We start from the raw sequence: 144,179 nt of genomic DNA on the forward strand, positions 1-144,179 counted from the left end.
TCTCTTTGCTATGAACACTTTCATCTAGGCAAGTGAAAATGAGTTGTTGAACCTCTGTCAGGACAGTAAGGACCTCCTTATGTACATTGCTGCTTTTTGTAAGCTAGTTACGGAAACCCAGTGGCCAGAGGAAAATAGGACATCCGTCTTTTATAGGGTGTTAATAGTGGACTCACAGGATTTCCTGTTGCACATTGTAGATTTACTCTCAGATTGTTCAGAGAGCATTAACTTAGTTGTTAGGCATGAGAATAGTTTAATGGAACATCACAGAGGGGAGCCCAGAATGCCAGTTGTGCGGTCTGAGCAGAAAGAGTCAGAGTCTAAGAATCATGATAACACAAAATCCATGCAGATTGTGGTCATTTGACTGTCTATAAAAAAAAATGAAGAAAGAAATTAAACCTGTGTTTGTAATTCAGTGAATCAGGGCATGTTGCATGAGAATGCTCTGCCAAACTGAAGAGATTTCAGAAGGCTAGTGCCTTGACTTCTGACATGATGCTGAAAAGTTAGTGAACTCCATCCTTGAATCCTCGGATTCCACAGCAACCACAGCACCAAGACCATCCTACTCGCCCCCACAGACAACGTCTGCACCTTCCTCGACTAAGGACACACCGTGGCCCGGATCCTAATCCACCTCTCAGCAGCATTCAATACTGTCGCCCACTGCACACTCCCCACCAGATTCTACAACACCAGCATCCAAGGAACCACCCTCGACTGGATCTGCTCGTTTGTCACCGGCAGAACCCAAAGAATCAGACTGCCACCCTTCCTCTCCCAACCCACGGAAATCAACTGTAGAGTACACCAGGGATCATTTCTCAGTCCAACCCTCTTCAAAATCTACATTGCCCCCTCACCACCATCATCAGAAAGCATGGACTCAACATAGAATCCTATGCCGACGACACCCAGATCATCCTCTCCCTCACCAAGGACCCCACCACCACCAGACTCAACTTCCAGGAAGGAATGAAGGATGTTGCATCCTGGATGAGCAACAGCTGCCTAAAACTCAACTCAGAGAAGACAGGAGTCCTCATCCTTGGACCGTCCCCTCTGCATGGGACAACAACTGGTGGCCCACTGCCCTCGGCAGTCACCTGAACCTCATGGACCATGCCCAAAACCTCAGCATCGTACTCAACTCCTCCCTCTCCATGAACCAACAGGTCAACGCTGTTGCCTCCAGCTGCTTCAACACCCTCCTTAAGGCCTTCAAATGTATTCCCCCGAGGCAAGGAAGACCATCTCCCACGTACTCAGACCAGCAGACTGGACTATGGAAATGCCCTCTATGCCAAGCTCAACAAATCTCTACTCTGCAAGTTCCAAACAATACAGAATACCTCAACCAGACTCATCCTTGGCATCCCTTAACACAAACACATCAGCCAACACCTAGGGAACCTACACAGGCTCCCCGTCGAGAAGAGTCACTTCAAGATACTCGCCCACGCCTACAATTGCATCTAGAAAACCAGACCCCAATACCTCAATGAGAGAATCTACTTCCACATACCCAAAGAAACCTTCGATCCACCAACCTCACCATTGCTAAAACCCGCACATGCACAGAGCCAGAACAGGAGGAAGAACCTTCTCCTACATAGCAGCCAAGACCTGTAATGAGCTCTTGATCATCATCAGAATGCCCCCTCTTTGAACATATTTAGGAAGATGCTTAAGACTTGGCTCTTCAATTAAATGGAGCTGTTTACCCAGCGCCTTGAGACCCTCACGGGTCAATAGTGCACTTACAATCCCCTAATTGATTGATTGATTGAGAGTGCCCAGTTGACATAGGGGTTACATAGCCACTTGTGGTTCTTGAACCGACCCCCTTTTATCTGGCTGATAGCTCACATAAAGACATAAAGTTCCAGACATTTAACAATACCAGTCACTATTATCTTTACACACCAACAGAGGCAGGCTTTACCAATGCTTCTAGAGTCCAAGGTCCAAGTTGATTTCTTAGATCTAGCCTTGGCCAGTTCTTTACATAATCAATGGATTAGAAAAAGTCAACCAGTACCTGTTAGAACTGTAGATGTCTCTTAGCTATCTTCTGGAATGATTGTATACAAAACTACTCTGCTATCCTTAGTAGGTAATAAATGCCATGCTCAATCAATCAATCAGCAAATCACCTGCAAGGGTCTTGAGGTGCTGTCGAAGAATATTGGTGGAGTGATCATTTGAACAAGCAGGTCTTGAGTTTTATCCTAGAAAGTTGGAGCAATGGTGCAGTCCTGAGGTTCAGAGGGAGGTTGTTCCATGCCTTGGGCACCAGGTGCAAGAATGAGCACCTCCATTATTGGCTCAGCGGATCTGAGGGATGTCTGCGAGGGATAGGAAGGTGGATCAGAGGTGCCTGATAGTTTGGTAGAAAGTCAAGCATTTGTTAATGTTTGCAGGACCTTTGACCACCACATCCCCATGACTGGCCCTGTGCAAACAAAAGGAAGGGGACCATAACCCACCATGGCTGGCTTTGTTGTAGATGATTCTAGGAGTCTAGTAAATATTCCCGATGTAATGCCCTCATGTGGTTATATCAAATCATACCCTTATACAGGCATAAGAATCGGACCCATATTAAGACATAGCCAATGCAGTCCAAATACAGCAAGGCTACTCCTATAGACTCCTAGAAAGCACAACATGTTCTTAAACAAACCAAGCCTCCAGTAGCCCGGGAATTCCCCCTGATTCTGTATTGATTTGTCCTAGAACTCCTGGAGTCCTGAAAGAACTGAGAGTTCTTAGTGACGTCTTATGTCAAACCTTACGTCAAACTCGGCACCTTCCAGGTATAAATATACCAGCATCTGCCTTAAGCAACACACAGTGGTTTGGAGCAGATTGGCTATCTACTTGCCCGACGCCCTGCTGATGCGAGTGCCGAACGAAGCCGACCCTCCCTACTGACGCACTGAGAGAGACGCTTTATTTTCTCCTGTCAAGAAATCCAGCTCCAGTGTTTTCCGGTCACCCTAGCGGGTTGCTGGGAGATCAAGTCCTGAGAATGAGATACAAGACCTCCTTCATTCTATAACCAAGGTACGGAGCTGATTAGACCCACAGAGAATTCTTGATTCAGATTCTTGGCAAAAACTGTAACTCATCTACTCCTTCCCTGTACTAGGCATAGGTTAGGTACACTGGGGTAGGTGTATCTTAGAAACATCAGTTGAGTACGTTTAGTCATTATTTTATCGTTGTATGTATTTTATCCATTTTAAGTATCTTATGGCTTAGAAACCATATAAATGCTTTTACAGTATTATTTCATAATACTCATTTTACTGTACGCAATGTACTTTATGACAAGTATTGCAATTGTGGCAATTCACTTCTCTTGCGCGAGAAAGTAGACTGCTCAATAAATAACCTTTTTATTGAAAACGCCCATCTCTCTATTTCTCTGCACTCCTGGTGAAACTAAGCATGCACGATTGACTGAGTGAAATAGCTATCTATTGTTTCTGCTACTCTGGAGATATACTCCTTATTTTGGGGGAGCAAAGTTGTCATGTTTATGTGGTTGTCAGAAACTAATCCCTTCTTGTCTATTCAGGAAAGTTAACACCTTCTTGATTACTCAAGAAAGTTTCTAGTGACCACTGAGCTAGCTGGCACACACAATTAAGTCTAACATATTCAATAGAGACCTAGTCGACCTCAGTCCTACGTCTATACTGTCGTTTATGTTATTCCAATGCGCAGAGCCTATTGGGATTATAGGAACTACACTACATGGTGCCCAACATTTGGTAAGGCGATAAATGTAACACTAGATACTAGAGTAACTCAGTTGTGCTTTTCACACAGACCCCTTTTTCCGTAAAAACTCCAATAGACGTCTGGAGTGGGTAAAAGGTTAATATCCGCCAAAACTTAGTAGGAAGAGATTCATATATAAAAGTTTTTGGTTTATTCAACGTTGAAGGATACAGTGTTTCAAAATATTGTGCACCTAATCTTTGTTTCCTTGAAACTTGATCTGCAAACTTTCTGTCAGCAAAATAACGGAAAGTGACGACGAAAAGGAGAGAGCTAGACTAGCAGCTCAACTTTTGATGGAATACACAAGTCTCCAACAAAATGACTCGGATGCGAAACTCATCCCGGTAAATGTAAGGAAAAGTGTAACTATAAAATGTATAGAAAATGGTGTATCATCGAGAGGTGGTACAGTCATATTTGTGGTAGAGGCATATGAATGTCGGCAGACAGAGGTATTCTATTCTTGGATATATTTTCCAGCAGCAAATGCTGTAACACACGAGTTCCACTACTTCAAAGTAGGGGAACCTTCAGAGGAATAGACCTCTTTCGAGGATATTGAAATTCCACTAACTTACCAAGAGCATGAGCTCTGGTTCAATGGCGCCCTAAAACATCAAAATCACATTACCAGGCTCGGTCCACTAGGTAGACTAGGCGCCACATGGCCGGTTCTAGCCAGCTATACACCACATCCTGACATTGAAACAATGTTAAATAGAGAACTTATAGTTCAGTTAAAACAACTAATTAAAATACATAGACAATTGGTACAATATGTCATGCAGACTTTAACAGTCCAACCTGCTGTAAAAATTCCACAGCACACCCCTCACCAGGGGAACACTAATAAAATTACACCACAGACCATACAATCAGTCATTGGTAAATTACCAGCAAAACGGGAACAAATTCCGTTCTGGTTAGCTCAAAAAATTACTCAAATAGACGCAGTATTTCCTGATACTACCCCTCACGAAAAACACAGAATTCTGACAATCTGCCTACCAATGGGGATTGCACCACATGTGTAGGACTGTGACACTTGGGGAACAGTCTTTGCTTTAATCTACACAAAAACACATGGTGTTACGTCTATGGCGGTTATACCAGATGTACTAAGACAGATTCAAAATGAATACAGTCCAGAGCCTGCTTTAAATCTAGGTATGAAATTACTGAAAGACTTTAAGCAAGTCTCGGCTATACTACTAGCCAACATAAAAGGAGAAGCAGCATCAGTGGCAATCCGCCAGAAATTAAAAGAAACAGATATAGCAGAACAACCTTTTGAACATGCCAGAATAATTGAAAAATCCTATGAAGAATTAGGTAGAGACAGTTTGGTGGGAAACCACTAAAACCACAACTAACAGAAAATCCTGAAAAAACTTTCATTAAAAATAACTTAATAACTCCTAAAAAGAAGTGGGAGGGTAATAAGCAAACCACTCCCAGGGAAAAACAGTTCCAGACCAGAGGAAGGTCTCCCCAACGGAGAGATAGGTCTCCGGACCGGGGGGAGGGGTAGGTCTCCCCAACGGGAGCCCTCTGAGAAAAAATATAACCTTAGGAATAGGGAACATTTGAGAAAACCTGACAGATATCAAGATATTGATACACGTCCCTCTCGATCTATTCAGACTTCCTCACAGAAATCAGAAAGAAGAGGACGGTCAGAACATAAAGAAGAGCGCGTCAAGTCCAAAGACAAAGAACCTGCTCATCAAAGTAAAAAATTGCAATTTCCCAGAAAGAAGATAGCCAGTATTAAAGTAAAACATGCCGAGGATTCTGAGGACACAACTCAAGAACGGAGAATGGACCCAGACAATGCTAGACAGCGCAGCAGAAGTGACCATAGCTCGCAAGATCCTGATGAATCTTCTGGAGACAGTGGACACAAATGAATACATTCAAGCGGAAACTGCAGATACCAGAGTCAGTGTGCCCCATACATTATATGAAATAACATTACGTATAGAGGGGGAAAAAACTTAGAAAATAAGAGGTCTCTTCTGGGAGAACCTATCTAAAGGTTATGTTATCCTTCTAGCAGAAAAGGACTGGCCACCAGAGTTTGTCAGGGAGTGCCCACATGGCGAAGAAATGATTATGCCTGACTTCTCAAATCACATTCCAATTCATAAAAAATACACATATGCTAGAAAATGGGCAGTGGCTCCAGATCCAGCATTATATAAAAATCATATAGGATGGGATGAGGATTCTCCTGACCATAAAATCCAGTTAAACAATCAACCTACTGCACAGAGGCAGTATCCTGTTAAGCAAGAAGCTAAAAAAACAAGTCAGGAAGATCTTAGATCAACTTGAGTACCAAGGGGTGATTGAAACATGCACCTCACAAATGAACAATCCTTTTTTTCCTGTATCCAAACCAAACAATTCATATCGTCTAGTATTGGACTACAGACACTTAAACTCCTGATGCAAAACATTTGCAGTACAAAATTCACACAGTGCAGCACTGATGAATAACATTGTGCGCAAAAAATATAAAACAACATTAGATATTTCAAATGGTTTCTTCTGTCTAAACATAGCACCAGATAGCAGGTATTTGACCGCTTTCTCCAGTATGGGGGCCCAAAAGCAATTTTGTCATCTACCACAGGGATTCAAGAATAGCCCAGGATTATTTTCAGTGAGAGTAACAGAATTACTACAAATGTATGATGATGAGGCATTGTCATATGTGGAGGATATCGATCCAACAGGCGATGACCTGGAGACATACTTGAAAAGAGTGAACACCATCATACTTGGGTTCGCATCTGAAGGGTACAAATTTAACTTTAAAAAGTCACCAATTGCCCACCTCACTGTCCTAATTTTGGGATATGAGTTATCAAGTGAAGGCAAAAGCCTAGCAGACAACTTCTTAGAGAAGTGTGCAGTACTCCAAGCCCCAAAAATGCTGAAAAACATACAATCAATTCTAGGTTTCCTGAACTTCGGAAGAACTCACATTCTAAATTATGCAGAGAGGGTTGAACCGCTCTAAGAACTAATAAAACCTGATTTCAAATAAATTAATTGGACTCAGAAACACAGAAATTTTACGATCATTACAAACAGACATGTTAGCTAAAACAAAACTGCAAACATGCGCGAACGAAGACAACCTTGTAATCCGAGTCATCCCAGGAAGATGCGGATTTACATACCTGACCTCCAATGAGGGAGAAACGGTACCTATAGCTTACAAATCACACTTGTACACACAAGCTGAAATGAAATTCAGTTCCACTGAAAAGATTCTTACTGTGGTACAAACTGCTGTAGCAAAAGAAAGAGCCCTGGCACAAGGTAAACGCATATTAATCGTTACACCAATACCTGCCCTAGAAGCAGTAACAAGAGCAAGCATTCTGAATGCTAAAGCCTTACATCCGAGATGGATACAATGGGTTAATTCTCTTGCTGCATCAGACGTAGTATACGAATTTGATCCTAACTTAAAACACAAGAATTTCTCCAATACGAATATGAATGTCCTCTGCCAACTGAAATTCTACCTCCGGAACAGCTCACCTGTACACAGTACACAGACAGATTTGCACAACACTACGTTGTGGATAAAAAAGCATATAGGGCTGCGTGCGCGATTGTAAAAGGTCGCTGGCACATAGGTAAATTTAGACCGTTAATCACTAAAACTGAATAGCTCAGAAATTGTACAGCTCAGCGAGCGGAACTACATGCGTTTAAGATGGCGCTTGAAAATGCAAATCGCGAATTCCCCACACTAATAGTGTGCGATTCACATTACTGCGTCAAATCTTATAATAATTCTATGCAGACCCTGATTGAAAATGGTTACAAAGATGAAAGCGGTGGCACAATAAAGCATAAAAAGCTTTGGGAACAAGTAGTTCTTTTACAGAAAGAACTACACAAGACTCACGTGATACATACACCATCATCAGCGTGATGGCGTTCACGTTGTAGGGAATTCATTTGCTGATGTTGCCGCGAAGGCGGCTGTGCAAACGGCTTCCGTAGCTGCAATCACCCGGTCAAAAACAAAAATAGACAGCAAAATAATACAAGCTGTCAGTGCTTCAGTATAAAACAGTAATAAGACACTCCCGAAAGGCTTTCCAGTAAAGTACTCATACAAAACTGATGCGAATAATGTTTCTGTTGCCGTAATCCCTGGAATGGGGGATAGGGTAATTCCAAACATGGAACCCAGATTAGGACTAATTTTAGCGGCACATGAAGGGCTAGCTTCTGCACATGCTGGTATTTCCGTCACAATATCATTATTAAAACAGAGATATTGGTGGCCACATATGAGAAAACAGACTAGAAATTATGTTCTAGACTGTGAAATATGCCAAAGAATGAAAGTATCAACAGTAAAACGACCAGCACAGATGCCCCTTCTGATCTCAGATAAACCATTAGCATTTGTTTACCTGGACCACTGTGGTCCCTTGCAAAGGGATAGCAACTATAAATATATCATGCTCACAGTGGATTCCTGCACGAGATTCATTTGGACGAAGCCCCAGCGCTCGGCTGACTCCAGAACTGTTATAAAAGATTTGCGAGTCTTTATCGGCACATACGCAACTGACATGCTACATTCTGGCCAGGGTCCCGCATTTATCTCTCAAGCTTACAAGGAGGCCATGACCAGCTTGGGCATTGCATTGCGGTACTCTAGTCCATTCCATCCTGAGGGAAATGCGGTAGTAGAGAGAAAAAACCGTGACATAAAGCAATCTATAACAGTGATGGTATTAGGTTCGGGTGATGGGTGAGTCAAACATCTAATAAGTGTCCAACATAGTCTTAATAATCTGCCAATAATTTCTCTGGGTGGAATCACTCCGTATGAACTTTTATTTGGTACAAGAATGATGATCGAAGATCTTGATTGTCAGACTTCAGTGGTGGAACAAAAATCATTTGATATCAAAGATCGTTTGACTGTTTTACAGGACTTGAATGTAATAAGAAGAAGTCTAAGTAACACAAAGCTAAAGCCAACGGCCACTGAAGAAAAACCACGTGTCCCAGCAAGACCTGTGTGGATTCCAAAGATTGGGGATCTGGCCAGAGAAAAAATTGTGGTAAAGAAGGAATTTGGGCCTTCTTACAGAAAAGGAGAACAGAGTTGTATCAATCGACCTGGTAAAACCACAACCATGTGGCCAATAATAAGTAGTAGGCCCAGTGGACTCCCAAGAAGTAGCAGAAGGCCAAACCTTGCTACAATCCAAGAGGTTCAAACTGAGAGACTAATCACATTCGATAAACCTGCAGTGAATAAAAAAGGACTATGCAACAAAGCCATGGAACTTGTGCCTCTTGAAACCCTAATTGCAACAGTTCGTCAAGAAACATCTGTCTATAATGATGTAGCCTCGGACTATACTAATATGAAAAAGGAAGAAGCAACTACAAAGATTAATTACAATCCTGATGCCATTCAAACAATTGACAGAACTGTATCTGGCTACTTCATCAATTTCGATTACTTTTCTGATGATCCATTTGAACATGAAGACAAGCCAGCAAACAAAACTTTCAAAGACAAAATTACAGAACTCTTTCATCAACTTGGGGAAACATATCTGATTTCACCGTGGATTGAATTGTGGATTTTGTTAGGTGTACTTTTCCTCCTGCTCTGGCTCATTTTAATTCTAAGCTTGGGAAGAATGATTGATGGAAAATACAGTACAATGGACACAGCAAGTCAGAACATCAACTTGGTTCTAAAACCTCACAGATCTTCTCACGTTGAAAAAAGAGAACTATCATCAGTGAACATCACAGCCATTCTTATACCTGGTGGTGTAGCTTGGGACACTACTGATCACAACATCTATGGCCGGGTTGAACTCTTGAAATATCCACATCAGTTCAAGATTTCTTTAAGTGACTTTGTATCACCTAGTACTTTCTCTGATGATTGGGACTTTGAAAATATTAACAATATGATGTCAGATTTAGAAATGTCATCTAAATATACAGAACATGATTATTTACAAGGTTCATCAAAGTATGAAGAAATGTATTGCTATAATCATTATGGGCATTACTATTTGCATAAATCAGCAAATCCTAGATATGTTTTTATGTATAATCAATGGAAACATTGTCCAAATCCGCCAAAAGGCAGCTCAAAAACATTTTATGAAAAATTCCCATAGCTTTCACGGTTTATTATCACTGATCCAGAAACGTTTTATTTTAAAATTATGAATAAGACAGGAATGAAAACCATGTTGACAAATACTAAACTGATTTGTTCTGAAAAATGTTATGAAAAAATGTCTACGTTTGGTTTTGAATTTTGGAAAAGCAACTTTGAGACAAAAACTGTCTGGGTACAAAAGACTGGCAGGTACAAGGTTTAGAATCATTATTCAGAGCCTGCATGATCCCAGAACAAATAATGTTCCTGGATGATACCATTCAACAAACGACTTGTCTTGGCTTAGCTAAGATAAAAGACCTAAAGACCTAAACAAACCGTCTATACCAAAACCCATACTTGATAGTAATAGCACTACAGAAGTGGAAATAGACGTATCCCTTATTTTAAAACATAACAGAACACTTCCTAATTGGAAAAAATGGGTGATCTGGCCCACAGACACTAATAACTGTCAAGATAGATTCCTGAACAAAGTACAGGGGTTCAAACAGAATAGGCCAGACCCAAGATATTCCCAGAGACAACATCCAGGGATAATAACAACCTATAGTGTAGGAAAACTATGCCTCGAATGGCTACAGAAATCCACAATATCTGAAATTAAGCAACACTTGACTTTACTTAAAGAAGGTGCTGACTTGCGAGATTTCTTATTGGGGCCTCGCAAACAGCGTCAAAAATGTTTCATATACGCCGGTATATACCAAGCTTACAATGAAGCTTGGAAAGTAACGCAAATTGAAACTGCAGAAAAAATACGAGAAATTGATCGTATTAATTTGGAAAAATTGCTTTCTGTAGTGGACAATCGGTTAACGACTCTGTCCTCCAGAATTTATTCACTGGACAGCATTGTGTCATCTGCTATTGATATAATAGAACAGGATATGCTAATGTTACAACATGGCCAGTCCCAATTAAGTTCTATTGTACAGTAAGGCTGGACGTTACAAAATCTGTGTTCAGGCTACGTGACATGGCGTCTGATAAACACAACGTCATTATTTTCTATCTTTAACCTTACTGATAAGCAAATCTCTTTGGTACAAAGAGGGGCAGACTATACGGTGCTGAGCATTAAAAAACTCGAAAGATTACCATTGACAGTCTCCGAAAGACCTGTCATTGATTGGATAATACATGGCACCATTACCGTTCCGATAACAACTTTTCAGTTTCAATATTGCCAAAAGTGTATACGAGCAGGCCTGTATGAAAGGTTGGGTAAAGGGTACATCAAGTCAACCTGGAATTTACCTTACACACATAGATGTTGGAGTGGGGGCAAGAAAGAGGTATTTCTTAGTGGTAACAACTGTAAAAATTCAATAAGCGGTACACTTCTGTGTGAAGGAATTAACGTACACGGAGCCTGCGAAGGTTCATCAAATAACCTTTCATGCCACATGCACGGCACCCCTGCTACACAGATAGAGCCTTTTTTCAGACAGCTTTCCAATGGCAGCTACATTCTAATAAGTGACCACAGCTGTTGTGGCATGGTGCCAGGAACGGCCTATCTTGTGAGTGTTCCAGGGTTACTTGTTGTATGCAAGTATTGTATCCAAACAACAAGCTAGACATGGAGGCGGCAATATGGCCTTCTTTGAATATCTCTTCTATTCGAATTGATACTTTAAGCATAATGAAGACTATTCTTTTACAAACAACTGTGCCTTTAACCTCGTCTAGAGAAACGTATGATCTGTAAGTTGCAAGGACAGCAGCAGTGATACATACATTATTATCGATAAATTGCCCCGTACATTTCATAGAAATGCTAAGCCAAATCTTAATTATGTCTGATACCGGTGACATCGCACATGTATTTAAGACAATTTTTTCGGGACTCTTAGCACCCCTTGAAGCAGTCCCGAGCATCTTCCCGAATTTAGTGCACTCTGTGTTCGGCGGCCTGCCTCTCGTCTTGGGACTCGTAGCAGGAATCCTATTTTTGTTCCTTCTGCTCCGATATGGCAAGTCAAGTCACAGACAAAAGACAGGCTACAATGGTAGACACGATCCTAGCAATGCAGTACTGAGAGCGGATTACTGAGGTTCTCGGCTAAGAGATCTGAATACTACCTGGGTTCTTTTTTTCAGACCAATCTGGCAAGATTGCATCTCACCTATTCTACAATGTCTGCTATGCGGAGAAGAATGCGTGTTAGACGTCTGTCTCACACTTCCATCAGCAGTACCTATGGATGTCTATACTTTGCTTGGTTCGGTAACGGCTCATGCAACGTGTTGTCCCCAACGGCTACCCATTCTGATGACGGCATTCGTTGAGACCTCACCATTACGATTAGGTGGTGGTGAGGTACGAGATGAAAGCGGCACACAGGTACAACCTTCTGTGAACATTGCTGATCCAGATAACGCTGACGGTAATGTGTTTCACATAAGCACTATTTCCACTTTTTCGGAAATGGCCCAACTTTCACCTACTGTTGTAGACAAATTTTTGCCAGCCTATCTGAGTTGATGTTCTCCCCTAACAATGAGAATAACTGTTGAACAAACAAGCACATGGAGTTCCCTGAAATCTGAATTCGGCCTTCAGTTTTGGTAAACAGAACCTAAAAACTTTGGAACTATTTTTTTTCTCAACATAGAGCGAAATTGATTTTTTCCAGTTCCCAAAATATTTACCTTTTTGGCACATGATACTCTGCTTAAAGAAGAACTATTCTTAGAGAACAAGATTTCTATTTTTAGAAACTCTGGAGACAATATTTACTTAGTCTCTAGCACATGTACAGTATTGTACAAATATGTGATGAAATGGTCTCGACCTTCTCTTCTGTATTAAGAGCCGTTTCATAAATGTAAATTTCGTGATTCATTCAGTTAACATTCTAAATGTACAATATATGCATTATCTGAATGACACCACTGCTCACAAAAACGTACAGTATAATACTCATTTTCGTATATATACCATTTCAAATGCATTTTATGTATTTTGGGGTGGGATGGAAATCACATGCTTAGATATGCTTAAACATTGCTTATTATTTAGTAATGATGGACATTATACGTGGAGTGGGTGTTGTAGATGATTCTAGGACTCTAGTAAATATTCCCGATTTCATGCCCTTATGTGGTTATATCAAATCATACACTTATAGAGGCATAAGAATCGTACCCATATTAAGACATAGCCAATGCAGTCCAAATACGGCAAGGCTACTCCCATAAACTCCTAGAAAGCACAACGTGTTCTTAAACAAACCAAGCCTCCAGCAGCCCGGGAGTTCCCCCTGCTTCTGTATTGATTTGTCCTAGAACTCCTGGAGTCCTGAAAGAACTGCAAGTTCTTGGTGACGTCTTATGTCCAACCTTACGTCAAACTCGGCACCTTCCAGGTATAAATATACCAGTATCTGCCTTAAGCAACACACAGTGGTTTGGAGTAGATCGGCTATCTACTTGCACGAAGCCCTGCTGATGCGAGTACCGAAGAAAGCCGACCCTCCCTGCTGATGCACTGAGAGAGACACTGTTTTTTCTCCTGCCGAGAAATCCAGCTCCAGTGTTTCCCGGTCACCCTTGCGGGTTGCTGGGTGATCGAGTCCTGAGAAAGAGATACAAGACCTCCTTCATTCTATAACCAAGGTACGGAGCTGATTAGACACACAGGGAATTCTTGATTCAGATTTTTGGCAAAAACTGTAACTCAGCTACTCCTTCCCTGTACTAGGCTTAGGTCAGGTACACTGAGGTAGGCGTATCTTAGAAACACCAGTTGAGTACGTTTAGTCATTATTTTATCGTTGTATGTATTTTATCCATTTTAAGTATCTTATGGCTTAGAAACCATATAAATGCTTTTACAGTATTATTTCATAATACTCATTTTACTGTATGCACTTTACTTTAGGACAAGTATTGCAACTGTGGCAATTCACTTCTCTTGCATGAGAATGTAGACTGCTCAATAAATAACCTTTTTATTGAAAACGCCAGTCTCTCTATTTCTCTGCACTCCTGGTGAAACTAAGCATGCACGATTGACTGAGTAAAATAGCTATCTATTGTTTCCACGACTCTGGAGATATACTCCTTATTCTGGGGGAGAAAAGTTGTCATGTTTATGCGGTTGTCAGAAACTAATCCCTTCTTGTCTATTCAGGAAAGTTAACACCTTCTTGTTTACTCGAGAACGTTTCTAGTGACCTCTGAGATAGCTGGCACACACAATTAAGTCTAACATAGTCAATAGAGACCTAGTCGACCTCAGTCCTACGTCTATACTGTTGTTTATGTTATTCCAATGCGCAGAGGCTATAGGAATATAGGAACTACACTACAGCTTCCTACGTCCCATGATGCCGCACCCATGACATAACTGTTTACTCTCTCTTAACAGGAACTTTCACAGCTCCACGAAGTGAGAGAAAACAGCAGCTCCACTCCCAGCTTGTGTGACACAAAACATGCTCTCGCTCACTGGTAGCGGGCTTTTCATCTGTTTTCCTGCCTGCTGTCAAGTGGTCAGAAAAGCAGATGGAAAAATTTCTCCCATATCCTGGGAGCAGGATTTTTGTCTCTCCCTTTGTGTGGGATTAATTCTGTCTACTGCTGGAGGCTGGGAGCCGGCGGGGACTGCAGGAGTATTAACGCTCCCCCTTCCATCCCCCACGCTGGGGACTGAGTGCCCTGGGAGGGTGCCAGGGCACCATCACGAAAATGTCATACCCTGCGGGAGGGCCTTCTGCTCAAAATCAGCATGGGGAAGGGGGCCACATGGCTCTCCTATCCCAATAATTTTTGGTGAGCCCTGGGACATGAGGTTCACTGGGCCCTTTGGAAATAATAAAACAAGAGAGCATGGTGCTCTATTTAAATTACCTTGAGAATACAAATGCCTAAAACCATCTGCAAGCTTCACTCCTATGACCTGTCCCATTTTCCTTAGAAGCTTTCAAAGGTCATCCCACCAGCTCACCAAAAGCCCTAAGAGGGCATTTCTTGCCTTTTTGAGATGCAAACTTCATGCAGAGGAATACCAGGACATCTCCACCAAACAAACAAGCACTTACTTCATATAGCTAACAAATATACCTCTATTTTGTGTCACGTCCTTTTCTCTTGATGAGGATTCATCTTATCAACGATTTGTGGATGAAGACGCTGCAGAAACAATCACATTGCTGAAATTACATGCACGCAAGTTTACTGGAGACATTACCTTCCAGTCCTTTATGCAGCTGCAATGTAGAATATGCACTAAACATTTGTCCAAATAAGGTAGCACTTACTAATTAATCAATAGAAAGTACTCCAGTTGTGTAGATATTTCTGGCAAAACTGTGGACTTTTCTTGCATAAAATGAGGTTCCATTATGGCCCTGATGCTCATTTCACAGAAATTTAACTTCAACAGGAAGTACTTACAAATATAAACATAGCAGGTGCCCCAGGTTGAAGCTTCACTTCCAAAAAGCACAAATTATCCTAACTTCCCGAGCTTTGCAAAGGCAAAACAATTGTGCTTACTCTCCTATTCCATGTTAAAAAACGTTATGAAATCCTTAATGTAGATGAATTCATCATTGATCTATTGGAGCGCAATCAGTAGTGACTGTTTTGAGTGACTTATTTCTTGTTGTCTCTTGGTTAAAGCAGAGTCCCTGGTTCTCCCTTTTAAATACCCTAAGTATGAAAATGTCAAAAATCCATAGCACCACTCACACCCACTATGTAGATAGTGGTAAAGACTTGTGTGGTAAAGGCAATGCACAGTAAAGGGATTGTGTGGTAATGGATGCTTGGTAAACATGCGTGACAATGACATTTGTTGTAATGTTATGTATTCTAGTTTATAGTATGTTGGTACTGCTACTGTAGTGTATTAAACGTGCTACAAAATACAGTTTCTGAATAGGCACCTTTGTATTTGTGGACATAGTTTTATCATGATCGCTTAATTTTTCCTACCAATTTTAATACATCTGTTATGATTTGTGCTACAGGGTATTTGTCAAACTGATGGTAAATACAAAGGATAAAAGCAGAACAAATATGCAGAAAATGCCAAGCAGTGATCAGCAGCATGCTGTTTTATTGATTCTCTCATAAACAAAGCCATAGTAAAAAGTTTTGACAAAAAATCTAAAGTTTCTCTTTTTCTTCAGACACGTTGAAACAAATTATGCAGTACCAAAATCTACTTTTTGTGAGCCGCTTCATAAGTAGACAATGAATTTGAACATTGATTCAGTAAATGCAAGTCTGAACAAGAAAATACATATTAAAATATTGCTTTTCAGGTGGTAATGTGAGGCTTTCAGTTTATGCATTTTAAAAACCTCCCCGTTATCTCTCGCTACAGCCATTAGTTGCCAGAGCATATTTCGCTAGCAGAAGCAATGTTCCCGTCATTTGTTACCAACATTTCCAGAACCGATTATAATATTATGGAAATGGCAGCCAGTAATGGGAACAACATTGCTCCATATTTTACTGGGGCTTCTACGATGGCAGCCTATTGTCCAGTCGGAGAACAATTAAAGTTAAAATTCGTATTACTTTAAAAATAGGAGAACTTTGATTTTTTAACACGTTCTACACAATCAATTCATTGAATACCCAATACCTAGATGAGGAATACATAACTTGATTATTTGTGGTATAACTAGTTTGTGTAAATTATGCATTTCCCATTAGCAAAATAGGCTTAGGAATGATGTTGAATATTTTGACACAATCACTTTTTTTGTAACTAAGAGCAATGGGCGGCAGATCATTCTATCTCTTGTGCTAACCAGCAGTGTCTATCATCCAGTCTTTCTTCCATAATAAAGAAAGCAAGCCTATCTTTTAAACCTTTTGACTAAGGCTGCAGATAATATAATGTCACAATTGCAAGTTGGCAGGTTATATTGATTTCCCTATTTTCATGCTTTTATAATATACTTAAGTCAATCATGTTTTGGGTAATATGCTATATCGCAAGTAAATTTGACATGCATAGATAAAGACTGGAATGTATGCTCGCACGTTTGTGAGCACAAGATGTAATGTCGTTTACTTTCAAACTGCCTACGGAGATATCATTCTTAATGTAGTAAAAACAAACTTTGAGGAGGAAAAACAAATTGTATTGAAGTAAATTGACTGGGATAAGTTGCAAGCGCATTATATAAAAAGCACACAATTAGAATATTTATTATGAGTATCCTTTATTTCTTTTTAACCATGTAGATTTTGTGCAAGGATCGAAACTACGAGTAGGCCTGGTCCACATTTCTAATTTCGTCGGTGGAATCAGAGGAATTTGGTAATTCTGCGTTATTCTTGTAATGCAGAAATACTGATACATTCTGCCGCTCTGTCGGTGGAATTAACTGCTTAAATGCAGTATTTTTTAAACATAGAGGGATTGCTTCCTCTTCCCGCTAGGCTTAGAAACTGTTGCATACCCTTCAGAGCCCTTACAAACTCTGCAGTGATTAATGTTATAATCACTAAAGAGTATGCAAAGGCCCAGAGTGGTATGCAGTGGTTTCTAAACATGGCGGGAAGAGGGAGCAGGCCCTCTATGTTCAGAAACCTCTGAGTGCATATCACTTGGTGCTCTACATACTCTGCAGTGAATACAGTTTTAATCACTGCAGAGTATGTAAGGACGCTCGCTGCCCACCCTCAGAACACATTTGTATGTACTATTTACTCTGGAATCCACACATCCATTTATGCGCTAAGTATTTTCAAATGCCTACTGTGCCTATTATGGAATTCCAAGGAAACTCGGAGAATTTTATTGTTATTCCTCCTTATATTGCGGAGTAAAACTCTGCCAATTCTACCCACCCCTACAAGTGGTATGAAATATATCTGAGTTTATATTACATATAGTGAATTTTCAACAGTTTTCTGTTCCGCCCAAGGCATTGTTGTATTGCAGGAGGGGCTGCAGAAGCTTGAACACCACTTTTGTTATACTGACACATATGAAGGGCATGAGCTATTCTAATAAGGCATTACCTCATTGCCATAGATTGGGATAACCATATTTTAATGGCCCTAAGATCCTATATGAACCTCTACACCCAGGACGTGTCCAAAAATGGGCGCATCTTTACCATTATTTCAAGTAAAGTGGCACAGCATAGGACTTTGCTGCATTGCATGAAAGGGAGAGAGCAGAAATGCTCCATATGTCCAAATTTATGGCGCATTTCTGCTTTCTCCATGAACTGGTTCACTGTGCACTAACATGCGCCAATGCAGGCACCATTACACCATAGTGCAAGAATGCCTACTTTACAGACAGTATTGTTTTTGTGCAGGAAGGAAAACCTTCCTGCAAAAAATAATCAGTAGAGGCATATTCCTCTTTCTATATGTGCTGCAGAACGCAGCACATCTTGAAAGATTACGTAGAAAGTAGAACTAAAGATATTTCCACTCATTTCACCTCTGTGGAGTAAGCAATCCATTTTGGAGCAAACCCAGGTTTACAAGTCATTGTTAATCTGGGTGTAAATAAAAATACATTGGAGGATGCATGAGAATTCCCATGCTCAACCCATGTAACGCCTATCCGCTGTAAAGTAACACAAAGCAGCCCTATGCACTACATTGCTTTGTATTTACTGAATCACGTAAGGCCATGCAAAGTGGCTTTACTCTGATTAGTGAATGCCAAAAAAGATTTTATTTCTGGATTGTGCAATCCTGAAGCAAAATTATAGTAACTCTGGACCCTATTGTATCTGGAGAATTGGGGTATTCCTTCTAGTAGCAATAGGCACTAAAACTCCCTGCTTAAGGAAATAAGCTATTACAGGACTGATCTTCTTGTCTGCTTCAGGATTTACTAGTTATTGAGATGTTCTAGGTTGTTTCTTCTGAGTTTTGATTCACCTTCACCTGTACGAGTTCCATCCCAAAGAAGAACCTCACGGAAGAATCCTACGTCCCTGATCCCTTTTGACCCTAATGTGGACAGGACCCGCAAAAGCAATTCTGTTAAATCAAAAGTTTTACCCATTTACTTTGACAATTTAAGCTTTGATATAGTAGTACTAATGTTGTTGTTATGATGTCATTAAGAACATCCGTTCTGGAATTCAATCCAATTCAACTTAGTATGTCCCTGCCTAAACAATTAGTTGGGGAAGTTGGACTGAGTAAAATGGAATGTTTACCATTAACCCCTTCGATGCTCATGACGGAGCAGTTCCGTCATGAGCATCGGTTGGGCTGTGCTGATGACGGAACCGCTCCATAATAAGCACAGCCCCTGAGGGGAATGCTGGCATCCCCCCCTGGGGCATCGATTGTAGCACCACAGAGGGGGATAGCAGTGGAAGAGTTTCCGCTGCCACAACCCAAAGCCTCCACGCTTCCCTATTATGTCACTGCACACAGCGCGCGCCAACATCATCAGAAAGCACTGGACGTGCTGGAAACCATTTGTTTCCAGCGCGTCCACAGAGAAGGAGGTAGGTTTTGGCCTCCGGTGGGGCGGGGGCAATTTCTGGATGCCTTGAGGCATCGCGGGAGAGGAAACAGTGTTTCCTCTCCCCTGATGTCCAAATGCAGGCCATTCCTGGTGCACAAGGATCGCTTCCTTAGGGGGGAAATTCTAATTCAGACTTTTCTGCCCCCCCCCCCGGGGACAGATCAGCCATTCCCTGGCCTATTCTGTACCCAAGGGGGCAGAAAAGCCCACTAGAGCCAGGGAAAATTTGAAAGCGACCTCTTGGGCAAGGGACATTTCCAGGGGCCCAAAATATTTTTAAAGTATATTCTGCCCTCTCTGGGGGCAGATTGATTGTTTTTGGCCTTATTGCCCCCAGGGGGGGGGCAGAAAACCCCACTAGACACCAGGTAATTTACTTATTTTGAAATGGAAGCGACCCCTTGGGCGAGGGTAGCTTCCGGGGGCCAAATCTATTTTAAAATTATGTTCTGCCCCCCTTGGGACAGATAGCCTGATTTTTTGGGGCATTTCTGACCCCAGGGGGCAAAAAAGCCCACTAGAGCCAGGGAATTATTATTTTTTTTTAATTGGAAGCTACCCCTTGGGCAAGGGTCGCTTCCAGGGGCCATATTTTTTTTTAAAGTATATTTTGCCCCCTGGGGCAGATTGGTTTGTTTAATTGGCCTTTTTGCCCCCGGGGGGGCAGAAAACCCCACTAGACACCAGGGAGTGTTTTACATTTTAAATGGAAGCGACCCCTTGGGCAAGGGTCGCTTCCTTATGGGCCTAAATAATTTGTAAGACTTTTCTGCCACCCCGGGACAGATCACCTATATTTTTGGGCATTTCTGGCCCGGGGGGCAGAAATATTGGAAGAAAAGGACGCAAATTTGGCGTGGATACCTTATGTGGTCAAAAAGTTACAGGGGCCTAAGTGTGCACTGCCCTAAATAGCCAAAAAAGGCTTAGCACAGGGGGGGAAAGGCCTAGCAGTGAAGGGGTTAATGGGACCCAGATAAATATAAACAATATCTGAAATATAGTAAGTATGGGCAAATTTTGCGAATTCGCGTACTCGAATTCACGTGAAAGCGTACTTGCAGTCCGCAAAATCCGTGAAGTTTTGCGAACATGTGGATTTTTAAAATGTTTGCGTGTTCTTGGGATTTTTTTCAGTGCCGCTACTGCGAACTTACCCATGCGGTCTTCTATGAGCGTGGCCATCTTGTTTGCGGTGCGTATTTCCATTTCCGGTCACTAGTTGCATGCTAGCGGTGTGCATTTCCGACTTGCAGGGCGCGATTACATGTTCGCGTCTGTTTTTGTGTGCTCGCGGGGGAAATATCACACAAACTTACCCGCATGGTCGCAATGAGCGCGGCCATCTTGTTTTTCTTTCATTGCTATGGTTTTGGGCATGCTTTTTCAATCCTCCTTCAATCTTTGTAATCCTTTGTTTCTTTGAACTTTTTAAAAATCTTTTTTGCTCATTATCTATCACTCTATTTTTATACATCTATATTTTTGTGTTTTTTTCTACTATTCGTTACTTTAAAACTACTTTTTTTAACTCTCTTTTCTTTTTTTTACTTTTTCCCTATTCTTTCCTCTTTTATTTTCCTTTAACTGTCCAGGACCATGGCAAAGGGAGCCGGCAAAAACCTGTAGGGGAAGGGTCCCGCACCACGTAGCCAGCTCCCTTGCGGGCGCTTAAGGGCGGAAGCAGTAAATGCCCGGGAGATCTTCAGCGCGGTGGAGGTGGCCGCACTGGTCTTCGTGCAGCGCTACCTCCCCAAGACGTTGCGGCAGGCCCGGTACCGGGTACGGCCTTGGGAGCATCGCCAGCTATGGGGTAAGGTGTGCCGGGCCATGTATCGGGAGTCTGGGGTCCGGCGCACCTACAACCAGGTGACGCACCGTTGGTCGGACATACAGGACCAGGAACACAACATGTTCTACCTGCTTGGCGTGGAGAAAACTGGGCTTGGTGAGTACTGGTAGCTATTTATTCACTACTTTTTTGTCTTCTGCTTTGTGTTATGATATTGCAAATATATTTTTGTTCTGAAGAGCAAGAATGCTGCCGATTACATTGCAGGTAAATTATGTCTCAAAAGCTTCTGGGATTGCAGGTACTCGTCTGCTCACTGGCGGTGCTACTATGCTTACTTGTTTTCAATTTTGTGCTCATTTGGCCTGAGTGATTATGTATGAGCGTACTTTATAGAACTGCTTAATGCTAGACACTAGAGATTACATTGCAGGTAAATTATGTTTCAAAAGCTTCTGTGATTGCAGGTGCTTGCCTGCTCACTGGCGATAATACTATGCTTACTTGTTTCCAATTTTGTGCTCATTTGGCCTGAGTGATTATGTATGAGTGTCCTTTAAAGAACTGCGTAATGCTAGACAATAGACAATAGAGACTCAAGTCCAGTCCTTCCTTGTACTCCTGCCACTAAGAAGAGATAGTGGTGGTGGATTGATAGTTTGAGTATATTATGACTGGTTATTTAGTAGGACACTTTTTAGTGGTCTGCAATCATGGCGGACTGTGTCTGTCACTTCGCATGCTGCAGAGTGCTGCCTGCCAGTCCTAGTAGAACCTTTTTGTAGTTGGTTTAGTGAGTTAGATAACTTTCCAAGTAGACGGTTCGCGAATCCAGCAATACTATTATCCTAGTAGACCACCTCAGATAGGTCAATACTTTTAGTGCAATTGTTGTCTATTTCCCCGAAATAATTTGTTATTGTTGTTTTGAAATGTTTGATTTGGTTGCCAACAATCATCCATGTTTGTGTCTTTCTTTCATGTACAAAATGCAAAACAACAGTTGATGGACAGAATGCAGAACAATGTCATACATTCAACCCAGTACAGAGATTTGGGCCTAAATCCTTCTTTTTTTTTTGCACTCCACACCACCCCAGTTCAGACAAGGCCATATGCAAATCAGCCTTGACCCTGTGCGTCATGGGAACAGTCCAGACCGAACTGCCAAGCCATGTCTTTCCTGGACCGGAATCAAGCATCCTAGGACTGGTTTCTGGCTATCAGCCATCATCAGCCAGGATAGCTTGACTCCAGTGGTGTGGAGAGCATGGGACTCACGTCAGAGCATACCCATCCCACTTGGGGTGAGAAAATGCAAAACAACAGTTGATGGACAGAATGTAGAACAATGTCATACATTCACCCCAGTCAACTGAGATCTGGGCCTAAATCCATCGTTTGTTTGGACTCCACACCACCCCAGTTCAGACGTGGCCATAAGTAAATCAGCCTTGACCCTGTGCCTCATGGGAACAGTCCAGCCTGAACTGCCAAGCCATGTCTTTCCAGGACCTGAATCAAGCATCCTAGGACTGGTTTCTGGCTATCAGCCGTCTTTAGCCAGGATAGCTTGACTCCAGTGGTGTGGAGAGCATGGAACTCACGTCTGAGCATACCCATCCCACTCGGGGTGACAAAATGCAAAACAACAGTTGATGGACAGAATACAGAACAATGTCAAACATTCACCCCAGTACAGAGATCTGGGCCTAAATCCATCGTTTTTTTGCACTCCACACCACCCCAGTTCAGACATGGCCATATGCAAATCAGCCTTGACCCTGTGCCTCAGGGGAACAGTCTAACCCGAACTGCTAAGCCATGTCTTTCCTGGACCGGAATCAAGCAGTCCATCACCACCTTTGGTTTTTCTTTGTTCGCCCTAAGTTGGCAGGGTATGCTCAGTCGCGAGTCCCTTGCTCACTTTGCCACTGGATTCAAGATAGCCTGGCTGATGAGGATTATGAATCCGAAACCGGTCCCAGGATGCTTGTTTCGGGTCCAGGGAAGCCATGGCTTGGCAGTTCGGGATGGACTGTTCCCAAGAGGCACAGGGTCAGACTGATTTGCATATGGCCATGTCTGAACTGGGGTGGCGGGGTGAGCTAAAGAACGGTGATGGATTAAACGCAGATCACTTGACTGGGGGTGAATGTTTGTATTGTCAACGCTCCGTCCATCACCGCCTTTGGTTTTTCTTTGTTCGCCCTAAGTTGGCAGGGTATGCTCAGATGTAAGTCCCTTGCTCACTTTGCCACTGGAGTCAAGCAAGCCCGGCTGAAGACGGCTGTAAAGCCAGAAACCGTTCCTGGGTAGCTTGATTCCGGTCCAGGGAAGCCATGGCTTGGCAATTCGGGCTGGACTGTTCCCATGAGGCACAGGGTCAGACTGATTTGCATATGGCCATGTCTGAACTGGGGTGGCGGAGTGAGCTAAAGAACAGTGATTGTTTAAACCTTTGGGTTTTCTTTGTTCGCCCTAAGTTGGCAGGGTATGCTCAGACATGAGTCCCTTGCTCACATTGCCACTGGAGTCAAGCAAGCCCGGCTGAAGACAGCTGTAATGCTGGAAACCGGTCCTGGGAAGCTTGAGCATACCCATCCCACTCGGGGGGACAAAATGCAAAACAACAGTTGATGGACAGAATACAGAACAATGTCAAACATTCACCCCAGTACAGAGATCTGGGCCTAAATCCATCGTTTTTTTGCACGCCACACCACCCCAATTCAGACATGGCCATATGCAAATCAGCCTTGACCCTGTGCCTCAGGGGAACAGTTTAGCATGAACTGCCAAGCCATGTCTATCCTGGACCGGAATCAAGCAGTCCATCACCACCTTTGGTTTTTCTTTGTTCGCCCTAAGTTGGCAGGGTATGCTCAGACGTAAGTCCCTTGCTCACTTTGCCACTGGAGTCAAGCAAGCCCAACTGAAGATGGCTGTAATGCCAGAAACCGGTCCTGGGAAGCTTGATACCAGTCCAGGGAAGACATGGCTTGGCAGTTCGGGCTGGACTGTTCCCATGAGGCACAGGGTCAGACTGATTTGCCTAAGGCCATGTCTGAACTGGGGTGGCGGAGTGAGCTAAAGAACGGTGATGGATTAAACCCAGATCAGTTGACTGGGGGTGAGTGTTTGTATTGTCAACGCTCCGTCCATCACCATCTTTGGTTTTTGCTTTGTTCGCCCTAAGTTGGCAGGGTATGCTCAGACGTGAGTCCCTTGCTCACTTTGCCACTGGAGTCAAGCAACAGACGGCTGTAATGCCAGAAACCGGTCCTGGTAAGCTTGATTCCGGTCCAGGGAAGACATGGCTTGGCAGTTCGGGCTGGACTGTTCCCATTAAACTCAGGGTCAGACTGATTTGCATATGGCCATATCTGAACTGGGGTGGCGGAGTGAGCTAAAGAACAGTGATGGATTAAACCCAGATCAGTTGACTGGGGGCGAGTGTTTGTATTTTCAACTATTCGTCATTCACCACCTTTGGTTTTTCTTTGTTCACCCTAAGTTGGCAGGGTATGCTCAGATGTGAGTCCCTTGCTCACTTTGCCACTGGAGTCAAGCAAGCCCAGCTGAAGACTGCAGAAATTCCAGAAACCGGTCCTGGGAAACTTGATAATGGTCCAGGGAAGACATGGCTTGGCAGTTCGGGCTGGACTGTTCTCATGAGGCACAGGGTCAGACTGATTTGCCTATGGCCATGTCTGAACTGGGGTGGCGGAGTGAGCTAAAGAACGGTGATGGATTAAACCCAGATCAGTTGACTGGGGGTGAGTGTTTGTATTGTCAACGCTCCGTCCATCACCATCTTTGGTTTTACTTTGTTCGCCCTAAGTTGGCAGGGTATGCTCAGACGTGAGTCCCTTGCCCACTTTGCCACTGGAGTCAAGCAAGCCCGGCTGAAGACGGCTGTAATGCCTGAAACCGGTCCTGGGAAGCTTAATTCCGGTCCAGGGAAGACATGGCTTGGCAGTTCAGGCTGGACTGTTCCCATGAGGCACAGGGTCAGACTGATTTCCATATGGCCATGTCTGAACTGGGGTGGCGGAGTGAGCTAAAGGACGGTGATGGAATAAACCCAGATCAGTTGACTGGGGGGGAGTGTTTGTATTGTCAACGCTCCTTTCATTACCACCTTTGGTTTTTCTTTGTTCGCCCTAAGTTGGCAGGGTGAGCTCACACTTGAGTCCCTTGCTCACTTTGCCACTGGAGTCAAGCAAGCCCGGATAAAGACGTCTGTAATGCCAGAAACCGGTCCTGGGAAGCTTGATTCCGGTCCAGGGAAGACATGGCTTGGCAGTTCGGGCTGGACTGTTCCCATGAGGCACAGGGTCGGACTGATTTGCATATGGCCATGTCTGAACTGGGGTGGCGGAGTGAGCTGAAGAACGGTGATGGATTAAACCCAGATCAGTTGACTGGGGGTGTGTGTTTGTATTGTCAATGCTCCGTCCATCACCACCTTTGGTTTTTCTTTGTTCGCCCTAAGTTGTAAGGGTATGCTCAGATGTGAGTCCCTTGCTCACTTTGCCACTGGAGTCAAGCAAGCCCGGCTGAAGACGGCTGTAATGCCAGAAACAAGTCCTGGGAAGCTTGATTCCTGTCCAGGGAAGACATGGCTTGGCAGTTCGGGCTGGACTGTTCCCATGAGGCACAGGGTCAGACTGATTTGCATATGGCCATGTCTGAACTGGGATGGCGGAGTGAGCTAAAGAACAGTGATGGATTAAACCCAGATCAGTTGACTGGGGGTGAGTGTTTGTATTGTCAACGCTCCGTGTATGGTTTTTCTTTCTTTTATGTACATCAGCTCCCCCCAGGGGCAAGAGGACAGAGGTGGCAGTAGCGGCACCGGCAGAACAGGAAGACCAGGATCGGTCCGCCAAGGGCTCCTCTGCAGGTCCCAGTAAGTTTTCCTGTTAATATTAATAATTATACTTCCCTAACTTTTACAGCATCTATTTATTCCAAACGTTCATCAAAATTCTATTTGTTCCTAAATCGTCTTTGATCTTCGTGTAGACTGTTTCTAAATTATTATCCTGCCTCTACTATGACTCTCTGTGCTAGTACTATTTGATTAGTCTGCCTGTGTAGCTAGCTAAGCTTGCACAGTTGGCAAAAGATATTAAACAAAACTCCTAATCAGCAATAGCTCTAGGCACTGAGTGCAGTCCTCTAGTTGTCCATAATGTCTTTTGAAGTCTTTTTAATGTTTATGGTTTGACAATTCCCAACAATAAAATATCAATGGCCACAAGAATAAGCTACTAGTTTACTTTTTGATTGGATAGGATGATATACTACTACTGTTGCAGGGACTATTCTGCACATACAGAACAATAGACAAGAAATAGGGCATTGGTGATAATAGGCGCAGTTAGACTAACATACCTCAGTCATAACAGAAGTTGAACCCCCAATCTCCTTACTGACTAGCTAGTCTGTGAGAGTCATTATTTAGCTCCCGAAAGCAACGATGATCCCCAATGATTATGATACAACTCAGAACATAAGACTACGGAGTCATAGTCCCAACCTCTCAGAGTCACAGACTCATGCTTTGCAAATCGCAAACCCTTTCGCTCACTCACTCATGACCAAAAACCACAGAGCCTATGTACGTTTTAAAGCTTTAGTAAAAGTAAAACAACTAGCTCTGTGTGTACTGTGTATATTAATTTTCAATAGGGCATTATATAAAAACATTTATTAAAATCAACTTCATAGAAGAGAAACGGTGAACTCTTGAAAACTGTGGCTGATTTTACTCATAAATTGTGGGAGACCCCTCACCTGGTTGGAATTTAAAGTACTGGTGGTGCTGATGATGACTCTGAGTAACATCTTGCTCTTGTTCGTAGAAGGGAAGCTTCTGTCTGTTATGAGGAATATGGTGCGTGTTAAAAAGCAAGCATTCATCAGTTGTGCCAACAAGTGTAGCATGTTATGGCTAAGCATAAATAAAAAACACCCTCCCCTTCTGAAAGGGCAATTTGTAGTTTAGACTAGAGAGTCACAAATAATTACATTTGTTTATGTAGTAACATATTATTTTTTCATTCCCAGACAAAATAGGGAGTGGTGTATATGGCATATTAAATGTATTTTCTAGCCGTGACACCATCGGCACAGCCCACCACCAGTGCCGGGGCCAGCGCGGAGGTGGTCAGTCCAGGGGTGGATGTGGTACCAGCAGGAACTGTGGTGGGGGTTGCCACGGTGGGGGCGGGCAGTGGTAAGCTTAAGCTATTATCTTCCTTCCTTATTGGGATTGCAGAGTAGGCTCGCTGCAGGGGTGTATATGTTTTTCAGTACAAGTAAGTACACTTTACTCTTAAGAAGACTTACAAATTTAGAACTAAGTTTTTGTCAGCTAGGTAGAAAACAGTCACCCTTGACTTCGCATTAGCAATAGCATAAGTGGCAGGAGTTGACGAGTAACCAATGGCCTCCTCTGAATTTGACTTCAACTCAGCTGTGAAAGTTTTATCGAGAAGCTAAGTCAGATCAGAGATGAACTTGATGGATGGGATCAACGAAAAAGGAAAGAAAGGTGTAAGGAAGTATGAGCGAGTTAAATTAATGACTGTCAAAAAATGATACGTCTTTTTGAATGCAGGCACAGTTGGCTGGGAATCTGATGCATGGCCGGTTGAAGGCTGAAGCAAGAATGGGTAGAAGGAGAAAGAAAAGAGGACTGACTGGGTGGGTGAAACAGAAACTGTGTGTGTGCGCAATGTATCCTTTGGTTCAAATTCAAATGCAAGTCAAGCACGGATGCATGGCTGGCGGTTTACAAAAATAAAAAGGGTGTTTTTTGGTGAGAAAAAGTAAGGTTTGTCCAGGTGAGACATTAAGAAGAATGATTGACATTTACTTTGAATGGATGGATGCCCGGATGGTATCTTCCTCATAGATAGCATAGGTGCACATAGAGTAGACAGAGTAGACGGTCACTGGATGAAGAGTTTTACTTTGAAGAGCATGTAACACCGCAGTGCCAGAGTAGCAAAGCTGAGGAAAGTAGAAGTTTTAATTTTTCAGAATACTCCCTTGACTAACAGTAGTTTGCAAGCACAGCATATATTGTGTATCTAATGTATAGTTCACATTTTCAAGTCAAGTCACAAGTCAACTCACAAGTGCCTTCCTCCGGCGATTATGGGGACCACTCACTACCTCTGTTATTACATTTTTTTCAACTCTGTCATTCATGTGTGGCCTATCGGTGTTCACTCAATCAATAAAAACAAAGCACCTCAAGTCATCCCTTATATAAGCAAATATCCTGTGAAGGTATAGATGATCATATTATCTTCTTCATTTTCCTTTTGTAGTAGTCAGGGACAGGACAGGGTGAAAGTTAAATTAATTGAGCAGTTAGCCCTTGTAACAGAGTGTGGCCAGTGTCACCCGTAATAGAAAAGTACGAGCTTCACTAATCACCACCTGCATGTACTGGACTGGTAACAGTAACGCAAGTCTGCATCATCATGGCTTGCGTCTGTTTTTCTTGGGTGCAAGCTGACTGCGCTGGCATTATGCCGGCTTCCACAAGTGTACGTACTAATTTCGCTAAACAAGAGAGAAGAAGAAGACTGGTGTACTGTCTGAGTCTAATGTGGTGAGTCCATATAGTGCTGCTAGAATTCCTGAAACTCCCACTAATGTTAGAGCAGAGGCCGACAAAGTGGGAGGTTAGATAGATAGATGCCACAAATGTTATGTACTGTGCTTGCAAGTTGCTAGTGCTACTGTGACACAACTTTCTGTTGAAATATTTTATGGTAATCTTAAAGGGTATTGGTTACAGTATGTTTTTCTTTCTTTATATAGATACCCCTTCTAATCTAACAAGGAAGGAGTTGGCTATCTGGGCCCGGTCAAAGGAAGCTGGAGGCAATTGTCGCCGAATATCGGCGGCCGGTGGCTCAGGAGGAGGAGGATGACTCGCAGTCGAAGTCAACAACATCCATGACAGCTGCTTCCTCCTCCGCTGGCCCTGAGTCACACAGTCAGTGCAATCGTCCAGCGGTATGGCGCCGTGGTCCGGCACCGTGGTCCGGCAGCCACCCAGCGCTGCTAAGCAGCAAAACCAACAGCTGCCCCCCCACAGTACCAGCAAGGCTCGCATCCACCGACTAACCCTGCGAGTGGCCTACCTTGAGCAGGAGGTGGTGAGGCAGAAAGCCCTGCTCAAGGACCTCCGGAGAGAGCTGCATATTCACCTGGCCACAGGAGGAAACCGCTGGCAAAAGTAGAGAGACTTTCGCTTGCCCCTTTTTGAAGACTTTTGGGGGGGATTGGAATTAGGCATTGGGGTTTTTGGACTTTTGGGACATTTGATTTCATGGACATTGGTTGGGGTTAGGGAGGGGTGTGGGTCGGGTCTTGCGGGATAGTTTATTTTTGTTAGGGATCAAAATAATTATTTATTTTCTACTTAAACATAGCATACACATTTTTACTGTTTTGTGGGGGAAGGAGGGGGGTGGTTAACTGTACGTTTGTTTTCCTGAAACTTAACTGGCTGCTTGATTGAAATTGTCTAAGTAATCGCCCAAATTTGTACAAAAGTGCCACTGACAAAGTTAGTGAATTCAATAGTCCTACTACTTTACTAGTACTACCGTTAGTCTCTCCTCTCCTCCTACTCCATTATTCTTCCTCCACCAAAATGCTTATCTTACCTGTGATTCGTGTTTGAGAATAGGGCTAGGCACAGGGCTGGCTGCATGGCAAATGGCGATTAAGGTTGGATATGCAATCCTGGACGGATGAAATGGCATCGTTGTGGTGGTAGTAGTAGTGGTACAGACTGGCAGTAGCAGCATATGAAAAAAAAGGAAATGAGACATTGAGTGGCCTGAGAGGAGCATTAGAACAGTACGATAGTACAGTACAAAAGAACAGTGCGATAAATTAAATTGTAGCCTAAGCAATGCTAAAATATTCAATCAAAAGTTAACTAGTAGTTGTGTGGATTATGGCTACTACAAGAACTAGTACTGAGGGACACAGCAGCGTAAGCTTTCGTCACTTGTAGGAGGATGTTGTTGTTGATGAATCCACTCGATGGCGGACATGAAATTCTGAAATGATTTGCAAATACTCATGGGTGTGTGTCAAGCAGAATAGGAATATATCTGCGGATTCCTTGACCTGCCTTTAAATTGTCTTTCTGTTGCTTTGACCTTATCCTCCCCAGCAAGCGTGTGGAAATATTGGTGTCATTTACTCACACACCTCAATGAAAACCACACAGCCCGGGGGAAGAGGGTTAGGGTTTGAAAAATGGATGGGAATGGGGTTTTTTGGGTAAGTTTTTTGGAGAGAGAAAAAAAACACAACATGGACAAACAACAAATGGAGAAAAACAAATCTTTGGATACAAGCCTCATAGAAGTTCACAACAGTAACATTATTTAAAAGATAAGGACAAGTGAAGTGGATACTGTAACTGTGTGTTGTAGTTGTCCTTGTCAAATTGGGAATTTGCATGCATCCAGCTATTCCTCTTATTCGCGGTACTCCTCCATTCCATTGTGTGCTGCGTCGATCTATCTTGGTGACCACACTGTCCAATGCCTGCCTGGAGGATGCGGAATTGCTATGGTAAGCCTGAGTTAATGTTTTTCTCATCGCACAGAGTAAGTGCCGGCCTGTAATTGTTGATGGGAAAACAGAAAGGGATATTAAAACACCATGGAGGAAAAATATAAGGTACGGTGTGTAGTGCTAAAATAACACTTTCCCTTTCAGAGGCAACAGTATTACATACATGCATCATTTCTAAACTCTGAGTCTCTGTTTCCTGGATAATTATAGCACACAGCAGGCCAGGGGCAGGGCCATGCAGATGGTCAAGGCAGGCACCACTGAGTGAACCAACCTCCATGTAGCATACCTAATTGACACAGACAGACAAAGCAGATCTAATTTTATACAGCAAGACACATAGCCGCAATTTTACATCAACCGCTGTCTGGACTCTGGCATAACACTACTACACTGGCTCGACCACTCCATACCAAGACTAGACAGACATGTAGTTCTGCTGTGGTTGTTGTTGACTTGTTTACCTGTTTGCCACTCACGAATTGGGCATAGTTCTTCTATAAATCAACGATGATGACCCATCCATCCAAGTGAGTGACTGTAAAGATATTATATAACTTTGGTCATCATGACTCCTCATCATCATCATGGTGTTGACAAACTCATTGTTGTTAATGCAGTCACAGTCTACACACAGTGAGTCCAAGGACATTTTCCATATTGAAAAATGCTACATAGTGGCTCCTGCAGTAAAAGTACAATTTGTATTAAACAAGGTAAACAGAGTACACTTAAGTTACATTTAGTGTGTAAAAGATTAAATAATAATAACAGAACACATAGATAGGATTCACCATGCACAACAAACAAACAACAATTGCTTTCTTCAGAGCCAGACAGCCAGTGTTGTCCACTGCATGTCATCTCCTCATTCATTACCTGTTCCACTTGTCAGCATCTTATACTTAAGTGAAGGGCCACGGGGCAGCCTCTCGTGTCAATTTCAGAAGTAACAGTCAGCATAGTCAGTCATTCCAGTCCCACTTCTTTTGAAGGGACTCATCTACGAAGCAACAGTTTCTTGATTCTCCGTAATCCAGCCATCTGCCTTGAGGGAAATACAGTGGGGGAGTCTGGAGGAGGAGGATAGAGGTGCATGACTGAGTTGTGAACTTGTGAACTTCAGGAATGCAGACAGCGGCACCTTCAATATGGAAATAAGACAAAGACAGTGCTGCTGATGGATTTGTTGTGATTAAAGTTTTGTTGTGCAAAAAGTTGCAAATCAAAGAAAGACACACAGAAATAAAAGTCAATAAGGACAGAAGAAAAAAAAATAGTAAGTATTTCAAGCCTAGTTGTCAGGGAAGTAGAGCTCGTCCTTAAACTCTGCGAATTGAACATGGAGAAGGTCAGCTAACAGAGAAGAACTTCCATCACCTAAGTCGGTGTCCTCTTCTTCCTGGGTGGATTCATGTATTTTGTAATCTGGTGGTATGAAGTGCTGATTCATCTTGATCATTGTTATGGCAAGAGGCAAGAGGCGGGTCCTTTTTGAAGTGACAATGGCACCAGCAGCACTGAAAACATGTTCAGAAGACACACTTGCGAGTGGGCAAGCCAAATAATTTATAGGCAGCCTGGTGATCAGTGGCCATTGAGGCCTTTTCCCATACCGATACACCAATGGGTTATGATCAATGAAGACCTCTGTTAGGTCATCCAGATAGGTCTGCACCATCCGCTCAAGGTTGTCCAGGGGTGTTCCACTTTGCGAACCATCTGTTGTCTTTGCATCAACACTGGAACAAGCAAACCCTTGATGAGTTATCCAATCCGCTTCCCACAATATTATGGCTGGGCCTGGTGCAGGTGATGATCCGGTTGCTGGTATCTTTAACAGCTCTGAGAGAAAGTGACTGCCTTCGGCCACAGAAGTGGACCTTGACGCCGGATGGCCTGCTGCTTCAGTAGAACTTGTGGTGGTTCGTTCAATTTCCTGCAGCTCTTTTTCGAACCGAGTGGCTGACAGAGCTAGCCAATGTTTGTACTTTGAAACATCTTCTTCAGAAAAAGGAATTAATGCATTGCTTGCCAGTGCCTTTTTGTACCGTGGATCCAGAATAGTGGCACAAATGTAATGTTGTTCTGAACATATTGCTTTAAGCCTTTCATTGTCAACTAGGCGGCTTATTAAGCTCTCCGCCAACAGATATGCACATTGTTTTTCAGCATCAACTTGGAACGTTGAAGACACTGCCTTCAGTTGGTGCTCTAGCATGCACAACAATGGGATAGCTTTGCCCAAACTACAGTCCTCCCTGCTGGCTTCACGGGTGAAGACCTCAAAAGGACGAAGCATGTCTGTCAGGCTTTTAACTAGGTCCCATTCCTCCACCTCTAGCCTCATGTCTTTCATAGCAGCAGCCCGTGCATTATAGACATACTCATTGACTACCAACTACTGCTCAAACAGACGCTCAAGCATGTAGAAGGTTGAGTTCCAACGTGTTGCCTCCTCCTGGATGAGTCCTCTGACTGACACTTTACGGTTATGTTGAATGATCCTCAGCTGCTTCCGGGCCTTAAAAGAATGGCTAAAATGTGAGCAGATTCTTCGGCAGGTGGTCAGTAACTTACTTACTGTGTTTTCTTTTTTCAAGAAATCTTGAACAACAATGTTAATGCTGTGCGCCAAACACGGCACTCTGAAATAGCCACCATCATGCATGGCCTTAACTATATTACTGCCATTATTCATGGAAACATAACTAATCATGCGCCTTCTTGGCAGCAGCCATTCAAAGACCTTACTGTTAAACTCCTCAAAAATATTTACTGCTGTATGAGATTTCTCCATGGCAAACAACGCTACTGTTGCATGTTTCCGAGTAGCTTGAAAAATTGTGACACTGTCAACACCTGCAGCTATCTTATCTCTAACCCCCGCAAAAGAGACCCAGTGTGCACTGATGCTCATGTAATCAACAGCTTGGCAACTGGTCCACATGTCTTTTGTCAGGTGGATAGTGTGAATAGCACTCTTCTGCAAAGCTGCCCCAATCACCTCCAGCACATCTTGACGTAGTGCTGGAACTGCAACTGTGGCAAAATAGGACCGGCTAGGAACCTTCCATTTAGGGGAGACTGTTGCCACAAATTCTAGAAAACCCACCACTTCCACAGAAGAAAAAGGGAGAAGGTCCAGCGCTAGCATTTTAGCCAGCATTGCATTCAAATGGCGCCTCTGACCAAAACATTCTTTTAATGGTGGCCTGGACCGTTTTCATATGTGATGATGATGATCCAGACTTCTTCAACCGAGTTAGGCTCATTTATGTTCTTTTTCACATTGGTGTCTCTACCACACTCTTACTGTGCCTCTCAGATGTTGCTGGGGTAGAGGGTATGGGCGCTACCAGTGCAGTGCTGCTGCAAGGGGTACTGTGAGTACCAGAACAATGTCCGTCGCTTCTACACCTCCCCCCTGCACGATCAGCCCCTCGGCATCATTAGATAAAATATCAATGAATACATTTGGATTTGTTGTACTTTTGGCTTCCCGGATCCTACTTAGGTGCGCCTCCCACTGGATAATGTGGTGTTTTTTTAGATGACCTCTATGGCCTCCGGTATCATAGTTGGTACCAAGCTTACCCCGACTAACTGCTTGTTTACAAATCGAAAAAATAACTAGGTTTTCCACCTTTTTGCTAATACTAAAGAAGTCCCAAACTGGGGAGTTGAGATTTCTGGTGGTGGTGGAGGTGCTACTTTCAATGCCAGATAAAGTGGAGGACGGCCGAATTTGAGTCTATTGTGCACTTACAGTTACAGCACTACTACTTGAGGTAACGGAGGTCGAGCTGGATGGAGGTCCCTGCCGGCCCTTCTGAAGAGAAAATATGGCAGCTGTAGGTCGTGTTGGTGTAGTGGTTACCTGTGTTGGTGGTGGTACCATTGCCAAGCTGCCCACATGCCGCACAGCAGCATTTCGGGATAGGTAAAAAATGTCTGTCTGCTGCATGCCCACTGGGGCTGGAGTGACGACTGTGATGACTGGGTCGTCATCGTCAGACTCTTCAGCAGCCGAATACACCACTTCTACTGCTTCTTCGTCATCACCCATAAGTGAAAGCCTTGCGGGAACCTTCCTTTTACCTAGATTTGATGGCTAATGGCGTGCCTCCCTCTCAGACTGAACTGGTGGCTGCCAATCAAAATCTAGATCATCAGAAGGAAGGTGGCTTGAAGAAGAACTTGTACTAGCCCTCCTTTTCCTTGCTGAGGATCTGGACAATGGATCATCAGGACTCAGAGTGGCTTGCTCGGCTGATACCTCCCCATGAATCTTGATTTCCTCATGTGCCGCTACTTCTGGAGGAACAAGCATTGTGGGCAGTTCTGCCTCTCCATGCGCCTCTCCATGCACCTCTACTTGCGCCTCTACTGGCGCCTCTACTTGCGCCTCTCCTTGCGCCTCTCCTTCTTGCACCTGTGGCGTTCATTGCGGCTGTGATTGAACACTCGTCAGATGAGTTACACCCTGCATTGATTGGATGCTACTTTGCAATGAGTCAATGCCAACATCACTGGTCAATGGTGAAAGATCAATTAAAGGGGCTGCCTCTGTGGCACTCATGGGCTTGGGCCTAACTTGGCGTGGTGTCACTGAGACCAATGAGGCGGAGGTGCTGCTCCCAGCTTGGTCCCCGGCGGACACCCCTTCTGCAGGCGTAGTTTATTTCCCCAAAAAAGAGTCTGTCGGCACACCAGTCTCCTTGGTAAGTGGTGCCATTTGCTTCTTCTGCTCCTTCTTACTGCAGTGGCACTGGCAACTTTCTTGGTAGAGGAGCTACGGCCACCTTTCTTTGGGCGCATCTTCTTCATATGTCAGAACAGCAGGACGCAGTTGCACGAGTTGCAGAGTTGTCTGTGGCCACACGTGACGTTGTGCACACACCGCTGCAGGACTTCTTCCTGGCACTACAACAAGTGATGATGATGATTCCTGGTTCTTCTCAGTCTTTGTGCACCTAAAAGCAAAGGAAGCCAGAGGAACATCAGTTAAATACATGTTGCAAATGTTGTGCTTCAATTAATATTTGCAACTGGGCATTTATTATTATTAACACAACACACCCAAAAACGGAAAGACCCAAAATAAAAATTGCAATTCTAATCCAAAATGGATGTTTAAATTATTAGAAGAGAGACCACATAGTGAGAGTTGTTTCATGCACCACTGAGTACCCCTGGGCATAATGGATGAAAGCAAGGCAGACTGGGTGCATGCCTATGGCTCAAACAAAGCACACTGCCTGGCTTCAAAATGGCCCCTAGACCCCCACCCACATGGCCAGGCCCTGGACCATGCCTCCAAATTGCCCCCACCCACATGGCCAGGCCCTGGACCAGGCTGCAACAACACCCAAAAAAATTGAAATACACACAAAAATCACCCCAATCCAAAGCCATCCATGCCCTAAATGATGTTTAAATTCAAGAGACCCCACAGAAAGAAATGGCCCATGCACCACTGAGTACCCCTGGGCATAATGGATGAAAGCAAGGCAGACTGGGTGCAGGCCCATGGCACAAATCACACTGCCTGGCCCCTAGACCCCTACCCACATGGCCAGACCCTGGACCTCCATCAAAATGGCCCCCACCCACATGGCCAGGCCCTGTACCAGGCCCCAAAAACACCAATAAAATCGAAATACACACACCAATGACCCCAGTCCAATGCCACCCATGCCCTAAATGATGTGTAAATTCAAGAGACCCAACAGAAAGACTTGGCCCATGCACCACTGACTACCCCTGGGCTTACTGGCTAGTGTGGCTTTAACAAGCCCCTCAAAACTTAAAAAAAACTTTCACATATTACAGTGAGCTGCTCAATAACATGCCATAAATGAGTTCAACAAAACTCACAGAAACAGTTTATCATGCACCCATGACTAACCCTGGGCCTACTGGATACTGTGGGTAACCACAATATATTTTTTAAAGTTGTGAAAAAGTTTGTAAATTGTAGTTGCAGCAACTGCAATGCCCCAAACAAACAATACCAACTTACTTGTAAAATCTCAAATCCAAAAGTGATCCCCCCAAAAAGTCCTCAAATGCAAATATCCAGCAGCAGCCACAAAGAGTAATCCTTCCAGCTCCAGATCCAAATGAAAAGTGACCAGGACATGGACAAAGCACCGGGAGGAGCCTGCTGGACAGGAACAGGAAATTGCAGCCAAATGTCAATCTGAGGAGTTATTCTGATCCAAATCATCATTTTCAGGAGGTTTATGCTGCCAGCGATAGATTTCTTGTGCATAGTTGCAATTTGAGCAATTTCGGGAAACCAAGCTCTTCAAATCTCCCGCCGGATGTCAGCTTTGCGTCGCATCTACGTCTTCACAATTGTTTTCTCTCGCAGTGCGTGATCGTGGGCCCTTATGACGTATTTGCGTTCAACAAGTCTCGCAGTGCAAGATAACGGAACGCTATGATGTAGTCGCGGTCAAAAAGTATTGCGCGTTCACGCAGCAAGTTCGAAAATGGCGCAGCGCAAGCAAACAGGGAGGAAAACAACTCGGCAAACTCGGAATCACAGTAAGTCAATGCCGCGCGTTCGAGATTGTATTTTTGAAGCGCAACCAAGCAAAAAAAATCCGCCAACTCACGAATTGCGAATTCTTTGACAATTTTGCGCGATTTGCTGATCGCGAAATTGCCAAAAATTCGTAAATTCCATTAGGGGAACGGATTTTCAGCCCATGCTTAAAATATAGTGAGGAACTAAATGATTATAAATATTGACTGCATCTATCAACATGCCCAATAGGGATAAAGTAGAGAAGTTAGAGGTGTTTAAAGCTGAAAGTCTAGCACCTGTGTCAATAAGAAAGGTAGTACACTTACCAACAATGAAAGCATCTAGATAGGGGCCTTTTTGATATACATGGACTAGGGTATTCATATCACAGTCATGACATCTTGGGCTGTATTAAAATTCATGATAAGACTTATTAGTAGTCTAATAAGACCCAGAGTGATTGTTAATAGCTGGTGCCTTAGATTCAGCATTGAGACAGTTCTGTTTTCAATGCTCATGATGTCTACAGGTACAATACAACCTTACAGATTCCAGGCCGTTTCCATGATGCTTTTCATTACCTCTCCAAACTCTCCCTCTTCCCATTCCCTCCCCACTCTAAAACTCCTTTTGCCTGGCCCCTTGTCCCACACCCTTAATGGTCTTATGCATATTCTTCAATTTTAGTGACATCAACTGAGCCTACATTTGTTTTCTTTCTCTCTTGTGACAATACACAATGGTTAGCAAATGTCACCAATTCAACCTAACTCTCAGCCTTTCATCTAATGGAGAGGGTCCTCAACTCACACCAAGCATTTGGTAACATTTCGTGAAAAAAGGGAGCGCCTACAGCCTCCTGAGTCACCTCCATAAGGTGGGCTATACCTGAACATCTCTCAAACACATTGTTAAGTCGTTCGAAATAATCAGCTGGTGCTGCTCCCTTACTTTCCAATCTTTCTCTCAGCCCACTCAACACCACCAATCCCAACAACTCATTCACATCCACCCAGTTAGGTCTGTATAATGCAAACACTCTCTGCAGTTTATATTGGAAATGAGTAGGTTTTTTCTCAGATGTTAGGGAATTATTTCTTAATACTCATTATATCAGAGGGGGTCCAATGAACATGGACCATCATTTTTATTTATTTATTTAATGTTTTATAGAGCGCAAACGTAACCCGTTAGGGTATCAGAGAGATTTACAGGGATAACAGATTGTATACAAGTATGAAATAGTCAAAGGAAAAAAAACATAACTAGGGGTAGAAGGAAGTGCAGCATTTGTAGAATAACACAGTGCATACAATGTTCAGTTGAGAAATCCAGCAACTACATTTGTGGAAGTACAAGGTCAGTACAAGATGGATGGCAGCCAGTCAGTCCAAACTCTAGCGGCAACAAAAATAAGCAAAGCTACTGAATGGTGTGTGCAATGCATGATTTATGGGAGAAACTTGCCCATTAGAAATGTTTTGGCTTCCTTTTTAACCCCTTAACTTGGGGGCTAATTCCCCCACTGTGCTGGGAGGAGGGGGGCGCGCGCAGTGCCCCGGTGCTCATGACGAGCTCAGCTGGTCATGAGCCATGGTGGCCGTGTGCTCATGATGAGTTGAGCTCGTCATGACCACGCCCGTTCCAACGAAACGCCCAGCACAGCAGGGGAATTATCCCCGCGTGGGTGCGGCGCAACAGTCATGACAAGCTCAGCTCGTCATGAGCACAGGGCCACTGTGGCTAATGACGAGCTGAGCTCGTCATGAGCATGGGAAGGGTTACATATTTACAGAGAGGGAGTTCTTCTGATGAAAGAAGGAAGCAAGTTCCAGATTCTTGGTATGGCCCCAGTGAAAGCTCGGTTGTAGGTTTTTTCCATTCTACTTCCAGCCATGAGGTAGTCCCTTGCTTGAGAGAACAGTGGAGGAAAGAGTGTCCCTATCATCAGTGTCACTTGAATGAGGAGGCAGGAGACATCTCCTAGGCAAACGTTCTGTAGTCTGACTTAAACTTTCAAGAATAATGATAGGATTTCATTCTCTGCACTCTCTGCACCCTAGGACAAACTGTACCCGTGTCCTAAACGAATCAACATAAGTGGAATCAGCCTCTTGTCTGCCTGACCACATCTCTCACCTGGGCACTTTAGTGTTAGTTGTATTGCAGCACTTGCTTGTGCAATATTTTCATGTGCTCCAGTTGCCAAAAGTCCTGGGAGCATTGCTCCATTCCTGGGTGCATCAGTGGTGGCAACCCCCCCTTTCAACCTATGGGAAGATCTTGCTGAACACACCCTCTTCCGTTGTGTCCTTCCTCTCGTTCTCCTTCTGCTGGGATTCAGTGGCATGAGCAAATAGATATGAAGGAGGTGGAGCAGCTGGAGCAATTGTAATTACACATAATTACCATATATCTCTTACACAGAGAACTGGCCCTGGTTCAGGTTATCAGAGTCCAAGGTGCAATAAGAGTCAGTAACCACTAGTGTCAGTCAAGGAATAGGGTGATCAGGGCAAAAAGGATGACTTTATCACACTAGTATATACATTAGGCAATAGTATGGAGAGCATCGGGCCTTCTATTCAGCCACTTTTGGCTTTTTTGAGTTTGCATTGCATGTTCTATGTTCACTTACTTAAGTGATGGCCTGAGCCACTTGAATTAGGGATTTACCTATAAAATAGGATCCAGAGCTACCCTTATTAAACACTTTAATTATTAAGTAAACAGCCTTTCCATTCCAACTTTATAGGTACAGCGGTAGATGGACTTGGCTGTAATGAGGAAACCTTCATAGGTTACTGGATGGGTTGAACCATCAAAACTGAAGAGTGTCCGCACCAGATTTATTTTTCAACACAAGTATTCAAGATTACATTGGACTGTGTAATTTTCAAGAAAAATAACATAGGTTACAATAATTGTGCAGTATTAACCTGTACCTTTAAAGAAAATAAAAAGCATATCATTGCAAAAAATTATATATTTACTATCTAAGCCTGAAAAATTGAAGTAGCATTGTGTAGTAAAGCAACATGGGAGCGGGGGGAGAGGGAGTGTACCAAGTAGGGAGGTTACAACACATTGCTTGACCTAAAGCTTCCATGACTAAAGAATGCAGACATTTCACAAAATGTGTATTTCTCAACCTTTCCATGAACTTGTTTTTATAATAAATACTAGTTGCATTAATATTTTCATACATTTCCACAGAATGTCTCTATTTACACAAAGTTCACTGTTGACACTGATTAGAAATTAGTCTTTCGATGGGATGAAGAGCTCAAATGTGTAGATACAGCAATTAAACCTGACCTTGACCCTTTCAACAAACATGTTTATTCCTTCAAATGGATAGTTCCTGGAAAATGATTTCTTTTCCTATATTGATGTTCCCTACATAGATCACTGTTAATAAGCCTGATTTATTTGACGTTTTGAAATGTAGTTATATCCGAGAATGTAGACCTGAATGGGAGAATGACCTATACTGAAACTTTAAATGATACAATTTTGCAGCAAACTAAACATTCTTGTCTGTGGACTATTGGATTCCTATGAGAAGATGATTCAATGACTGAAGACAGAAGAAGCAAAATGTTGCAAAGCATCCTGAAATGTTTAGTCTAGAATAGTGCGTGTTCATAGAGTAGATTCAACTCAGTTCATTCTGCATATGTGTCCTGGCCATTTATCCTTCTTCCATGAGACGCTACTAAGTTTCTCAAACCTTTCTTAATGAGAAGTTCGCTTTTTTATTATTCTTGAACTATTGAGCTGACTTTATGCTGAAGCGTTTTGCTTTTCTCTCCCTTTCTCTCGAAATAGATCTCTATGTGGGTTCATACTGACAACTTTTTACCCATTCTTAGAATAGGTATTCTTTCCTTTATGGAACGTGCTTAGTGTATTTTATTCAATGTATTGCTTATTGATTGATTTTTGACTTACAACAGGACTCTAATGACCCCACTTGATGAATTTAACTTAAAATCCTAATAAAGACAATCTAGTGGTGTGGTGCAGCAGCCAGGGCAGCTGCCTTCGGAGCCCAGGGTTTATGGTCTGATCCCCAGCGCTCTGGCGGCGAGCCAGCTCAGTTCAGCACCATGTGACTCTGGGCAATAGCTCACTTAATTTCCACAACGGCCCCCAGCGTCTTGAGACAGTAAGGGTGGGTAGTTTGTGCTTTAAAAATACGGATTTACATTTCTTTTTTTTACTGAAAGATTTGATTAGCTAACCCTTTAACTCATACCAAACTTTCTTTGTTGGCTGAAAATAGACTAATAATTATGATTATTATTTATGTGATGTTCAGCTCTCCTATTCTCTTAAACAATGGGAAAGATCCATTTGACTCCAGAAAGGTAAACAGAGCAGGAATTTAGCCTGAATTATGTTAAATCGATAACTTTTAAATTAAAATCTGATTCTCACTCCAGCACTGTATAAATATGTACTGCAACAGAGTGCAGGGATTTCACTTTTCACTTTTGATCACTTCGCCGTCTGCACTAGTTAGCGTACAGCACATTACCTTGGAAGAGCACATGCTTTTTTGTAATTTGGTACAACTGAAATCTGTGCTCATTCTGTATCCAGGTGGACTATATCCATTCAATTTGTATACAGAGCATACCCACACAGCAAATGACGTTTAAAATAAGACATACAGAATCTTTGCTCTGAATGCATACTCCTACCCTGGTTCTGTAACTGGGCAGAAAGGGTTAGTCCTGTGCACATCTGGCACTCATAATATAGACCTTCGTGTTTTGGAACTGAATATAATACATACAAAACAACAAGACGAAAATATTAATGCCATTTGAAATATTTTATTGTTTATTATTCTCTTGATTTAGTAACAGTCACGTTGTGCACATATTTGCCCAATATTTTTTTGTTTCATTTGGGATTAACCTATGTGTTCACATGCGATGGGGACATTAGATAGGACCACGTAAAATGGATGGCAGCTGACAGTTCTTCTGCGCTACTTTGTATATCATTCAGATTTAATGGTATAACAGTATTTTACTTGATTACTTAGCTATAATTATTTGTGCAATCGATGTGACTTCTGTATATTTATCTATGCAGTAAATATTGAATCCTGCTTTGCAATATAGTAATTAAGTACATCAATTTAATGAAAAAACGTTAGGTTCTAAGAAAATAGCTCTAGAGCCTTTTCGTTGACGTGGTTTCTGTGAGACATTGCCTTCATTTCTTCAAAAGATGATACTATCAGGACCATGAGAACATTGTCGTAATCAACCTAATATCTGGAAATACACTGCAATTGGAACTAAATTCGTCGAACGTATGGGTAATCATTGAATTTGTGTCATTATAATTGATACATCCCTAAAACTGCTTATCCAAATGGAAGTCATACCCGATAGCCGTACATCACAAACTTTTCAGATTTGACCTACCAACAATGATGCCATGTTTCAAAGATTGCCATCTAGAATCCTGGGGCCAGTCTTCTGAAAGATTTAAGACATTTTGCACTTGTGCTATGTTTTGTTCTGCTTCCAAAGAAAAATAATTCAAATCAGCTGTAGACAACACACGTTACCAAAATGTACTTCTACGGCCAATCAACGTCGATATTAAAACAAAGTTTGGACTAAAACGTTCAGTCACGAGGCATGAATTCCCATAAAAATATTATTATTTTCTAAGAAAACACTGACTCAATATTTTGTGCTTTTACCACTTATTGATAGAATGACGTAAATGTAGTGGCACTATTTTAGGTGTGACATACATCCCCCTTAGATTTCAACAGGACACTGCGAACCTTTGTTAGATACATTAGCGTTTGGGTAATATGTTTAACAAAATAAGAGTTTTAATAAATTATATAGAGGTTGTGTTCTTAACTATTGTGTGATTGCTTCCTTGGAATACTGCAATCTAGGCTTTACAATGCATTCTGTTATCCGTTGTGTTTCCTACTGCAACTTAGGAAACCTTTTTTGGGAAGAACCGGTGTGTTCATTCCATTGTAATACCCACATGAAGTAACTTTGAAAAAAATATTTGCTACTAGAGTGTATTTGAATTTTTAAGGAGATGCAGTAGCTTTCGTTTGACTGTTGAATTCATCACCAACAAGCTTATTTTGAACTCCAGTACCATCACCTTCATGGCGATTTATTGACAAACCATTGAATTAATGACTCTAAGGGGCCAATTATGATGCAGCACGTAAAGGCTCCGACCTGTGGTCGCAGCGTTCAGGGCTGCATTGTAATGAGCTGCTCAGGTTGATTTCCCACTGCCTCAATATGATGGAGGCAGTTGGAAAGGAAACCGGCTGGTCCTTCTCGCTGGCTTCCAACAGGCTTGGAGAGCCTGCCTTCCAGTCAGAAGCCACAAAGGTCCACCCTTGAGATTACAATGAACGGTTTCCAACATGATTTCCATGCTGACCTGTCCTACATGGAAACCATGTTCAAAAGCGTCTTTGGTGGCCCCCAAAGGGCCTCCCTTGGTGAACGGCCTCCAGGTAATTCTTGCACCTTGTGGCAGCAACAGAGTGCAGGGATGAACTGCACCTCCCATTTCACTATGAGAGCATGCATTATGGCCGGTTTACAGCTGTAATGTATGCTCCCATCATGAAATATAGGAATTCAACCCAATAGTCGGTCTCATCCTAATAAGGCAGTCGTGATTGATGATTGGGTGTCGATCAGTCCCAGGACCGAGTCGGTGTGCGGCAGAAGGAATTCCACCCGACATCGAAATCAGGCCCTAAATTTATTAAACAGTTTAGAAATTATAATTTATTATTTAATAGAAACATCCCACCTAAAGTAAAAGGGTTTCTTATTAGTTATAACAATTACAAAAACGTCTGTATATAACTAATTGACATTAATGTATTTATTTTTTAAAGTTGCATTATTTTTAAATTTAAACATTTTATTAAAATATGTTATCACAAAATAATATCTATTTGCATTTTCATATACTTTTTGTAACATTAAATTATTTTTAGACATATTTCTTAAAATTTGAAATAAATGATTTTTATTTACTATTCATCAAGTGGTTGGCCATGTGTTGCACCGGATCTACTCCAGGTCTAAGGTGGTGTACATTCAACAAAGGTTTGGATCCTTTTTGGCTGTGGTAAATGTAGGAGTGCAATTTGTAAATGGTAATTGGCTTACTCTTTCGTGGGCGGGTCTCTGTCCCATTCTAAGCCCCTCTTTTTACCTTCCTAAACCCCTCTCACTTCATAGTAAGTTTCTAGCCACTCCCCTGGGGCATCCCACATATACCACTAAGGGGCTCATTTCAATGTGGTCGGAAATGGCTCCGACCGTCAGTTGGAGCTGTTCTGACCGCATCAAAATGTCTCGATTGGATTCCTTTCCGACTGACCGATTATGATGTAGTCAGTCAGAAAGGAATCCAAACAGGCTCTCCGAATTGCTTCTGTCATTCGGAAAGCCTCCAGTAATCCCCCGTAATCTGCCTGAGGGATTATGATGGCTGATTCCCACAGCCTTTCAGTGCAGGTGTTCCCTGAAGGGAAAAAAACAGACGCTTTAATATATAGCCCTTTGTACGCGTTTTTCTCCAAAAAACCCAAAATGTAGCTGTATTTTGGCTAATTTCTGGGTCCCCTCCAAGAGAATCCACAAAACCTGGGTACCTTTAGAATCCCCATGATGTTGGAAAAAAAGCACATTTGGTTTGGATACCTTATGTGGTCAAAATGTTACAGGGGCCTAAGCGCAAACTACCCCAAATAGCCAATAAAGGACTAAGCACAGGGAGGGAAAAGGCCTAGCAACGAAGGGGTTAAACCAATTCCATTATATATTAGTGGTTGAGCTGAACCAGAGAAAAGATTTAGATTAATGTGCTGAGCGCTTACCTACAGAGGACAACACAATCAAATTAGTTGTGTGTAGTGACAGCAACAACAGGATTAACTTCCCACAATATAAAATAAATTACTCTACATCACTGCTAATGCTACCTGTGTGACATGGCAATACATTGGAATACCAGAAGATATCTATTGGAGCATGTCAGGAGGTGGCAAACGTGTTGAAAAAAATGAAGTTTTAAATCATTAATGAGGTAAGGATGGTCTCAAACTTAAAGCTTGCTTTCGTTCATTTACAAATGCAACAGATTTTAAGAACAGAGTATGATGTTATCTTTGAAGGAAAGCATTTAATTATGTTTGATGACCTCCTGCAAATTACCCCTGTTAAAGGACAACCTGTTTTCAAGACTCTGGTCCATTAACAAACTTGTATTTCATTATGAAGTATCAGAAATGTGAACATATGGCTGAATTTCCAATGCAAGAAACTGCTGAAAAATGTGTCACGCATCTGACAAGGTATATGGAAATATTATGAAGGACATTAGAGTTGGGCTTCTGACCACCTCCAGCAAGATGCTAGCACAGCTCATGTTCGATTTGATTGAAGATTGAAAATCATTACTGTGTTTATTGCCTACAGTACAAGAGTGCTGCAAATCCAATGAAGAATTACTGAAGCTGGAAAAAAGGAAATTTTTGAACTAACAGATATGGACAAAATCCATGCACTGTGTGACATGCACCATGTGGTGCAAGGCACACTCTGCATGGATGTGCATGGGGGCACTACATGTGCCCCCTGGGCAACTTTGTAGTGGCCAATGAGTGACAGGGGCCCTGTTTGATGGCCCCAAAGTCCTTTCATTGTGGTGGGACCACCATGAAAAGGCTGGCAAAAAAGGACATTGTAATCCACCATCGTCATAAGGGATTGCAATATCGATAGCCTCCCCATCTGGATCAGTAAGGCCTGTTGGAGGCAGAGGTTTGTCCCCCGTCCAACAAGGGTCCGACCACCTGCATTATAATGCTGGACCGAATGGCTGATGGTCAGACAGACTGCCACAAATGGCCTGATGGTGGCAGTCTGCCCTATATTGTAATTAGGCCCGTAGTTCTGAATTTAGCCTTTCATTTACCACATCCTGTAAATGCAATTAATCATTTTTCATGAAGGAGTACATATAACTTCAGTACACCACACTATGTGCTTAAAAACTCTAAGTGGATGGACAGAATGCAATGACAATAAGCTGACATTTAAACAAACTGCCTTTTAAACTTTCAAATAAATAACTTTTCTTTTTGCAACCAAAGTTCTACGTAGGTTTTCTTTTTTTTTAAAGTGCTTATCTTTGTTTGTACTGTATGGATTATATGTCTTTAAGGCATTATTTGGCCTACTAAGGATAATGTCTTCAAAAAAGGAACTTTTACAAATGGATACATGTTACTTATATTTTCATAAATGGACTACTTGAATTTCATGCTATTTTTGTTATATGTTTATTTACAGTAGTTGAGTAGTTACAAGTGAAATTACTGTTTGTAGTGAGTCTACAATCTATGGGACGGTTCAATGATGAAACTTCATACAGTACATTGTGTAAGGTGTACTGGTATGAAACCTGATCACAGCAAATACAATACAAATTAAATGTTTAAGATGCATGTATTACAGAAACGTAAACTTTACTTTATGTACATTTTAGTCGTGTAACATCAACTTATCTTAATGTTTTCTCTCTTTTATCACAGAGCCAAGGAATGATTTCCTGCAGTAATATAGGTACCTAATTATATATTTACCTTTATAGTAGGAAAAAATTAGAACAAAATAGACTCTTATGTTTCTTCAACAAGAAAATAATGCTCTCATATTTTCAAATGACTTCTTGGGACAAACACTATTTTAACTTCAGTGCCGGTTGGTGAAGTTACAATTTACAGCAATGGTTGGTTTTTAGTCCATCTTCCTGCTTCTCCATCACTTAAAGAACCTCCAGTGCCTTTAGCAAATATAACATAGCACATGCAATTGTGATTTTACAATAAACAAAAAAAAACAAAAAAGAACTAACAACAGTGTCCCTTTACATGTTCCAATATGGTGATACGGTCATCATTTTCTTTTATAACAAGTTGCTAGCATTTAGAACAGGGAACAACAATTCCCTTAAACTCCGCGCAAGTTGCTGCAATGTTGATATTTGCAGAACGTTGGTTGGGCGTAGATAGTGATCCCCTTATGTCAGTAGAAGATGTTGCTTTCTCATTCAGCATTCTTAAATATGCACATTCATGGTTGCTCTTGATTTGCTTCTACATCAAGGATGTGACATTACTACTTTTTAATAGTACCTCTGGAAAGCTGCTTACCACATAGCTTATCTTTAATGTATCTGGCAGTGGCTTTCTTCTCTCCAGAAAGTACAACAAAACAATTCCATAGAATCAAAGTAACTGTTTTGGATGTGGTTTTCCCAAAACATGCACCCTCCACACAGCCCTAGAGACTGCCACCTCAATGGAGCTAACTCACACAAATGCAGGGGGCATGTGGCCCTCCACAATCCGCGAACCACCACCTCCCTGTAGCTATACGAAAAAAATTATGCGAGGGGGGCGCGGCCCCCAACATAGCCCCAGGGACTACCACCTTCTGGGGTTAAATTAATGTTGGAGGTGGGACGATCAGCGCCCTCGTGAGGCCAAAGATGGCCCTGGGGAGTGCCAAACCACAGGGCTTTGCGCACTGTGACATCCAGAGACACACTATGACATATACTGACACACCCAGGCATACACGTACTCACGTAGTGACAGACCCAAACCTACACTTACACATACACTGACAAGAGCAGGGACACACCTATGCATACACTGACACAGCTAGGCACACAGCGATATAAAGACTGACACACCCCAAAATACACTTATGGAGTGGTGTGGCTCACTGGTTAGAGCCGGCAGACCTGTAAGCAGAGGACAGCCCGGGACCAGGGTTCGATTCCCGACGCGGCAGGGTCGTGGACCAGGGTCAGCGGGCTCGATAATTCTACGCCTCGGTGCCTACTCCAGTCAGGGACCACACTCGGCAAATCTGGGCATTAGCTTGCCTCATCTTCACAACGGCCCCCCCAGACCACCGGGGATGCCTGGTCGCACCTTAGAGATACCCATTAGGGACCATCTCTCAGGGTGAGCCAGGACGGGTTCCCCAGCGGTCGAAGTGCGGAGATACTCCTCCGGGAGTCGATTCTAGCGCTATATAAACCCACAATTAAATTAAATTAAATTAAACTGTGATAGCCAGACACACACCTACACATATATCGACACACCCAGAAAGACACTGACATAAACTAATACACCCATATACACACTCATTCATTCACTGAGAGACCCACCAACACAGTGACACCTACACTGTCGCACCAAGGCATAAACTGTCAGACTGACAAATCCATATACACACTTTTTTCTTCAGTGACACATCCAGACACACAGTAGGACATACGCTGACACATCAAGATACACAACTATTTAAACACTAACATACCCATTCAAACACACAGGCATACACTGACACATCCAGACATACACTAACTAATACAGTGACACACTGAAGCACACATTGATATATATACTTACATACGCAGGCACATAGTAACACATACACTGACACACCCATGCAAAAATGTATTCATACACTAACGCACCCAGATACACAGTAATACATGCACTAAGGCACCCACCCACAGAATATTTAAAACACTTATACATCCACACAATAATAAGAATATTGGCACAGCTCTTTGTGGAAAATGTTTTTTTCAATTTTTTTATTTAAATTGTGCAAAGTAATGCACTATTTACCATAGTAAAAGTGCACAGAGTAAAATTCTATGCAAAACTGTTGCATATTAAAAACAATCTACTGTTTTAAAACAGTACATTTAAGGAGAAAAAATAACAAGGCATATTCTTCAGTTTCTATAACAATAAAATAATGTTTTCATATTTTCAAACCACGTCTTGGGACAACCATTATTTAAACCTTAGAGTTGGTTGGCTGATGGTACATCTTCCTGCTTCTCAGTCACTTTAAGCACTTCCAATGCCTCTAACATTTATAACATTAGCACATCTCCTTGTGTTTTTACAGCAAATCAAAAAAAACAAAAATAAATTAACAATGATGTCCCTTTTCCTTCTCCAATATGGTGATGATGTCATCCTTTTATTTTAGAACAAGTTCTTGGCATTTAGAACAGTGATCAAAAACTTCCTTAAACTCTGCGCAAGTAGGTGCAATGCTGATATTTGCAGAAGGCTGGTTGAATGTAGATGACAAGGCTCCTGTGTCAGTAGAAGATTTTTATTTAATTATTTTGATTGTTATGTATAGCGCGAACAAGACTCTTGAGGGTATCAGAGCGCTTTACAGGGCAAATATACGTGAATGATATATATACATAAAAATACAATGAATTATGTAAATACTGTATGTGAGAAGTTGGCCTGATATATGATGTTCACTAGTTCTAGTGACCACCTTGTATCAGTCCAAACAACCCTTATGATAATTGGTTGTAAGTCAACCCTATAGACCAGCTATCCTAGGGGTAGCGTGGACAAAGCAGTCTTAGGCTAAACTCTGTAAAGGCATGTGAAGCAAGCTGTTTTACCATATACACTCTCCTTGAATACCAAATGAAAGGACACCACACAGATATATATTGAAAATATATATATATATTTATTTACTACAAGTATCCCCTATACTCTTTATGAGCACAGAAGCAAATGCCTTAAAACAAAACAGTGTTTAAATATACAAAAGTTTCAAAATATGGATAGGCCCTGGTGGCCACTTAAACCATATACTAAAATAGTGGTATAAGTACCACTAATAGAAAAGGGAGAAGTCCTAGGGCCTTGGGAATCGCTGGGACTACGAGAAGCTAACAACTGTTAGTGACCAGGAGGCCCACGGGATGCGTTTGCAGTGCTGAAAGTTACACGCGGGCGCCCATAGACTTTCAATGGGTGCCTAAAAAGTACAAGGTTACTGCAAAGGGAACCTTCCGGACAACCTAGAACCTAGCAACTTGGAATATAGACACTAGACCTGTATTGCTACACAGGAGCACCGAAGTGCCAGGGTTACCTCACCCACACGACGCGGGTGCATATGTCTCAAAGTGTGTCAGGGTTCTTCGGGCTGTTCTATGGAGCCTGGAGATGAAGATGCTGCAGGCGGATCGTCGTGGAGAGTTCCGGTGGATCCAAGGGTGGGTCTGAAGAGGTGAAGACAAGACCTGAAAGCAGAGGGGACAATGTTCAAAGTCACTAGCCAGTGACTACCGTGGAACCAGGATTGAACCAGGCGATGTTGGGTGCCAACAGGTGAAGAAGTGAAGATTGTCTCTGCAGCCACGTGGCATGAAGAGGTCAGCGATGTCCAGGAGTTGATCACGAGCTGTCCCACAAAGGCTCTAGCTGATGGCGGTGTCAGCTTTTTGATTGGAGCAAACAGGCCTTGGCTAATGCAAGCCAAGCAGGAAACGATGCAAGCTTCTTACTCTCACCAGCAAGGTCAAAGGGGCTGCTCCTTTTTACAGGAGCAGGGGCCAGTCTGAAGCAACCAAACCAGTGGTGTAGATTTCAAATTTTGTCACCAAGACCTCCCCTGACAGGAAACCCTTTGTCCAGGCCTCCCAATCTGGAAGGACTCCCAGCAGCTGGAGGTCAGACTTGTGTCTGTGGTGGCAGCATCCATTTTGTGATGCTGAGGCTCATGTTTAACTTTACCCAGGTTTCAGGTTAGATACATGCCGTCTCCCTCTACAAGGGTGGAATGCTTGGTGCGGGGTTAGTATTCCAAGTCTTATGACACCTTACTCGACATGTTTTGATGAAGCCAAACCAAAGATACCATTTAACCGCGAGGTTCATAATACACTTAAGAGTATATGGTATGGCAATATCATGAAACAGCTAAAGGACGTTGTTCCGAAAGCTGCAGACAGGCTCAGCTCATGCCAGAGCACCATCTCACATATTTCCAAGCACTCTGCTTCCAGGATTGATGAGGCATACCATAGGAGTGACTTATAGGGACATATGTGTCCAGTTTAAGTTAGATATAGGTATACTATATCTAAGTAAGAGGTGATTACAGCAACTTACCCCAGCTGAGTGATCAGCCAGTTGTGTCAAATATGGAGGCCAGGTCAGGGGTGGGATAATACATGCTGCAGCCCCTGGTAGGCCTTGGATACACCTATGCCCTGGGTATCTAGGGTGCACTGTTACAGGGGCCTATAAGGTGTTTCAGTATCCAATTGTGTATGTACCTAAGGTACATGGAGTCCATTTTAAGGAGAGAGCAATTAGCCTGTGGCCCTGAATAGCAGGATCCCAGGCCAACTAAGTCAAAAACCAGCTAAACACTAGGCAAAAAGTTTGGGGGTAACCATAGTCAGATATCCACCTTCCTACACTGTACAGGTAACTATTAGAGATTAACACATATCCACAAGAGTGTATAAAAAAGATCAAGTGAATTTAGACAGAAGAATTGATTTCACTGTTTTTAAAAAAAAGCTGCAGAAGGATTGAGTTTCGTTTCTGAGGGTAAGGCGTTCCAAATCCTGGGAGCCATTCCTGAGAAGTACGATTTTATGTTTTTTTCTCGGAGAAACATTATGGTTTATGTAGAAGATTATCAGAACTCCTGGTAGATCTGATACCACCCGATAGTACTAGTTTCTCCGCTAGGTATCTCAGAGTTTTGTGATGCAATGCCTTATGGGTCATACAGGTAATGTTTAAGGGGATTCTGGCCTCAACAGGTAACCAGTTGATGTCACGAAGGTCAGGAGAAATGGGGCAGTTTCTTTTGGTGCCTGTGATGAGTCTAGCGGCTGTATTTATTGAGGCTCGTAGCGGAGCGGTCGTTGAGTTGACACTCCCATAGTCAACTCTGGGAATAACTAGAGTTTCAACTGCTTGTTTAAAGTCATTTGCGGGTATGAAGGGTTTTAATTTTCTCAGGTTGTTCATCTGAAATTGTGCTCCTTTAGTTGCAGCGCTGATGTGCTTCGGCATATTTAGCTTATTATCCAGGGTTATTCCTAGAGACTTAGCGGAATCAATGATGAGAGGTTGACCGTCGAGGGCAGTTAGGTGCTTCATCCACTCCTGGATAATGGTTGTTTGGTTGGGGGGAGTGATTAAGAGGAATTATGTTTTTTGTGTGTTTAGTTTTAAATGGTTCTTTACCTGCCAGGTCTGTGTTTTTTGGAGCATTGAGTTAAGGGACTTGATGTCTTCCAGCGAGTGGACCTTAATGTAGAGTTGAGTGTCGTAGGCGCACATGTGATATTGGATATTTGCAGAGTTGAGAAACACAGTGAGTGGTTCCATAAGCAAATTGAAGAGTGTTGGGGAGAGGGAAGATCCCTGGGGTACACCAAAAGTGACTGAGGTGGGGTTAGATAAAGAGTGGTTGATCTTGAATCTTTGTGTTCTATTTTGGAGGAAGGAAGTGGATCCAGTTTAACACTGTTCCAGATAGTTCCATTCTAAGTTTCAAGAGGTCAAGTAGGTTGTCGTGTTTGACTGTATCGAAGGCTGAGGATAAGTCAAGCAGGATTAGCAAACAGGCTTTGTTTTGATCCAGTATTTGTAATGCATCATCTATTATGTGGGTCATGGCTGATTCTGTACTGTGCCCTGATCGAAAGCCTGATAGGAATTGGTTGAGCATGTTTGGTATGCGTAGATGATTCATTTAGCCAAGTTTCCATTAAAATTATACGGTCGGGTTCACTGGTTATAATGAGGTCAGCTATGTCAGTGGCATGACATGCTGCTCATCTACAGTTTAGTAGGATACATTTCACCTGGGCCTTGGTCAGGGTGGTGTTCAGGTGGTGGGAGAAGGGTACTCTTTTGAGGTTGTTTTCAACAATACCTCTGGGAGTGTGTCTTGTAATTCTAGAGGCATTTGTATTTATATGGGTTGGATTTAGGATAGTTTCTGTATATTCTCCATGTGCGCAGGTTTAGAGGGTAGGAAAGGGGGTTCCTAGGAATGAAGTAGGGAAGTAAGATCATTCGGTGATAGTGTTTTCTTTTTCCTGAGTCCCGGGCGTGATGTGAGCTAGTTCGAGGATGGTGGTTTTTCCGTGTGGTAGTCTGTGGGGAAGGGAGTTGTGGAGAGGGGACGTGAAGGGGTATTGATGTGAGCTGTGGAAGGAACAGATTTGTTGTGTGGCATTGTTGGAGAGTGGAAGTCACTGGAGGGGGGGAAAGAGAGGGGATGTGAGGGGGTGTTGATGTTGGCTTTAGGAGGAGGGCGAGTGAGATTTATAGTGCAGGGAGGGGGAAAGGGTGGAACTTCGGACTGATCAGTGGTAGCTGTGTGAGGAGAGATTGGAGTAGAGTCTGGAATGGAGTTAATGGGGAGGTGGGGAGGGGTGACGAAGATAAGGGAGTTCTAGTGGAGGGTGAGGGGGTGTGTGGGAAGGCCGGGGTCAAGGTGATGCAAGTGTGAGGCAAGGTGGGTATAGTAGAAATTGAGGTGGTCCTGGGGGGGTAGGGATAATGGAGACGTATGTCATTTAGTGTGGTGTTGGTTAGGACTTTGGTGGGTGTATTTGTGCTATGGGATACCGCGAGAGAATGTCTAGATGGGAAATCAGGTAGGGAGACAGTCAGAGGGTTGGGAGAGTGGTTTGTTGGGGAGGTGGGATAGTGTCTTGCAACCTTCGCTTTGATGATCAGGAAGATGCAGTCCAGTATATTAAGGTTATGGTCTGATGCCTGCATGAGGATGATCCCATAATGATAAATGGTAATTGTAGCAGTCGCTTTGTAGAACGGTGAGGGAATGATAGATAATGTAAGACCGTGTGCAGTTTTCTTAGTGGATGCAATTGAGAATCGAGCGACAAAGGCTTTCTGCTACTGTGCTTTCCTTTTGGTGTAGAAGATAATGTAATTCGTTATGTGTCCTGTGTTATTTGATAAATAGCGGTCAGAGATTGGGATTTTTGGGGGTGATTTTAGTAGACTATGTTTGAAACCTTTGGCACCTTTTTTGAGAGGCTACGGGGTATATGATGGAATAGGTGTGTAGGCCTGTCAGACCTGGCCTACACACCTTTGGCGTGGGTCCCCCTTCCTCTTTTCTCTTCCTCTCTGTTATGTTTGCTGGATTTAAATGCTCTGGGCACCGTGCCACTGCTAGTCAGTGCCACAGTGTGAATGCTCCCTGTATAAATATGACTATATGAATTAGAATAACCATAATGCCTAGATATATGTAGCACGTTCTCATAGTCAGTTACCCTCCCTTTCACTGTCGCTACTGTGAAACGATCCATTCTCATAGGCCAGAATGGACCGGTGGAGGATTACTTTCTATCATCCTATCTAACCCCAGGAACCTGATAGGAAATTCGAGTTTAATATGCTTATGTTCAGGACATTGAGAGACACCTTTTAGTAAGGACACTTTATATATCCCATGTTTGGAAATGCTTCTTCTGAAAACGCTGTAGTTTCTCACATGAGCGTTATTCTAGGCTTGTCGAGTATGTATATTGGCCGTCTGGTTTTGGAGCAGCAGGACATTCTACGCATGCTACGGAAGATCTTCCGGTGGATCCCCACCGAGACCAGGAAGACCGTCACCCAGGCCCTCGTCACCAGCCGACTGGACTACGGCAACGCCCTCTACTCCGGTACCACCGCCAAGCTCCAGAAGAGACTCCAGCGGATCCAGAACGCCTCAGCCAGACTCATCCTCGACATCCCACGAACCAGCCACATCACCGGACATCTGAGAGACCTTCACTGGCTCCCCGTCAACAAAAGAATCACCTTCCGCCTCCTCACCCACGCACACAAAGCCCTACACGACCAATGCCCGAGCTACCTCAACAGCCGGATCAACTTCTACGCTCCCAAACGCCACCTCCGATCAGCCAACCACGCCCTCGCTGCCGTCCCCCGCATCCGAAGAGCGACTACAGGAGGAAGGTCCTTCTCCTACCTGGCCCCCAAGACCTGGAACTCCCTCCCGACCGACCTGCGCCTGACCCAAGACCACCTCTCCTTCAGGAAGAAGCTGAAGACCTGGCTGTTCGAGCAGTAGCGGCCCCCCCCGCCCCCCCAGCGCCTTGAGACCCTACGGGTATGTAGCGCACTCTATAAGTGTCACTGATTGATTGATTGATTGACCAGCTGGGTCAGACCTGGCTGGAGAGAGAGATCGGTATTCAGTGCATGGGGAGGGGTGGCTCTTTGATCCGTGCAGGGCCATTCCTGGCACAGTGAATGATGGCTCTACCTCCCACTGGGTGTCTGATAGCAGACCACCTCATTCTGAAAGGGCTTGATGTCGCCTCATAAACCAAGTGCTCCCCGACCCCACCGAACTGGTTCTGACAACAACGACCGCAACACCATCACCCTGCTCGACAACCTCGCCAACCTCGGTCTCAAGCAGCTGGTATCCACCCCCACCCACCTCGCTGGACACACACTCGACGCCGTCTTCTCATCCAGCAAAGACATCGCCTTCAGCCACGCCACCGGACTCCACTGGACGGACCACAGCTGCGTCCACTTTACCTTCAAAAGAACGACGATCCACCACCACCAGCAACAGGTTGCTCGAAGAAGCTGGAACAAGATCACAGCCGACCAGCTCGCCGCTTCCCTGAGCCAGCACCCTCCCGCCAGCTCAGCAAACCCCAGCCAGGCCGCCGACAACCTCACAAAGTGGATCAGCAACTGCGCGGACGAACTCGCCCCACTGAGGACCCCGCCCAGCAGACCCGGCAGCAAGAAGGCCCCATGGTTCACCGACGAACTCAAGAGCTCCAAGAAGAACTGCCGAGCCCTCGAGAAAGCCTGGAGAAGGGAACCAACACCGGACAACATGACCACCCTCAAGCTTGCCACCCGGAAGCACCACCAACTGATCCGCGCCACCAAGAAAACTGCATTCAAGGACCGGCTGGACAACAACGCACACAACTGCAAGGAACTCTTCAACATTGTGAAAGAGCTCTCCAACCCCAACGCCGGAAACAACAACATCACCCCATCGCAAGACCTCTGCAACTCCCTCGCCTCCCACTTCCACAACAAGATCGCGGACATACACAACAGCTTCAGCACTCAACCGACGCATGCCACGACCGAACCACCGCCCCCCACCACCACCCTCCGCGCCTGGACTCCGATCAGCACCGAAGACACCGTCCGCATGATGAACTCCATCCACTCCGGATCTCCAACCGACCCCTGCCCTCACCACGTCTTCAACAAGGCCGACGCTGTCATCACACCCCACCTGCGGGACATTATCAACACCTCCTTCGACACCGCCACCTTCCCGGAGAGCTGGAAGCACGCCGAACTCAGCGCCCTACTCAAGAAACCTACAGCGGACCCCACCAAACTCAAGAATTACCGCCCCATCTCGCTTCTCCCGTTTCCAGCCAAAGTCATCGAGAAGACCGTCAACAAACAGCTGGCCGCCTTCCTCGAGACAAATGGATCCCTCGACCCCTCACAGTCTGGCTTCCGAGCCAACCACAGCGCCGAGACCGCCCTCATCGCTGCCACCGATGACATCCGAGCCCTGATGGACAACGGAGAAACAGCGGCCCTCATCCTCCTATACCTCTCCGCGGCATTCGACACTGTCTGCCACCGCACCCTAGTGCAGCGCCTCAGCAACGTCGGAATCCAGGAGAAGGCACTGGAATGGATCATCTCCTTCCTCAATGGAAGAACACAGAGAGTTCGTCTACCACCGTACAGGTCAGAGGCCACCGAAGTCATCTGCGGCGTCCCTCAAGGATCCTTGCTGAGCCCCACCCTCTTCAACGTCTAAATGAGCCCCCTCGCGGCCATCGCACCCCAACACAACCTCAACATCATCTCCTACGTTGACGACACCCAGCTGATCCTCTCCCTGACCAACGACCCCGCCGCCGCCAGTGCCGACCTTCACGAAGGGATGAAAGACGTAGCCGAGTGGATGACGACCAGCCGCCTGAAACTGAACTCAGACAAGACGGAAGTCCTCATCCTGGGCTCCTCGCCCTCCGCCTGGGACGACTCCTGGTGGCCCCCCGCCCTGGGCACCGCACCCAAACTGACAGACCACTCACGCAACCTGGGCTTCATCCTGGACTCCTCCCTCTCCATGACCAGACAAGTCAACGCCGTCTCCTTGTCGTGCTTCAACATCCTGCGCATGCTACGGAAGATCTTCCGGTGGATCCCCACCGAGACCAGGAAGACGGTCACCCAGGCCCTCGTCACCAGCCGACTGGACTACGGCAACGTCCTCTACGCCGGAACCACCGCCAAGCTCCAGAAGAAACTCCAGCGGATCCAGAACACCTCAGCCAGACTCATCCTCGACATCCCATGACATAGCCACATCTCCGGACATCTGAGAGACCTGCACTGGCTCCCCGTCAACAAAAGAATCACCTTCCGTCTCCTCACCCACGCACACAAAGCCCCACACGATCAAGGCCTGAGCTACCTCAACAACCGCATCAACTTCTACGCTCCCAAACGCCATCTCCGATCAGCCAGTCAAGCTCTCGCCGCCGTCCCCCGCATCCGAAGAACGACAACAGGAGGAAGGTCCTTCTCCTACCTGGCCGCCAAGACCTGGAATTCCCTCCCGACCGACCTGCGCCTGACCCAAGACCACCTCTCCTTCAGGAAGAAGCTCAAGACCTGGCTGTTCGAGCAGTAGCAGCACCCCTCCATACCCCCCCCCCCCCCAAGCGCCTTGAGACCCTCCGGGTAATTAGTGCGCTCTACAAATGTCTTTGATTGATTGATTGACTGACTGGCCCGGGTGATTTGTGACTTTAGAGAACAATGACTTTTTAGGTATAAAACGCTGCGCTGAAACTTTGTCCAGGTGTGTCCCTTCTGGATGTCAAGACGAAACTCTGTCCGAGTGAACAGAGGAAAGGACTTTGAAACTCTCACCAAGCTTGCTGAAGAAAGTACCTGAATTGAGAGTGCCTCCTGCAGAAGCCTCAGGGACATTAGACTTCACCCTGCCAGCCGTCGGAATTCCTGTTTGAGGAATTCTGCTTGCAGGTGAGGCCTCCATTGAGTAATCCGGAGCCACTAGATCTACTGTGAGGACTACGGGCTGAACCTTTGAAACTTTTGCTGAATCTGTGTCGGCCGCTGCAGTTAAGAGAGAGCTGCTGCCGCTGAGAGCACGCCTGAATTTGAAACTTCTAAACTTTGGCTGAACCTGTGTGGGCCACTGCAGCTAAGAGAGAGCTGTCGCCATTGAGAGCCCACCTAAATCTGTGTGGGCCGCTTCAGCTAAGAGAAATCTGCCGCCGCTGAGAGCCCACCTGAGTCTGATCATTTGAACTGTCACTGAATCTGTGTGGGCCTGTGCAGCTGAGAGAGAGCTGCTGCCGCTGAGAGCCTACCTGAATTTTTACCTTTGAGACCCGCACTGAATCCGTGTGGGCTGCAGCAGCTAAGAGAGAGCTGCTGCCGCTGAGCGCTTGCACCTTTTCCAACTTTGCAGCACCCTTCGTCCTCTGGGCCGCCGCAGCTAAGAGAGAGCTGCTGATGCTGACCACCCGCACCTTTGCCAACTTTCCATCACCCTCCATCCTGTGGGCTGCCGCAGCTCAGAGAGAGATGCTGTTGCTGAGGGCCCGCACATTTGCCAACTTTGCATCATCCTTCTTCCTTTGAGCTGCAGCAGCTAAAGAGAGAGCATCTGCTCACTTTGCCTCATTGTGATTTGTCCCATGGGCCGTCACAGCCAAGGGAGAGCTGCTACCACTGAGTTCCTGCACCTTTGCTAACCTTGCCCCCTTGAGATTTGTCCTGAGGGCCATTGCGGCTAAGGGAGAGCTGCTGCCGCTGAGTGCTCGCACTTTTGTCCCCTTTGAGTCATTGGGGATTTCCCCATGGGCCACTGCAGCTAAGAGAAAGCTGCTACTGCAGAATGCCCGCAGCTTCTTCACCATTGTTGAGGACTGTCGCTATCGTCTCATGGGCCACCGCAACTAAGAGAGAGCTGCTGCCTCCGTGAGCCCACCACTGAGCTGCAAGACGAGCATCATCGCCACCACCAGTTTGGGCCACCGCAGCCACGTGCTGCTGCCGCTGAGAGCCCGCCTGTCCCCTAGTGCCCTAATCATTGTGGGTGCACACTGTGGACATCTGCAGCCAAGACCTGTGGTTGCTGGGAGTCTGGGAGTCTGCCTGTCACTGTCTCCACTTCTTCGAGAAGCTGCATGCTGTGTCCAATTTCAACGGCAGGTACCTGCTGCGCAACGGGCCAAGTAGGCTCCTGCCTTGAACTCAGTCATATCTACGTTCTAGTGAATACGCTATTGCCTTTTTGAGTCCCTACTTGTTTACTTGCATTGTAGCTTGTTGAAGCTCTTTGAGAGTTTTGAGTTAAACTGTTAGGTAAAGATACTCTTTTTCTATACCTACCTGAGTTGTGTCCTTTTGTGGTGTTGTTACTGCCTTGTTGTACATGGTTATAAATGCTTCACACACTGCCACTGAGATAAGTTTGTGTTTGGATTGTTAGGGAGGTGAAGTGAGAGGGTCAGATAGTGAGAGAGGTAGAATGGGAGGAGATATATTTGGAGAGTATGAGGAGTAGCAGTAGGCCTCTCTGTTTGTTATAGGTGATGGCACCTTGGGATAAGTCCACTTACCATTACTCTTAGTGGATCCCCTAATGGTAGGCAGTCCTTGGTATTTATAGTGGAGGGATTACCATGGCTGCCAATGTCTCATTCTAGATAATGATCTGGGATCCTTTAGTCATAGATCATAGCAGTTGATTTTATATATAAGAAATAATATCAATGCATTTACGGTATAGGGATTCTGGGGAATGAGGTCAATGGGCATGCTCTGGGGTGATTGCCTAATGTATCAGTCATTCCAAGACGGCTGCTTGCTTATCAATTGGTGGGGTAGATCTGGGGATTAGTCCTATCACTCTTTCCATGCATCAGAACTACATGGGTACAATCCTCTTTCCATGCCTCAGAACTACCTTGGTATAGTCCTCTGTCTGTGTCTGTAAGGGTAGATAAAGCTTGGTCCTTTGTTTCTATTTGGTAGTGGGCTGTATCTATTCGTCCTATGTCTTTGACCATGTGGTGATGTGAGGTGAGTGGTCCTTTCTTTAATTAACGCATACAATTTGCCATTTTGGAGTTAATCTGTTCAGGAACAAAATGGTGGGCCTTGTACTGATCAATCGAGGTTTGTCCACCAAAATCACCCAAATCAACGCTGAATTGGGGGGCCAAACGAGGGTTTGGTTCCCACGGGTTGGCAGCAGTAAGATCAAAAAGTTTATTTGCTTGAGAGCCGAGCGCAGAGCTTGCTTGTTTAAAAGTGGCAGCTCCTTATCATCGGTCTCCCCGTGTGTTATCCTCAGTGCTCCTCAGCATGAGAGCATGGTGGCGACGAGATATCCAGTGCTTGAGCATGCACCCATGTTGCAGGGGGTGGCGGGGGTGTACTAATCACAGGCTTGGCCTTCCGTGAAACTTTGTATTAGGCGCGCAGTCAGGTATTGTGAGGGAGGGAGGGTCAGTACCTGAAATAAATCCTGTGGCGTTGATCGAACAATGGTCCATTAACACTGCCTAATGATGTGTGGGGGCGGGATGTCGAGCTCGTGGTTCAAACCTCTGCCATGCTGCATTTCCGTGCTGCATCTGCTGCAGCGGGATCTCTGTTTAGTCAATCAGTAACCATCTCCTAGGAGGTGGGAGCGCTTGGCTGTAGTGCGGGTTCTCAGGGGAGTCTCAGCTTGATCTGTCTGTAGCGGGGCTCAGCACGGAACCCCCAGCCACCTCAGGGTTTGTGGCTCGGCCCAGGACTACCCGGTGCAGGGCGGGACAGCCCCAACGTCTAGGTCCCGAGGCGATGCCAGAAGGGAGGGGGTTATCCCTCTCTGCTCTCGGTGCTGGGGCGAGGCACCCCTGTGGTTGTAGAGCAGTTGTAGCTCTCTACCAGGCAAGAGGGGAGGGGGTCGTTCTTCTCTGTTCCAGATGCAGGGGTAAAGCACTCCTGCGGTCAGAATATAGTCGCGGCTCTCTCCCGGGAGTCTTGGTCCGCAACAGGAGTTGTGGGAACTCTTGATCAAGGGTGGTCCATCACCGCCGGATCCAACGCCTGCCATCCTGTGTTTCTGATATCCTGCTCCAGTGAGTGAGTGAGGGAAGATATTGCCTCTGGATACAACTCCTGCCGTCATGGGTTTCTGTTGACTTTCTTCGCTGAGTGAGCGAGCAGCGATATTGCCTCTGCTGGAATAATGTATCTTCGTTCTTTGTTGTCGTGATCCTATGTTCCTATGATCCTTCTTATCTTCTTATATTACGGTATGTAGCAACAGTGGGGCTTGCATGGGCTAACAGGGATATTTTTGTGTGTTTCAATCCCTACCCTTCGGAGCTCCTTGGAAGAGCTCCACACCAGCCGCCATCTTGCTCCATGTTGCTTTCTCCTTCATCATTCTAAAATATGCATGTTTGTGGTTGCCCTTGTTGTGCTTCCACATTGAGGATGTGCCATAACTGTACTTATTCATAGTACCTCCGGAAAGCTGCTTCCCACACTACTCTTAAATGCCTTTTGTGAATACCGAAAATCCTAAAGTTCAACTTTTGGTTTTCACAAAGGTCATTTAAGAAGTAGCAAAAGCCATTTGTGAATACCTAAAGTCATAGAGTAAGACTTTCATCTCAGTTTACCTATGTGAACAGGCGCCCATTATTTTTGTAGAAGATATTTAGACACAATATTGTGGGAACTTAATATTCCTTATATTGTTATTCAATCATGCAATACATTTGACCTCCCCACGCACAATTTTCTCAACTTTCCATAGGGCTGAAGACGTGGTCCTTGTGGATGTCTTTCCATTACCCTAATTAGATGAGGAACTATCATGGCACTCGTTAAACATCCAGAAACAGACCTGGTTCATAGGGAGAGACCTCAGCCTTGAAGGAAATTGTGTTTCTGTTTTATTAAGTTTTAGCGTTGGCAGAAAGCAAGACGATCTTCTGTGGTCCTATTTAGAAACTGGCTCTACTCTACATTTGCTCTGGATAGCTTTCTAGCTCAGGTTGTTAGGCTGCATGTTTTTATTGGTCCTTTTTCAGAAAGATAGCTGCATCTTAAGTGGGAGCAGCGGTTTCCCAAGACAGAAATCTGTGGGACTGCACTGTGGGCATTAGCTGTCATTTTAACATGCCATTCTCGTTCAGAGTCCCAAGAACATTTGATGAGGAGTTTTAACTTCAGGGCATCGGATTTATTTTTCATTATAAAATAAATTGGTAATAATGGAGAAATGGGTCATGGAGAACTTGTGATCTCCAGTACATTCTTTGCAGGTCGGCTGTGACCGTCCTGTCTTGGACACGAACAGCCGCTCCCCTGCCTCCTCCTGCGAAGACCTGGTATCGTAGAGCCTAACTCAGCAGAAATCCCATCGCAGCGCTGTTTGCCAACTTGTAATTGTAGCGCTTGATTGTACCTCAGCAGAAATCCCATCGCTGCGCTGTCTGCTAACTTGTAATTGTAGCGCTTGATTGTACCTCAGCAGAAATCCCATCGCAGCGCTGTTTGCCAACTTGTAATTGTAGCGCTTGATTGTACCTCTGCATTTACATCGTAGCGCTTTAGTCCCCTGCTGCAAAGCTTGTTGTTGTGGAAAAAAAGCTTGTTGTTGTTGCTGCCATTTTAGGTGCATCCCCTGGCCCTTCCCCCACCTCGCTCCCGCCTCCCGGCTAACCCTCCCACCCACGGAAACCATAGGTCGTCCTCACACCCTCCTTAAGCTGTGACCGTCCTGTCTTGGACACGAACGGCCGCTCCCCTGCCTCCTCCTGCGAAGACCTGGTATCGTAGAGCCTAACTCAGCAGAAATCCCATCGCAGCGCTGTTTGCCAACTTGTAATTGTAGCGCTTGATTGTACCTCAGCAGAAATCCCATCGCTGCGCTGTCTGCTAACTTGTAATTGTAGCGCTTGATTGTACCTCAGCAGAAATCCCATCGCAGCGCTGTTTGCCAACTTGTAATTGTAGCGCTTGATTGTACCTCTGCATTTACATCGTAGCGCTTTAGTCCCCTGCTGCAAAGCTTGTTGTTGTGGAAAAAAAGCTTGTTGTTGTTGCTGCCATTTTAGGTGCATCCCCTGGCCCTTCCCCCACCTCGCTCCCGCCTCCCGGCTAACCCTCCCACGCTCCGCCCCTCCACCATCCATTTATGGCCAATGTCCCCACGCGCAGCGTCCACGCGCTACGGCCACGCCGAAGGTGCGCCAAAGGTAAGCCCATCTACGCCCGTCCGCGCCTGGACCACGCCCAGCGCCAGACCCCCTGGCCCCCGTCCCTCCCAGCCCTCCCGCATTACCTACGATGCCGCCACCCTCCTAGCCCTTAACCCCGGTCGCGCCCCCAACTGCGTCCAAGCCGCCCCTGGACACACCCATGGACCTTTCTCTTGCTACTCCTGCAAATTCATCGGCACCGACAACATCTCCGCTACGGCCACAACACTGATTCCCGACCCCAACCACCTACAGTGCATCCTTCTCAACACTCGATCGGTCCACAGGCACGCCATAGACCTATGGAATCTACTAGACACCATCTCTCCAGACGTCGCCTTCCTTACAGAAACTTGGATGAACGCTTCCTCTGCCCCAGACATCACCATTGCCTTCCCTGAAGACTATAAGATCACACGCAAGGACCGCACCGACCACACAGGAGGAGGAATCGCTATCGTCCATAAGAAATCAATCCGCATCTCAACCAGCTCTGACGCCAACCTCGCTAACTCCGAACACCTTCACTTCCAGATCCACATCGACCCCAAGACCACACTCAGAGGCACCCTCCTCTACAGACCACCAGGACCCGCGCAAAATTCAGTGAAGACATCACGGACTTCATCACTCCACACGCGCTCCCCTCCAAAGATTACATCCTTCTGGGAGACCTCAACTTTCACCTTGAAAAGATCAACGACCGCAACACCACCACCCTTTTGGACAACCTCGCAAACCTCGGACTCAAACAACTTGTCACTTCCCCCACCCACATCGCAGGTCACACACTCGACCCCATCTTCACCTCCAGCAATCATGTCTCCTTCAGCCACACTACGGATCTCCTCTGGACTGACCACAGCTGCGTTCACTTCACCTACAACAAACCAAAACCCACCAACCACCTCCAACCTACCCTGCAAAGAAACTGGAACAAAATCACCACGGACCAGATCTCCGCATCGCTCCTTCTAAACACCCCAGCCCACTCTTCCAACGCAAACGAAGCCGCCGCCAACCTCACCCTATGGTTATCCAACACCGCCGACACCTTGGCACCACTGAAAAAACGCCAAAGCAAACCTGGCAGCAAAAAGGCCTCATGGTTCAACGATGATCTTAAGAAGTCCAAGAAACTCTGCCGCTCCCTTGAAAAGGCCTGGAAAAAAGACCCAAACACCAGCACCAGGGACGCCTTCAAAAACGCCACCCGCTCTCACCACCGACTAATCCGAAAGGCCAAGAAAACAGCATTCAAGGATCGACTTGACAACAACACCCACAACAGCAAGGAACTTTTCAACATCGTCAAGGAATTTTCCAATCCCTCGGCCAACTCCAACGACATCACCCCCTCTCAAGCCCTCTGTGACTCCCTAGCCTCATTCTTCCACAACAAGATTGCAGACATCCACAACAGCTTCGACAACCAACCCGGAAACCAACCCACCCTACCATCTGCTGAACATTCTCCCCCCTTGAACACCCTCAACGACTGGAACCCAATCTCCACTGAGGACACAATCCGCCTGATGAATTCCATCCACTCAGGATCCCCCACAGACCCATGTCCTCACCACATATTCAACAAAGCAGACTCCGTCATAGCACCGCACCTCCGAGACGTCATCAACTGCTCCATCAACTCCGCCACCTTCCCGGAAGACTGGAAACACGCTGAACTCACCGCCCTTCTGAAAAAACCCACAGCGGACCCCACCGAACTCAAAAATTACCGCCCCATCTCGCTCCTTCCATTCCCGGCCAAAGTCATCGAGAAAGCTGTCAACAACCAGCTCGCCGCCTTCCTCGAAGCCAACAAATCCTCGACTCCTCACAATCTGGCTTCCGAGCAAAACACAGCACTGAGACCGCCCTCATCGCAGCAACAGACGACATTCGAACTCTACTGGACAATGGAGACACAGTCGCCCTCATCCTCCTCGACCTCTCTGCAGCATTCGACACAGTCTGCCACAGCACCCTTTTACAACGCCTCAATAACATCGGAATCCAAGGAAAAGCACTTGAATGGATCACCTCGTTCCTCACCGGAAGAACCCAGAGAGTCCGCCTCCCACCATTCAAGTCCGAGGCCACTGAAGTCATCTGTGGCGTACCACAAGGATCCTCACTCAGCCCTACCCTCTTCAACGTATACATGAGTCCCCTCGCGGCCATCGCCCGCCAACACAACCTCAACATCATCTCTTACGCTGATGACACTCAACTAATCCTTTCTCTCACCAATGACCCCAGCACCGCCAAAACCAACCTACACGAAGGAATGAAAGAAGTCGCCGAATGGATGAAACAAAGCCGTCTGAAACTGAACTCGGACAAAACTGAAGTCCTCATCTTAGGTACATCCCCCTCTGCATGGGACGACTCCTGGTGGCCGGAAGCCCTCGGAAAAGCACCCATCCCGACAGACCACGCACGGAACCTAGGCGTCATCCTGGATTCTTCACTCTCAATGAACAGACAAGTCAGCGCCGTATCCTCTTCCTGCTTCAACATTCTTCGCATGCTCAGAAAAACATTTCGCTGGATCCCCACCGAAACAAGGAAAACAGTCACCCATGCTCTGGTCACAAGCCGACTGGACTACGGAAACACCCTCTACGCAGGCACTACCGCTAAACTCCAGAAAAAACTCCAACGAATCCAAAACGCCTCAGCCAGGATCATATTAGACATCCCACGCAACGAACACATCTCTGGTCACCTTAAAGACCTCCACTGGCTGCCCGTCAATAGGAGGATCACTTTCCGACTGCTAACCCACGCACACAAATCACTCTACGACATCGGACCAGAATGCCTCAACTCACGACTGTCCTTCTACACCCCCTCCCGCCAACTACGTTCTTCCAGCCAAGCCCTCGCCACTGTACCTCGCATCAACAAGACCACCATGGGAGGCAGATCCTTCTCATACCTGGCTGCTAAAACATGGAACTCACTCCCCGCTTACCTTCGCCTTACCCAGAACCACCTAGCATTCAGAAAGCAACTTAAAACGTGGATATTTGACAAGTAATCCTCCTCCCCTTTCTAAGCGCCTTGAAACCCTCTGGGTATGTAGTGCGCTATATAAATTCTCTGACTTGACTTGACTTGGAATCGACAAGATGTGAGTCACACTTTCCTATACCTTATTCCCAAGACGTGGGAAGGTAATGAACAGAATAAAGCCCTTTACTCTTGGTTCTATTCTTTGTCACTGTAGTCTTTTTAGCCCTGTGAAATATCACACCTTGGACTGTGTTCAGACTAATGGAATTTGGGATGATGATGGCAGTGCTAGCTACTTCTGCAACAATTATTCAGAGTGAATCTCAGATAGTCACAACAGGGACACCAAATGACTTAAAACCATTTATTAACCTGATGGCTTGATTTTGTGTTTTATGATTCATGTTATTCAGCAAAAACTGAAGTACTGTCAGTGGAGATATCTACCCTGGTTTCTCATTGGACAAGAATCAAGTGGGGCAAAGAAGACATCATTGAAGGTGATGTCACAGCATTTACTTGGGTCCTGCTAATGACAATAGACCTCACAGAGGCATGAATGGGTGCCTGCGATGTCTGGTATACTCCTGCGTACTAGAAGAAGGTGGGCGGGCAATTGAGTGTACACCGTTGTGACGTCAGCATGGCAATCAGCTTCCTGACTGGGTCCTGCCTATTGTTGAATATAGGTCAGCAAGCTTAAAGATAGAGAAGTATTAAATAGAATTTAGATCTGAATCTTAGAATGCAGTGGAAGAATATTCCCAATAGTGGCCATGACAAGAACGATAGGACTTCCATTCCCATAACGTTACTACTGCCATATAAGTTTCCTGGGTATAAGAAGTATAAATAATTGTATGGCTCACCTCTTTCTTATTACGAACATTGCATTTAAAAGTATGAGCCAAGCCTTTAAAATGCAAATGAATAGGAGGCCCTAGAGTCAGTTGACAAGTTTGAGATGTTTAGCTGTCTCGCTCGTTTTTGGCGGGTTTATGTACTCTTGAGCTTTGCTTTTAATGAAGTGCCAATTCGCAGCCTTATCATCCATTTGCCATACCGTGAAAATCATGTACTATGGTACTATTCCTATCAGTTTTGATTAAGAAAATTGGCCATGTAAAGCAGATAGAAAGGAAAATAAATCATAAATGGTGTCCTTTTCTTCATTATCTTTTCTTGACATTTAGCTAATCATCCGGTACTGAACAATTCATCAGAGCAATAAAAACAAGATGATTGAATTTGCTGTTCCCTATGTGCAGCTGGCAATGGAATGTTAAAAGCGTTGTATATAAACAGGAAAGTAAAAATGTTAAAAAAAACTTTTCAGGGAATCCAGTGTTTGTGATAATGTATTTCTAATTGTGTATTTCTAAAAGTGTTGCGTGTCCATACATTTTACATTTCCTCAAATTACCTTTGCCAATGGTTGTAGACACAGACTGCGAGTCCTAGTGCAATATTTATTAAGTGAATGGTGAATAAAAAAGGAAACAGGAAGACATCACAACTGAGAGCAGTTTACACAGGAACGGACGACATTAGCACAGGGATAACGTCATGAGCATGGGACTTGCATGTGCTTATAGAGTACAAAAGAGCGAATTGTGACGAGAAATTGGTATAGCCAAAAATAAAGAATCAGAATCGCTCCAGGAACTATTTTGGAAAAAAATGTTGCAACACTTAAGAGTACCCTCCTGTCTTAGAAAGAATAGTGAAATGCTTTTTAACATTGTTTTATAAACAAGGTATCAAACCAATTCAGCAGGAAATTCAATCTAACTAGTTATGCAGCGAGATTACCAGCTTGATTTACTCCTAAACACCATACTCACCTGGGCCCATAAAACACACATACATAACCTGATAATCACCACTGGTGATCAGGACTTTTATTTAACTTGTGATAAAATTTGCCTTTACACCATTTCTTACCAAACCGTATCACCTTAGTTTTCAATGTCCTCTGGTCAATAGATTATGTTGTTAGCAGAATGGGTAGAAATTAAATTTACCTTTATTACTTTGAATGACAACAGACTCGGGCGAGTTTTAAACTTTATCTATGCAATAAGTTTGTGAGTCAAATACCAATACATGTCAAACACCGACTTTTAAGGAGAAAATGATCAAACTAAAACATAATGACTTTGTAAAATCTAATGACTTTGGTACCTGCGAAGGGTGGTAAAGAAAAACGGTACAAAGACAGATATATATTTACCTAGAATGGTGTGATGACCAACCCCTTGCCAAGGAGCTAGGAAAGGGACTCCCGAGTAGTCAGGAGCCAACAGTTCAGGACAGGTTAAGGAAAGGACAGGTGGCCTTTTCCAAGTGCAACGCCAGCGTTGCACCTCTTTCTGGTACTACTCTCTTTGATTCTTCCCCCTTCTGGATGGACAGATTTCCCCCTCCCCAGTGATCTCTCCTTCTCTTCTCTCTCTCTGCATCTCTCCTTTCTTGATTCTTCTGTCAGAGTGCTCAAACAGCGTCTCGGACCTCCGTGGCATCCGCTGTCTTCTGATTCAGTGATGGGTCGGTGACAGGTCAGTGACTAGTCTGACAATCTAACTGACTGAGCTTACCTTAGTTATACTATTCTAAGTGCTTGTACCACCCCCCCATTGTTTCAATACTCGTGAATCCCCTACTTCTTATTGGACAGTGGAATGGGGAGAGGTCATCACACCATACTCATTTAATGTCATTTCTTAAGCTTATTGTTCTATGTTCCCTCCCCTAATTTTACTTTACTATGCTTTATTCACCCAGCCACATTTCATATTAATTCATCTACAATGTATACAAATTTTGACTTCTTCGCCTTCCCTCTCTGGGTCAAGAGGTGGTATTCCCAGGCGCTTCTATGGTTAAAATGTCCTTGGCTGGGTTTCAATGTCACAGCGCAGAGTTTGACAGAGTCCTGTGCGCTTGCGCATAATTAGGCAAGATGGAGATTTCAGTCACCCTCCAGGGCCAAATACGAACGAATAACAAAGTCAACGAAAAAAAACATGTTAGAATACAAAAAATAAATGACGCACTGTATACCACTTATTCCTACTCTAATTCCTTTATTTTATTTTAACTATTGCATTAGCAGTTTAGGAAGATGTGCAAGGTTTATATGGCACATGACGGAACCAGAACTCCTTGCCTTGGCTAAAAAAATTGATGGATTGATTTCTATATAACTACAACACAATCCATGCATAATAGGGGAGTCGCAATATTGTTTAAAAAATCTCTAAAAGTCCGTCTGATATCTAAACTAACAGACCCGGGTGGCAGATGGGTCATCACTACAGTCATTATTGCAGGGGCACAAATCACTATAGTAAGATACTACGGTCCAAATATGGACTATCCTTCTGTCTTGGAATCTCTTTTCTTTCATTTACTTTCTTTTCCAGAACCCACTATTTTTGCGGGTGATTTTAATATAGTTTTTGATCCCTAGCTAGATAAGTCACCTAGCTTTAACTCACTCTGAATCCAGACCTCTCCTACTGGCCAACATGAAACAGTACGGCTACTTAGATATTTGGAGGATAATGTCTGGGCAACAAATGGGCATCTCATTCCATAATTATAAGTACCACCATCAATCCAGGATTGATTTTGTTTTAATAAGCCAGACACTGAAAGTGCAGTAAAGAACATCACCTATCTTTCCTCACATTTGCCTGACCACTCAGCCATATTGATGGTAATGACAGGTTTACTTAAAGCATCTCCCAGAAGTTGGTCATTTGATCGCTCATTGCTTTCAACACCAGATGAGATCTCTTTCTTGGTAAAAGAAAGCGAGTGCTTTATGAATCTTAATATTGGTTCGGCCAATCCAGGAACTTTCTGGGACTCTTTTAAGGCCTTTGTTAGGGGCCACATTACTAGCAGGATCTCCTATAGGAGTAAGATATACAGAGAGGTGGTATCCTCAAGTGAGGCCGAAATAGGCAGACTTCAAAGGGAAATTGATTTGCAATTGGCCGCCTCGCCTATCCTCTTACAAGAATTACAAAATAAATTGGTTCGTGCAGAGGGGGACCTGGACTCAGTGCTGAATGATCATGTCCTACAGGTGGGAAGCTAGTAAAATCGCCCATTTTCAATATGGTGAGGGCGCAGGGAGGCTCTTTTCCTGGAAATCTAGGACCGATAAGGTCCGGAATAACATTAGCTCAAATACTCAAGATAACGTGACTTATTCTTCAGATGAAGACATCAGAACAATCTTCCGGTCATTTTTCCAAAGTATTTATAGTGAGGATAAGTGCATTCACCAGGACTCTATTGATGAGTGGCTAAATGAGATATCTTTGCCATCATTGACCTTGAAACAAGCAATCTCTTTAGATCAAATGATCACACAGGAAGAGGTAAAAAAAACATCCAGAATAGTAAGTCTGGGAAGGCGGCGGGCCTGGACGGCCTTCCAGCTGAGATCTATAGGGCCCTTGAGCAGGCGGTTGTCCCCTTTTTAACTTCCCTATTCAATCAGATTGTTCAGGAAGGGATGTCACCACCAAACTCTTGGGACAATACATCAATAACTTTAATTTTAAAACCGGGCAAATCAGCATCGTCATGCGGGTCATACCGACCAATTTCCATTCTAAATGCCGACTACAAGTTATTTGCCTCTATTTTGGCTAACAGGTTGGGCTCAGTTGCAGGGGGCATTTTACACCAGGACCAGAGAGGCTTTGTTAAAGGTCGACAACTCTTTGAGTTGACTTATGATCTCATAGGGGCTATTGATATCGCAACTTATGCTTGTTTACCTTTGGCTGTTCTCACACTCAACGCCACCAAGGCCTTCGACAGGGTGAATTGTTCATGCCTGTCAGGGGTCTTGGGTCAGTTCAATATTAGAGCTGGTTTTCGCCGAGCAGTGAGACTGCTTTATCAGAACCCTTCAGCCTCTCTTCTGGTGAATGGATCATTGACTGACCCATTTAACATTTCACGGGGAACTCGTCAGGGCTGCCCTCTCTCCCCCCTCCTGTTTGACCTGTATATTGAACCCTTCGCACAACGGCTGAGGCACGATATTAAAATCAAGCCTTTCAGGTACGGGGTTAGGAGAAGAGGTTGGCTCTGTACGTGGATGATATCCTGATCTTTTCTTCAGAACTTAGTACAGCCCTCCCTTCTGTCATCAATCTGGCCCAAAATTTTGGTGAAATCTCTGAATATGAGGTTAATGCCTCAAAAAAGGAGATTATGACCTGGAACTATAAGGTCTTAGCAGCAGGGCTTCGGCCCAGTTTAAGAATGCGGGGGCATATTATCAAGGGGGTTTATCTCCGCTTTTTTGGCTTCAAAAGCCAATAAAGCGGAGATAAAATTATCTCCCTATTACCAAGCTGTCGCTAACACCAGTTAGTGACAGCTAATAAGAGATAGCGACCATCTTGGGCCCCGCTTTGCATGTCAGTGATATCTATCACTAATGACATGCAAAGTGGGCGTGCCAAGATGTTAGCGACTGGAAACAGTCCCTAACATCGCTATCTCCTATTACCAACTTTTGGAGATATTCGCGCTAAGCGCGAATATCTCCAAAAGCTAACACCTGCCCTGAGCAGTTCTTAGCCATGTTATCCAATGGGAGGTGGATAACATGGCTAAGAGCATTTGCTCGATAATGCATGAATATCGCTGACTTTTCAGCGATATTCATGCATTGCGGCCGTTTTTTATCGCATTTGCGATAAACCTTGCTAATAGCAAGGTTTATCTGCGATAAAAATCGCCGATGTGCGGCGATAATTTTTGTCTCTAAACAAGTTAGAGACAAAAATTATCGCTAGTTGTTGGTAATATGCCCCGCGGTACCTGGGTATAGAAATCGTCTAAGATGTTAACAAAATTGTGGAGACTAATTTCTCCATTATAGCAAAAGATTGACTCATGAGATCTTGGGCATGTTTGCCATTGTCCATCTTGGGTAGGGCTAACCTCATAAAGATGACTGTTTTGCCAAAGATCACTTTTTTGTTTAACACTATTCCTCTTCATTTTGAACACTTATTGTTAGTCAAATTACAGAGCAACATTAATTCATTTATCTGGGCTCAGCACACACCTAGAATAGGTTGGAAAAAACTAAGACGTCGTAGAGAAAAGGGAGGGTTAGCAGCCCATGATCTTCAATTATATGCATGGGCATTTTGAACTCACCCACTCCCGTATGTTAATAAAAACACCTACCATCTTCGGGATTGGCTGTATGTTTAGAGCTATGCCGAGTGGGTCAGGTTTAGCACAGGAAGGGTTTCTGTTTAAATTTGGAGATCCCACATTTTTTAAGAAAATAAAACTGAAGGTTTTGCAGGGCTTGGCTAGAACATGGGCCAAGGTCAGTACCTCTATAAATTTAGGTTACTTTTCAAGTAAGGCCACTTTGTAGGATTCACCGGGGAGCCCGAGTTGGCTCAAGGATAGCCTTGCTTTACCCTTGAGAGAGGCCGGGTTGGAAGTCTGGGGTGACTTGTTTCTTGACGGAGTATTAATCCCATGGGAATCCTTGAGCGTTAGAGTCATCCCTAATCTTTCTAGATTTAAATATGTACAGATAGCTAGCTAGGCTCATGCACAGGCCATCGTCAAGGCCAAATACCCACTAGGTGGTGGTAATCATTTGGAGTCTCAACTTCTCAATAAAACTCCAGCCAAAAAGGAAATATCACTTTGGTATCACTTACATTTGTAGGAGATCGACGGCGATATCCAATTGGCCGAGAAACTTTGGGGGACCACCTTTCCAGTCCTAGATGTGGGAAGTCTTTGGATTTACTCTTTTAAACTATTATGGGATACTGTTAAACCAGCATGGCTCAGAAGAAACCATCTCTTCTCTCTACATAGGGCTTACTACTCGCCACAAAGGTTCTCCAAATTTTCTGAAGATCATACAATTGCCTGCCCGAGGTGTGGGGCAACTGCAGCCTCGGCCTTACACATGTTTTATGAATGTTCACTTTTATCTCAATTTTGGAATTCAATAAGTACTTCACTTGCATCTTGTATGGGTTGCCTGGTTACGATAAGCCCTGCATTGATAATCTTTGGAGTTATGGAAGGGGTTGTGGGGCCTCCAAATACCTGCTCTTCTATTCTATCCTTCTGGCCAGGGGAGAAATCTGTAAAAAATGGAAGGATCCAATACCACCCTCTCTTTTCAACTGGCAGGCATCAATATTGCAGGTTTCAAAACTCGATTTTTTGAGATCAGGTAATCCAAATAAAAGAGCTTTTTGGCATCTTCTAAAGCGGATCTAACTTTTGAATTACAACGGGTTTTTTTTTTTCTTTTTTGTTTTTTCCCTGTTTGGTCTGATGATTACGCTGCCTTTGGTTTTCCTCCTACCTCTGCTGGCATACCCAGACCTGTCAGACTTTGACCAGGTTGCAGGTACTCCTGTGCAGCAAAACATTGCCCCCTAAGGTCTCTGTGTGTGAGTCTAGGAGAGTGTGACTTCACTGATTGGTGGGCCATTCATAATCATGCCTTCCAAGCCAAATCTCTGAGGTAGTGTGTCACTCTCTTTTGACTCTAACGACGTGGCCAGGGTAGAAAATGAGGACCAAAAAAAACCGACAATCGCTAACTTTCATAGTTTCTACATAGTTTACTAGCTGGTTAGTAAAAAACATTTACATCTGTATAATTTTTATACACGCTGTGATGTAATTCTGTCTCATCTGGTGCTTCTAATTCTATTCTGTCTTGCTTAATGTTAGCTACCTTTCCATGTGCATTAGTGTCATTCTGTTTGTTTGCAGTCATTAGATAAGTAGTGGCTATTGTCAGTACTAACCATACTAAAAGTATGCTACATATATACATTCTACAGCATCTTTTTACACAGTTTAGTTTCGGTTTTCTAGCAGCTCTATTGTCAGCCATTTTAGACTAAGAATATTTCTCCCCTCTTTTTAACTTTTGTACAGAATATAACCTGGGGATTTGTCTTTCTTCAGGTTGGTCTCACTTCTTCATCAATTCGATCACCATTTAATTCTTCATCACTATCTCCACTTATTTCCAGATTCTCAAAATCTTCAAGAATCACATATGTCCATTCAGGACCCTTGAATTTAATTTTCAGTCTTTTCAATTGGGGACTTATCGTTCTTGGCTTTTCTGTTGACGGTCCAGACAGATTGGGTTGTTACTTCATTTACTTGGTCAGGTTCTTCACTTATTGTCTTAAGGCAATATTTCAGTCTCTTGATAGTACTAGGCAACGTATCACCTTTCCTGAGTCTTTTAGCTTGCACTGTGCTTTCAGTTTCTTCAAGTACTCCTTTGTTTACGTTGATTTGTGGCACAACTTGATTATTTTCGTCTTTTAAATTTCTCTCTATCTGACCTTGTCCAGGGCTTATTACCTTAGCCGTTTCTGCCTGGATGTATTCTTCTTTTCTAATCGGACCCTGTTCAGGATTTTGTTTGCTTTAGCTTTCTTCTTCTTCAGCCTGAACTTTTTTTACTTTTCCTAACTGGTTATGCTCCGTTCTTATAATTTCTTGATTTTCTTCTGCTGCCTAGGCATTTTCTCTAATGCCTATCTGTCCCTCCTCAGACTCGTATATGTTGCTTTTATTTTCTTCTGTCAGAGTAAATTCTTCTTTCCTTATCTGGTCCTGCTCAGGTTTGATTCTAGCTTTATCTATACTACTATTATAAAGGAAGAACTTTGAGGCTTTGAGGCGGGTAAACTCGGGAACCACAGCGCCAATCCACACACCCGATACATCGTTGGAATCCTCAGGGTGTGCAGATGGACATAGGCTTTATAAATTTAAAAAATCCGTTATATTTAAAAAATGTACATTTAAAAAAAAGTAGTCCCCTCGAAGTAGCGCCGGCCACGACCTGCGTGCTGACGTCGTCCAGGAGCGCGAGGACCGCAAGGAGGAACGGCGGACATGGTGCGGGGGAGGAGCACTGACGAGCGGCACACAGGCTGTGAGCAGCAGCAGACCGGCAGAGTGGCGAGGAGCACTGAACTGAGGAGCGGCGGCTGAGCGGCAGACATGGCGCGGGGGAGGAGCACTGACGAGCGGCACACAGGCGGTGAGCAGCAGCGGACCGGCGGAGCGGCGAGGAGCACTGAACTGAGGAGCGGCGGCTGAGGTAAGGCTCCGGGGGACAATGTCGGGCAGGTGGGGGTCGAGGCAGGCGGGGGACGGGGAGTTACAACAAATAGGCTCCGGGGGACAATGTCAGGGCAGGCGGGGGTCGGGACAGGCGGGGGACCCTCTGGCATAATTGTGCTCAAGCTCCCGACTCCCGACGGCCGCTCCATACTCCGTGAACTCCTACTCTTATCCCTGCAACCTCTCCTCATCCTCGCCTCCCTGCAAACAGAGTGCCAGTGGGCGGTAAGCCTCCAGAGGACAATGTCAGGGCAGGCGGGGGTCGGGGCAGCCGGGGGACGGGGCGGATGGGGGCCCGGGCTGATGGCCAATGACGGGGCAGGCGGGGGTCGGGGAAGCCTGATTGCTCCCGGACAAGGTCGGGACGGGCTGCTAGTTTTATGTAATATGAGTACGTTCTTCTATTCCTGTCTCGTACTCATTCTCGTCCTGTCTTGTTCTCACAATTAATTTTATGTATGTCCACTACTGGGATCCAGTCATCCTGACTAGTGCTAGGTTGTTCTTGTTCAGCTACTTCAGGATCTGTTACTCATGCTCCTTCAGTTGTAAAATCATCAGCCGCCTCAACTGTTTGAGTTTGTTGTGGATCTACTTCGTCAGGTGCTGGCACTCTCTTTGGTATGGCTTGCATGAATCCAATTAGGCAAGCCTGCAAATTTTTCCTTCTGTTGTTGTAACCAATATAACCTGATGTGGCACTTCCCCTTGGTGCTAGGTGCGATTCTCAAGTGTGATTTTTCACAACTACCCAGTTACCGGGATACAGATCATGCACTTGGTTCGGCTGCCTGGCAACAGCGTCTTCCCCAAGCTGGTGAGAGATAGAACGCACTTGGTCAGCCAACTCTTTGCAATACTCTAGTACCAAATGATCAGATATATTCAACAGCTTGTGTCTTGGAATACATGCTTGTCTCATTGCCCTTCCCATGAGTATTTCATGGGGTCTCAAACCGGTATTTCTGTCTGGGATACTTCTGAGTCCCATCGTGTCAAGAGGTAAAGCATCAGGCCACTCCAGTGGGGTGGAGGCACACACCTTTCCCAGTCTTGGCTTGATTGTGCCATTCACTTGTTCTACCACTCCAGAAGATTCTGGGCAGTTAGCACATTGCAGTTTTTGTTCAATTTTAAATGCTTCACAAATTAATCGAATTATTTCATTATTAAAATCAGACCCGCTGTCTGATTCAATAGTTACTGAAAAACCGTACCGTGGAATGAGTTCCCTCAATAAGAGTTTGGCCACTGTCAAGCTGTAATTTCTTCGGTTGGGTATGCTTCCACCCGCTTTGGAAATAAACAAACTATGACAAGTACATATTTTAGTCCTCGACAAACTGGTAACTGAATTAAATCTATTTGAAGTCTTATAAATGGACCCTCTGCTTTCCTAATTTTCCCTGTGCAGACTACAGTTTTTCTGCCTGGGTTCATTTGTTTACAAGTTAAGCATCTCTGGCAAAGACTCTCTTCGACATTCATGAACCTTGCATTGAACTAATCTTGTCTGAAAAATCTAATCATAGCATCTCTGCCTATGTGAGTGTCTCTGTGGTACATTCTAGCCATGGGTGCAAGCATACATTCTGGCAGCACTTGTCTTCCATCTAGGTAAATTCATACACCATCATCAACCCTTCTCTGACAACCTATTTTCTCCCACTCCTCCTTTTCCTGTATGTCTGCTTTATCTTGTAAGTTTCTCACTTCTTCCCATGTTCTTACACCCTCAAGTAGCATACCATGGCAGCGATTCCACATGCTTCAATTTTATTGTTTACTGCTATTTTGTATTTAGCACAATGTTGGGCAAGCAGGACGATTACCAGCTGTCACATTATCATTTCCTGAATGTTGAGCAGCACACTTGACCACAGCCACATCTTTTGGCAATTTCAGTTTTTAATAGGGGTTCCTGAAGAAGTGATGAAATCCCTCGGCATCCAGAGCTGACCAAAGTCATGCACAACCCTGTAACCATACTGACTGTCAGTGTAAATGGTTACTCTCCAATTGCTCCCTATTTTGCAAGCTTTATTTAAGGCAATCAATTCGGCTACTTGTGCAGACTTGACTCCTGGTAAATGGGATGCTTCGACTATTTCAGCCAATATGCACACAGCATTAGCAGCACTCAATCCTCCTTCCTCATGGCGCATACATGAGCCATCTACAAAATGCTCATGGTCTGCATCTTTTAAGGGTTCTTCCTGTATGTCTGGACGGGTTTTGGTACTTAGTTCAGTGACATCGAGACATTCATGATCAACTTCATCTTTTACCTCTTCATATTACGGATATGGCAGCAAGTTTGCTGGGTTTAAGACAGTACATCTGGCTATCGTTACATTTTCAGCCCCTAATATGACTCACTCATATTCATTCAGTCGACTAGGGATAAGGTACTGAGTTTGTGTTCTTGTTAACAGAATTATGACTCAATGTGGAATTTACAGGGTTTCCCATTACAATGGATTTATTTAAGTAGCTTATACAGCGCACGGCTACCCCAGAAGGGGTGTCCCGGTGCTAAGACAGAAGCTCAGGAGTACAGAAGAGGATCAAGACAAGTGCAGGACTAAGTACATGACCTGGAGAACAGCCACGTTTTTAATTTACTGCGAAAGAGGGATTCAGACGGGCAGAACCTAAGGTCAAGTGGGAGGCAGTTCCAGAGTTTAGCAGTCATTACGCCAAACCCTCTGCCACCCATTCTGGATCGTCGGAAACATGGTACAATCAGGAGACGTAAACTGTTAGATCTCAGCGATTTGACTGATTGAGATATTACCACTCGCTTTTTCAGGTATCCTGGCCCAAGACCGTTAAGAGCACGAAAGGCGAGGGTGAGGATCTTGAATTGAATGCGGCTTACAATAGGAAGCCAGTGTAGTTTTTTGCAGTAGGAAGCAACCGACTGCCGATAGGGGATATTGCCAATCAGTCTTGCTGCCGCATTTTGCACAATCTTAAGACGTTCAATCAGATATTGAGGGGCACCGGCGTACAAGCTGTTGGCGTAATCCAGGTGAGATGTAATGAGGGCCTGAGTGATGGTTCTGCGGGCGTCTAAGGGGAGGTACGGGAAGATCTTTTTGATCATGCGAAGTTTCGCAAAGCAAGCTGAAGTGACCTTATTAATTTGCGCTTTACAGGAAAGGGAGTCATCAAACTGAAAGCCAAGGTTGCGTGCTGATTGAACAGGAGTAGGCGGGGGTAAGTATGGGCGGAAAATCCGTTCCGCTTGCGGATTTTGCGGATTTTCGGTAAATTCGCAATCCGCGAGATTCGCGAATTTCCCGCAAAATCCGCAAATCCGCGAGCAGCGGATTTTATGGCTTGCTCGCACTGTTCGCGTGAGTTCACAGCTTCCCAGTTCAACTTCGCGCCCCACGAATAAGCGCTAAATTGCAGAAATACGATCTTAGCAAAACTGAAACTACTTACCAGGTTCAAAAGTTCAAGCTCATCATTAGTAGCCATTTCCTGTAGTGCTTCCTGAGGGGCCCCTCCAGAGTTCTGTTGCCTACTTGCAACTATTATGTGACCCTGCTCTGACCCTCAGAATAGTTACACATATGCCACAAAGGTCCTGAATTACAGCTAAGGGAGACAAGCAGGAGCCAGGCTGGAAGTTCAAATCCAGTGAAACATTAATCAGCCCCTAATTCATTATTGTCAGTTGGGGCAGGGCAGGTGTTGTAACTAATTTTGCAATAATGAAAGCACTTAGCAAGTGCAAAAGATCACTAATCAGGAAGCACTAAGGAAGCAGGTGCCAGCTAAAAAAATATTCTGTGACACATTAATCAGCCCCAAATTAATTCAGGTCACTTGAGGCAGGGAAGGTGTGCTTTGCTTTGCCACAATAATGTACACTGGACAACCAGAGGGTGCTGTGATGAAACAGAGGGTGGCATGGCTGGGCCAGAGGGTGGCATGAGTAGTCAGAGAGTGGCAGTGGTGACAGAGGGTGGCAGTGATGAAGAAGAGTGTCCCAAACAGGCTGGACACGTAGAAACAACAAGTTCGCAAAACTTGCAACCCGACAGGTAAGTTTGCGTTTGCGAAATTGTACAAAACCCTCGCAAACTGGCAGAAACCCACGCGAACACACAAAAAAAAATCCGCAAATTCGCGAGAATTCTCTGATTTTGCGGATTGCGAGTTCGCAAATCCGCAAAATTCGCGAACGCGAGATTCGCAAAATTCGCCCATGCTTAGGCGGGGGGTTGAGCACTGTGGTCCACCACAGGCTAAGGGACATCAGAGTTTTCTGGTTAAAAAATAAGACCTCTGTCTTATCGGTGTTGAGCCTAAGGTGGTTGGTGGTCATCCAGGCACAGATATTGTCCAGACATTGGCAGAAGTTGGCAAAGGTGGAGTCAGAGTGATCTCTAAAAGAGAATACCAGCTGAGTATCATCAGCGTATGAGATCACTCTGACCCCGCAGGACTCCACCACTTTAGCCAAAGGCGCAAGATAGACATTAAAGAACAGAGGGCTCAGGGCAGAATCCTGCGGGACACCACAAAGAAGGGGTTTACCCTCTGATTTAAAAGGCCTGAGAACCACCTTCTGAGATCTACCCATAAGGAAAGACTCAATCCAGGACAATGCAGTGCCACCAATTCCAGCCTGCCTCAGATGGTCTAAAAGAATCTTTTGTGAAACCATGTCAAAAGCGGCGGATAGGTTGTGGAGGACCAACATGGCCTCCTCGCCCCTATCCACACACTCACGGATCGTCTCGGAAACCTCTAAGAGAGCAGTCTCGGTACTAAAACCTGCTCTGAATCCGGATTGAGAATCGTGCAGTAAGAGATTGTTTTCTAGGTATTCTGTCAATTGTAGCTGCACGGCCTTTTCCAAAATTTTTGCAGGTTTGGGGAGGAGGGAAATGGGGCGATAGTTGCTAAATTTGGCAGGATCAGCATCCGGCTTTTTCAGAATGGGGACCAGCAAAGCCTCCTTCCAAGCAGTCGGAAATTTGCCATGGTAGAGGGAGGCATTCCAGATAGAAAGAAAAGATCTGGCTAATAAAGGGGCCAGGTCACCCATAACCTTGGCGGGGATTGGGTCAGAAGGGGAGCCAGATTTGCACTGGGTAAACAGCCTTAATGCGGTCTCAAGAGTCAGCTCGTTAAAAGACTGCAAAGATGCAGTTTCCGGGACCCTGACAAGGGGAGCCGGGGAGATCTCCTCAGTAGGAAACGAGGTTCTGATTTGATAAATTTTCTCTGGAAAGTAATCAGACAGTTCATTGCATAGTGCCTGGCTAGAAGGGTTCTGAGAGGCCCTGGCTGGAGGGGTGGCAAAATCCTTAACAATGCTAAAGAGGGTTTTTGAAGAATTCTTAGCGTTGGTAATTTGTAGAGAGAAGAAGTCTCTCATAGTAACTCTCTTTAGTTTAAGGAACTTTTTTAAAGCGGTCTTGTAAATCGTTTTAGACTCAGGGTCATAACTCTGTCGCCACTTACGTTCTAATATTTTGCAGCAGCTTTTTACCTCACGGACGGCCGGAGAGAACCATGGGGCAGAGGGTCGGGTTCTAGCAGAAGTAATTGGTTGAAGAGGGGAGATGGAATCAATGGCAAGGAGCAGCGCGGAGTTAAGTTTGGACACATTTTCATCAATATCACTAGACGAAGGGTCCGGCTGGTAGCTGAGTAAGGGGTCTAAAGTCGTGCAGGTAACTTTATGCCACTTTCTTCCCAACTCTTTACCAAGGACAGTAGGTCTAGGTCCAGAAATTAGCTCTAGGTCAAAAGGAACGAGATGGTGATCTGACCAGGATTCACTTTGTTCCAGATTCATGCATGATGCAGCTACAGCTTTTAGACACATTGGCAATGCAGATGCCACTGGGTCCAATGTAGCAGAAAACGATGCCACATCACGTCGAATTAGGTCATGCTTCTGTGTTAGGACTGAAAGTGCACAATTATCTCTCTCATCACAGAATAATGCAACTTCTTTTGAATAATCTGGCAAACCAAGAGCAGGTGCTTTGTACAGACAGTTTCATAATTGAAAACAAAGTTGTCATGCTTTTATCATCCCATTCTACTGGATCTTTTTCTTGTTTCTTGGTCAGTTGTTTCAAAGGTTTAGCTAGTACTGCAATTCCTACAATCCACTGTCTGCAATAAGCTACGACTCCAAGAAACATCCTTATTTCTTTTTGGGTCTGTGGTAACTGAATGTCTTATTATTTTCAATCTTTCAGAGGTCACTTTTCTGACTCCTCTTTCTATTTGGTGCCCCAAATATTTAACCAAATTTTTGCAAAATTTTAATTTCTCAGGTGACACTTTATGTTCACCTTCAGCCAGGTGATTTAGTAATGCAATTGAATCAGTAACACAATCACTTCAAGTTTTCTATGCGACTAATACGTCGTCAATGTATCGCACCAAAACTGATTGTCTGGGAATCAGCAGAGATTCCAGAAATTTTTTCAAAATGTGTTTAAAAATCGAAGGAATTTCTGTGTACCCTTGTGGAACACAATTCAAAACATAAACATGCTCATCAAATTTGAAAGAAAATAAATATTGGCTATCAGGATGCAATGGAATGGAGAAAAAGACATGGCACACATCAATTACAGTAAAGCATCCTGGGGTACACGGTATCTGATATAAAGTTACGGCTGGATTTGGCACTAGCGGACAACATGGTATGACAATTTTGTAAATTTTCCTCAAATCTTGGACAACCCTATTTTTCCTGTTAGGTTTCTTTATTCCAATTATAGACGAATTACAAGGGTTACTCATTATTTCTTTTAGAATGCCTTGCTCAACCAATCAATCAATTTCTGCTGCTGCACCTGTTTTAATTTCCGGGCTCATTTTGTTTTGTTGAATATTTGGATAAACTCCACCCTCCTTTACAGTTACTTTTACTTGGTCTACATTTGCCATTAATCCTTCTTCTTGTCCGGTAAAATCCTAAACATTCGGATTTACAGTAGTTTGGACTTCGTCTGGAAACTCGTTTGGTCTCATCATGGAAAACATTTCATTCACTTCTGTTCATTGTTTTGCTAACATGATTTTGTATACTCCGTCTTCATCAGGAGTCTGCATTGCAACACCATCGGCTGTGCAAAATATTGTGTAGTTCATTTAGCACAATAAATCCCTTCCTAGCAAGTTCACGGGACTTGAGTCACACACAACAAATTTGTGCATTTCTTTAAAGTTGCCAATACATATCTCCATTGGTTCAGTTATTGGGGTCCTAATTTGTTTATTAGAAATGCCGACTACTTGAATCGCTTCTCCCAAGAGCGGTAGGTTTGGGATATCTGCTGTTTTCACAGTAGAACGGGTAGCACCAGTATCCGATAAGAAGGTGATGTTGTTTCCTTCAACCTTACCATCTAGATATGGACCTGACTGATCTACCAGCAAGGATGCACCAAGTACACATTTCTCTTCTTCCTCTCTCAGGCACCGTCATTGTATGTCATTCTCAAAAAATGAAGCCTGCAAAAGAAACTGTGGGGTTACTGAATTTTTCTTACCACTTTCCTCCTGGAATCCGGTGTCCACACTGTACTTGGATTGACTCACAAAATTTTACATAGGGGCAGGTGGCAATTGACTCTGTACAATCTGCTCCAGTTGCCTCATAAACACCTCATTCTGCGTCTCTGGATTTAAAATTTGATTTTGGACATTGTTATTCTGTATAAGTTTACACTTGTTTTTCCAATGCCCCAATTTTCCGCACCCATGACAGTGAAACTTATTCTTTGCCTCTTCTCTGCTCATATTAAAATTTTTCTTTGCCTCTTCTCTGCTCATTCGCAATTTTGATTTGCCCCCACTATTGTCACTATGGCCTTTCCCTTGGTTTTCTGCCTGATTACTTAGCTGAAGCTCTTGCTGCTCTACTAATTTAACTTTGGCCCACATTACCTTTTCTTCTAAATTCTTTCGTCTGTTGTCAATTTTATCCCTACAGTGCTTTGCGTACTTGAGGATTTCATCTATGGGCTTTGCTTGCCAGCATAACATGTGCTGTTTAATCATTTGTGATAATTATGCATTTACTGGCTCATCTTTTTCTTAGGTTGTCCTGTCTATTTTTATCCGATCAGTTTCCTTTGGGGGAATCCTTCCTTTCAGGAATGTAATGACGTGATTATATTTTTTCATTACTTCAGCTGATGGGACTCCTGTCTTTTCATCTCTTGGGTACTCATCATTATGGCCAATATACTGTACTTTTACATTCTGCTCATAAATCAGCAGGAACAACTATGTCAAATAACCCATCTAAATCATTCAATAAAACTTTTCCGATTTTCACAAACTTTTCAACTTGCCTGTACCGTTCTACTGTTTTTTCTCTAAACTTTGGGAAATCCTTTGTAAATGATAAAATATTCCATTGCGTCCATGGGATATGTACATAACCACCCCCCAGAACTTCTCTCATTGGGCACAACCTTTAAACTTTTTTCTGTTTCTTTCATTAAATACTCAGATGTCGTTCGATTCACCTGTGCTTCCTACTTTTTCTTTGTCCACCTAGTTTTCCATCTATCAAAATCTCTCCATTTTTGCAACAGGGTTAACAATTCCTTTATCTGTAATTTTCTTCCTGACACATTCATGTTCTCTAAATCGTTGTCAGAAAATTCTGCTCTACATGGTTTCTGCAATACTTTGAATTTCCCTACGTCAATGTCCATTTCTGAAGCCAAATTCATTATTTTTCATGAAATATTTTCATATATCGGGTGATGCTTCTGCATATGAAGAACAACTCTTCTTCACTGAAAGTATTTAATCTTTCTACTCCTACATTTCCAGGTATCATTTCTTCCAATTTTACTCTTAATTTAAATATATCAAATTCCTTTGGATGCGTTTCTGGCTTCTATATTTCTTGTGTCCAACTTTCTATTTCTTCCAGGGTTACTATCGTGGCACTTTTTGTCCCTGTGTATGTTTCAATCTGTACCTCTTTTGAGCATCTGGGTGTGACTTTTCTGAATGAATCGTTAATTGGCTCTCTTATTGGCAAATCCATTAAGGAAATTATTGACTCACACTCATTGCCAGATCGTTAACTGTTTTATTTTATTTTATGGGTTGTGTGATCTGTGTAGTTTGGACAGGAGTTTTAGGAAACTTTGTTTATCCCCATGTAAGGGAACAACAGGACCTATAGTCACTGGTATTGTTAGAGCTTTAGGATTTGTATTTAACTAAGTTATTTTCTGACTTAACTCGCTTCCATTTTTTATTATTGCTTCTCTTTCTTTTTCTTGAAGTACCCTTTCCATTTTAGTCTCATGTACAACCAAAGGTGTTTTCAGAAGTGGGTCACTAGGGGTAATTCTATTGAATTCTTCTTGGTAGGGTGGAGGATTTTTCATTAAAATATCTTCAAAATGATCCTCTTCTGAGTCTCCACTACTAGTCAATAAATATTTGGTTTTCTCTGAACATTTACTTCCTGTCGTTTCTTCTGTGGTCAATACAGGACATGATCCTTCCACTATCATGGCCTGTCTCCATTTCTTCATTTGATTATCTTGAGTTTCTCGGGGAAATTTACTTATGTTGCCACTACATTGTGATCTGTCTCACTAAAAAGCTTCAGTTTCCCATTCTTCTAGAGCTTCATACTGTGTTAATCTAGGTTTTGGTTCTAATTAATTCATGCAAATTCGTAAATTATGTAAAACTCTTCCATTTAATGTTCCATACTCAGGAAATGCTAATACTCATCATATTTTGTGTATTCTATCCAATTTTATAATCATACACAAGTGTGGTAGCCTTTTTCTATCATCATGTAGGATACAGGTGTTTCAGGGAGGGATAATAATTCCTTCTCAAGTTTTAATGGGTGTATCCTTTTTAAAATAATCATTTTTCATTTTCTGCATACATGACATTTTCCCTTTCTCTCCGTACATTTTGCTTGGATTCACTCCAATAAATTGCTCCTAGGCAAAACATATAAATCTTCTGTCTGGACGGGTCCCTATTATAGTAGGATTGTGGCTCCACATATAATGCCCACTGTGTATTATAACCGAAACTGCTATTTTAGCCATTAATCAATTGTTTAATTCTACTCTAATGCTTCTCCAATATCAGCGCATCGTTTATTCTGATGACCAATCAATGTTTAGTTTACTTATTTATTTCAACCAATGCTTGCGCGTTTATTTCTGTGACCTCAGTTTTGCTCCTCTGTACTCACCCCTCCTTTATAATTTTACCTCCGCTACACACCCACTGTCTCAACCAATCCCAGCGCAGCTCTTAGTGACATCAGTGCAGCACCCGCGACTAACCCCTCCTTTAAAAGGTAATGCGAAACTAAATTTCTTTCAATTTTCACTTCCAAATTTCATTAATTAACAACGTAGAAACATTTGCTACTGTGCCTGATTTACTAATTCCAAAGGAAAGTTAATTTCTTCCACTATGAGTAAAACTTTTCTGTTTACCCCTCACACACTAGGGTAAAACCAGTTTTGCTTACTCTTCACTCAAGCATCAAAGAACCTGCTACTCCTTTAGTATTACCCTTTCTAGGTAATATAAGACCAAAGTTTCACCAGCGAACTCCTTTGCTACCAATCACTCTCACTTTTATACAAGAATATAATCCCTAACCAGTGCTTTAACTCCTACCTAACTTTCCACACTTTCTTCATCAAGGCAAGTAACCTCGCTGCAGTGTAGCTTCCATTTACCACCCGCTATTCAATATTCCCGGGAATTTCTGAACAACATAAAACAATACATACAGGTGTTGGTTAATACATAAATCAATATTTCAATACACAGTTTTCTACCTACTTAACTAAAACCTAACCATAGCTCTGCTACAAAAAAAAACTGAGGCAGCGAGATTACCAGCTTGATTTATTCTACAACACCATACTCACCTGGGCCCATAAAACACACACACATAAGCAGATAATCACCGCTGTTAAACAAGACTTTTGTTTATCTTGTGATAAAATATATCTTAACACCATTTCTTACAAACCTTATCACCTTAGTTCTCAATTTTCTCTGGTCAATAGATCAGGTTGTTAGCAGAATAGGTAGAAACTGTAGAAATCAAAAATCCACTTCTCAGGGGTTCCACTGATACTTAGTCCTTTTAAACTCACAAAGAACTTGACACAGAAGCTGGAATATAAAAGTACATTTTTATTAACCTCATATGAGTGAGACTACGTCACACAGAAGCCTTAGCAACTGAATGAGGCAGTCTGTTAGAATGGTCTTAATTCACATGTTATATACTCTTTATCCTGCCCCAGGCATGTAAGGGAGTTGTACCAATTACATTCGTAAACAAATCGAAAATCTGGAGGGTCAGCAGGTGAGTAGCCTTTGGGGTTTTAGCAGGATATTGGCAAAACATTATAATTACATAGTTCACAAAGGTTAATCTGATTTAGATGGCACTGCAGGGCATGGCATGATTACATGTACAGTATCCAACCCAAAAGTTAATCATTAAGAATGTCCCAAATTCAACCTCCAAAAGCCGGACAAACCTATAATTGAAAGCATAACCCATGTAATGAAGAAACATAAAAAGAAACAGTAGCAAATGATGAACAAGATAAGGCATGTGCAAGGAAACTAAAAGTTAACAATGTCCTGAACATTGATTGACAATCTCAGACAAAGATTGATCAGGGAAATTGGCTTTGCGAGGTCAGTTTCAGGTGAAGAGGTCAGTTTCTTGCAGTTCATTTCAGAGTCAAAAAGAAACCTTAGTTAATGTATACATGAACAAAGAAGGCCAGGCCACTTTATTCGCCAGGCTACCTTCACAGGCCTACGTGAGGGCAACACAAAATGGTGGCGCAGAACAAAATGGAGTCAGACTCGAGAATTACAGAACCTCAAAACTACATTTACCTTTATTACTTTGAATGACCACAAATTCGAGAGAGTTTTATAAACATTATCTATGTAATAATTTTGTGAGTCAAATACCACCACATGTCAAACACCAACATTTAAGAAGAAAAAGATCAAGTAAAACATAAAGACTTAGTAAAATCTCATGACGTTGGTACCTGAGAAGGGTAGTAAAGGAAAATGGTACAAGGACATACCACACAGATTTATATTTACCTAGAATGGTGTGATGACCAACCCCTGGCCAAGGAGCTGGGAAAGGGACTGCCAAGTAGCCAGGAGCCCACAGTTCAGGACACGTTCAGACAGGACAGGTGATCTCTTCTAAGTGCAACGACTGCGTCGCACCCCTCTCTGGACATATTCTTCTCCCTCAGCGATCTCGCCTTTTCTTCTCTCTCTCTCCAGCTCTCCTTTCTCGATTCTTCAGAGTGCTCGAACAGCGTCTCTGACCTTCGTGGCATCCGCCGTCTTCTGCTTCAGTGATGGGTCGGTGACAGGTCGTTGACAAGTCTGACAATCTAACTGACTGAGCCTACCTTAGTTATATTATTCTAAGTGTATGTACCACCCTCCCATTGTTTTAATATTCGTGAATCCCCCAATTCTGATTGACAATGGGATGGGGAGAGGTCGTCACACCATACTAATGTAATGTCATTTCTTAAGTTTATTGTTCTATGTTCCCTCCCCTTAATTTCACTTTCCCACACTTTATTTACCCAGCCACATTTCATATTATTTCATCTACAATTTATACAAATTTTGACTTCTTCTCCTTCCCCTCTCTGGGTCAAGAGGTGGTGTTCCAATGCGCTTCTCTGGTTAAAGTGTCCTTGGCTGGGTTTCAATGTCACAGCACGGAGTTTGACAGAGTCCAGGGCGCTTGCGCATTATCAGGCAAGATGGAGATTTCAGTCACCCTTCAGGCCAAAATATGAACTAATAACAAAGTCAAAGAAAAACATGTTAGAATACGAAAATAAATTAATGCACTGTATACCACTTATTCCTAATCTAATCCCTTTATTTTATGTTAACTATTGCATTAGCAGTTTAGAAAGATGTGCAAGGTGTAGTTTCAGCATAGCATGTGCATCTAGCATGTGAGGTTTTAAGGGCCATTTTAAATACTACTGCGCAGCGGCAAGGATTTCTCACTAAAGCAAAAGAAGTCATACTACGGAGATGCAGTAGATGCATATGCAGAAGATTTCTGCATTTTCGGCAGCCATATTAAGCCACTCGGATTACTTGTCAGTAAAACACATTGAAAAGCTTCCCCTAGATGATGTAAAATGTTGTGTAGTACAATAATTAGTATCCACAAAACATGTCGGTTACATTATTACATGTTATTTGGGATGATTGCATCCAAGCAAGTTTCTTACGTACGAAACCTTGTTCCATCACTAGCACAGCCAAGACAGGTCATCTCTGAGCAAGAACACAAGCAACCCAAGACTGGCTTCACATGATTGGGCCTCTTCAGTGGAGTGTAGCTTAGTTTCAGTGCCATAGTGAGCAAGAGATCCCCAACTGGCCATACCCTTTGCTTTTTAGATCAATGCATGAAATACAAAAAAGGTGGGAGGATTGCTTGCAATAAGTTTAATCACTGGCAATCACTCAGGATAGCATTCCAACCCATCACTCTTTTGCCCACAATGCCATCTCAGATGAGACCCAGCCATATGCAAATCAGTCTTGGTCCTGCCTCAATATGAACAATCCAGCGCAAACTACCAAGCCAGGTTCTCAGGAACTGGAACACGAGAAACACAAGACCCATCATTCATTCTACATTCCATCTACATTAGCTCTTTGACAATGCATGCTGTATCAAGACACCCCTTGCCTTTTTTTCATCAGTATTTACTTGTGTGGGGTCCATCCATACCAGGGAAACAAATACTATGCTGAAATAGTTGTTAACATTCCACCATCAATTAGAAACAACATATACAATTATTTCTTCTCCGAGAATCCCAATGAGGACCTATTGCAAAGGTTATAAAAAAGTACCACTCACTTGTTTAAGAATTGTATACTAGAACACTTATCCAATGGCAAGACATTTCAAGGAAAAATATGAAAGTGGCAACAGAGAATTTGATTTCTTTGGCATAGACAGATGCAAAAGAGGAGGAAATCCTTTTGTTGTGTGGGAAAAAATGCACAGCCATGGTGGGGCCCTACCTAGAGGTGCCTGTCCTCAGTGGAGTGCTAAGGAGTAACCAGAGACAAGGAACTCCAAGAGAATGTTGGCTTCCACCTCATAGCAGGAGGTGTCTACCCTCCTGTTTCCTCCTGCTCCTCCCACCCATCTTTCGCCTGACTCCCAGATGAAGGTACTGTATCCCCCTGCCTTTGTCCCTTGCTGCCTGGTATTCCTGCTTTGTTTTCTGCCCCATGCATTGCCTGCTGTCCCTGCATTGCCTGCTGTCCCTACCCTTGCACTGCCTGCTGCCCCTGCGTTGTCTGTTGCCTCAGTGTTGTTTGTTGCCCTTGCCCCTGCGTTGCCTGTTGTCCCTGCTTCTGTGCTGCCTGCTAGCCCTGTGTTGTCTGTTGCCCCTGCATTGCCTGCTGGACCATCCTCTGCGTAGCCTGTTGCACCTGTGTAGCCTGCTGTGCCTGCACCGGCTCCTGTCCCTGCATTGCCTGCTGCCTCTGTGTAGCCTGCTGCCCCTGCACTGCCTCCTGCCCCTGTGCTGTCTGCTGCCCCTGCATTGCCTTCTGCCCCTGTATTGCCTGCTGTCCCTGCCCCTGTGCTGTCTGCTGCCCCTGTGCTGGCTGCTGCCTCAGCATTGCCTGCTGCCCCTGCTTTGCCTGTTGCCGCTGCATTGACTGCTATCCCAGCCGCTGTGTTGCCTGTTACCCTGCGTTGTCTGCTGCCCATGCATTGCCTACTATTCCTGCCCTTGCGTTGCTTGCTGCCCCGGCCCGTACACTCCCATCTCTGACCCTGTCCTTGTACTGCATCTCATCCCTGTGCTGCCTGCAGCTACTGTCCCTGCATTGCCTGTTGCCCCTGCCCCTGCATTGCCTACTGTCTCTGCGCTACATGCACCTACCTACCAGGACTACTAATGGAGGTCCCTACATGACCCTGCCAAGGACGCACACAATGGGCATGCTGCCAATGCAACGCCAGTTTGCAAACACCCAGCACCAGTTCCCTTGGCCCTTCCGCCACTTGACTATACGCCACCAAGGAACTCCTGGACCTGGATGGCAAACTCCCAAACAATTGCTGCATTACCTCCTCTATAAAATCCACCTAAAGACCTGTCCCCTGCCTACAATGCCATTTCTCCTGCAACACAACCTACGAAAGATCGTGCACCACTACTGCCCACAATACCAAAAACACCCTGCAACCACTCAATTGTATGCTGCTCAATGCCTGCTCACTCTTAAAACAGCCCACAGGAATTTGGGACAATATCACCATCCTCTCCAAAGACATTTCCTTCATCACCAAAACATGGCACAGCCCCACCTCCAACATCAACACTGACACTCCCGATAGGTGCAAGGGGATACACTGTGACCGCACCAACAAACAAGACTGAGGCATCACTATCATCTTCAAGGAAACCATCAGATGCCCCATTACTAACTACAACCTCACACCTCTCATGGAGCACCTCAATGTCCTACTACAAACAGACGTGAAGACCACGATAGGAGGCACCTTTGCCAGCAGACCTCCTGACCCCAAGAAACATTTTGTGACACAATCTCCAATGTCATCACACCCCTAGCAATCAGCTCTCACCACCATTTCTTCCTTGGAGACCTCAACTTCCACGTAGATGACCCCAACAACACCAACTCCATCATCTCCTGGAGAACGTGCGGAACATTGGCCTCACCCAACCGGCCACAGAACCCATGCAAAAAAACGGACACACATTCAGCCCCATCTTCACATCCAGCAACAGAATCAAATAAAGCATACCAGAAAACTCACCTGGACTGATCACACCATCATACTCTTCTCCATCACTGATACCCAGCACACTATCACGCGTATCAGATCTCCTCCCAGCTGGAGCAAGGTTACTGAAACTCAGTGGTCACAGTCCTTTACCATCGCCCAACCCAACGTCTCAGCAGACCTCAATCAGGCCGTCCATAACATCGCTGCCTGGATCACCAACAGCACCAACAGTCGCCCGACTGTAACCTACAAAATCCAACAATATCCCCAAACATGCCAGTAGGTAGCAACTGAAGAAACAATGGTGCACCACCAAGAATACTGCAGATAGAGCAGCTCATAAAACATCCCTCAGCATCTATCACCAGCACATCAAAGAAGCCAAAGAAATATCGTTTGAGAACACCATTCACCCCTCCCAAGAACTCTGTGACATCTTATCAGACTACTTCAATAGCATGATTACCAACATCTACAAAAATTTCAACATCCAGTCCACCACCCTTGACCTGGACAACCTCACCCAACTAGTAAACACCCGCCAAACCATCATCACCTTGTCACCGCTCACCACCCTGACCACCTCAGCCATCATGTCTTACATCCACTCTGGGGCACCCACTGACCCCTGCCCCCACTACCTCTTTAACCTTGCAACAAACCCAATGAGCATGCTACTCACCAGAATCCTCAACACCTCCATCTCCACAGCAACCTACGTGGACAGTTGTAAACACACAGATGTATGACCCTTCATAAAGAAAGTCTCCACTGACCCCAAAGATCTCCAAAATTACAGTTGAATCTCTGTGCTTCCCAATAATGCCAAAGTTCTTGAGTAATCCATCGACCTGCAGCTCACTGAATTCCTGGAACAAAACCACCTCTGGATGCCTCTCAATCAGGATTCCTTGCCAACCACGAAACTGAGACTGTGCTGATTGCCACCATAGTTGACATAATAACACTCCTCTACCATGGGGAAACTGTTGCTTTAATCCTCCTCGACCTTTCCGCAGTGTTGGACACAGTCTCTCACAGCACCCTCATCAACAGACTCCACACTAAAGGCATTTAGCAAGACACCCTGAAGTGTACTGCCTCCTTCCACATACAGAGCATTGGCTGCCTCCCTTCACCTCTGCACCCAAAGACATCATATGTGGCTTACCACAAGGATCATCTTCCTCAGCCCCACCCTGTTCAACATCTAGATGACCCCCTGCAGATATCAACAGATTCCACAAACTGAACATAATCTCCTATGCAGATGATGCTCAACTGATCCTCTCACTAACTGAGGACTCTTCCAACACCAAAACCTACTTCAGTTCCATGACCAACATAGCAGAATGGATGAGAGACAACTGCCTATAACTCAACTCCAACAAAAATGAAGTACTGATTTTCAAGAAGAACATCTCCGCATGAGACCACAGCTCGTGGCCTGCAGAACTCAAACCCACAATGACTGACCATGCATGCAATCTCGGCATCATCCACGACAGCCAACTGACACGTAACCACAAGTTAACGCAGTCGCCGCATCCTGCTTGCACACTTTGCATGCTCTGCAGAATCTTCAGATGGATCCCAACCACTGCCAGAAAAACCATCACTCAGGCCCACGTCACCAGCCGCCTCAACTACAGCAACACCCTCATGCTGGCATCTCCACCCAGCTCCTCAGGAGACTCCAGACCATATAGAATGATGCAGCCAGACTCTTCCGGGACCTCCCAAAATGAACCCATATTTCCCCCCACCTGGAAGACCTCCACTGACTCCCCATCCAGAAAGGATGCCTACTCAAGTTCCTCATACATGCCTACAAAGCCCTCCATGACCTGGGACCTACCTACCTCATTTTTTTTTTTTTTTTTAAACAAAAGGAGAGAAAGGAGTTGTGTCCGTGGTCGCCGGATGGGGAATACTCCTGATTCCCTGGTCAAGGTATCAAAAGAACAAATGGAGGAGTATTACCCGATGAGGGTAAATGAAGGCTTTTGTCCAAACTAAGGAAACACTGTTCCTTTGTTAGTAAACCCCTCACTCACCACCTGGTGGTGACTTGCTTCATCATCGGGGCCCACCCAAGTGGCCTAGCGTCACTTGGGTGTGCTTCAACACCTGAGTTGCAGTGGAGCAGGTGGTGAAGTGTGGGGTGCGAACAAAAAAGAGTGTGAGTGTTAAAATTGTCCTGGTTAATGCTTTTATACAATTTTTAATAAAAAAGTAACTGGACAAAATAAAAAATGTGGGTGAGATAGTAGTAGGGAAGTTACGACCTACATATCTCTGTTTATGTGTTGGTCGACATGTTTCTACCATATGGGGAAAATCCCCGGTATTCCTCAGGACCAAAACAAGGAAGTGGGTGTTGTGTGCCCCCTAAAAGACACACCCAGTCCTAATTCCTTGGTCATCCAGAAGAAAAATATACTTCTGGGTAAGCACACCTAGGGTTGAGGGTGCTGAAAAAACCTATGGGAAAGAAAAGAGAGTGAAAGAAATAATTACTATCCTGTAACGTAGTGCAGAATTAGGGTGCAGAATACGTGCAGTTATTCTTGCTTTCCACAGTGGTGATTGACACAGTGCCTTCATCGATACAGAGCGTGTCTACAAGTGGTGTGCAAACGTGCTCATTACCTTGGGAGTAGTATTTCTATAAAATAAGGTATATCTGGCTAAGGAGTCTTGATTTATGTCCTTAGTGCGTGCCTTAAAAAGTACATGCTGGCGCCGTAGTCTGGGGTGCACTAAACTCGAGTGCTCATACTAGTACCGCCGTGGTTCCACTTGTGCCAGCTGGGTAGTTGGTTTAAACATTATGAGTCCTAATCAGGTTTTGTGGTCAACATATAAGAACAAACTGGACTAACAAACACATACAGCAAAGAGCTTATCACGATGTGTGACATGGCGGGAAATTAAAAAGGGCTTACAAGGGTGGAGCTCTACTCGAGCTGCATCAAGCAGGAGGAGGGCGCTTCGCCGGTTACAACATATTCTGATGGGAAAGGTATATGTTGTGAAATGAGGGTTAACCTCCATGGCGAACGTTAGTGGGTAAACCAAATGGTTGGTCCTGCTAGGAGGGGGAAAGGTATAACTTACAGTTGCGTGTGGCGAGTACAGGCGGATCACCTAGGTCTCCATGTTCGCTGCTTGGTAGCAATGAGTGAATGAGGGCGTAGCGCGTATATGCGCCTGGCTGCTTCCGGGGTTGTCACGTGTCTACTACGGTGGCCTGGAAGGGTGGGTGGTAGGCATGGCATCGGGTAATACTCCTACATTTGTTCTTTTGATACCTTGACCAGGGAATCAGGAGTATTCCCCGTCCAGCGACCACGGACGCAACTCCTTTCTCTCCTTTTGTTTCAAAGATTTAGGCAGCGCGCAGCTGCGAGAGTACAAGACATTCTTTTCTCTCATAACACATATACAGGAGACAGACCACGACACCAGCATGGCAGAAAATCAGGGCTTATCTTTTTCCACGGAGGAAATAGACTCTATCATGAGCGACCTCAATGCTTTTGCAGACCCCAGCATTAGCAATACCATCTCACAGACATCGGAATGGGACAAACTCACTGAACTCAAACGCCACCGTATTAGAACAATACTGCATGGTACAATCCTTAAAGAGTATGTTACAAACAACATGGCCCCTAAAGGCCTACTAGCAACCAATGCCCCCCGAATTTTCCTAGAGGATGAGGAATTCAGAAGAGATTGGGCACAAATAGCGTGGCACTGCATGCATGACTGGATCATGCTGATCCTAAAAACAGCAATAAGACTTTCTGAAAAAATCCAGATTGAAATTCAAAATATAGAAGGCCAAATAAAAGCCACCATTACAGGGTACAAAAAGAAATTGGATGAAATAAATAAGGAGATCAATGAGTACAGGGAAAACCTCACACAACAGAAGGTCTCCAAATTCCAAAAAGATCTAAAGAAGTTCTCTTTTGTAAAAGCCTACCCATACTCTGACAAGGACTATAAAGGGACCACTACACAGGACCAAGATTCTGATGCATCCAGTAACGCTTCCCACAGTTCCAACAGTAGTGGAGGCTCTAACAGCAGCACACCACCACAGAGAAAGAGAGGTGGTTTCCAAGGCAACTACCAGTGGCCACAATACAACCAACCCCCCTTCAATCCATATCAACAACCGCAACAGTTCCCCATGTATGGATGGCAACCCCCCTTCCAACAATATCCGTTTCAACAAAACCAATACCGCCCTCCTTTTCAGAACAGAGGCAGGCGCGGAAGAGGACGCAACAAAAGGGGCAATACCGTCCATTGGGAGGAAGACGACATGGTGAGCAGCAACACCAGGAACAAAACCGCATCCAACAAAGCAGGCCACTGCAACATGAGGACCTAGTGACCAATCTATCGTCACACGTCCTAACAGACATTGAGAAGAAGGTCCTCAACAAAGGACTGGGATTTGTCCCCACTGCAAACTTAGACAAGTTTAAATTACATTGCGAACTAGCGGGTTTCTTCAGAAAACTGAAACTCAAAGCGTTTTTTGAAAAAACCAACAAAGAAAACATGGAGGAAATACCCAATGAAACTGGTTTAAAAACTAAATCAACGTTTGTTCCGCCGCCACACACCATCCCAGTGGAAATAAATACATTTGAACAAGCAGTGTTCAATGATATAGAATCCACCAGAATCCCCACACGATACCAGAACACCAGTGGAGCCGAGAGAAAAGCTCTATCTGATTTGAAGGGAGATGACACAATCATCATAAAACCGGCCGACAAAGGCGGAGGCCTAGTGATCATGAATCGTACTGACTACCAACAGGAATGTAGACGATTACTAGAGGACCGGAACAACTACCTCCCCCTCACCCATGACCCCACAGACGACCTGAAAAGAGAAATTATGAATCTGGTTGAAGAAGCGGAACACAAAGGCGAAATTTCAAAACAGGAAGCAGATTACTTAACCAAGACAGAAGAAAAAATTCCATATTTCTATGTGGTCCCAAAGATGCACAAGAACAGAACACCACCTCCTGGTAGACCAATAGTATCCGGAATAGGCTCACTCCTCGAACCACTGTCCAGATTCTGCGACTACTTCTTAAAACCGATTGTACAAGGGACCTCAACCTACCTGAAAGATACCAAAAGCCTCCTTACAACCCTGGAAACCATCAGAATGGAGGAAGACATGATCCTGGTCAGCTTCGATATAGAGAGTCTCTATACCAACATCCCCCAGGACGCCACCATCACTGTACTGAAAGAAACCTTGGAACACACCACATGGGAATACAGAACACCCAAGAGTTTCATCATTGATTGTGCCACCTTGGCCCTCAAAAGGAATTTCTTTGAATTCGAAGGATCCCTTTATTTACAAATAGGGGGCACATCAATGGGCAGTGTTTTTGCGCCTAGCATAGCAGGACTCTATGTCTTTGATTTTGAGAAACAACACATACTCTCACCCACCAACCCTTATTTTGGAAACATAGTGTTCTGGCGCCGTTACATTGACGACGTGCTAGCAATCTGGAAGGGCCCACATGAAATTCTTACAGCCTTTATCGCTTGGGTCAACACACGTGATCAACATCTACACTTCACCCATAGCATAGATAAAGAAAAAATGGTCTTTCTAGACATTGAAATTCAAAAGAATCAAGAAGCCCTGACCACCAAGACACATTTCAAGCCCACGGCAAAGAATAACCTCCTTAGGTTTGAAAGTTTTCATCCTCGGCCCTTACGGGAGAATCTTCCCTACGGCCAATATTTAAGACTACGAAGGAATTGCAGCAACCTTCAGGACTTCAAGGAACAAGCTGAGGACCTTACCACCAAATTGTCTCAACGTGGATACCCAACCAAGATTACCAAGAAGTGCCGACAACGAGCAAGAAACCAGCCACGTCAAGCGCTTCTAGAGAAAATAGTAAAAGACACTGAGAACATACCACTGACCTGTGTAACGACCTACAACGTGATTTCCAATGAAGTGAGCAAAAGCATCAGAAAGCATTGGTCAATAATCAACTCTGGATCATTCAACTGGGAGAAACCTCTCTTCTCATACAGAAAAGCGAACAGTCTGAAAAACACCTTGGTCAACACTAGACCCAAGAAAAACATCAACACTAGTGAACCAACATTAACACAGATATGGGGTCTACCACCAGTCACTGGACATTCCCGTTGCGGGGACTGTAGTGTGTGTCACCTTACAGAAAATACTAAGACCATCAACTTGGAACCAGGAAAAACATGGGAACAGAGATCCCATACGAATTTCAATAGCATTAATGTGATTTACTTGATCACCTGCACCTGTGGAAAACCCTACGTGGGTATGACGACACGCAAAATAAAGCAACGAATTTGCGAACACAGGAGCACGATAAGATGTAAGAAGAACATGACAAAACTTACAGACCATTTCCTCACTGCCCATCACACTACCAATGATATGAGGTGGACGGTCATTGAACAGTTACAAGCGGGCCCTAACATCCAGGCTCGTTTATTTGAAAAAGAACAGAGATGGATATATAGACTTTCCACTGATATCCATGGGCTCAATGACAATATCCCGTGGAACTCTGTATTGAGATAAACTTTTCCAGTAACCTAGTCACTAGATACTTTGATCCATGGCTCTCATATAAATTCCTCTAAAGATTGAGCCGATTTTACATCACAGCCTGTTCCCCCTATTCATCTGTAACAGCTCCCAGGGTTATTTTGACCCATCCTGGTCCACACAGTCAGCCCCTATCTTTTGGATGCACCCCATCCCTTTACCAGGCCAACCACGTAGCCCCTTAATCAAAACATCTAGGCTGCAGTTATGCCCTTCCTGCCCCATTCCGCGATACATAGCCCAAGCGCGATCTACAGTCTTTCGCGCTCACCCTATACACCACGTAGTGATCATTTCATTCATGACCATTACGGCGCACACACTGCGCCCGGCAGTTACCACGCCCACCTTTCCATGTGTCATTACTTCTTCATGATCACTACGGCGCAGGCGTAGCGCTGAGTGGTTACCATGCCTACCACCCACCCTTCCAGGCCACCGTAGTAGACACGTGACAACCCCGGAAGCAGCCAGGCGCATATACGCGCTACGCCCTCATTCACTCGTTGCTACCAAGCAGCGAACATGGAGACCTAGGTGATCCGCCTGTACTCGCCACACGCAACTGTAAGTTATACCTTTCCCCCTCCTAGCAGGACCAACCATTTGGTATGCCCACTAACGTTCGCCATGGAGGTTAACCCTCATTTCACAACATATACCTTTCCCATCAGAATATGTTGTAACCGGCGAAGCGCCCTCCTCCTGCTTGATGCAGCTCGACTAGAGCTCCACCCTTGTAAGCCCTTTTTAATTTCCCGCCATGTCACACGTCGTGATAAGCTCTTTGCTGTATGTGTTTGTTAGTCCAGTTTGTTCTTATATGTTGACCACAAATCCTGATTAGGACTCATAATGTTTAAACCAACTACCCAGCTGGCACAAGTGGAACCACGGCGGTACTAGTATGAGCACTCGAGTTTAGTGCACCCCAGACTACGGCGCCAGCATGTACTTTTTAAGGCACGCACTAAGGACATAAATCAAGACTCCTTAGCCAGATATACCTTATTTTATAGAAATACTACTCCCAAGGTAATGAGCACGTTTGCACACCACTTGTAGACACGCTCTGTATCGATGAAGGCACTGTGTCAATCACCACTGTGGAAAGCAAGAATAACTGCACGTATTCTGCACCCTAATTCTGCACTACGTTACAGGATAGTAATTATTTCTTTCACTCTCTTTTCTTTCCCATAGGTTTTTTCAGCACCCTCAACCCTAGGTGTGCTTACCCAGAAGTATATTTTTCTACTGGATGACCAAGGAATTAGGACTGGGTGTGTCTTTTAGGGGGCACACACCACCCACTTCCTTGTTTTGGTCCTGAGGAATACCGGGGATTTTCCCCATATGGTAGAAACATGTCGACCAACACATAAACAGAGATATGTAGGTCGTAACTTCCCTACTACTATCTCACCCACATTTTTAATTTTGTCCAGTTACTTTTTTATTAAAAATTGTATAAAAGCATTAACCAGGACAATTTTAACACTCACACTCTTTTTTGTTCGCACCCCACACTTCCCCACCTGCTCCACTGCAACTCAGGTGTTGAAGCACACCCAAGTGACGCTAGGCCACTTGGGTGGGCCCCGATGATGAAGCAAGTCACCACCAGGTGGTGAGTGAGGGGTTTACTAACAAAGGAACAGTGTTTCCTTAGTTTGGACAAAAGCCTTCATTTACCCTCATCGGGTAATACTCCTCCATTTGTTCTTTTACCTACCTACCTCAACCATCAACTGAACTTCCACCAACAAACTAGACACCTGCGCTCCTCTTCATTTACTCCCACACACAACCCCAGCATCCATCACAGTCATAGCGGTGACCACTCCTTCTCCTACATTGCTGCCAAGCACTGGAACAACCTTTCCCTGCAGCTCTGTACAGCTCCCTCGCTGGCAGACTTCAGAAGACCTGGCTTTTCAATGGAGACACATACCGAGATACCCCTAGGGGTGACAGTGCTGTGCTCTACAAATGCTGATTTATTGATTGAATCACACTCCAGAAAAAAAGTTGCATGTGACTTCTGAGTGACAAAAGATTTGAGAGTCATGCCATGAGTCATTTTATGTGCCAGAATTGACTGTCAATTTGAGGCTATTGACTTTATACTCAAGAGTTTCACGACTCTTGAATCACTGCTGACTTGAGAGATTCATAACTGTCAAATCACTTCTTGTGCAAGAGTTTCACACTGATCCAAAAAAAATGCTAACTAAGGTACCTAACCATAAGCAAAGAGCAAGCTTTTGCACCCAACCTTTCCAGTTCATTCCTGTAGAGAGAGGTTACAGATAGGGGAAGCAGCAGGGTCTGCTGGCTGTGTGCATTGGATCTAGATTGCAGTCCCCATCCTTCATACTGGTCTTGCAGATAAGCCACCATGGCAGCCATTTTTGTTTGGGTTAAAACATGTGAGTTTTTGTCTGTTTTATTTAGGTAAGCTTGTTTGAAACTATATTTTGTCAACTACTTTTTTGAATTCTTCAATTTTTGAAACTTCGATAGAATTCTTTGTTGCATTTTGTTCTGGTGGGAATTTGTTGACATGATGCTGATGTTCTTTTTTTTTTTTTTTTTTTAAAACCTTTATTCAAAAAAGAAGGAGATACATGCGCAGGCCCACAACCATCATGGCCGGCCGCAAAGACAGTCAATGAAACCAGGAGACACTGGAGCCAAGCAGTAAACAGGATATATCAGAGTACATCAGATGTGGTTGTGGGACTCGCAAACAGGATATGAGGTTTTCATTTTTAAATTTTAGAAAAAGAGTAGGGCCTGCAACAACAAGGACATCACACCTTAAAGGATAGAAGCACAAAGGAGACAATTGGGACTTACCCCAATTACAGTCGGAGATAGGCTATGACTAAAGCAACTATGCAATCTGGGCAGCCACGGCGATAATACTGGACAATAAACCACATTACAATAATCCACATTTCTAAAAATCATCCCAGAGAGCCTACCCCCCCAGAACAGAAAAACAGAGGCTTATCGAAAAGCCGGAAAAAGAAAGGTGCAAGACCAAGAGACAGCCAACCCTACTAAGAGGAAAGAACCCTCCCAAAGCCGGAAAAGAGCGATAGGGACCATAGAACAAAACAAACTAAAATAACAAACCCCCCCGCATCCGCCACCCTGCACCCCTGTAATGGCTACGGCCTAACCCACTAACAGCGTGCCTGTCGCCCCGGAACTGCCCCACAGAACGGAAAATATAAGAAAAAGTGGAGGAGGAGAAAAACTAAAAAACAAGCCCCCGGACACCTGGTACCCCCTGCCAGCGGTGACCCCCCCATAGCACAATCATTATCAAGCAAAGCTAGACAGTCAGCAATATCACGGGGAGGACAGTCACCAGAAACCCCCCCCCCCCCCATCCTACCCCCGGCCCGGTGAGGAAGTCGGTGCAGTCCCGGCAAAAGTAAACGGAGCAACCCCAGGGAAATAGAAGTCAACCCTGCAAGCCTCACGAGGAGATTTATCACCAAAGTCATATCAGTTGCAAACAAAGGGAGCGTCTCAGATGGTCCAAGGCAGTGGCGAGGAGCAAGAAAACCTCAAAGTCAAAGTCATCCCTGACCAGGGCGAATCCGTTCCGGAGCACATCCCGACCAAGCCACATCTGACCAGAGGCAGTCAAAGCATCCATGGCAGACCAAGGCATGGAAGATGGAGCAAAGTCCGGTCACAAAATGGCGGCATCCGTTATGCAGACGGGCTGGAACAAAGGAAAATGGCGATCTCCTTCGACGGGACCCTGAGACTCGGCAATGGAGAGCAGGACATCCAGCGACGATATACCATCGGATAGGAGACGTAGAGGGAAGACCATGTACTGTAGCAGATGAAGGAAAAGTGAGGCCGACTCTCAAAGGAGCAAAGTCGGGCTGCCGCTCGGGCCCCTTAAGATGGCGGGTCAAGTCGCTCGACTGGACCGCAGACTTCTGTGCAGGCGCTGCAGCGTCCGTGGCCGGTCGCGAGCAGACATCATCCAGTTTCGCCGCCAGGGAGACACATGCGCCGGTGAATTGCGAGCGGAGCGCCCCAATCGCCGCCATTACAGATCTCAATGAATGTGCGCCATCCACCCCCTCCATCCCGGAGGCCAGAGGACGGAGGGGGACACAATCTCCAGCCCACATCGCCGGGCTCCGGGCACACATTTGGTGATCGCAACAGCAAGGGCGCCCCGAACTGGCACATTCAGCACAGACACCAGCCGTGGGTGCAGCCCGTCAGCCCCCGGACCGGGAAACAAGGGTCAGGCACACAACCCACAGCCACGGTGCAGGAGGATTGCAGCACGTCACAGTGTCTCTACTCCGGCACCATCCATCAACAAGGACAAGAGACTCAAAAGCGGAAAGAAGTATTCAAACCTGGAAGACCGGCCACAATCGCGGTCCCGCAGCCGATATTGATCAGGTCCCTCTCGGGTGTCTCAAAAATCGAGGTCCCGGTGGCAGCCCGGGAGTAGGCCAAAAATGGGACACAACATAACTTCGTCGCTGAATTAGTTAGGAAATCCGGGAAAGCACCGTTGGCATCAGGAAACCTTCATACATCCAGGCACGGGGCGTGGGTAGAGGATAGACAACAGGATAGACGGGCCGCCGGCGGAGGTCGGCGGAGCCGGGAGCTTATGCAGCCATCTTGGTTCGCGGCGTAGCTCCTCCTCGATGCTGATGTTCTTATTATTCTCCCTGGCAGTATTTTGATTTGATTGAAAATCAGGGCTTGGGTGTTGAGTATACTTTGAGATCTCCTTTAAGTGAATCATGGTATTTAGAAAAGGATTGTGACAAACACCGCCATTGTGCTTCAGACTGATAGACAATGATGGAACATGTCATTGTTGGTTTATGCACTTTATATATTAGGGGACTTTTTGTCACTAGTAGATTTTACATATGCACTTTATTGTATGTATAAGCAATGGCAAGTAATGAATAATTGTTATGTTATAGTTAAAGCTGATTTAATTCAGTGATTGGGGAAACAGGTATAGTTGGATGGCACAATTCTGTATTTGCACTATGCACTTTATTATAATTTTAAGGATTTTTAAAGAATAATATTTATTTTTCAAAGGAATCTTCTTTATGCACTTCATTATTTCAGGAAGGTGTAGGTGTAAGGAATATGTTTAATTGCTAGTATTTTTATGCATCTTTCGGAAACCTTATTAATTATTTTTGGTTTTTTAAATATCCTGCATTTATCAATGAGGATTCAATTGTTTGAAGGTAATTTGTTGAGGTTTTATATGACTTTTTATCTTATGTATACTCCACTTTTTTGAGATATCTAATCATGATTTTATGAGCTGAATTTCTGTTATTCAAAACTCTGCTCAATAAAAAAAAACCTCCCTGAATAGATGCCCATCCTGCACCAATTGTAGGAGGTGGAGAAGATCTGCAAGTGGCAATCTTCTTCCACTGCTGCTTGTTGTTGAACTTCTAGGGACAGATTTATTGCTATGCCTGCTCATGCCATTTCCTCTACATCTCTGCTGAGGAGTAGTCACTGTGCAGGAACCTCATGCTACTGTTTTTGAACGAGTACATTCTTGGATGCCCGCATTGTAATACTTAGTCAGGCTCCTGACTTTGCTGATATTTACTTTTATTTTCTTACTGTGTAAAAATGTCCACACCATAGACTCTCTTTTGGGCTGAGATGCAGCATGATACCTGTATGTGACAGCCACCACCATAAAATCATCATCCTGCTGTACTAGTGTAGAAGATTCTACTTCTGTTCTCCTACAAGATACTCTTCTAGGAACAAGGACTGCTGTGCTGCAGAAGCATGCCACTTGTCTGGACTCATGCTTTGCTATGCTGACCTGCTGCCTGCTTTCCACTCGCCGAGGTGAGAAGGACTGGACATGCCTCTCTTGAACCCAGAACCCAGGGTGACTGCGAGGGGTAGTTGGTTGGCCTCCTGACCTGAAGCCTCAGAAACATGACATGCTTCCAAACCTTGCATCTGCACTTGGATTCTGCCATTTGTGCCTCCCCAGCCCTGGACCCTAGGAAGTGGGCTTAACGTGCTTCACCAGCCTCAGCCCCTGTACCCTTGGAAATGGGCCCAAGGTGCTTCACCAGCCTCTGTGGAACCAGCGGAACCAATGCACCTCCTCTGCTGCGCAGTGCAACCCCAAGCAGAGCCAATGCTTTTTGATGCTTTGTGAATTGGACACGTCACATAGACCCACAATGCCACCACAACCTGCAATGCATTTTGCAACTGCCACTGTGTGACACATACTCAGAGCAGGCTCTAGCATCCCTTGTTAAGAGGAGCCTGGAAAATAACAATGGACTCCACATCGCAGTCTCACAGTTCTTTGGAATCAACACATTGTCCTGACTGCATGTCACATTCTCAACTCGTGCAAAGCCCATCGGCAGGTTCCTCGATGATGCTGCAGGATCTCGCACTGCAGCCTTGCCGCATATCAGAATTGATGCTTTGCAATTTCTGCCCAATGCATCTTTCAGTGGGTCCACACAATGCTCTGCAAACCAGGATTTAAGTTACTCTGTTCAGTGAGCATAACTGAGTCCCTGCAGCTGGCCAGTGCTCCATCATGATCGGCCCAAACTTGTGACTTTGTTCTGGTCCCCTGCGACTAGATACCCACAGTGGCACTTTATGCCTTTTCATGCTATTTTCTTTAAAAACGTTAATTTAATATCTCAGATCTCCGGTTGGCTAAGGCTTGCGCCAAAGCCAGGCAGAGACCACCACTCTAGTCAGGGCAAGGGAGTTACACGCCAAGATAACTCCTGCTCACCCCCTTGGTAGCTTGGCACAAGCAGTCAGGCTTATCCCAGAGGCAATGTGTAAAGCGTTTGCGCAACACACACACACACACTGCAGCAACACACTAAGCACACCACAAAAAGGAACTCCACACAAGGTTATATATAAAAATAGCCTTTGTATTACAATAAACACATTAGAGCATGATCACACATACACACTGTGCCAGCTGGCACTGGCAAGTATTTACAGGGGATTATATACACATGACAGGGCCACATGGACCACCGGCAGAATCAGCAACTTAGTAGAAATAGTGGAAGTAGAACATAGAATAACTGAAGCACAAAATACTAATTGTAGAACACAACCAGTAACTACTGGTAAAAGGTAGGAACACACTATGCAATACTAATCAACTCAGGCATAGGTCACGCCGTGAAACATAGACTTTCTAACATAAACTATACTAGGCCCTACAACCTCCTAATCATCAAACACATTTAGAGGTATAGAACAGGCATAAAGGTATTGCGCATTAGACATCACATTTAGACATAAACAGTGTGCCCCAAGCGAGGGCACAACACGTGAAGACTGTTTCCAGGCAAACTGGCCTCTCACAGGGTGCCAAAGCCCTATATCCAAAATAGTCAGGGCTGGCTGCGCACGCAGCCAAAACAAGAATGCGCAAGAGTGTTAGGCCTAACCGTGGCAGCTGCCCACTACTTGCTGGGCAGCTATGGATGGATGGGGCAAAGGAGTGCGTCTCACTCCTACCTTCAATCTTGCCCCCACAAAGAACTGTGTGCCTAAACGGTGCAGCTGCCCACTACTTGCTGGGCAGCTGGAAATGTTTGAAGGAGGTACGGGCTCCCAGTGGCCCTTAAAACAAATGCCAAACGTGTGAGCCACCCGAGGCTGTGGGCGTAAATTAGCGAGTACTGGAGCCCCACGGGGCTCTGCAGATAATTAAGGCCCTCAAACACTGTGGGTCACAAGACGGGGCGAGGACATGGCCCCTGTGGCCCTCTAAACAATTATGGGCTCGCTAGAGTGGCCTACTGTCAGACGGGCTGCTCTGACTCCGGGACCCACACTGGGCTCTCTTAATTAAAATAGTCACCTACACGTTAGAGCAGCCCGCAACAGTGGGCCCAATCAGGACATAGGCAGTGTTACTCTGCCCGGATTATCAACTATGGCACTATATAGAGCCCCCCCAGCCCGTTTCAACTTACCGGGCTGCTCCTTTCATTTCCGGTCTGGGGACTCCCTGCTGCAGGCTCTGTATGCGGGGACTTGCGTCTTCAGGGCTGCACACACGGGGCTCTCGGGTGGATGTACGCAGTACACGGGGCTCTCTTCACCACATGGGAGCCCGCTTTGCTTCCCGCTTGCTGCTGCCTGTTTCCCTTCCTTTCTGGGACCTGGACTGCGCAGGGACACCTGCGAGACTCAGCACAGCTTCCTCCCACCTGGAGGGAAGCGGAAATGGAGCCCGTGAGGCTCCTCTCTTGTCTCAGCTGGCCCCGCCCACCGTCAGGCATCGGGCGCTGGCTTTGATTCTTTTCTGCCTCCGTGACAAGACGGGGTGGGCACCCGCTTGTCGAGGAGTCCCTTAATGCGGGGTGGCACCCGCTGAGTATTCTACCACGGGGCAGGCTCACGCCAGTTTTAAAAAACACAGCACAAAGTCCCTAGAGGTGTGGGCACCCGCTAGGGGTATAAAAACATCAGCACGTCCCTGGTGGGGTGGGCACCTGCTAGGGGTATTTAAAAAGCACAATGCAGGGTAGGCACCCGCTATGGAGGTACTGATGTGGGATGGGCTCCCGCTCAGTTTTTCAGCACAGAGATGCAGCGTCGGCACCTGCTTTAAAAGTAGTAATTGTGGGGGGGAATCCCACACGGTGCAGCTTAGCTCTGCAGGCCCTCAGCAGTCCTCCTGGGGCAGAAAACAGCACTTCTTCAGCAAGGGCAACAAAAAGAGCTCTTCAGAAGGAGAAATAAAGCGCTCCGAGGCGCTGGAGGCACAAAGTCCACGGAAAGTCTTGGGGAAGGAAGGAGGTCCATGCAGGCCAGCTCACCGGGTCCTCCAGCAGGGAGGCAGTCCCTATTGGCGGTTCCTCCTGGCACCCAGCAGCGCCAGCAGGCCCCACTCAAGTTAGGACACAGAGAGAACATTTTCATGGGGTCACAGCCCCTTCTTATACACAAATTTCCTTTGTCACCTAGCACAGGGTTTAGGGAAAACCAGATGCAACTGGTTTGGGAGCATTTGAGCACTTTGTTTTGCTCAGCTTCTCTTCTTGTATTCACAGGATGAGCCAGGGACATCAGTCGCACCTTAGGGGGTGGAGCCAGCATTGTGGAGGGAAGGCACAGCCCTATTCAGGTCCGAGGACCTCCCTCCCATCTACATGCAAATCTCCCTATTCACCACCGGTCAGACCCATCCTGGCTCCTGGAGCTAGGCACACCAGCCAGCCCCTGTCACTCACAAGCCAGATTGGCAATTCACATTCACTGAACACACAAATCTGCGTACATGATTGAGCAGCTTTTATTCTCACGAGTTTGAACATACCAAAACTCACCCCTGCACTCCTCACACACCAGGAATTACCATGGACACACATATCCCTCATGCATTCCTATGGGAGGGCAGGCCAATCTCACCACACACACTCAGATTGCGCATGCACTTTACACTAGGACACAGTGTTAAAGTGCGTAGAAGCCAAAAACAACTAACACCAGGTCACATTAAAAAGCAAAAAGTTTAGGGGTGAACCTGCCAAAAGGGCCACATCCAACACCTGTCATTTTGGGATTTTTTATTTATTACAAAATAATCTATTGTGGGCTCATTTTCTTTACAAAGACCTCTGGGGGTGGAAACCTCTAGAACCTCCTCCTACTTCAAAGATTGCACCAATTATATATATTGGACCCTCAGGCTCAACTATTCAGGATACCTCTGGACCTTTGGATACTACAGAAGAAGGATTGCTGTGCTGTCTTAAATAATGTTTGGCAATTCACATTCACTGAACACACAAATCTGCGTACATGATTGAGCAGCTTTTATTCTCACGAGTTTGAACATACCAAAACTCACCCCTGCACTCCTCACACACCAGGAATTACCATGGACACACATATCCCTCATGCATTCCTATGGGAGGGCAGGCCAATCTCACCACACACACTCAGATTGCGCATGCACTTTACACTAGGACACAGTGTTAAAGTGCGTAGAAGCCAAAAACAACTAACACCAGGTCACATTAAAAAGCAAAAAGTTTAGGGGTGAACCTGCCAAAAGGGCCACATCCAACACCTGTCATTTTGGGATTTTTTATTTATTACAAAATAATCTATTGTGGGCTCATTTTCTTTACAAAGACCTCTGGGGGTGGAAACCTCTAGAACCTCCTCCTACTTCAAAGATTGCACCAATTATATATATTGGACCCTCAGGCCCAACTATTCAGGATACCTCTGGACCTTTGGATACTACAGAAGAAGGATTGCTGTGCTGTCTTAAATAATGTTTTTTACTCCATTCTTCTTTATTGGTGTTGGATGTTTTGTGTGTTGTGTTTTCACTTTATGACTGTTTGAAGTGTTACACAAAAACTTTACACATGAGTTAAGCCGGACTGCTCTGTGCAAAACTACTTGAGGGCTGAGCACAAGTTAATTTAGGGTTTACTGGTGACTGATGGAGCAAGGACTCGTAGAAAAGAGACTTGCTTGCTTGCAATCCTCTCATGTAACCTCTAATCCCGTACTGAACCTGTATTGTGGAAATTAATATGCACAACACATATATACATAAGAAAGTGAAGCTTGCATATGTGTTTTACTAATAAGTAACTTGAGTGAAATTGTAAAATGGTCGCTAACTGAAAAACTTTAGTGCGCATGCGTCTACTGCATCTACATAGTATGACGAGCTATTGCTTGGAGGGAATTTCTTGTGCTTACGCTATAAAAAAAGCTTCTTTGAAACTCACATGCTTGCCACTTGCTTGCTGAAAACTAAACCCAGCTATATTCCTAATGCTAATACAGGGAGAAGATTGATAAGTAAATGGGATTAAAGTAGAGATAGGTGGTATACAGTGAAATCATTTATTTTTGATTTAAACATTTGTTTTTTTGACTCTTTTAATTGTGCTTATTAAGGGCCTTTTTACGTAAACCATGGTCTATTCCCTCTTGAAAACATTGAGAAATAAGTTTGGTGTGATGACCATCTTCCCTTACTTGTCCAAGCTGAGTTAGCATTTTTAAAAATTTAAAACATTAATAGGTGGTACAAGCATACAGAAAAGTATAATTGAGGTAGTTCTTTGTTAGTTAGTTAGTCTGGAGACAGAGATGCAAAAGGCATGAGACTGGGATGCTGTCGGTGTGATGAAAGATGCTGAAGAATAATCGAATTACTGAGCCATTTACCTCAAGCAAATACATTTAGAAGAAGAAGGCGGAAGAATCTCGAGGAGGAAGAGAGTGTCAGAGAGGTCATCTATCCTGTCCTGAAGCCTTTGTTCACCAGATCTTCCTGGAAGTCCCTTTCCAACTCTTAAACCGGGGAGTTGATTTTCACACCACACTTGGTAGCTATAATTATATCTGTGTATGTGCTTATGGACTTTTTTCCCTACCCTCTCCCTTCTATGCAGTGTCATTGCAAAGTATGATTGAATACAATTTTGATTGGTTGATTGAATCTTCCTTCCTTTTTGAAATGGAGCCTGTTCTGTACTTTGTAAGCGGTTCAGGTGGTATTAAGCTGAGATAAAGATTTAAAATATTTCCCGACTCTGTGATCAATTCCAACATGAAAGTAGATTGAATTTATGTCATTTCACCACCAACTAGTTCAACTAATGGTCCATTGACCACAGGAAATAACTTTTTGATCAGTGAAAGATTAGTTAGGAACCAGAGATAACTAATCTTGATATTGTAAGAAATGTATAAAACATGACCCCAGCGGATATTTCCAGTTTGTTGTGAATGAATTTATGGGCCCAGGTGAGTGTGTGGTGTTGGATTACCTGTTGCTAACAAGCCGCTAGATCAGTTTTCCGGTAGTAGAGCTATGGGTATTATTGACTAGTTTGGTGGTTAAAATATTGGTTATTGATTTTGATTATTGATTTATGTTTAACAAAAAAAGTTTTTGTTTTATTTTATGTTGTCCAGAATTCCCGGGAAATTGAATAGCGGGTTGCAATAGAAACCACACTGCAGTGAGGTTACTCGTCTGTTGGAATAGCACTGAGAAGCTATGCAGGGCTGGCAATGTTAAACTAGGTACTATTTTGTATGCAGGTGAGTGTGAATGACAGTAATGAGTTCGCTGATGAAACTTTGGTCTTATATCACCTAGTAAGGGTAACACCGAAGGAGTAGCAGCTTCTTCAGAGCTTGATTAAAGAGTAAATGGAAAGTTTAACTCACAGTGTATGAAAAGTAAATGGAAGGTCTTACTCAAAGAAGAGTGAGCGGAAGGTTTTACTTGTAGTAGAAAGAACTAATCTATCCTTTGGTTTAGTGGAACAGGTAGAGTAGTGAATGTTTTTATGTTGTTATTAAAGAATTTTATTTGAACAAAAAGTAAAGAAAATACGTTGTTCGTATTACCTTGTAGAGGGAGAATCATTTGCCTGAGTTGCACTGACGTCACAGAGAGCTGCGCTGGGATAGGTGGAAACAGCGGGTGTGTTACTGACCCAGATTTGTAAGGGGAGGGTCAGTATTGAGGAGTGATACTGACGTCACAGAGGCCACACTGGGATTGGTCAAACCACGAGTGTGAGCCTGATTTTAATTGGTTAACAAAGTAGAAGCCACTCTAGGATCGGACGGAACAAGATTTGTATATGGTATTCTGATTTAGCTATTGCAGTGGAAGATTTTGTAATTTTATACATAGACCCTTACCTAAAATATACGGCAAAAAGAGAAAAATATGATTTATAAAGAAAATTAAGAATTTCTTTAAGAAAGATAAACCCGTTTTGACTAGAGAGGGAATTCCTATTCCGCCACCTAAAACGCCTGCTTTATTTATGATGATGGAGAGAGGTTATCATAGATGTGTATGGATGGATGGAGAATTGGATGGAATATAAACAGAATTATGGTATTTAATCCTTTCTAGATCATGGTACCTTTAATGGGAGAATTTTACAGAACTTGAGGATGTGGATGTATGAAGTAGAACCAAGACCAAGATTAACTCAGTATGAAACATTAGAAGAATGGGAAACAGAGTCGTCCGAGAGAGAGAAGAGTAGAAGAGGAAAATTTAAAGGATTGTATACAAGACATATGAATGGGTAACGTGAGGAGCAGATGAAACAGTGGAGAAGAGCAATGGTATCAGAAGGTTTAAATCTAGTACTAATAGCTGATGAAGATTCAGGTAGTAAGTGTAAAGAAAAATTGAAACATTTTAATATGACAGCGTATGGAAAATAGAAGATGAATTATTGAAGGATATTTTAACTGAGAACCCTCCACCGCATCAGGAAGGACCAAGTAGAATTACTCCAAGTGCACCAGTATTATGACCACCCTTGATTCCACATGTTATGCATGAGCAAACAGTTAATAGAGTACTTTATGATAAAGAAAAATAAACTTTAAATAGGAATAGAGAGGAATTATTACAGAAAATAACCCAACTAAATGTAAACCCAGAAGCATTGACAATACCTGTAACTATAGGTCCTGTTGTCCCCTTGTATGGAGACAAAGTAAATTGTCCAAAACCACAAGTTGCAGCGATTCCTTCGAACAATCGCAGAGAAGAAATTATAATTACTGATGGCCAAGCCAGTGTGTGTGATTCAGTCATTTAATTAATGGATCTACCAATAAGAGAGAATGTGAGTGTAACCCCAAAGAGAGTGGTGCCTAGTAGTTCAAAAGAAGGAAGGATAATGACATCCTTGGGAGTCAGGAGTGCCACAGCAATAACACCAGAAGATTTAGAAAGAAGGGCACAAAGGATTGAAAAACAGAGTTCACCTCCTAAAATAGTGGACATTTACAAATTGAGAGTAGAATTGGAAGAATTGATTGCCGAATTGTGGGAATAGACAGATTGAATTTTTTTTTTTTTAAACAAAGGAGGGACTGGATTAGGACAATATTTTACGGGGTCCAGTGTACTGGTCCAGAAATTAGTAGCACAAAAGGGGTACAAAGTTCCCCGGGAAGAGTGATGGAACAGAGGAGTGTGTGTGCTAGTAAGAGGGGGAATCCCCTAGTTGGAACTAAAACCCTCACACACCCAGCAAGCTAGGTGTCATGCTTCATCATATGGGTTCTGCTCCTCATCAGACTGGCGCTGCAATGTCTGACGGGCTCCCGAAACCGGGGCTCTTTATCGGAGATCTTTTGGTCCGGCCATATGGTGCATGCGTGTGAGAGGGCAGGGGGAGTGTGGTCGTGATGTGAAAGTGAAGCTAAAAAAGGTGAGTCAGTCCACAACCTAATTTATTCTCGTGGTAACCAAGGGAGTCTACCACGAGAATAAATTAGGTTGTGGACTGACTCACCTTTTTTAGATCTCCGATAAAGAGCCCCGGTTTCGGGAGCCCGTCAGATATTGCAGCGCCAGTCTGACGAGGAGCAGAACCCATATGATGAAGCATGACACCTAGCTTGCTGGGTGTTAGAGGGTTTTAGTTCCAACTAGGGGATTCCCCCTCTTACTAGCACACACACTCCTCTGTTCTGTCACTCTTCCCGGGGAACTTTGTACCCTTTTTGTGCTAATAGATAGATTGAACACATATGATGATAAATAATTATTGTTCGTATGCAGGAGTATAACTAGAAATGCTGAATTGCTTCATGATAAAATTGACAGAACTTTACTCTGAAATGAGAATAGACGTAGGGAGATGGAAAGTATTACAGAAGCCTTATCAAGTGGACTTTACTGACAACAATCCAGAGAATATAAATGTCTGAAAGGAAGCTCATGTAAAAGAGTTGCCGAATATTTTGCAGGAATAGGGAGACCTTGACAAGGGGTGAGTAGGGTGATTAAAGAAAAAGGAAGAAGCACAGGCAAAGGAAGCATCTACTGCATAAATGTTGAAAGAGACAGGGAAAGTAGAAAGATTGTGTCCCATGAGAGAGGTACCTGGGGGTGGATACGTGCATGTCCCATGGAGCCGACAAGATATTTTGTCATTTACAAATGATTTCTCAACCCAGTTGAATGGTATAGTAGTTTGTGAAAGTTTCAAAGGTTTTGTTGAAAGATTTGGATGGTCTATTTGACGGAGGAGTACTTGCCAATTTATGGACAGAATGTAAAATCACAGTTGATTGGCCTAGTGAAGAATATCCAAGAGATTCAAAGACACCTTCAGATGATGTTATGAAGAAATATCGCCAAGTATTACTATTTTGAAAGGGAAAATTCCTCCAATAGAAACAGGTAAAAGTAGATAGAATGACACAAGAGCCACATGCATCTCTTCATGCTTATTATGAACGATTGTTGCAGTTATTTAAACAGTAAAGTGATTTTGTGAACATTGGCGACAAACATATGGGTCATTTTGTGTATCGTTTTGTTTACGGTTTGAAACCTGAGATTAATCAGATGATTCAGAAACATATGCTTTGCTGGCAGAGCAAAAGCATTGAAGACATTTTGAAATATGCCAAATATTGTGGCGATGACATTGAGGCTAGACATAAAAAGTTGAAGGAGAAATTCGGTACAAGTGAAATTGTAGAGCAACAGGAAAACAAATTAAGTAGTCAAACAGAAGGTCAGGAAAAGGTGCAGAATCCAAGTGATGGTGTTGCAAGCGGTGGTAGTCAAAAGGGGCGAATGAATAGAGAGGGTGCAAAGAAAAGCTTTTCTTGTCATGGATGTGGAAAGCTTGGACATTGGAAAAACTAGTGTAAAAATATTCAGAATAATATTAGCCTTCATCAAAATTTAAATCCACAGAAGCAGAATGAGGTGTTTGTGAATCAACCGCAATAGGTAGTTAATCAACAGTGTCAGTTGCCACCAGCCCCTATGCCAAATTTGATGAATCAGCAAAAGTACAGTGCGGACGCTGGATTTCAAGGAAGTGGTAAGAAAAATTCTGTGGTTTCACAATATTTTTTTTAGAAAGTAGTCACATGCAATGACGATGCCTGAGGGGGAGGAAGAGGATTTTGTATTTGGCGCATCCTTGCCGGTAGATCAGTCAGGTCCATTTATTGAGGGAAAGTGGAAGGCAATGATATCACTTTTCTATTGGATACTGGTGCTACCCGTTCTACTGTGAGAACAGCAGACATCCCAAACCTACCCCTCTTGGGAGAATCGACCCAAGTAGTAAGATTCTCTAACTAGCAGATTAGAACCACAGGATGCTGGATGGTTAACTGTAATTGATTTATGCCAGGCCTTTTTCTCAATTCCTTTACACCCTGATATCCAGTATATATTTTCTTTTAAATTTAAGGATCGTATTTTGGCATGGAATTGAGTTCCTCAAGGGTATGCAGAAAGTCCATCTCCTTTTAATCAGATTTTGAAAAAGTGCCTAGACAAGTTAGTTATGCCGCGAAAATTTGTCTTAGTGCAGTGTATCGATGAATTACTTGTGGCATCAAAATCCAGAGATGATTGTGTCACTGATTGTATTGCATTATTAAATTAATAAGCTGATGGGGGACACAAAGTATCACTCTCAGTTTTAACCCAGAGTCACAGATTAAGCCAACGTCCTGAAGCATATTTCTCTGCTACCTTGGACCCCTTGGCTTCAGCGCTACCTGGCTGCCTAAAAGCAGTAGCTAAACTGATTCAATTGTGATGGGGCATCTAGTGAAGGTATATGTTCCACATTCATTTGAGATTTCATTAACAAGTACTTAAGCACAGCATCTTACCCCTAGTCGGATGACTAAGTATTAAAGAATAATTCGGGGAGCAGAAAATGTGACTGTAATCAGGTGTACTATGGTGAATCCTGCTACATTATTACCAGACTCCAAATTTGAAAAAGTGAACGATGAGATAGAACATGACGTAACAGAAATGTGTACTAAACCAGGTCCTGATATACAGGAAGAACCATTGAAAGAGCCAGAACACAAACTATTTGTTGATGGCTCATTTTTAAGACTTGAGGAAGGAGGACTGAGTGCAGCCTATGCTGTATGCAAATTAACTTTAATAAAAGCATGCAAAATTGGGAAGAATTGGAAAGTGACCATATTTAATGACAGCCAATTTGGTTACTGGGTTGTGCACGATTATGGCCATTTGTGGATGCAAAGTGGATTCATGACCTCTTCAGGATCTCCTATTTGCAATAGGAAATGTGTGAAATAATTATTGGAAGCAATACAATTGCCAAAAGTACTAGCAGTGGTCAAGTGTGCTGTTCACTGTTAGACCCGGCACCATTGGCTTGGTTCTCCCTTCCATTTTTTGCTGTTGCCTCATGTATTTTCGCTGGTGTTGTATGATTTGGGCAATGTGCCACTGCTATCCAGTGCCACAGTGCAAGTGCTCCCTATTGTAAATTGATGTATGGATTAGTGATTCCTTGTTTGGCTATTTTGGTTTACTTGTCAGACCCTAATCTAGTGCACTGAGTGTGCCAAGGCGTGTAATCCAAATGCTGCTGGTGGGCCTGCAGCACTTGTTGTGCCACCCACATAAGCAGCCTTGTAAAATATGTCTAAGGTCTGCCATTGCAGAGCCTGCTTGCAGTCTGGTACTGTCATGCTAACTGGGCAAGTGCACCCACTTTCCTCTCCCTAAATCTTCCCTTTTCTTCATATCAGTCACACCTATGGTAGGCCCAAGGGCAGGGTGCATTGCACGTATAAGGTAGGACAAGCTCTGGTGTGTGTGGCATGTCCTAATAGTAAATTACAGCCATTTTCGTTTTCACTATTGCAAGGCTACCTGTTCTCCATTGGCCAGAATGGCCTGTCAGAGTTATTACATTTTATAATCCTCGGAGAACATGGTAGAAATTCGAGTTTAGTATGCCTGAAATCAGAATAATAAAATACATATTTTTGTAAAATTTATTTTAATATTCTGTGTTTGCAAATACCACTTTTAGAAAGTAGGTATTTGCTTGTCTAACCATTCAAACCTGACTCTGCTAGGTTGTGTATTCCTATGTCTGTTTTTTTAGAGTGACAGGGCTGGGGAATTCAGGGAGACAGGCTGATGTCTCTGCCCTGCACACTGAAAGAAGAGAAGGAGTCCTGTAAACAAAGTGCTCCAGGACTGTACTTGCCTTCCACGATGCTGGCTCCACCTCCTGTGGGGCGTCAGATGTTTCTGCCCTGCACTGTGAAAGGAAAGGAGAAGTCTGGTAAACAGAGTGCTTCAGAACTGGTTTGGACTGGGCAAAGGCCCCTCTCCCCTCAAAGAACAAAGGATTTTGGGGTATAAGTATTGGGACCCTGATCCCATGAAATTAGATCACTTTGAACTACAAGATCATTTTTTTTACTGAGGAGAGGAACCTGAAGAAACTGAGGAGAGACTATTCCAAAGTTGAAGTGCTGCTTGGGGGATTGGCCTGCAATGGTTGCCTTACTGCCAAAGGAAGGTGAAAGGAACTTTGTGTACTTTGCTTTCAACTTGTGAAGGATCTCCAAGGGCTTGAAAAACAGCTTGCCTCCTGCTGAAGTCTCAGGGACAACAGACTTCACCCCCGGCTCCCCAAAGTTTTTGTGGAAGTGCCTGCTGCTGTTTTGGGCCTTCTGAGGAACTGCGTGTCACAAGGAGCTGGAAGCGCGACTCAACGAGAAGAAGCGCGTCGCCGTCGCTGTGCCCGCCGTCGCAACTCTGAAAGAGGGTGTCACCGCTGGAACTGTCGCACTGCACCGAATTGGAGAGAAGCGTGCCGCAACAAAGACGAAGCGTGTCGCTGTCGCTGCTGCTGACATCGCAACTCCGAAGAAGGAGGGGGTCGCCGCTGGAGCTGTCGCACTGCACCGCATCAGGAGAAGAATCTCGCAACGAGGTTGGAGCGTGTCGCCGCCGCTGTGCCTGCCGTCGCAACTCCGAAGCAGGAGAGTGTCGCCGCTGGAACTGTCGCATTGCACCGCATCGACCAAGAGCACCTCGCATCCCCGAGAAGCGCGTCGCCGTAGGAGCTGCTGCCGTCGCATCTTGGATACCACCGCTGTCGTTGTTCCATCGAGCGGAAGCTTCATGCATCGTGGAGAAGAGCGTCACCGCTGGAACAGTTGCCGTCGCATCGTAAGGGTGTCGCCGCTGGGATGTATGACGGTACAACGAGTACCGTCACAACGCATGCTTTTACAACGTGTCTTTAACAACGCAAGTCGTTACAACGACTTGCGTCAGGGGGCGCTGATAGTGAATAGTATAATTTACTATTCTAACACCTGTCCCCGTGGATACTAGGGAAGGTGTTGGACTAGTAAATAAACTATTCTTTATCCTCTAGCGCCCTCCAGTGCAAGTCGTGGTTATGACTTGCGTTGTAACGGACGCTTTGTAAAAGTACTGCAGAGTAAAATCTGCGTCAAAAAGGATGTTCCCCGTCGCCGCTGCAGTCCACGCATCGAACCGAGAGTGTCTCGCATCCCCGAGAAGCGTGCCGCATCTGGAAGATCTTCACGTCTTTATTTCTTTGCACCTGACTTTGCCGCATTTCCAATCGCTGTGACATTGCTTGTCGTGGAAGCGCAGCGCAACTTAATGTACATGGACGCAGAGTGTCGCATCTAAGAACTGACCTGAACTAAGTTTAAATCTACCATCTTAAAGTAATCATAGTGTGTATTTTTGTCATTTATGGTCTTGTGGTAACTCTATATAAAGTCTATTTATTTTTTATATCAAACCTGTGTGGTGTCCATTTGTAGTGTTGTCACTGGGTTACTGTATGTGGTCTTAACTTACAATGCCTCTAAAATAAGCCTTGACTGCTCACGCCACGCAGCCTAGAGGGTGAGCAGGGGTTATTTTAGGAGTGTAATCCCCTTGTCCTGACTAGAGAAGAGGGTCCCTACTTGTCACAAGTACCTACCTGTGCCAACTAGAGATCCCCAAATCTAACACTCACCAGTCAGGAAATGACTATGTGACATCTGGTAATCGTTATGCTGACCAAGTTGTTAAGTATTGTGCTAAAACAATATGTCAATAAACAGAAAAATGGAAACATGTGAATTCAGCCTCCAACTTATGTCATTTTCAGCTATCGAAACATGGGAAGAGGTGAGACAGTTGCAAGAGAAAGTGGAAGAAAGTGAAAAGGAAAATTGGACCAAGCAGGGTTGTGAATGAAGGGAAGTAGATAGTGTGTGGGTGTACCAGGATGGCAGACCAGTTATGTCAGATTGTTTGCTCTCACAAATGGCGAGAATGTACCATGGAGACACTCATGTAGGCAGGTATGCTATGATACAACAATTCAGAAAAGATTGGTACAATCCAAGATTTAGGACAGTCGCAGAAAGTCTTTGCCAAGATGTTTAACTTGTCTGCAAATTAATCCAGGAAGAAAGACAGTGGTCAGTTGGGGAATAATTGGGAAGGTAGAAGGACCTTTTGTAAGACTACAGTTAGATTTCATAGCATTACCACCATGCAGAAGATTAAAGTACGCCTTGTAATCATTTGTTTGTTTTCACGGTGGGTGGAAGCATACCCCACAAAGAGAAATGACAGTATAACTGTTGCTAGATTATTGTTGAGGGGACTTATTCCACGCTTTGATTTTCCCGTAACTTTGGAATCAGATAGAGGCTCTCATTTTAATAATGAAATATTTCGAATAATCTGTGAAGCATTCAAAATTGAACAGAAACTGCACTGTGCATACCGCCCAGAGGCTTGTAGAACAATTGAATGGTGCAATAAAATCAAGACTGGCAAAGGCGTGTGCATCCACCTCAATGAGTTGGCCAGATGCATTACCTCTTGTACTGATGGGACTCAGAAGTATTCCTGACAGGAGCATAGGATTGAGTCCCCGGAAGATTATCATGGGAAGAGAAATGAGACAAGCATTTATACCAGGACATAGATTGCTGAATATAACTGAAGATCTGGTATTGCATTATTGCAAAGGATTGATTGACCTAGTGCATTCTATCTCTCACCAAGTTGGAGAAAACATAGTGACCAGGCAGCCGGATCAAGCACATGAGACTGTGTGGTAGTAAAGAACCACACCAGAGAGTCGTACCTAGCACCATGGTGGGATGAACCATCGCAAGTCATATTGGTCATTACCACAGCAGTGAGTGAAACTCTGTAGACGAAGAAAATCAAGTTGTGCCACAACATAACGAGAATAAAAGGGCTCTTGAAAGAGACCAAGAAGGTGAAAGTGCATTGCAAGTTAAGAGGGTCAGAAAAGGTGACAATTGGCCGGGTGGGGTCAAAAGGTTAAAAGATAACTTGAGAAAAATAAATGAAGACCCAGAAAAAGTGAACAAAGTTTCAAGTCAAACTCAGTCTGAACAACCAATTGCTAAAAACATCTATAGAAGTCCAAGATTGAAGGTATTGAACAATAAGTTCAAGGGACCTGAATGGATCTATGTGATCCTTGAAGAATTTGAGAATTTAGACTTAATTGAAGAATGTGATGATGAAGTAGATGCAGAACAGTTTGATGAAGGGGAATTGAGGTCTCCTTGAAGTACTCAAAAGGTTCTGATTCCTAACTAAAAGAAAGGAGAGCAATCTTCTTGAGTCAAAATGGCTGAGACCAGAGTTGGAGAAAGACCAAAATGAAGTTTTATAAAGAAATGTTGTAGGGCCTGCATATGTAGTTTATAACTAGTGATATTAGTATGGCTATTTTTACTACAGTAGCAGTTCCTTATCTTATGATAACAGACAAAAATAATGACACTAACAAGAAAGGAGATAGAGTAGAAATAGAACCATCAGATGAGATAGATTTACATCACACAGTAACTGATAATGATACCTCTTTAAATGTTTTTACAAAGTTCTTGTTTCAGTATGTAGACACACTGGAGATTAGTGACTGTTATGTTTGTATGAAATTACTTGCCTAAGTAGTAGAGGCGGTAACATACCATCATTTACCATTAGGATATGGTATTTCTTAAAGTGTAATGACAAGCTTATTTTACAGAACCGGAAAACTACAATAATATTATTCTAATATAGATGTAGTGTTTACAAAATTCCTATTTGAAAGAATATGAATCTCGTGCTTAGAAGTCCAAATGCGCAATTTATGGGTGAATATTTCCTAACAATGCAGTCATTAGATATAGAAAAGGCACATAAAGACAATCTAACATGTTCATTACCTGAAGAAGAGAGTGCTTTTGAATTTAGTTGAAGAGAGAAGGCAAGATTTCCAAAGAAAAGCTACTGAACAGATAACCATATTCCATCATGGGCAGAGAAAGAGGGAATGTATACAGCTGGCAAGGATCATGCTGCCTCCGCCCACTCGTCATCTTCCAGCATTGCCATCTGAGCCTCCCAAGCCTCCTTCAAGGCACCCAGTGGATCTGGTGTGTTGTTCTTGATCTCCCTATTTATCAAGGAGGTGGCTTTGTATAGCAAGGAGTCCAGCAGGAGCCTGTCCCCAGGGGTGTGTATTCTGGTCTCTGCTTACCTTCAGGAATGTGGGATTGCAAAGCGTGTCCTATTTGCAGGTGATGGAACTGTTCACATGCTAACATCAGGCATTCAACTTTTAGGACCTCAAAAGAAATTGATGTGTGTCCCGGCCAGATCTCCCCTAGGTGATTCATCCTCAGGAGACCCCATTTATGGAAACCCTCCAAACCACTCCCCTCCCGCAGAAGGTCACTGTTCCATAGTGGAGTCCTTTCCAACAGATTGTCTTCCCATCTAGGAAAGTTAGTGGCTTCCCTAAAATATGTGCAGTACTGTTTGCATGTGTGTTGGTTGCTGTCTCTCCATCCTTCTGCGATATAGACCCACAGGATATCCCCTCTGTTCCATTGAATGATGTTCGACCCTATAGGCAGGTTCCTCCCGTCCTTCAAAGACCCAGTCATTAATCGTGACCAGTTGGACAGCCAGTAGTATTTTCTAATGTTGTGAATTGCCAGACCCCCCCCCTTTGTAGCTTGTGAAGGGCTGTTTTGGAACTAACTCCATCCCATAAGAGCTGTCCTAATTCACCGTCCACTTTCTCAAAAAATTCAGTCTGTATTTTACAGGGAGTGTTATGTAGAATGTACAGAAGTGTAGCAGTGTGATCATTTAAAACAGGACATCCCTTCCCACTAAGGACAGTAGCAATTGTCTACAGTGCGTCACATCCCTTCTCAGGCTAGTCATTTGCAGGAATAGGTTGTCTTCCAGGAACTCAGTGTCTGACCTAGATATCAATATACCCAGGTATTTAAACACATCTTTCTTTAACAGGGATCATCCACTAGGCAGAAGGGGTGGGATGGTTCCTGCCAGAAGGAGAGGAGGGCCATATCCTAGTTGATCTGGTACCCGAAACTGCTACTGAATAGTCGAAATATGTGAAGTAACTGGCAAAAAGTGGAACAGGAGCTTTTGGCATATAACAGTATGCCATCGGCGTACAGCGAGATTTGCTCCTCCCATCTGCCCTCCCTCATGGCTATTTTTGATGCATATTAATTGAGGGTTATAATTTTGTTTTCTCTTTTATGTGCCTATTTTCTCTAAGCCTGACACCTGTGATGGGTTAAGGTTAGTGCTATTTTTAATTTCAGTTTCACTTGGTTTTGATATTCCTTATTCAATTTTTTCAGCCCTGAGGAAGTCAGGGTATTACTTGCCTATTAACAAAACATGTGTTGGCTTATCTATTTTATGGTGGAAGTGCAAGGAAACTATTTTCTTATTTGAAGATTATTGGGTTACACCTCCTTTGGCACAAACATGGATTAAAGTGTACTTGATATCATCTATTGCTGGATTGAACATTGACTGTTTCTTACAATTTGAGTGCTCAGATTATCGAATTGATATAGTTGGTCCCTCCTTTCCTTTTTGAGGGGCATATTAGGGTTGTCTGGTAAGCAACCCCTTTTTCCTTTGAGCACCATTTGAGACCCTTGGGTTCTTTTACTTTCCCCACACGCATTGCAGAGCACCTATTGCTGTGCTGTGACCTGGTTACCAAATTGTTATATCTGAAATATTTTGAGCATATGCAGTGCCACTCCCTCCTTGCACAATTTGTACTGGCAGGCTGTTGGGCATCACCGCCTTGTCAGCCTGTAGATTTTTAATAGCATAATGTGCGTCTTCAACAGTGAGGTCTTCTTCCAGCTCTTCGGGGTCGTCAAGAGACAGCATGGGGAGACAAATTTCTCTCAGGAGTTCAGCACAATCTGCCCCCATCCTGCCTGAGTCAGATGTGTATAGTTCTTTGCAGTGGTCAGCAAACGCACGCAGCTATCTCCTTTCCTGTTCTGTGAACCTCTCCATCAGAGTTACAGATCTCTAGGACCCAATTCCTTTTCCTAGCCCTATCTTCCAACCAGGCTATCATTTTGTTGGCATTTTGTCCACAACATCATAAAGTCATACCTCAAATGGTGCTTAATGATCATTCGTGCACTTGGTGCCAGAACTCTAGAACTCCATGCCTATAGAACTAAGACTTCTTAGATAGGATACTGCCATTAGGAAAAAACTGAAGATGTGGTTGTTTCCAGGTTGAGTCAATGGTAACCGCTGTCTCCTGCTCCGCAGCGCTGGGAAGCACTTGGACAGCTATGCGCTTTACAAAATACATAAACATAAACATCTCTGTGTTGCTTTGGCCTGTGCTCGGGCTTTGTCTTCTGCAATATCTCTCATTTCTTATTGTTTGAGTTGGATTTGATGTCTAGCATGTGTGTCCGTGGTATCACCCCCAATGTCATTGCTTTGAGACTACTAATTTCTTTCTCCAGGGCCTCATATGTTAGTCACTGTTTTTTTTTCCTCCCTCCCACCAGTTGCTTGGAATACTCTTGTACCACTGTCTTGTAAGCCTCCCATTGTACGCATGCTGAGTCCACTGTGCCCACATTGTCTTGATAATATTGTTCAGTACTGTCTCTTATCTTGTCTTTAAATCATTAGTCATTAAAGAGCTGTTGGTCTAATCTGGGATTAGACCCCATAAACATCTTGTGTTGCTTTGGCCTGTGGCTGGGCTTTGTTTTCTGCAATATCTCTCATTTCTTATTGTTTGAGTTGGATTTGATGTCTAGCATGTGTGTCTGGTGTATGACCCGCTAATGTTATTGCATTGAGACTGCCAATTTCTTTCTCCAGGGCCTCATATGTTAGTCTCTGTTCTTTCTTCCCACCTCCCACCAGAGCCTGGGCATACCCTTGTATCACTGTTTTGTAAGCCTCCCAGTGTACTCATGCAGAGTCCACTGTGCCCACATTGTCGTGATAATATTGTTCCATACTCTCTCTTTTCTTGTCCTTACATCATTTATCATTAAAGAGCCGTGAGTCTAATACGGGATGTAGTGTGGGGTCTCTATTTGGTCCCTGTAGGAGAACCTCCACAGGCGAGTGATCCGAAATACCTCGCTCCTTGTGAATCACACCCCTGAACACACTTGTGCTAGTGGAATGCGTTAAAAGGTGATCTAGGTAGGAATACCCCTCGTGAACTGCGGAATCGAATGTAAATTGCTTAACCCTAGGGTTATGGTCACACCATATATCCACCACCCAAAAAGAGCCTCTGAAAATGCTCGGAAGAGCTCCATGCCTGTTACCTTGTCTGATTTGGACAATGTATCCGATCCCGATCCCGAGTCCATTGTTGCATTCATGTCCCCTCCCAACACCAGGATGCACACAGGCAATTACAGCAATAGAGTACTCAGTGCAGGCAGGGTATCAGTATGGAGTTTGGGTGGTACTTAGAATGAGCATATATCAAGGACCATTCCCTCGCAATCACCGTTTTAACCCGGGACAAGGAAAGAGCTTATCTGGCCAGGACTCTTCCCCCTCTAGATCTTGATGTGAACCCTGTGTGTGAGGAGTTTGTAGCCATACTAATCTAGGGCTGTGTAGTTATTTTCCATTAAGTGTGTCTCCAGTAGTAACACTATATAAGAAGAGTCTCTTCGAAGATATTGAAGAGAACCAAAGTGTGTTTTATCTTATTGCCAAGAATTGACATTCCACATCATAATTCTCAGTGCATTGTTTATATGCAAGTGTCCAGCAGCGAGCCAGGTGGGGCCACTTTTTTAGTTAAAGTGGCTATATTGTCTTATGTGGTAGGGTCTCAATTGATGGCCATCTGTGCTGAGGGTGGTCAGTGGAGCTGCACCCCTCTTGGCGTCCACTCCTCGGTCTCTACGTGTGCCAAGCATAACAACATATAAAGTCAAAGAACCAATCCACTTTGAAGGTAGTAACAAAACCCCCAAGTATAAAACTCCTCCCTCCCTGCTACCCTGCACTGTGGGCTCCAAACCTCCCACCACCCCACTTTGCAGTGCGCCTGTTGCCCTGTAAAAAACAAAACAATCAGTAGGGTGGGCTTTGACCGTTGAGAAGGCCCACTGGCCATCCATCCCCCCCTTGCAGAGTGGAAGTGCAATACCATCACTAACCGCATCGCTGCGGCGTTATTTTTGCGTTGCGCGGCTTTTTTCCAAAAGCTGCATTACATGACGAGCTCAGCTTGTCATCCGCACACGACCACCGTGGCTGATGACGAGCTGAGCTCGTCATCAGCATCGAAGGGGTTAACAGTTACGTAAGTCAATAATTCAAAGTGTGAAAGAGCCAGTTCTGAAAATTTGATCTTAGCTGTGCGGACTAGCCCAATCCATGGTTCAGCTAGTACTGTTAGGTGTCACATGAAAGCCTTGGCAGCTTACTGTTGTGTTTAGTTCCCAGAGTTTTCTCTGAAGGTAAGATGCAGCATGCCATCACTCCCCGCCAGTCCCGACGACTCAGGACTCTGTAAAAAGCCATCTGCAGTGTCCGGATCTGATCTCAGCCCGGTGGTCTCTGAGGCATTGTGGCATCAGTTCTTTTGTCGAGTTCTTCACACCTTCCTCCAGCTGTCCAACCAGTCCCATGCCCCCTTCAGGGCTAGAGTAGCCCTAAACCTTGCAGTCTTATGCAATCTAGAGTGTTCCTAGAAAAAACATTGAGTACCTTTCCTTATCCCTAAAAGACTTCTTAACCTCGAGAAAATTGTAAGGCTTCTGCTGTACCTTCTGAATGTAGTTTGGAAAGTAGGTGATAGTGGAATTCTCATAGTAGAGCAGCGGGGCACTCCGGGCAGCCTGGAGGATAACATCTCGATCACTGTAGTTGAATATCCTCGCAATAATGGGAAGCATTGGGGCACCAAGCCATGTTGGGGTCCCCAGGATGCAATGGGCATGCTCCACTCAAAACTAGTTAGGAGGTCAACAGGGTTGGAGTATGTTTTTCATCTGGTCCTCCACAAAGAGATCCACAGTCGGGCACTATTTTGCCAGTCCTAAACCTTCTTTTTTAACTTAAAAGTCTCCCCTAGAGGAGGCCCGAAAGGCTCATAGGACAGGGTGCATTATATTTAGGCTAACCTGCTTCATGTTTAAACCTATATTATCTGATAAAACCCCAGCCAAAAGGGAACTAGCCCTCACAGTGTAAACATGTAGACACTCAAAAAACACCTGCACAACCAAACAATGAAATAACAATCAACAAAAGGAAAAAGAGAGTGAAAGTCATTTGTATTTCTTCCTGAAAGGGCAAATACAATGTAACTTTGTTATACAAGGTAGCTGCAAGAAAGACTTGGCTAGCATTATACTGCTTGAGGTTTGTTCTTCAGAAATGTTACTAAAATATTGTTTCATCTTCCTTTAGTTTTTTTCCGTTTTGTATCTTTGGCTTAAAGATGCAGGGTTTAAGGTATGTTTTATGTCTTAATTAATTATTTTATAAACTGTATGGAATCAGGAAATATCAAAATATCAAAATCAGTGTAAAATGTTGATTCTTTCACTGATGGGTAATATGTCTGGTTTCATAAGAATCTTTCCCAATATGTACCTTCACATTTACCAACAGAGAATGGGTGAAGCCCTTTGATACATCAGCTCCTTTTCTAGCAAGCCAGTATTGAGAGTAGGTGAATTGTAAAACACCCCAGCCTTTAAACAGTCAATGCCAGGTGCAGGGACAGGTATATGTGAAAATAGTGCTGCCCACAAGCATCTGGGATAGTAGTGAAAACATGACACCAGACTGTTGGGAAACATGGAATGCTTCTGCAAAAAGTTCAACAAAGATTGCAGTGATATTGTTTGTATTTGCAGTTATTCAGCAACATATGTGAAACAGTTGTGTGATGACCTGTCAAACATTGATACTTGAGCTAAAGTGCCTTCATATAAGAGATCTTTGTCACTTGCTAGATGATCTGCTGAAAGCATCTTTCCAATCTTCGGAGTTAATGAAGAATGCTATTGACTTTGTAGTTCACTCTGGTCATTCCAACAAAGTAATTTAGCCAGTGGTTCTCAGTCCTAGAGGCCATGAATGTTTTATTATCCATGTGGTGACAGTTTACAGAGTTTTTGCTTAGTGATAATAGCAAAGGCAAGAAATGTGAGGATCTTCAGTCGCAAATTGATAGTGATGTGAAAAAAGTACACACTACTGCATCTTAGATTTTTAAAGGAAAACATGACTGCTGTAGCAGACATAATCAAAAAGAAGAGTTTGAAAGCACCATTGTCTACCAAGTGTTCAACATTAATTGGTGTAGATGTGAAACTTTACCTTGAGAGTAGGCTGGGCGACACTTGAAGTGACTTTGGCACTGCAACATTTTCCATGTTAGAATGCTTGCCACTTGATAAGCAAAGCAATGTTGAGGAGCAATTCAGGATTCTTTTTACAATATATGAGAAATGGCTTGCAATAATGCACAGAAATGCCCCTTCACAAACCATGACATTTAAAGTCAGTAAAGCCTCACTGTGGTACTCTGCACAATTTCTAGATACTTCTGTAAAGGGGAATTTTCTCACAAGTTAAAAAAGTACTGCTCCATTTTTGACTGCTTCAATAACTTTGAGGCCATATGCACCCATTCACTGGACATGTTTCTGAACCTGTCCCAGAGAATCCCAATCTTCAGGTGCACCAGTATTGGCATGGAAAGCTATGTCAGTGGCCAGAGTTAGCAAATTGTGTACTGGCTGTGTTGGCCTTGCCCGTCTCAAGTGCTAATGCTGCGAGGGCCTTTTCACAGATAAAAGTTAACATTCAAAAGAAGGATTGAGCGCACATGGCCAACAAGATTGATTTGTAAAAATGTATCTGGACCTTATATACACTGTACGTACACTGTCTGTGTACCATGCACTATCTGTGCAGAAAGCAAGCAACAATAAAAGCAAAACGTTCTATAAACACTGGAAAGCACTGTTACTGTTGTTTTTAATGGTGTGTAAATGTGTATCTCTGATAACAAATTTTTTGTTAAGGTATTGAAAACACTGAAAGAACCTTACCAGAATTTACAAAAAATAGAAACTGAAAACAGGAAAGCCTAATTATATTTAGAATGTAGGAAATGTGGGTTTAAGTATTATACTTCATAGAGGTGAAAAGAAAAAGTTCTACAGTCATTTTTCACTATTGCAAGGCACATCTCTCCCACAGGATTACACTGGCTTACCATAATATACCTAATAATTGACAATTAGTGTCTAGGGCCAGAAACAAAATTATGTTTACAGGCAAATTGTTTATAATTTACAATCCTATTTCATAATTAAGTTGTTTTTTTAAGTCACTACTTGAAAAAGCCGCTCTGTTGGTGTTTTTGTTTCCAAAGCATTGGTGCCTGCTATGTGTGTCCTGAGTCACAGGACTGTTAATTTCTTGACAGCTGACAGGCCTTTGTGTATTCTTCCCAGACAGGGAGAAAAAGGGTACTTAATGTTAGCAGGATAGGCCACCCTGTCAGGACACACACACATAGGAACCTGACACCAGTCTTTGGTCACCCCAAACTACTTGGGGCATTGGCAAGGGAAGGGAACAACTTTCCTAAACCAGACGTGGGAGTTGCCAGAAAGTCACCCCCACTCCAAAGTCTGGCAGCAGGTATAAATATTGCACTCTCTGAGCTACTCTGCAGATCTCACTTCTTAACCTGTGGAAGACTCAGCAGAAGGACTGGCCAGCTGCCCTGCAGCTGGAAGAACTGCCATGCTGATCTCCTAGATGAGGAAGGAAGCCTGGACCTGCTCCTTGAACTCCGGACCACCAGAGTGATTCCAAGGGCTAAATAGCAATATAATCTACAAACTGAATTCACTGGTATGTATATAACTTGAATGAATGAATGTGAAATTTATTAAGCGCGAACTAAGCCCAAGGGCATCAAGGCGCTGTGTACAGACAGGGGAACATCCTTTACAACGCGGATGTTACCCCGCAGTGCAGTTACGATGCGTCTTTTACAACGCAAGTCGTAACCACGACTTGCGCTGGAGGGCGCTCCAGGCTAAGGAATAGTAGATTTACTATTCCAACACCTTCCATACTGTACGTAGGCTGGTGTTGGAATAGTAAATTTAACTATTCCTAAGTACAGCAACGACTTGCGTTGTAAAAGACGCATTGTAAAGTACCGCAATGTAATACATCGCGTGGTAACAACGTACAGCCATACAGACAAGCCTACAGACCAACCAGTATAAGTGCTCAAACCCGTCTCACAGGAAACAGTCAGGTCTTAAGGGTTTTACGAAAGATTGAATGAGCTTGTTGGCCCGAGAGGGAAACGGGGAGAGAATTCCATGCCTTGGCTGCAGCCAGAGAAAAGGCTCTCCCACCCCATCTCATCTTTTTAAATCTGGGAATCGACAGCAGGTTTTATTAACTGACCTGAGGTTTCTGGCAGTTGCTTACCTATGGAAGATGTTTTTTATGCCCACCGGGCCATGTCCATAATATGCATTGTGGGTGAGACATAAAGTTTTAAACAAAACTCTGTGGTCCACTGGAAGCCAGTGCAGCAAGCAGAGAGAAGATGAAGCCGAGGAATGTTTGGGAAGTTTTACCACCGGCCTTGCAGCAGCATTTTGCACCGGCTGAAGGCGGCGCAGCTGACCCTTGTTAATTCCCAGACAGAGGGCGTTACAGTAGTCCAGCCTGTCCAGTATTAAGGCCTCAACCACCCTTTTTCGTGCTTCCTATAACTTTGTAATTATTTTAAAATAGAAATGAAGATATATATGGGAGTTTGATTAAAAGGAGTTTCACAGTGATGAAAAAAAAAATATCAGATTAACTGTATCCATTCCACCCGCCATACCAGTGGGAAATGGGACCGCCTGCTAAGGGTGCGGCGGTCCCGCACATCAAACTGGTGGGCGCATCCCACATTTCTGACATTTCTGACATTGCAGCGGGCGGTGCTAAAAGCCTCTCGATAAAATTGGTACCTCACTTGTGAGGGTTGGCCTAGTGCCGCAACAGGAAACGGTCCGAAACTCAATGTGGAGACGCAACATTTTTATAGTCAAATCGGAAAACAGACACTCAGGGGAATCCAGTTGGGGGGTGACTTGTCTCGCTCTCACCAGGTTCTGTTACTCAGAATCCCTTGCAACCTTCAAACTTTGTAAAAACAAAACCACATTTTCCTCACATTTCTGTGGTGGAATGTTCTGGAATCTTCCTGGATCCACCACATTCCACCCACCCTGTATTCTCCAGAGTCTCAGTAAAAATGGTACCTCACTTGAGTGGGTAGGTCTAGTGCCCGGGACAGGAAAAGACCCAAAATGCAACATGGAGACACCACATGTTTACTGTCAAAACAGACCTTTTTTGCACAGTGCCTAGCTATGGATTTTGAACCCTAGCTCTTCCTGCACCTACGTAAACCTAGCAAACCTATATATTTTAAAAACTAGACACCCAGTGGAATCCAGGGTGTGGTGACTTGATTGGCTATCACCAGGTTCTGCTACCCAAAATCCTTTGCAAACCTCAAATGTTGTAAATAAAACACATTTTCCACACATTTCCCTGGTGGAAAGTTCTGGAATCTGCGTGGATCCACAAAATTCCCCCCACACAGTATTCTCCAAAGTCTCTTGATAAAAATGGTACCTCCCTTGTGTGGGTAGACCTAGTGCCCGCGACAGTAAACGGCCCAAAACGCAACATGTAGACACCACATTTTACAGTCAAAACACACATTTTGCACAGTGCCTAGCTGTGGATTTTGAACGCTAGCTTTACCTGCCCCTAGGGAAACCTAGCAAACCTATTTATTTTTAAAAACTAGACACCCAGGGGAATCTAGGATATGTATGCCTTAGAGGCAAATGCTGGACCCTGGTCCGAACGGAAGGTACCACACACAAAAATTCCAACAAAGACATGCAAATCCCTTATAACAGTCATGGAATCAGTAATCCTTTGAGGCCATAGCAACACAAAGCTCATGCAAGAGTCAATTGCTACTGAGATGTACTTATACGCAGTATCAGCTGAGAAAGGACCGCAGTGATCTAAATAAACACATGCAAGGCAGGTTTATTATATATGTACAACTGCGTTTGGGGCTGACACGCAGCAGTAGAAGGCTTAATTTGACTACAAATGCCACATTGAAGGACATAATCATGCGTTTCTTTGTACAAACCCTGCCACCAATAGCGTTGCTGGAGAAGAGAAACAGTAGCTGACACACCGGCATGCGCCAAAGCCATCCCGGCGTGGGCTGCATTAATCAAAGCCTCCTTGCAGTCTGCGTTGGGTATTAACCTATCAACAACGTTGTTAATTCTCACATAAGGAACATTATCAGGGCTTAAATGATACGAGTTGCCAACAGCGTGAACTCCAACACGCTTATGACCCAGAGTCTGAATTACAAAGACAAGCGGCAGCCGCTCTTTATGCTCAGCCACTCAAACGCAGATCATTTTATGTTTTATTGTGTGCTCCTTGGAGTCACGATGATCATTTTGAGTCCAGAAGGGTAGATTGTCATTGTAGGATTAAACACATTTGTAAGAGTCACTTACAATTAGAGTGGTCACACTGGGGTCCGTGTACTCCAATGCAAACATCAGAGTACGGAGCTCTGCCAATTGGGTGGTACAGTCCCCTAATGTCTGAGTATGCACGACATTGGACTTGAATTCACCATACACCATAGTACCAACCACAATTGTGCAGGCTGAGGAATATGTGTGCTTTGAACCCGTAGACGCTTACGCACTGCCATCAGTGTATCTGATACAACGGAAATCCTCAAGTGGGCGCATATTCAGAGGAGCAGGATAAACAAATTCATATTGCAAGTACTCTTGAGTATGCAGTGAGGAATCAAAAAGGAACGTGACATCCGGAGATGTCAAAGATGTGGTCCATTGAATCCATCAAGGGTGCAAAGCTTTGGAATTTAGTACACTGGCTTTTTTCACTGCCTCTAAGGCAGGATACGGAGTAACAACCAAAAAATGTGTTTTCCCTGCGACAGTGCACGTTCCTTAAGAATCGCCATTTGCACTGCTGTCAAAACTTTATCCAAAGTGGAAAACCGCAACTCAGCCGAAGTGTACAAGTGAGACTTGTAAGCGATAGGGACTGTGTCACCCTCATTAAAAGTGAGGTACGTGAAACCCACCGCCCCTGGTGCAATTCTTATTACCAGGTTGGTGTGGTTATCATACGTTAGCAAGAATTTAGATTCAAGCAGATCAGCCTGCTAAGATTGCAAGATGGCGGAATGCTCGGGCAGCCAGCACAATTTGGAAAAAGAAGGTTGTATAAAACCGTAAAGAGGCTTGATACGCTGGGCATATTCGGGAATGTTGGAATGCCCGAAATTCAAAAAGCTCAGTAAGGATTGTAGTTTCTTCTGTATTGTGGGAGCTCTCAAAAGTGCGCATTTCTCCAGGAAGTGAGGAGCTAACCTCGACCTTCATTTTTGAGCTTATAGCCCAGGAACAACACTGTACTCTCCAATGTAAGATTTAGCAATGTTAAATTTGTAGCCAAAATTCGCAAAGTTGCAAATTATGCGGTCCACCCGGCACAGATGCGGCCATAATTTGTCCTCTATGAGATAGATGTCATCCACATACGAACATGCACCTGTGCCGATCCCCTCCAAGAGAGAGACAACGCGAGCGGCAAATACGCCCGGACTGTTCTTATAGCCCATAGCCAAACGGCAAAAGTGGCTCTGTTTGCCACCACTGGTGAAAGCTGTCCATTGACTACTAAGTGGAGAACACTGGATATGTCAAGTGTGCTTTTAAACTGTTTACGTACAAGACTATCTACAACAGCAGAACTGAGAGTATTCTGCACCGCGCACGTACGACATTGTGAGTTTAAGTGGCGGTAATCCAATACCAAACGGTACAAACCATTTGGTTTGGTCACAGTAAAAAGGGGATTATTCATTGGAGACACAGACGTTTCAATTACACCTTGATATTCCAATTGCTCAAGGATATCCCCAACAGAAGCTTTTGCTTCTCGCGGCATGGGGTATTGGGGTTGAGGCTGTGGCATTAACCGCAAAGGAATCTCATGTCAAGGGGAAAATTGGTCCCATCCACAATGAGTATGGAACAAAGCTGGCGCAATCGCCTTAGCCCAATCTTCTGCAAAATGTAGCACCTGCTCTTTCGGCAATGTGTACGTGAAACTAGGGAGGATTACCTCCTCCCCTTGGGGAGCAGCTAAGACAAAGAGTGGGGGCCAATCGACCTCCGCCAACAAAATATCATAGGTAGTAGTTAGATTTTCCCAAAATACCCCTTTTATTGTACGTTCTATTGCAAGGACAATTTCATAAAGCCTGTCAGGCGGAGACACTCTAGTGTCAGCTCTCTCAACTACAACGAAGGTGTAAGTCGCTGTCACCTTCAGTAGTGGACGCAGAGCTTCTCGCACTATGGTAATCTCCGCCACGCTGTCCAACAGTGTCAGCGCCCATGTCAGATTCCGAAGCTGCGTTCTTTTAAAACTGGGGTCTTGGTCGCTGCAACTCATCTTGCTTGCCTTTTCTGCCAATCTTGTGAGGATGCTCACAGCTCTGTTGGGCACCTCGACCTCTGCCGCCACCTCCTCCACCGATGGTTAAGATCGAAGTTTCCTGCAAAGAGCGAGGAGAACGTTGTTCAGGAACCTGAAATCTATGAGGCGACTTAATAGTACTGTGGTCGTGCAACTCATATGTAGGCTCAGTAGAGGCAGGTGTAGGTGAAGCAGGACGGGACCCCTGTTTCTGTTGCTGTTTCCCCTGTTTTTTGTTCTCACTCCAATTCTGTTTCGGAACTTTTGAGTTGAGTTGAGTTTGCTGCTGTGTTTGTTTTTTAGCAAAAGGCTTAACACCCAAACTATTATGGCTAACGGTCTTATAAGCCTCAGTAATAATTTTCGGTAACTGACGGGGTTTGTTGGTGTTGGGGACATTGCACAATGCATTAGACACCTGGAAACTAACTGCATCCCCCTTGACATTTGCAAGGACGAGATCGGGTACCATGTCAAATGCTCCCACGAGTTGCATTCCCAACTCCACAGCCGACTCCGGCTTGTGTTTATCCTGAACGCGCTTAATGATGGAGGGCAGGACAGCCATTTACGGGGTGCAGAAGCACCTAGTATAGACTGGCCCAAAAATCACGCCCCAAGTTGTCTTTCTGCAAACTTATGGTAAGAATCCTGTGTTTCTCCACAGGAGTAGTATTTGGGAATACTGCTTCCAGTTGGTCAAATTTTTTGGCAAGCCAAAAAGGCATCTCATCCTTATCCTGGGAACGCTTGCCCATGACCGCATTAACCATGACAGGACTAAGCTTCAGCCCGCCTACACCAACTGGATTTGCTGCACCACCCGGGGCCCCACCCGGGAGGTTGCAGGTAATGTAATGAACCAGACCACTAATAACTGACACAGCAGAGGCATAAAGGGGTCTTAGTTGCGGAGCTGTTAACTTCCCCACATCTGGATGCGGGATATAAGCAGCCGAAACAGACCAAGTAGCACCTGGGATTGACAACTGCCCTTGTCTGACCGCCTTTATTACATGTGGGAGGGTGCCAATAAACCAAACGGCATGCTGCCACGCAGAAATTGGAATTTCCACTGTCCGATATGGAGCGTACACTGCAGGAGCATGTGGAGTAGTGTGGCTCAGTGGTTAGAGGCGGCAGACCCGGGAGCAGAAGTCTGCCTGGGACCAGGGTTCAATTCCTGACGCGGCAGGGTCGTGGACTTGGGTCAGCGGACTCGATAATTCTCGCTTCGGTGCTCACTCTAATCAGGGGTTCCACTCGGCAACTCTGGGCATTAGCTTGCCTAATCTCCACAACGGCCCCATCTACTCCGGAGATGCCTGGCTCCACCTTGGGGACTCCCAGCAGGGACCATCCCACAGGGAAAGCCAGGACGGGTTCCCCAGAGGTATACAGCGCCAGGAAAGCTAGGACAGGTAGCAGTGCGCTTTACAAGCTCAAATACATTTACATTTACATTTACATCATCAGGGTTGTAAGTGTGAAATACACCAGACATGGCATCTACCGCAGGAAATGTGAACCATGAGTAGAACAACTCAAATGGGTACACAGCATCGGCTGAAACAACAAAAATTACTGCCTGCCCCTCTAATGAAATTAGGTAATCCTGCAAGTGATTCCGCACAGCCAAGCGACTGTGTGCCGGGATAACAACAGCCTTATCATGACAGTGATAGCTAAGTACAATGCAAAAACGACTTAAAAATGTCCTCATTTTCTAATTGAGTATTGTTAGCTTTGGCACTAAGGAAATAATGTCCAACAAATTATTTCCACAGCTATCGCAGGTTATTGTCAATTTTTTTTTTAATTGAGTGGAAGGTTGGAGGTTGGGCTAGTTGGTATGAGTAGTTTAAAATGGATCTCCTGGAATGTTAATGGCCTCCGTACCATACCAAGAGCAGATAAAATTATGCAGTACTTACGTGATTCGGATGCGCAGGTCATTGTACTCCAGGAGACTCATCTGACCAGGACTGAAATGCTATCTTTAGTTAAAAAGAATAGGTGGATTCACTTTTCGGTATCCACGTCGCAAGCTATGCATAATAGAGGCATGGCTGTTATTTTTAAGAGACCATTAAAAGCAAGGTTAGTCTCTCAGTTGGTTGACCCAGGTGGCAGATGGATCATAACCACGGTAATTATTGCTGGGGGGCAAATAATGGTTGTGGGCTCTTATGGGCCAAAACAAGATGACCCTTCGGTTTTAGAATCAATTTTCTTGCATCTATTGTCCTTCCCGGAACCAAACATCTTGGCAGAGGACTTCAACATAGTTTTGGATCCTCTTCTGGATAAAACTCCTAGTAGTCGACCTCTAGCCCTCTCTGAGACCAGGGCCTTCTTGCTTAACTGTATGAATAAATATGGGTATATAGACATCTGGAGAGTTAGGTCAGGACAGCAACAGGGTATTTCTTTTCGCAATTATAATTACCACCATCCGTCGAGGATAGACGTTTTGTTAATTAGTCAGAAAATGGTGGATTCCGTCAGGAGTATCTGTTACCTACCCTCTCACCTATCCGACCACTCAGCAGTGTTTTTGGAACTTGTTGGGTTCCCTAAAGCTTCCCCTAGAATTTGGTCATTTGACCGCTCTTTACTCTCACAGTCAGATGATATTTTGTTTCTTAAAATGGAAGCTCAAAACTTCATGAATATTGGATCGGCGGCAGCTGGAGTTGGTTGGCACTCCTTTAAGGCCTTTTTGAGGGGTCTTATTACCAACAAGGTGTCATATCGAAGGAAACAGTATAAAGAGGAGGTTGCTTCCATTGAAATCGATATAGCTAAAATTCAAGCTGATATAGATCTGAATGCTGCCTCCTCCGACACTGTCTTAACGCCGTTATACAATAAATTACTTTCTCTGAAGGGACATTTGGGCTCGGTCTTGAATCAGAGAATCTTGCAGAAATGGGAGGCTAGTAAAATTGCTCATTTCCAGTATGGGGAAGGTGCAGGAAGGTATTGGCCTGGAAATCCAAAACAGACCAGGTCCGTAATAATATTGAGTCTATTATCTTCAGCAATGTTACATACTCCTCAGACGATGATATTAAAAGAGTTTTTAGAGAATTCTTTCAGACCATCTATCATGAGGATAAAAAGATCGATCCCGAGCTCATCGAGAGCTGGCTGAGAGGGAGCTCTCTCCCGGCACTCTCTGGGGAACAGCGAGCATTCCTTAACTCCACTATTATGGAAGAAGAGGTTTGGGTAGCTATTTAAAGAGGCAAGAAGGGGAAGGCTGGGGGCGTGGCTAGCAGCCGATCAAGATGGCTGTGTAGCTGAGGAGCTCTGGGGAAACCTTAGCCCTTCGCATAAATCCGTCCAATAATCCGCACTTTTGAAGTACTCCAGAGGCTTGCCCTATGGTCTAGGACCAAGCGGTGACGGCCGGTGAAAGTCTGGAGTGGATCTGGTGTTGGGATCCAAGGCAACGATCGGAGACCGGTGACGACCTGTTGCGACCTGCGAGAGAAGCAGAGACCACGGCCTAAAGTAGCTCGAGGCCCAGGGAAGCAGCAGAGGTGAGGCGCAGCGCTGCAACCGGCTTGAAACAGGCGGTGATCGCACCAAGTTCCATCACGACCTTCGGTGGGACTCATCGGCAGCAGCGACCGCAAACACAGCGGAGCGGGTGGCGTCCGAGGCACATCAGAGACCCCACGGGCGGAGCAAGGGCCAGGACCGCCGGTCGCGGCAGGGAGAGATCATAACCGCTCCACACAACGACAGAGCGGCGGCGCCCCCCTTGCACTCGGTGGGTAGATAGTAGAGCCGCTGCAGAGACTGTGAGTCATGGCCCCCCCCTTGTGAGTGGCGATGGGGGAAGTCGGGAGAGGAAAGAAGCCCAGAGCCGGCCTAGTCATTGCTTAGAAGCCGGGGCCTAAATTAATGGAAGGCCGGGAGAGGAGAGAGAGGCCTGGAATTGCGCAATAAGCGCTGTCTTAGTGACGACAGACACACGGCCTTTCCAAACGGACGGGACGCTCTTCGTGGATGCTGCGGTGGTGAGTGAGACATGACCACGCACAACCAGCGAGGAGCCAGAACCTGATGACCGAGCGCCCGCGACTCCCTGGATCCAGCGGGGAGGGCCTAACCTCCTCCAGGTGCTTGGGGTAATGGCCCAGAAGCAGGAGAAGTCCGGCATTGGGGGCCCTGACACCCCGTGCCTGGGGTACACGTAGGTGCGGGCCATTGGTGGTATGGCACAAAATTAGAGCGGGATACTCCAAGGTGGTACAAGACTTGGACCACCTATAGCCACTCGCTGAGAGTCCTTGGGGATCAAGTGCCGCTGCCATAGTGAACCACTGCATTAACCCCAGTGTTAAGAACGGTGGACGACTCACAGAACCAGCAAACGGAAAACAATTTGTGAACACGAGGCGGGCCGCCTGCCCATCAGTGACTGAGCTATGTCAGGCAGGGGCCCACGAAAGCAGACCACGCAGGCGAAGCTCGACAAATATGCATACGACAAGGGCTTCCCGCCTCTGAGGGAGGGGCGCACATCTACGGGAAAGACAGCGGACAGTGAAGGGGCAAAAAAAGTCACGCTGGAAGACATAATGACAGCATTGTCAAGGGTCCAGGTCACAGTGGGGACGATCTCGACAGATGTCTCACTGCTGGGGGCGGACTTCCAGAGTAAAAGAGGTGGAGGTGGTCACCAAATCGCTAGTGGGAGACACATCAGAACTGCAAACGGCCCTATCACGAATTGAGACAGAGAACAGGCTGCTGAGGGAGAAGCTGGACGATCAGGAAGGGCGCTCGAGAAGAAATAACGTGCGCATACTCAGAATTCCAGAGAGCAAAGGTAAACAAGCTATGGACCTTTATGTAGAGGAACTGGTGAAGACGTGGCTGCAACCCAAGGGGTTGTCCAGCTTCTTCTCGGTGGAAAGGGCGCATAGGGTCCCCGGCGGCAGACCGAAACCTGGGGCACCCCCGAGACCGGTGCTAGCCAGATTTTTCAATTTCCGAGATAGAGATGCAATCCTGCATATGGCCAGAATGTCGACACCAATTAAAATTTAAAATACAGAACGCAACAGTTGCCTTCTTCAGGGACTACACAGCAGAATTTTCTCGACGTCGGAGAAGTTTCATGGAAGTCAAAAAGGCTCTGCGGGCACAGGAGTTACCGTATTCTATGCTATTCCCAGCATGGCTCAGAGTGGTAGCAGAAGGGAAAACATGGTTATTTGAGACACCAGAAGCAACATATACTGTGACACCCCTTTGAATAGTAACATGGAACGTAAGAAGACCAGGTGATAAAATAAAGAGGGGACTGGTACTGCAGGCTTTGAAACAACTTGGCCCAACACTAGTTCTTTTACAAGAGACGCACCTCACGGGTGGGGCATGCAAGGCTCTGGACAGGTGGGGGTACAAAATGGTAGCACACTCAGAGTTCTCCTCGGGGTGTAAGGGGACAGGGATCCCGATAAAGAAAACCTCCACATTCATAGTATTACAGATAAAGTAGTTTATCAGGGACGCTTTGCAGCAATACAAGGGCAGTGGGAGGGCAGACTCTTGAATATACTATCAGTCTACATTCCCCCGGCGCTCCAATCAGTGGCACTGCCGGTACTAGGTAGATTCATCCTCACCCTGCCAGAAGGTGACTTGGTTATAGGAGGGACTTTAACACACATATTAGCCCAGCACACTCAATATACAAATGTTACAGATACACAATCAGTGATAGGGAAATTGTTCCAAAGGCGAGTCGATGTTAGATTTCAATTCATTCTTTATTTTTCAGTCTTTAAAAGCTTTTGAAACTGCCAACGCGTTTCATCCCATCTAGGGACTTCTCTGGGCTTGTAATGTAAATACAAATATTCTGATTGATAATCTCTCATATATTCACGATTGATGTTTTTTTTAGATTTTAGTTAGTGCGCTTCCTCATACGTTTAATTTCCATGTAGTTTTAACAGCTAAAGATTCTGTAATAGGGAACAGGATCCCGTATAAAGTCATTCCGGTCCAGAAAGTTTCCTCGACAATGTCCGTCCCAAAGCAGGTCTCGATAGCGCAAGGGATACTGTTCCCTATATGTGTGTGTATATTTGAGGAATGCCAGGTTCTGTTGAACCTGCTTCTGAATTGAGGAGGTATAGGGAATTGTGCCCCCAGTCCGTGTTTTGCACCTCTTTTTTCTTCGATACTGACAAGGGATTTTAAGACTGGTGCAGGCATTTATGCTTTGATTCCCGTTTTTTGTATATTTTGACTTTGACACTACGATAAACACTGCTTTGGACAGATTCCTGACTCGACCTCAGGCCTCCGTACCCTCCCGGATCCAGGGCTTCTTAGATGCCTCGGGACTGGTAGATGTTTGGAGGGTCATAAAAAAAGGGGGAAGGCTGCAGGACCCGATGGGCTCCCAGCAGAAATATACAGGGCCCTGGAACAAGAAATTGTATCCCTTCTTACTACCTTATTTAACCAAATCTTACAGGAAGGTCTTCGACCCCCTGCATCTTGGGATAGCGCATCAATCTCCCTGATCTTGAAACCAGGCAAGCCAATCTTGTGTTGTGGGTCTTATAGGCCAATTTCAATACGAAAAGTAGATTATAAAATCTTTGCTACGGTTCTTGCAAAGAGGCTGGCTTTAGTGGCACCTGATATTTTACATTGCGATCAGAGGGGGGTTGTCAAGGGCCGTCAGCTTTATGAGCTGACTTATGATCTGATAGGGGCTATCTATATAGCAACAACTGATTCCCTTCCCCTGGCGGTTCTCACGCTTGATGCCACCAAGGCCTTCGACAGGGTAAATTGGTTGTGACTGTCGGGGGCCTTGGCCAAGTTTAACATCAGTGAGGGTTTTCGCCGGGCTAATACCCTTCTGTACCAGAGCCCTACAGCTTGTGTCCTGGTCAATGGAGAATACTCGGACCCCTTTACCATCACAAGGGGGACACGGCAGGGCTGCCCACTTTCCCCTCTCCTATTCGATTTATATCTAGAACCCTTCGCCCAACGGTTGAGGGAGGACATAAATATCAAACCCTTTATCTATTGGGGTTGGGAGAGGAAATTGGCCCTGTATGCGGACGATGTTTTTATCTTTTCATCAGAGATATGCACTGCGTTTCCCGCAGTAATCAAGACAGCTCTGGATTTTGGCGAAATCTCAGGGTATGAGATTAACACCTCAAAACCTGAGATGATGGTATGGAATGACGATGATTGTGATACTGGTATACAGTCCGGTACTATTTTGTGCTAGCTAGGCCTCAATATTGTTAAAAACATTAATCAAATTGCCATATCTAATTTTGCTGCTGTTGCAAAGGATTGTCGCAAACCTATGCGATCATGGGCACAACTTCCTTTATCTTTATTAGGGAGAGTCAATCTGGTCAAAATGACCATTTTAACTAAAGTTTCTTTTTTATTTAATACCATTCCTCTTTATTTTGATCCTTCTTTATTAGTAAAATTACAGGGGGATATCATTTCCTTTATCTGGGATAAACAGATCCCTAGAATTGCATGGCAGAAACTTAGGCGGCGCAGGGAGAAAGGTGGTTTAGCTGCTCCGGATCTGCAAATTTATGCATGGGCGTTCCAACTTTCCAATGCCCGAATGCTGTTAAAAATGCCTATTAGGAGCATGTTTTCAGCATTGCTTAAAGGGGACGGAGTAGCTCAGTCAGGTTTTCTGTTTAAATTTGGAGACCCCAAGTTCTTCAAGAAGGTCAAACTGAATGTCTTGCAGGGGATGGCAAAAACATGGGCTAAAGTAAGGACGTCAATAAAGTTGGGGTACTTTTCTAGTAGGTCACCTCTTTGGGATCTTCCTGAGAGTCCTGGGTGGCTAGAAGACAGCTTAGTTATTCCCTTAAGGGAAGCTGGGTTGGAGGTTTGGGGTGATATTTTTATGGAAGGGTGCTTGCTCCCAAGGGAGTGTTTAAAGAATAAAGTGGGTCCAAATCTCTCAAGGTTTAAATATATGCAGATTGCTATCTGGGCCCATTCTTACATCTCCCGGCCCTCCCGTCCACTTGGTGGTTACAGTCAGTTGGATTCCCTACTACTAGACAAACCTCCAGCCAAAAAGGAGATTTCCCTATGGTACAATATGATTCAGGAATAAGTGCATGGTGACTTTTAGCTACCTGAGTTGTTGTGGGGTCCCCTAATCGTCGGTCACACTGTGCAAAATCTGTGGCTTACATCGTGTAAGGGTTTGTGGGACATCGTAAAGCCTGCATGGTTATGCAGAAACCACCTTCTTACTCTGCATAGAGCATATTATTCCCCACAAATACTGTCAAAATTCTCTCAAGGAAACCCAGTGGCTTGTGCCATGTGCGCCTTGGTAGCTGCCTCCGATGCTCATATATTTTTTGAATGCCCCTGTTTGGTTCCATTTTGGGACGCTATAAGTAACACACTTACCGCTTTGTGGGGCTTTCAAGTGGTAGTAGACCTCTCCCTGGTAATCTTTGGGGTCTTGTATGGAGCCCGGAGCCGGGCCAAAAGTTTGCTGTTCTATTCCATCTTACTCGCCATAAGGGAAATATGCAAAAAGTGGAAAGACCCCGTACCACCTTCCCTTAATGATTGGCATGCCTCAGTCTTGCAGGTGTCTAGGTTCGATCTGGCTAGGGCTGGAAGTCAAGATAAAAGAGCCTTCTGGTACTTGTTGAATTGGGTTCACTGAGTAGGCTGGGGTTTTTTTTTCCGCCAGGTCCGATGATTAAGCAGCTGTGGTTTAATCTTCCAGCGATGCCTTTTTTCGGTTGGAATTCCGGTGATTAATGGCAGTAATGGTCATCCTGCTTTATTTTTTTTTTGTTTTTAGGCTTCTCTGGTGATGGCTTCTGGAGGAACGCGTCACTGCTGAGGGAAGTTTGTACCCCACGTTAGATAATCCCTGCCAGATTTTATACTGCAATATTTACAACAAGGGGTGGTGAGGGACAGAGTCTCTGAATTAAGCAGAAAGCTCTCACCCAGTCAAGAGATCAGGGCTAGATCCAACACCGTTTTTTTGCTCACTGCACCATCCCAGTTTCAGAACCTGGCTGTATGCAAATTAGTCTGTTCCTGTCCCAGTGCATGATGGGAACAGGGCAAACCAAACTACAAAAGCCAATTCTTACACTGGGAAGGAAACAAGCTCCCGGGGACCGGTTTCTGGCATTACAGCCGTCTTCGGCCCGGTTTGCTTGAATCCTGATGGTGCAATGAGCAAGGGTCTCACATCTGAGAATACCCTTCCACGCTTAGGGTGGACAAAAATATTTACAACAAGGGGTGGTGAGGGACAGAGTCTCTGAATTAAGCAGAAAGCTCTCACCCAGTCAAGAGATCAGGGCTAGATCCAACACCGTTTTTTAGCTCACTGCACCATCCCAGTTTCAGAACCTGGCTGTATGCAAATTAGTCTGTTCCTGTCCCAGTGCATGATGGGAACAGGGCAAACGAAACTACAAAAGCCAATTCTTACACTGGGAAGGAAACAAGCTCCCCTTTTTGTAAACCACCCCCTTTTTGTAAATCATAGATTTTATACTGCGACAGCGTGTCATGTTTCCATTGGTGCCTACACTTGAAACCATGGTGGTAAATGAGGACAAACATTAAAAAAAAAATAGTGAGGGGGTTGTAGACTGATATAAGTATGCAAGACAAGGGTTTTTAACCTACAGAGTGTTTTGGGCGCTCTGCCTGAAGTGTTCGCAATGCTTGTAGAAGCAGTAATAGTGCCCGTGGTGCAACTGGCAAGCGGAAAAAGACCCTATAACCGCTCAAATGGTATGTCAGAGTTACCCAACATACACAAACAAAATATACAGATTTGCCTATGCACACACACTAAATATTAATTCTAATTATGTCACAGTATAGACACACAGTCGGCAAAGCCAAGGACAACAAAACATAACAATGGAATTTCCTGGAACTTGTTGCTGTGGTTTCAGTTTTTAATGGTTCCACAACCAGTCGACACGTGTTTTGTCGCATTTGGAACAGTGTGTTCGCGACTCCTCAGGGCTATGGTATAGATGCCAAAAAATAAATGGTCGCTCCACCAGTGATAATTCTGCCACGGCGGGGTTCGGGATAATATGCGAACAATGTCTCTGAAGTAGTGCCAAGTACGACAAATTGTCCAGTGGATATGTTTCAAAGACGGAGTGTTTCCTAGTGGTTCTGTGGAATGTAAGTGTGATTCTTAATGGAAATCGGACTTGAACGTGTAGCTCAGGGCAGTACGCCTGGGATGTTTCCACAGTAATGTACTGGAACGGACAACCCCATAAGTGTTTGTTTGATGGAACGCGTAGTGTTGTGGATCTGACTTCTCCCGGTTCGCTGTGTTCCGTATTACGATGTAAGCACTACTCAAGTGTCTCACAATAAGACCACACTCGTTGGCGGAGCCATGTTGCAAGGATTCTGTTCATACACAGAACTGTGCACAGAGACCTAGGACGTCAGTGAATTGTGGCATACCAGAAACTCACCTTCGTACCTAGAAAAAACCCAACCAGCTAGCATCAGTGTCACATTAGCTCTTCGTCCTATAACAAAGAAACCAATGATTAGACAACCTAGAGCATGCGACTTAGGACCATATCAGGAATGGTGGGAAGTGAGAACACTCTTTGTTATACTCTCATACCAGCCCACAACAGGAGTAAAATTGAGACACAGTAAGGTTAAAATATTTATTTTAACGACGTGATCTCATGTGCAGTATTTTAGCCAACATAAGC

This window comes from Lissotriton vulgaris, chromosome 1_1 (assembly GCF_964263255.1).
Source record: "Lissotriton vulgaris chromosome 1_1, aLisVul1.2, whole genome shotgun sequence".
Lineage (NCBI taxonomy): Eukaryota > Metazoa > Chordata > Amphibia > Caudata > Salamandridae > Lissotriton > Lissotriton vulgaris.